Below are 140,594 nucleotides of genomic sequence, written 5' to 3' on the forward strand. Positions count from 1 at the left end.
AAATTCTCCATAGCCATCTGGATTACGTCATTTCCATTTTGGGCATTTTTTAAATCGGAATGAAAAACGGCCCTGAGATGAAGATAGTCGAACAGTTTCTGGTACACAAGAATATCGATGCCATTCCAAATATTTTGCGCATCCGTAAAGGTGTATGGAAACGAAGTAAAAGCCTGATAACGAATCGGCAGGGTGTGATTAATGATCAACCGACGGTAGGTGTACAAGGTTTGGAAGTCCATCGGTCCGTCGAGCAATATTCCTTGTGCCGACAGGTCCAAAATGTACCGCACGCGGGTTCCCCGGCGTTCACCCGTTACGCACCAAAACCCAATTCTATAGTGACGGAAAAACTGACTCAACATGCTCATCGTTGCCCGCTGTTCGAGGTATTCATCTTCTACTAGGACCAGGATTTTCGCTTGCCAGAGTGTGTATTCTGTTGGCATAATTCTCATTTGAATCGACTCCAGCAGAGTGCTCTGAAAGAATACAAACAGGAACGATAAACGTTGCTTCAAAACGTCTGGCCGGTTGCCTATAGCCTCACCCAACTGCGAACGTCCGCGAATAGTATGACCAGATAGGACTCTTCTAGCTTTCTGAACGTTATGTTACCATCCAATATAGTCTTTGGATAAGGCAACGCTACAAGCACCTCAAACACGTCCCGCTGATCCAGTCCGGCAAGGCACAGCTCTCGGATCGAATGCCGAAACGCTTCATCGAAGAAGGGAACCAAGGAATGTAGCAGATTTTGGGGAGCTACTAATGCCAAGCAAAGTGATACCGATAATACCGACACGAGTTTCATCTTGTGTTGTGTTAAACCAAGAACCGGTAAAGAGCTACTAAACAGAAAAGGCAGTTGACTCATAGCCCAATGGCGTGGTTTTAGTCAAGTTTTGTAAAGGCCAATTATTACTATTCAAATTGTGGGTGCTTAGCAGCACCTTTCGTAGTTATAAGTAATAATTTTCATGATTGCACAAACAAGAAATTACAGAAATTAAAAACTAATTAAAATACCTCGAGACTAGACTAAACTAAGACTGAATTGAACATCAGCAGATGTTCTGTGTAGAAAATCGATTAGATTCCTTATCTCATACCATCAATTCTTAATCGAACGGCAATGGAATAAAATGGTAACGTATCGAAATGCTCAGTTTAAGGCCCAACACTGATCAACGGGAGTAGTTGATCGATATTACTTAAAACCAATTAGCTGAAAAAGGTGTTTCCCACGAGCAATATCTATGTTTCTTTCTTGCATTCGGTCATGTCTCTTCCTACGCACTCTAATTGATATTAGTCTTAAAGTGGTAGCTTATGTTCGAGTCTCCAAGAAAGACTCCTCTATTCCACTGTTCAACACAATCCCAACGGGCCAACGAGGTCACCTAGGCCCCATAAACCGTCCAAACTCCGCTGCAATCATCGTATCACCACTGTCAGACAGCATAAAGCCTTTGCCAAGGTCTTTGTCGGATGTAGCAAACCTTTTGCCCCTGAGATGGCTGACTTCGAAAAGGTGGACAACGGAAAAGAGTAAGAAAGCTTCTTCTGCAACATTCAAGGTTACAAGGAGGATGAGATAATCTTTCACAAAGAACGAACCTGGGCGGCCATTAAAGGTCATCTTGAATAGAAGAGAGTTCACGGCAAGGAAGAAAGTCAGAAATATGGTGAATCTTCTATCCTGCGGATAGGAAGAAAACATAAAACCGGAGATAAAGGAACCGGTCGGTTCATGTTGGTGAAGATGCCTCCTAGACGCGAGATTTCTAGGAAAGCACCTCTTCTCTCTTTTGCTGACGATCACGGTGATCAGCTGGTGTTCGAGAGAAGTGGCGATGTTGTGATCGCGGCCTCTCGCTGTATGCAGTTGCTCGTTGATCGTCGATCAGAGCGGTCGATCTTCAATTTGGTAGTCTCTCAGGTAGGAACCGGTCGGTACGGATCAGAGTAGGCAGTGATTTGCTAATGTTATTTGTGTTTGGTTTTGTTGGTCTCCTTTCCAAGCAGTGCTATAATTAGTGAATACACCTTCCGGAACCACACGAAGTAATCAACGACTGGCCACAGGATGCGGACCCTTCAGATTGGAGCTATTGTTTTGCTGTGCCTAGCATTGGCTATAGGTAGTGTATACCAAGCGGAACGTTTGTTGTTTTTCTCCGGTTCCTCGTGAGCAACTTGTACTAGAACGTAAAACAACAACCCAAAGGCCAAATGGGGGAACCACGAGGTGCAGCTGGTCACGGTGGGTCAAACACCTTCACGCGCAACCACATCGATCGGAGACGGAGGGGCTCTGATGTCATCCGGTGTGGAATACCAAACAGGCACCGAGTGACATTCGATGGCGCAGCGAAGGTCGCGACGCGATCTGTCTGCCTCGTGCCGGTTCCATTTTTCCACGATCGCTGAAACGAATTGATTGATTCAATTGAACCCGGTTAAACTTGCAAATGATGCTAGGTATCGAACGCAAGCCAAGCCATCTCGATGCGTGTAGGTGGATTCAAAATGAACAGAGCAAGCATTAAACCTATTCAAACGGAAGACCGTTAGACCAACCATTTGTGAGAGTTCTGATAATTAGTGATCTCTTCAGTTGCATCTTCCCTGTGCCCAATCGTGCTTGACCTTCTTGACACGCGAACATTTTGTTGTTTTCTTCTCAATTAACGTCTCGCCGGGAAGAACCGGACGTCTTGAACTGATCGACCGAAACTGTTGATTCCTTCGGTGGCTGATGATGGGAGTTATAAGTTTTTTTTTTATTATTTACCGATAAGCATTGAGCCTTACGCGTGTGTACCTCCAATCAAACACACCAAGTTTCTCTTGGTTCCGGGAATCGAGCAATATTTACCGAAGGTGCATGATGTCAGTTCTCAATTCCTCAATTATCAGCACAATCTGGAGGAATATTTAAAATAATCTTTCCCATCAACGTTCGCTAACGATTGCTTCCAGCGATAATCAGAGCCCGTTCAGGAAAAACAAGGCGAGAACACGGTAGAATACCTTTTAAATGACGACCACAAAGGTGGCCAAAGGCTTTAGTAAATGTCACCGATTAAATATCGGTCTGGCATACTCCACACTGAACCGGTGTGAACCACTTAAGGTGACTTAATACGCTTGTTTGGCTCAAGGAAAGTATGCCACTTAAAAGTCGATACCTAAGAGGTTGTGTAACGATCACTTTCTACCACCCCGTTGTGTTCATTTATCGCAACACGAGTGAAAGTATTCCGATCGTACGTTCGCTGAAGAGTTGTTTTGCCATTGAATCGAATTCCCATTAAGGTGAAGATCGGGTGATCAACTTCTCATACTCTTACCTACTTTTAAATATTCTACCCTTACAGATGCACAATGGTTTGGGAAAAAGAAACAAGAAGAGGATCCCAATGTGGCCCTTCTTTCATACGCCCCGGTGGATCCCAGTGTAACACCTCCCTCAACAACGGCAGCAGGTCCCACCCCGAGCACCACTCCGATTCCGACCACGACGACAAAGAAGGGTTTCTTCGGTAAACTCTTTGGCGGTGGTTCGAAGAAGGAAGAGAAGGTCACGACTACGACCACTACTACCACAACCACAACTACGCCTGCGACTCCTACGACGAAGAAGACAGGTTTCTTCGGCGGACTCTTTGGAAAGAAGGATAAGACTTCCACCACGACCGTTGCACCATCGACAACGACGAAGGCGGGCACGACGGTGAAGCCAGGAACGGTCACAACGGCAAAAAGTGCCGTTGCTCCGACGGTAACGACCGCAAAATCTGTCTTGCCTGTGGCCGGAGGACCAAGCACGACCCCGAAACCGGTATCAACGGCGTCGACCACGACGACTACGCCGACGACGACGGTGACGACTCCCAAGTCAAAGGATGCCTTCCCTGCTCTTCCCACGTCTCGCAGTGGTAGTCCCACACCGGCACCTGTGCCAACTTCAACCGTTGCCAACGCGTGGACACGTACGCCACCAACTGTTCCGCCTGCCGCCGGTGGAAAGTCTGGTGTAAGCTTTGTACCGACCACCCCTGGAACGGCTGGTGCCAAGGTCAGTAGCACCCCGGCATCCGCCAGTACGGTCAGCGAAGGACCGGCCAGTGATGAGGAACTGATGGCTCTGTCCGAGTTGCTGTTCACCAAGGACACGAACAGCCCGAGCAAACATGTAACTATCAACTACCAGAAGCAGACTTCTTCCTTCGTCAACACGGACGAGGCACCGAATCCGTAAGTTTTCATAAAGTTTTCACCAGCCTCATGTAACGGTTACTTTTTAAATCACCTACCTCTAGATTCCTTACGGTGGACGAGGCCAAGATCTACGCCATTCCTACGATCGAGAAAATGCACGCCCTGTTCAACAACTACGAGCTGGACACGATGACCAACGAGTACGTGACGCCGCTGGAGAAGAAGGAAGAGAACGATTTCGTCGATGCGCTGCTGGCCACCAACGTGATGCGCCAGGCCATGTTGTTCCTGCAGAAGAAGGGCATCGTGACGGCCGACCCGAAGACGCACCATGAACTGCTGAAGACCATCTGGTTTACGCTTTACTCGCGCGGCAATGGCAAGATTGGTAGCTCCGGATTCGAGCACGTGTTCCTGAACGAAGTGAGCAATGGTACGATGATCGGTCTGCACAACTGGCTGTACGTGTACGATATGGAGAAGGCTGGCCGTATCGACTACAAGGGTTGGAATAAGAAGATGGAACTTGGCACGGTACGTACCCTCGGGGGGTCGAGAGTTCGTGATTTCGTTTCTCAAAATTCGCTTCTATTCTTTTCACAGAAAGGAGAAATTGCAAAGGTCCGCCTAACGTTCGACAATCTGCAGAAACCATCGAACTCACTATTCGTTGGCACGTCGCCTGAGTTGGAGATTGCACTGTACACCGTGTGCTTCCAGACCCGCCCAGACAAGGAGTGTCCGCTGGCGGTGAACGGAAAACCGTTCACGATAAAAACCTTCACGTTCCGCTATCGGGGTAAAAATCTAATCGGAGGAGCTTGGCCAAACATCTAAACCGCGCCAAGCATACGCTAGCCTGCCGCAGCACGTGGATAGCTCTGACCGCGTAATGAACGGTTGGTTGCCATTATTTTATCTTGCACACGCACGATGTTAATCAAGCCTGTATACCTCGAATTTTAATAAAAATCTAAATTTTTATAAACAATCATACCAAGTTGAATGAGAATCAACGTGAGATACGCAAAACAAAACTCAAGCATGTGGATAGCATGCTTAACGTCTTAAACGACCAAAACGTTGACTCTTTGAAGCGGTAATGAAAAGTCAGGGAAAGTAGGAAGGACAACTTTCAAAATATACCTATCACCTTCTATCTTGATAGTTATTGTTTTCAAAAACTATATTGTTTTCTTGCTCAAAGTTGTTTTTCACGAAAATACGTTTTGTTTTTGCCAAACTCCGCTAACGGACAACGACTTTTTTCCATGAATTTTAAATATTGGCCAAGGTTACCCAAGGGAATAGATCAAACTAGAGTAGCTTTGTTTGAATAACCTTGTCAGCACTCAACCGCTACTTTGCTACAAATCCAAGAATTGCAGAAAAATCCGTTTATAAAACATTTGTTTTTCTTAAAGAATGAGTTTTTGAGGGGTGTAATGTTCAAATCAGTTAAAAAAAGTTTTAATCAATTGCCTGTTTCAATGATTTTTTTCAAATTCTGACCAAGGTGTTATAAGCAAAGCGAAGTATCGGATTGTAGCTTTGCTTTAAGAAACTTGTTTGCCTTGCTTCTGTTGCGGTTCGTTTTGTTGTCCCTTTAAATTTATCTCGAACATAATTTAAACCGTGCAAAAAACTTAATCTATGCCAAATTCCATCCAGCGTTCGAGTCGAGTAAAATGCAATCAATCACACCCCAATAGAATCATATCTGTAGAATCCCTCAAATGGGATTGGAATGTCTGGAATCCGTCTAGGGATCGAATCTTCGAATCTTCCGAAACCCGATTCCGCCAACACTAGTTTGTTTTGTTGTGCCAATTAGTGATGGGAAAACTGAATCCCTACAGGGATTTGAATCTTTCGATTCAAATCCTTTCAGAGATCCGGATCTTCGAATCCGAATCCCAATCCGTCATATCATACATGCTCATCTAATGCCAATTTTTCGTATAATGTGTTTAATTCAATGAATGATTTACATAAGAATATCAATATAGTTGACATTATTCTTCTAATTTTATTCAAACAACACGAACAATTTAGTCCTTTTTGGGAATATGCAGACTAACTGATTTACCCGAGTTCATTCCAAGAAGAGTAGCATTTATTATGTTTTAAAAACAATTTTGACAGCGTTATCATTCAAATTGAATCCACCGTGGGTCACTGAAACAGTGAAGCAAGTCCTTTTGATGTTTTTCCGCACTTCCTCGGCGGGTATTTTATCGCGTAACGAACATGTTTTTTATCACAAACAAGAAAGTACGGAAACATCTACCTTCAATACAAATGCGCGTCTTGAAAAGACCTTTCATTTAAGGGGTCAATCATAAAAATCGGTTGAAAGAATCAATAGTTATTAACAAATAGGCAGATTTGGCTTTTTAGTAATCGAGGTTTATCAACCTTGTTCCCGGTAGAGTGCTGTCTCTTTTCCACACAATTAGTTTTCTCAAAAACTTGAAAGTATGGATGGATCCATTGTTCTACAAAGTTGTTTGTTTTGAAAAGACTTTTCATTTGAGGGGTCACATGTGCAAATCGGTTAAGCGATCATGAAGTTATTAACAAATTTGTTATTTCAGCAGAAAATACGAACCAAGGTATCTGTACCTTCGTCCCATTCAAAAGTTTATTTCATAAACCTCGTTTCGAGGTGGAATCTGTGTTGTATCAAGCGGAGCTTCAGTCGAGTCTGACGCGCGTGACGCGAAGGTCGTGTTTCTCTACTAGCAACGTTGTTTGCCGTGGCTTCTGATAGTAGAGAGGGAGAGAGCTGTCGGTGGGGTGCTGGAAGGGAAAGAACTAGGTTGGGGGTCGGAAGAAGGTGTTTCGGCGTGACGCACATGGTAAGCTGTGCCAAGCAGTGTACAAAAAAAAAATAAATAACGTGTGAGGCTCGCTTGGATCTCAGGTGTGCGAGTTTTGTGTAAAAACCAGTTCAGCTTTCATCGTAAATCCCTTCTACGCATAAATACGCACTTTTAGGCGTTGCGTTGCTCAATTTCCATCCGCGTGCGGTAAGGCTGATTTTTGCTGCTGGTGTTGGAGTTTCGATCGATCGGGGAAAAAGGGCCTACGTCCCCAACGACGGGACGACCGGGAACGACTTCTTCGAAGCCCTTCGACACGCGACGCGGTTGTCCCGCAGCATCATCTCTCCCTGCAATCCCGGTCTGTGTAAAATAGCCTCGGGGAAGCGAAATCTAATAGTGCGCCAGCGCGCCTATGCCTAGCGAGAAAGGTTGTCACGTACCAGCATGATGTGAGCGAGAGGCGAGAAGGTTTGCTGGAGAAACTAGCGAGAGCGAGCTGGAGACATAGAGCCCAGCAGCGTTTGACGATGCTGAAATACCCAGCGCGGTGTGTCGTTGTCTTGGCGCAAAGAAATGTGCACGCAGTTTTCGAGGGCTTCGGGAAGGGAAAAGTTGCTCCTTCGACTGAAGCCGGCACCTCGCGGAGTGAGAAATTCGTGCTGCAGCAAAGAAGCGGGTCAAAGATTGGCACACGACAATTTGCGGTGTGACGGCCAAGGGTCGGTGATTGACGACTTCAAACGTTAACCCGACAACGGCGGCGTTTTTTTTAAAGAATCCTGCCTGTTGTGCAGCTGTACCTCGTTCGGAGTAGAAGCCGCCGACGCAAACTCTCCGAGCCGCACCTTGCAAAACTCCATTCCGAGGATTTCATTGAGCTAAAACCATCAGGATTACCGACACACCACATCCTTTTTGCCCCCGGTTTCCAACGTGACCGAGGGGAGAGGTAGCGGTTCCATGAAGAGCGGTTCAAGTGTTCGCAAGTCTCCTCAAAACCCTGCGGAGTGGTCGAAATGTCCTCTGCATTGGGGCAAACCCGCGCGTGTGTCGGCACTTTCGTCCCGTGCGGTGTGAAAAGTCACGCTTCCGTTCCTTCAACTATCCCACAGGACCCTTTTATTTTTCGTGCAGCATCCCATCCCCGGAGAAGGGACGTGGCCGAACCACCCTCGGATTATCCTTCCGGCGGATTTACTTTGATTACGTAGCTTCCTTCCTGTTTGCTATCCTTGCAAGGCGTGCCTCGTGCGAGCGATAGAGGGGGAAGCGAACCAATGTTGCTCGTGTGTGTGTATGGATGGATTAATTGCGTGTGTGTTTAGAAGGATGTGTACCACTGTTTGGTCCTTCGAAACGACCCGCACACACAGCAGCTTTCGGCGCTCAGATGATGGCGATTTCTCTCCCACACAACAAACACCAAAGTTCGAAGAAGCGAAACACCAACACCAGCAAAGAGAATCAGTATCCGGATGGAGATCCAGGATCATGCAGCATCCTGCGTTTGACAGAAGCGGCATCCGAGTTTTGACACCGGGAACTAATTCGTCGACACTCTGCTTGATAGTGCTCGTATTCTGTGTGGTTTTCAAGTTAACGGTGCACTTTAATTTTAACTTTTGATTTGTGTCTCCTTCCTACTTCCTGACATGACAAAATCGTACCGTTCTTCCAATGTGGTGTAGTGTATTCAAAAATATTACAATGTTTGTTTTTTCAATCTCAACAGCCTATGGAAACGTGATAGGAAAAGTGTCCATGCTTGCTATAAAACCAGTGTGTGCTATTCATAGTTCGCGATCAACATGAAATATGTGTGTGGCTTCCGGCGGCGGCGGTGTGTGACCGTGTGAGGAGGTGAAAAGAAAAAAAAGGGTCCACTTCCGGAGTGGTGCACTCGGGAAGGATTCGAAAAGAATCGCCAAAAAAGGGTGCCGCAGTGAAGCCATCACACACGAAAGTTGCCAGGATACGAATCGTAGTGTCTTTTGTCGAGCAAAAGTGACAACTGAAGATACCAGTACGCCTCTGGTGTGCATTCATTTCCAGTGTGTGTATGTTCGACAACTTCCGCCGAAACAAGAATGCATAAATGCAGCAACATCCTGTCGGTGAGGGAAAGTGCGCATAGTGAATAGCGGTGTGTGCAGGTGGATGTTAAAGGTGAAGTTCCGAAAGTTTAAAGTTGGAAAAAAGATCGCACCGAATCGAGGCAGCCCAAACCGATACGACGCGCAAGTGAACCCGGAAGTACAGTGTGACAAAGTTGGCCGTTTTCCACGATGCAGTACGGTAACGTGATCATGGAGCAGCATCAACCTGTACCGTCGTTTCTGGTGCAGCTGCTGCACTCGGTGCCGCATATTAATATCACGCTGCACCGGGTCAACGATACGTTCAATCCGAACAGCACCGTTTACATCGAGGTACTTTATATTATTTTATCTATTTACTTTTCTTTTTACGCTAGTAGTTCTCCCGAAGACTTTTACTTAACTTGCGAGGAGGAGAGATTAATCCAACCATCAACCAATATTGCCTCGTTGAAGGACGCATTTTAAGCACACGGAAACCAATGTCCTGTTTGGCAACATTTCCTTGGACCAAAAATCACCACATTTGAAGCCAAACTCGCTCGTCCTCGGCATTGTTTTGCACAAGCACACGGCCGTTTGCCTGTGTTGGTACAGCATCCACAGCCGGCAGAGAAGCAAGATTCCACGCAATTCTCGCTCTTAACACCCACCCCAGAAAAGCAGGAAAATCGCACGAAGCCGTGAGAAATGGAATGGGAGAGAAATAATAAATTAGTGGAAGTTGAATTTGATCTCCATCTTTCCTGCTGCCCTTCCACTCTCAAGGACACATTCTTCTCAAAACTGTCGAAACGCGAGCGAGCTGGTGGGGATTTATTGGTTTTTTGACAACATCCTTATGGCACCATTTTTTCCATCTCGGATGCAAAGGTTGCAACAAACACGCACACACACAAACAAGCGAGAATCCTTCCTACCGCACTGAGAGGATTTATTGCATGTGTGTTCGTGTATCAGGATAGAATTATTATTTGTATTATCTCGACAGTTCGGTTCCGGATTTTACTTCCTGTGCGATCCCGACATCGTCCTTTCGTTAATCATTAGGCAATTGTGGGAACAATTGAAAATCAATGTTTCTCCACAAAAAGAAACATCTTTTTATGTTACCTTTTCAAGTATGTGTATTGTCCATCCATCCGCTTGTGTATGCGTGTCATCAGGCAGAGCAGGACTGTTCCAGGATACACCACACGTGCGGTAATTAACTGCTGAAGGAAACCGACTTTCTCACTCTCTTGTTCGTGGCGAGGATAGGAAAAATTTGTTCGTTCCTCTCTTTCGCCCAGCCCTTCACACACTCACACGTTCTCAGTTCTGTCGTGTCCTTTTTTTCTTGTTTGTTTTTGATGCTTGCCTTTTTCCACATTCTTATCGAAGACCTAAGCAACTTTTGACAGATCTGAAGCGTTCGATTATGGATCAAAGGAGCGAAAAAAAGGGGCTCGAGAGAACGTTTTTCACGCCGAGAGTTTTGGGGTGGTATGTTTACCCCCGAAAAACGAAAGGATGCTGGACCATTCGATGCCTGACGAATTTCCCGCACCGATTGGCAGGGACTTTGAACCACAACACACACCGTCCGACAATTACCGTGGGTCTGTCGCAATGACAACACCCCAACATGCTGTTGTTGTGACGTAAGTAACTTCCTCGAAAAACATCCACTACCATGGGTGGTGAGGGTGGAAGAGGGGAGGGACATCCCACCCCCTCGGGATGACGCTCCGGACGTCAGCATGGAAAATGTGCTCCGTTGGCACCGGGCAAACCCCACCCCAGCCCACGCCCCCGCAACACCTCACACCCAATTTTCCCACTCCCCTCCCCCACGGGAGCTATTTTGGACCACCGCCTTTGATTTTCCACTTTGCGAGAAACGATCGATCGATGACGATGGTGCGAAAATAGGTTGTCATGTGCCGAGCATCCGAGTCGCTCACGACGACGGGTTTTGATAACGACGTGTGCGGGGAGCCCGGCTAGTTGATTGAATTTCCGCGTGATTGTAATTAGCTGATTGAATCGATTTTCGATCGTTTTTTGTTTTTGCGTTTGTTGGAACACGTGGGGACGCCGTTTTCCACGCAAAGGGAAAACACAAGGACGACCACCAACGGGAGGAATGGTCTGCCACAGGTTATCTGTTTAAGTGTAGCCGTGCGATAAAGCACACCTTATCTTTGGACCAATTTATCGTCAATTCCATCGAGCTGATTTACGACACATTTAGCACCGAAAACGTGATACGATTCACGCTTTCGAGGTTGCAACTAGTTGAGTTCTAGTCGGAGAGGAATAAATTAAACCCTTTGGATGGGGAATATTGTAATACTCGGTTTGATTAAACTCGATTTATTGTTACACTCGTTAAATAATTGACTTTTAAAATTAATATTCTATTCATTGTTTAAAGTGGTACTCGTGAAAAATAAACAAGTAAACGATCCGGACCTGACGTGTGGATATCAATCTTCTGTTTATGTGTTGACATAAAAATAAACAATCTCGACAACGTCTAATCTCTCGACCGCGTAATTGAATTGTAGTTTTTTTTTGCCTACATAAATATCTCCTCAGACGCAGACACATTTCCTCTACCCGTGAAATTTCCTCCCATTGCGATCCCCGTCGGGTGATCGAAATGCCAAACGCAATGATCGAACGATGAGCCGTGAAGGAACCGAAGGAACAGAGGTCCGAAAATAGTTCACCTAAAATGTCTTCTGTTCGCCTCAAAACTATCTCCGCGTGTGCGACGCTAGGTTTTAGCACATAAAAATAAGAAATGCGGAGGGATTTATAGCACGTCACGATTCACGGTCCTCAAACACGCGTTGGGCTTGAGGGGCAGATTTAAAGCAACAGGACTATAAGAGCTCGCGACACTGTCCCATCGGGAAGCAGGCACACGGAATTCCGTGTTTTAACGGTCACGCATGGTTGTAATATTCCTAATTCGGTCTCACATTTATGCCCCCGGGTCGGCATCTTCGGGGCCTTCTTCGGAATCGACCGCAGAACCCCGCCGGCCATTCCAACGACGGAGAACGGTGTTACGCAAACCAGCAAGCTAGCAAAGTGAGTCAGACCGACCGGGGAGCGATCGACAAAATCGACGGACAAACTATTGGTTCCGGCGAGTTCCGCTGGGCGACGTTGATGGATGGCTTCGATTGGGTCACGACGGCTCGATAACATTCACGGCGGAAGATAAAACCACTCTTTCCGTTTAGAGGTTCTTGGGCTTGAGAAAAATTTGTCTCAAGTGTGGTTGAGTGTTTGCGGTCGTTTTGTTTTGCATTCCGAAACAAATTTCGGTTGGACGCAAGCTCAACATAAAAGCACCCAGATCTAAAAAAAACCAAAACCGTGCCCGATTAGATTGTGCTGTTTGCTAAATTCCGGCTCAGTTCGTTTGAAGTTTTTGGAAAACTATGATTCAGCAAATGCATGCTATAAGAATAATCCACAGCGCATTGATTCAACGGGGGAACCGAAGGCGCCGAAATCTCGCTGCGGCCCAGTTTTGATTGGGCGTGAGTAGCATAAAATTCCCGTTTCGCAATCTACACCAACCCCCCAAACCCTCCTCTCTCTTTCCTTCCTTCTGCCGTTTTACCAAGCCAAAAGCCACCTGCGGTTGCTCTGGTCCGCGTTGGAAAGCGCCCGCGGTTTTTGATTGCCCATGCAGCGCTCATTTACTTTAGCCCCCCTCTTTCTCTCTCGCTCCTGACCGGCCCTGCTCTGCGGCCAACGATCCTCCCCAATTCTCAAGTGCCCTGCCGGATGAATGTCGAACGAAAAACAAACCCAAATCTTCGCACACTTCATTAGCTCTGCCGCGAGACCGTTGGATCCCGTGGTTCGCTGCAGCAGAGGGGAGCGGTTTTCTTCGCCACTGGCCCACGACTGTGTGCGTACACTCCGAGGGATGTATTTATTGGCGTGCCATCGGGCCTGGCAGATCACGTGCCGGTGGCATCCGGCGTTTGAACCGTCGAGTAGCGGCCATCGTACGTGATATCCAAGTGATCCGCCGCCACCCTGTGCGCTCTTCCGGGCTGCAGCTGCAATCCGTGGCCCGACTCCCGGAAGTCGCTCGATATCGCGCAAGCACACAGACGCCTTTACGTCTTCGTTCATTCTTCTCGACTGCTCCGGGACCCCTTTTTGCGCCGGTTGGCGATGTGTTTGGGCACGTTTTGCAGCGCATGCAACTGCAAACTGCAAGCGGCTGGAATCGGCCACAGAAACGGCGGCCTCGTGAACCGAGAGTGTGCCGCAAGATAACGATAAAAGGGCACGGCCTGGTCCTTTGGTCCGAAGCATCCAGTATATCCCGGAACCGCAGCCACCGGTCTCACTTGAGCCATTTTTCCCCAGATCGAAGGGAGGTCAGTTTCATGTGCAATGTGCAGTGTATCATCATGGCCGGTCGTGGTCTCGGAAATCGGTATCTATCGGGTTTTTTTTTTCTAGCACTTCCTGCCAACGAAACTATAGCGACGGCTAGACACAGCGGTATTCGCACGAAAATTCCCGCCGTCCCGCGGGAATCCCGCTGGACGACGGGAAACTCCATATGAAAAAAACGGATTTCGTTCCCGCTATGTTTAAAAAACGCGAAACTACGACCCGGCGGGAACGGACGCATTTGCTTAATTGAAACGTTTCATGAAAAGTTTCATTCGCTTGCTACAACAACGTCGGTATGGGCAACGTATATAGATGCGGCCGATGTTGTTGGAGAGAAACCAAAATGCGAGTAGTCTTCGACGCAAAATTTTGGAGGAGGAACTCAACAACACCATTCATAAACTTTATATTTGATAATGACTCACAATTCCACTTTTACCTGCCGCCAATTTAGATCACGTAAACAAACTAAAACGTAAACAAAGCTTCACTTTGACAAATCGGACGAATAAGCTCGTTCCCGCTGGATATTTTGTCGAATCTGGGCTACTTTTTCCCGTTCCCGCCACCGGGAATTCCAGGCAAGTTTAAACAGCGGTTATGGTCACTCTTTTGCCACAAAGGCTCTCTGGTGCAAGTCTGATATGGGATTGCTTTGTGTTTCGTTCTTATCGCTTGGTGTGGTTACAACTTATTTGCGAAACGCTGACTCCGTCCGAGGCTCACAGTGATCTTGCATACGCAAACACTTATTAATACGAACCACCCCCAACGGAAAGTCCTGCGGACATTGTTGAGTAATGTGTATACTTCCCCAAGGTTTTTTTGTCCTGCTTAGTTTAGCCAAGACATTTAAACGTGGAACAAATGTTGAATAGTATTATATTGAGCAATTTTTATCACTGGTCTTATTAACCCTTTCAGGACCGTAAGCTATTCAAGACTAAAATTGGCAATACAACACAATATTTTGGCTATTCGGGGTGTAACATAAGAGAATATCACCAGAAAATCCTAGCAGTATGTGTAGGTTTTTTTAATAATTTCATGGGAAATATTTTTCCCTATGAACCATAAAAGTCAATAAATGACCAGTTATGATATCGGAATTTATTTTATTTGCTTTCCACTACAAATTACATAATCGAAATTCTAAAAAAAAAGATCTTAGCCATTTCTATCAAAAAAATAGTGAATTCATCAACTTGCCAAATACTAAGTTTTTGTTGTTGGTTGAACGCACGAATGGTTTGGTTTTGGAGCAATTAATTTTGATAGTTCTTTTTTGTTTAATCGTTCAGAAAGACATTTGCCGCCTTTGACATAATGTTTTCTTTGATGTTTCGTTTCAAAAGTATCGTTTTGATAATAGTTAACAAACAGTAGCGAGTTTTGTAGATGGGAAAAATATTTCCCTTGGTCGTGAAAGGGTTAACACCTGGCAAAATTTCACCATTCAAACCTCAATATTGCGATGATGTTACGTATTAAATTTAGAGAGTTGAGAAAGTAAGGTAAAATTCAGGATGAAAGATCGAATTATTTTTCAGCAAAACATAAACGACCCTTCCTAATCACTGGGTTAAGATTGAAATATCGATAACGAAAGCAAAACACCCAACGCTGATCGCTAATCAAAAAGAGCAAAAACCTTTTTAATGCGATCGTTTACACAAATTTTCCATCCAATTACTCTCGAAGTCGGATTCGTGTAGTCAAAACACACGTTATCAGCTGTTGACGAGAAGTTGGGATTGATTAATGCCTTCCGTCGGCAGTTAAATCGGGCACCTCGTGCGCCCATAACCGTGTAATCATTTAGCACTAATCGTTCGCTCGTTGGTCGTAAAACAGTCCAACCAAATAGTCCATCAAAGTTTTCTAACAATCAATTGTTGGCCAGTTATCGAGCTTCGTGCGTTTCTCCTTAAGAAGCAAGAGGAAGCATATTGTTCAGAGTTCTCCTGTTTTTCCCAATGCTTCCTTCTACGGTCAAAGATGTTCCCTGATGCTTTGTTGAATGAAAGGAAGTTGGTTAAAATTGTGAACACGTAGTTTAAAAAATGCACCATAAAAACGTCGCTTTTGCTTCGTTCGTTCGCGTTTGCTGCTCGGCGGCGTAATTAGAGGCATATGATGCGGTCGTGTATGCACTCTAAAAATACTTCACTCACCCAAATCAAATGCCCACGTGCATGCTTATGTGTGTGTATGTGTGTGTGTGATTGTAGTAATAACTCGTTGGAAAACTTCTGCAGTGAAACGAGTTTCCAGGCAAAAGGTGGAGGCAACCTCCCATTAGCAAAGAGACGTGACGAGCCTACAACCGTTTTTTGACAAATGTAGGTTTTTTCCCCCTTCGCGTTGGAAGAAGTAAACCGTTGCTGGTTCGCCGTGGAACGTTTTTCTTTGTAAGTTGTTGGATGAAGAAAAGAACAAAAAAAATTTTTTGCCTGTTCGTGTTTCATCCTTTTTCTGGTTTAAATCGCCCGCAAACATATCATCGAGCAGTCAAGTTTCGTTTTGGATGCAGCGTTACAAAACAAAAAAAAAAAACGAAAAAATTGTCCAGATTTATGAAAAGGAAATAAAATGTCGACTCTACCGACTCCCATTTGTTGGGGGTTGGTCGGGCTGAAGGGGTTGGAAACATTGGCGCACATGTTTTTGAATGTGTCGGTGAAAACGTAAACTACAACATCTCGCAGCGTCGTCTTCATTATCTTCACTCATTGCCATTAGCATATGGACGGATCTTCATGCGTCGGGTGAAAAAGATTATAAATTAAGATGAAAACACGGAGGCACGGGATATTTGAGCGTGAGTTTGGGTATCGTAGAATGTTCCCTTTCCTCGTTAGGCGCTTCCGGTGAGGTTGTTTCCTTTCGCTCGTCAAAAGGTGGAAAGATGGAAGCCAAGAGCTGATAGTGAACATAAATTTCACTCTTCACACTCAAGAAGAAGTGGCCTGTGTTTGTTGTTGTTCCATCTACATGCTCCTCATATGCCACCAACCTCTCACAATCACACAAACACACACACTTTGTTATGCTGCGCTATGTTTTGATGCTCGCCTGCATCTCGAGCAGCAGATGTTTGTGTCGATCCATTTCGTTTCGATGATGTTTTCTCGGCGTTCCTTTCACTTTTTGTGATGAAAAACTGTCCCGAAAAACTGGCTCGGACCTAATGGTGTTTACCTAAATGTAAGAAAACAGTCTTGAACCGAAAACCAAAACGAGAGAAAACGGACGAGCGCAGCTGCCTTGTTGGAGTCGTTCAAAATTTGATTCATTCCTTCAATTCGCGTTTCACGTGGTCCGGCATTTGCTTTCAATTGATTTTATCGTCAAATCTACATCGGAAGGGACTTCCTTTGATTCACTTAACCTTGTTGACCACCGATGGAGAACTGTGCAGTTTCGTTTGAATCCGCTTGTTTGGTTGAATAATTTAATGGAATGAAGTTTCGACCTTGTTTCCTCCAATACTGTATCCCAAACTCTGCTTTTAGTGTTTTATTTACTTTACTCGTATCTGAATCCGTAAGAAAAATTACCATGAGCTCATAAATATCCTAAGCTATGAACTTAAGCCGGTTATCCGCGTCTTAAAAATGCTTTCATCCGATGCACCCTTCCATCCTACGTAATCGGTTGTTGTGAACGCGTTCGAGTACCCTTTTATTTTCTCCTACGAAAAAAAGTCTTCCTGCCAATCATTAGCCTATCTGCTTCACTCTTTGTTTCGCTCGAACACATCCGCACGATCAAAAGATCTCGGACAGACCCCTCCCCCAGTCAACCCCATTAATCCCCAATCTCAAAGGGTTGATTGCTTCGCGCCCTCGGTTGCATCGCCTAACGGTTCCGTACCTAACGCCATCTTAATCGAGCGCCCACTCGTGGGGGGGAGAGGGAGAGAGGTGTATGTGTTGCATTACAATACTTTCACTTCCATCCGGCGCAAAAGGCTCCGCCAAAGACGCTGTGGCTTTCTTTCATCTCAATTGTGTTTTATTTGTTGAATATGTTTTCGCTAGGTTCCTTAATCGGGATTTCCTTTTTCTGTTTGTAGCCGTACCTTTTATTTTCACATTTTTAGTCTTTCTGAAGTTATTTTTAGGTTCTTTCACAAAATTTACAAATTCATTCGATCGAAAAGATGATGTTTAACTACCATGTATCGTATCCAATTGATTTTGGGAAATGATCCCATCTTTTGCCCCAAATTTAGCACCGAACCCTAACGGGGTGTTCTTGCGTAACGGTTACATTTTCCTGTTGTTTCCGTTTTTGTTTTTCGGTCTGTCTATCGTTCCTCTTCTCTGCTAATAAGGCCTAGCTCTGTTCGAGCATTATTCTATCATGGCTGATTCGGTACGCGGCACAGTGGTTCAGCTAGAGCGACGGTCCGGTCGTCCAAATTGTGTATACAGTTTTTCGTTGCCTGCAGCTACCGTCAACTTACTTATGATTTTGGCAAGAATTTTACGCGCGAAAATCAAAAATCAAAAATGTTGTGTGAGTTTTTCATTTATTAAAAAAAAAAAGGCAGTATATATTGATAAAATTTTATTTTTTTATAATTTTATAAGAAAGCCAACAAAATTTCCTTTTCAACAATGTATAACAAGTGTGAGAAAATATTTTATAAATAATCTGAATTAAATTTGCAACATGATGCAAATATTTGAAAAAAAAACTTAATTTTTTACACTTTGCGCAACTTTCACGGGCGATATCTCTCACAACTGTGCTTTAAAATTAGTAATATTCTGGAAATTTCTTATTAAACTATTCTTTTTTCGTATAGAAGAAAGTGTTTGAAAATTGGTTTCATGAAAAGTCAAACCAAAGGACCGGACTCTGAACCTCTGTGCGCGGTGTAGGAACGTGACGTGAAAACGGGGATACCAAAATTCCGTTCGACAGATTTTCCGGACGAAACTATCCACTCCCAGCAGTAGTACTCTCCCGGGAGACTCTTCAACCAGTTCTGTAGTTTTCTTCGTGTGTGGTTTGGCCCTCACGTGACAAAGCAGGATAGGAAGCGACTGCTAAAGCAACAGAGAATTAAGAGCGAAAATAATTTGGCTCTTATAAATATTAATTTCCGTCGCCGAGTTAAGCCAATGGAGCTCGATGGAGCACTTCTTGGGCACTGACATTTGACGAAATCGCTCTGAAGCAGTCCACGAAACCGGGTAACCTCGCGGTTTGGGTTGGTTACCTTGTCCGACGGCCACCTCGCGACCGGAAGTTGGTCGTCAGCGGGAACGTAATCGAGCCCTGCGCGAGAGCGAGCGTATTCTCGAGGAAATGGCTGGCGGGCAGGGCGTTTCGGGTTCGTTGATTTTCGGCCACTAACTGGAGCGCCCCGTGTGGGAGGGGGGATGGTATCTCTTTTTTTTTGGTGTGCGTTAAGAATACCGAATTCGAGTGTGTTTGTGTGTCTCTGCAACCCACCCGAGAGTGTGGAGGGGTAAACACGGAAAACATGTCGAACCTCAAACGCTCGACTAACGGTAATTAATCACAAAATGTTAATGCTGAATCTCGAATCACTGCAGGGGCTTTCTTTTCCGCACCGGCAGGAGAAGCAACACCCCAAGGGGTTGCCTGCGGATTAAATTTCAGCAAACGGGAGTAAGCTGGCAACAACGAGGTCACGTTGATTAAGCCCGATTGAAGTTTACTCTTTTCAGAGGTTGGGAAAAGGAAGCTAGAGGGACCGGTGAAAACCCCCTTCGTCTTTTAAAGACATACTAATTGGCAATGTCCGGTTGAAAACATTCTGATCTGCAAGACAGACTCTAGGGATCACAGACTTCGCCAGATGTTCCATGAATTTATCCAGTCCACCTTCCAGGCGGTCCATCATACATTGCTTTAGCAGCTAGCTATACCCTAACCTCGTTCAGTTTCTGTTTATTCCAATGTCGTCGACTCCACCGCCCGAAGTCGCCGTCTGTCATTCGTTACCGACGCAAGGGCTAAGCAGTACATCAAATATTTATGTACATTTTGCGCTCCCCTCTGTTTGTTTATGGCTGCTTTCTTCACTTGCACGGGTTGGGTTTGGGAAGCGGCGGGACTTCGACCATGTGAACGTTTCACAGCTGGAGGAAAAAAAACTGACCAATTCTGCCAATGGCGGCTGCCCCTGGCTGGCGTTACTTTGGGCAAAATATACTCTCCCAGACGGAAGTTTAGCCGCGCGAAACGGTTCACTCTCGGTTCATGGTAAGAAAGTCACAAAGGAAGTAGCAATTCGCTAGATATTCATGCATAAACACGTGGTCGTGGAACTTCTATCTGGATCTTTGCATGAAGAATTTAGCTAAATCCCAACAGTTTTTCTTCCATCTGTTTGTCCTCATCCAAATGTTACCCCTGCATAGACATACAGCTCTACCGTTACAGCGACGCAAAACCTCTTCCAGATTTTATCGCAAATCTAGGGCAAACTCTCGGCCAGTGTTTCGTTCACCTCGTTTGACCGACATCCCGGACAAACCTTAATCCATCCGACGGACCCTTGGTCGTCTTGGCTGAAAATCTTGCGGATTTATTCTTGATAATTTGCGCATAAGCATAACCAGGCCAAGCCAGTTACTACCCAATGCCAATTGTTGCAAACCACCGCTTCGTTCCCAATATCTCTGCATTGGTTTAATACTTTAAGAGATGAAGATTGTTACCGAGGGCTAAAACAATCCGTACGTTGTACAATTGGATGATTGGCGCTATTTTGAGTGCTTGAAGAATTGTTGAAGATAGGCCTTCGCGTTACTGATGACTGCGGTTTGCTCTCTCATAACGAAGAGTCAAAAGTTTTCTAAATGCTCTGTAAGTGCATCGATTTCACTGAACTTTGTGAGAAATAACATTCCCGTAATAGTTCGGGCGTGTTAATTTCAACTCTATTGACAGTTATTTACGAACCCCGAGGAATTTGGCGGCACACCGTTAACTGTATCGACGGAAGGGTGCTAAGTCGACAAATTCACGGCGTTAATGAGTTTTGATCAGTGAAACGAAACAAAGCAACGGAAATTAGAGCCCTATGAAACCCGCCGAATATCTCCCCAATCGCTTCGTGTGGGGCAATGGGCCAGGCACATTTTATTACATCCCTGGTTGCAGTCAGAAGATTATTATTTCGGAAGATCCTCCATGCTTCACGTTTTGCGGAGAGCCTCGTACGTACGTGTGCGTGTGCTTGTATGTTGTCTTTTCTGTCCCCAAACGTTCGTGAAGATTACGCTGATTCCTCCGGGGGGAGGAATGCGAGAAGCCCCCACGACGAAGAAAAGCTGCCGGATCCAATCCCTTAACCTTCCATGGGGGATGCTGCTGTTGGAGGTTATTTTTCCGTTTCGTTATAAATCTTTAGAACTCATCACAAGCGCCGACACCGTCGCCGTAAAATCCATTCACACACAGCACACGGCGTGTCTGTGCCGTCCGGTGGCTGGGGTTTTTTTCATGCCGCAATGTTTGCGTAGTGGTCTAGCACCCGCCTGGTTTATCCCACCAGAAGCCCGCCAGATGCAAGCGCCTCGAAGTAACGGATCTCCCCGGTTCTCCTTGGGTGGAGTGCAACGGAGATTCGTTCGTGGTTATAGTCGCCGTCTCCACCGATTGCGGATGCAACCATATGAAATATGTGGCTCTACACCGAATGGGCCCCCCGTTCTCTATGGTCCATTCCTTTTACGCTGTACATAAACACACACATTGAAACCGTTTTTTAATCTTTGATCAAATTTTCCCGGTACAGTCGAGTGAATGAAAGAGAAGCGTGGTGGATGTTCATCGTCTAAGGGAGATACAATTTTCCTAAACCTCTGATATGTTCTCCAACACATTCCGGTTGAAGTTGGTTCAACCATGTTCCATTTATTGAAACTGCAGGGTTCTATCCAGAATATAAAGAACCAAGACATCATTAAGCAATATAAATGAAAGACTAACCTTTCTCGACGTGGCTATAGAAATTGCGATACTGAGTTTGTACCAGAAGTTGTGATTCTAACTAGATTGGGCAGACTACAGAGCCAGAATGTATTAATTAAAAAAGAATCCAGTCGAATAGTTTCTTACTTACTCCAGTGGAATAGTTCAGCAACTTTATTGTTTACCCGCGCAATCTGGAGTCAACTTGTTCATTCCTACATAGTCGCTGACTGCGACGTCAGGAAACACAAATGCCCCGTTTCATGTTTGTTGGAACGCCGCAGACGTCGGGCGCGCACCGTCTGTTCTAAACTTTCGAGACCTTCCGGTATCTCGAGACCATTTGGATATCGGTTCTCTGTTTTTTATGTGTCGGTGTGCCGTTTGCGGTCACTGCTGCTGCCCGCGCCTCTGATATTCGAGCAGATCGAACCGGTCGAAAGGTGGAGTGTCGGGTTTCCAATAAATATGGCCAACGCCGCCTCTTTCCCGTTGGGGCGGGTACACGTAATGGCACTGAAGTGGTTCAGACTGGTCCGACTGCACCGGAATGCAAGAAGCGGCACGGCGAAGAGTGCAATCCTCGCATTGGCCTGGCTGGCCGGCCTGGAATGGTGGAACGTGGGCGAACGGTTGGGCACAGAGAGAAAGTTTATTGAACCGAAATGCAGACACACAAACGTGATCCCAAACCCCCTCCCCGTCACGTGCCACGAAGAGGAGGCCCCGTTCGAAGATCTGGATTAACTTTCCGAAGGGTTTTTCCCTGCGATCCCCGCCTCGGGGTTTTCGGGTGGGTTCCCCCCGAGTGGGATTAAAAACTGGGAGTAGAGTTTCTAGATATTGAATGAAGTTATCATCGAACCGAGTCTCTGGCAAGTTGATGGAGGTACAAGTGGAGTTTTAATTGATCAAAACGCTGGAAATGTTCGCCCGGGAAAGAGCTCCACTCTAGCACATCGGTCGAGTGTTTCGTGAGTACCTTGGCATAATTCCACCATCTTTTGCATCATGTAATGTTACATGGAGAAATGGGCAGCGCCCAACAACCGTTGGGAAATTTATGGACATCACGATAAAAGGTTCCGGGCAGACAAGGCAGGCAAAAACACTGACGCCATGTTTCCGAAAGTTGCTGTATCAGCAGAAAAATGTTTGTTTTTGTTTGGATTCCTATTGCATGTAACAAAATTCTACCAACGAGTTTTTAAGCTAGGAGTGTGTTTGCCCAACAGAAGAAGCATTTCTTTTTCGCATTCCTTCTGGCAAAATACCAAATCGAATGCAGCAATGTTTAAAAGCTGCTGTTCGATGCAGTTTTGATGTTGCTTGCGTATGGTTCGATACTCAATCTTTTTTTTGCTTTCAAAATTGAAGAAAGTACCAGCATTGTATATCCGAAATTCTTCTCCTTCAAAGCGCTGAGGGCTTCACACAGTCGGGGTCTTTGTGTAGATCTACAGCTCGAGGAAAAAGGTTTCCGAGTGAAGGTTATTTTAAACATGCCATTGACGCCATGCCTTTGCTGGAGATCATTGGAAGTCCAAATCGGTAAGAGACCCACGGTAGAGTACCGAAAAGAATATGCAGTTTGAAACAGCTCCTACAAAAAGAAAGACCTTTAAAGATTGGAAAACAATCACAAGGGCTCATTGACAACGACTTCGAGTGTTCATATGGATGGTTCTAAAGCAATGTCACATGCCGTATCGTATGGGATTGATTATTCTGATGACCTCCAGCTGAGAGCTGCCATCGTTTCTGTGCAGGAAAATGTGCTTCTGGCGTGGAACGCTCCAGGAAGATCGAGTTCTCCTGCTGCTTTTCGAGACCCTTGGACCCTAAGAGAGTTTGATCTTTCTTAAAAAGTATTACGTTTCACTGAAATCTCGCAACACCATGCACAAAGGTGCAGTTTTGTAAGCGGGAAACAAATACCTTGGTGAGAACATTTGGACTTTTAACACTGGTTTGTCTCTTGTGCGGAAGTCTACCCGCTGTTGACCTCAAAAAAGGCTGACTTTTAAAATATTTCCCGATTGTAACTCGGGCGTGCCCTTTCGAAATGAATAAATGGCTCCCGTGGTTTAACCTAGTTTTAGTTTTCCCGGACCCAGGTCCCGAGCATCGGCGTCTACGTCACACTATCTCCTCCGATTCGATGACGTCAGCCGCCGGATGGGAGAAAAATCGAACAGCATCTAGCATCTCGGCGATTCGCTGCTCTTCGGCCGGCCGGAGTCTCTTCCGGACCACCAGATGGGCGGGAGGTTTTCAACCCCGGTTGGGTGGTTGGTTTGTTGACCACCGCTTTTGAAACGTAAACACCCGTTTCCCACCGCGCGGGTGTTGCCCGTTCGTTCTTCGATGAAGTGTAATTGTCAATTGCGTTAGCCTTCAACTCTCACCAGCTCCAAATGCATGCCAGCCAGGCTCCACCATCTCTCACCGCGAGGGGTGTGGACGATTGCACTTGGCCTCAAGCCTCCACACACAATGCGTGATTTCACATAAATTAGAAGAAATTGAGTTAGTATGTGCAGTGGTCGTCGTCGTCCTCGTCGTCATCGACGCTGTGGCCAGAGAAATGAGTGACGGTCCTCGCTGTACCATCTCTCCATCGCGCTCTTCTACTCTTCCAGAGGCCCCCGGGGAAAGGGTGTCCGCAAACATCGTCCATCCCACGACAACGCGATGTGTCAGGCGTCAGGGCTAGTTGCGTTAAGTTAAATTTATGATTTTATTCGATTTGCTAGCGCTTTGAGTCAAGCGGCAGTGTTTTATTTACGGAACGGAATCAAGTGGAAATGGAGTCCGTATAACCCCGCAAACGGGGCGCTAGATGAAGGTACGTACCGCCTGTTAATGCAATCAAACAGCTTTTCTCCCGATATGATTGTACTTTATTTTTAAGCTTTATTCCCCGAACCAATGGGAACCTTTTTCTCCGAATGTTTTACTCGTCGCATTGATTTATTTTCACCCGCGGGAATAAAGAAATGTCAATCTTCCTTAGGTGTCCCTTTTTTAACGCGGGTCCATTGGGACGAGAATTCATCCATGTTGGATGCAGTTATGAGTTATTTACACTCCCATATTATCGTCATTCTTCTCCCTCGATACGGGGAAACCAGTATTCTAAGAAGGGATTTCAGTGTTATGCTTTTGCCAATAAATTTGTCACGCCAAACAATTGAAGTCCTCTTTTGGAACTACACACATCTCACTTTGCAGATGGTCTTGGGGGCTGGATTTACAAGAAATAAAGTATCGTATGGCGCGCACCATCTCAAATGGAACCTGGACATTTTTCTCCATTTCTTCTCCAGTCTCTCGACGTGAATCAATATTTTCTTACTATGCATTATTAATGGTTGCCGCCGTGTTTCAGTTACCGGAAACCGTAAATCATCGATCCTCGAGGCTCGGGAGCGAAAGAAACGTCGCGCGTATGTAAAATCGAAACCCCAGGCCCTGGCATATGTGTGTTTCCAACGCCTGATGGTCACGCCGGGGCCCTAATCCGGTCGTGTTTTCCTCGAGCGAGCTCTTCTCCGCTGTCGGTGGTGGCTTTCGGACCGGCTAAACCGACCGGGTCCGCTGAAGAAAGCAGAAAACTTCATCCCGCCGCATTAGCGTCCGTGTGCAGCATGTCCAACGTCTCTCCAGAGCGTCGACGTCACACGTTTCCTCGCATTTCCACCGTCGGGGGGTGTCGTATTTAGTGGCCATTGATCGCGTCGAGGGCGACGGACACAGAGGGCGATGGAAGGGAAGAGAGCTACTCTCATCTGTAAATGCTGTTGTAAATCTCAACACCGAAAGCAAAATACGCCGACTTTCGACGCTCGTGTGTGTGTGTGGTTGGTTGGTGGGTTTGTGTCGTTTTGAGTAGAGATCACCAACAACGCGGCCGAGAACACGACACAGAACCGGTTGTGTGTTCGTCTCGTGTGTTGCTGTTCGGGCAGGGGGCCCGAAGCATCGCCACCAACATGATATGCTGGCAGCATAAATATTCATAAATTTCATTTCCTCCTTCAATAATGTATGTGTTCCCGGTTTCCGTGTGGCCGCTTCCAATGCCGCGTGTCGTTCCACCAGCATAACGGTGGCGGGAAAAATAAATAAACCGACCAAACCCCCGGCCGGAGAGAAAAGAATGGCGACGGAAAAGCGAGAGTAACGTTGCGGCCAGCACTGGTTCCGAACTGGTTGGTTGGCAATGGATTTAGAAGACGAAGAGAGTGTCGCGTCCGTCCGCTTACCCCGATGTAAGGCGACATAAATAGAGAGTTTGTAGTCATGCTGCGCATAAACGATCCATCTCTCTAGTCGTTCTTTTTTTTCAATGCTCCTCTCCTGCCTTGCCCGGTGGTGGTGGTAATGCTTGCCGGTTCAATTTTTCGGTCGCAACATAAACCACCCCCGCTCAATGCGGTCCCTTCCAGGACCGGAGAAGGCGACTCGTGTGTGTGTTTGCGTTGTATTTATGGTTATGTACATATCTTTACACGTTTTGCGCACAATTTGTCAAACTTTCCCCGGGTTCCGGTTTCCGACGCAGCGATGGTGGATTAATATTCTTTTTTCCTGTATTGAGTAGATGAAAATTCGCTAAGGAATTACAAATCATGAAGAGAGGAACTATGAGCGATGTAAAACGGACAAGAATGTTTCGTGTCGAATATCAACAGATAAACATACGTCGTTATCTTCAAAAATGGCTCAAACTAATAAATCGCTTCGTTTAGGCTAAAGATAGTGTTTATAGCTTGGTGGAATATTTCAAATAATTAGGAAGATTAATTTATTATCGGTTGGAAAATTGGCCCATGAGCGCCGGGGCTCATCACCTCGACGGCGTGGGTTTGAAACCCAACCGAGACCAGACCATCCGAGAGGACTGACTATCCACGTACAACAAGGAAAATGTCTCGTAAGCCCTTAACGGGCAGGCATGACCAACACGGTCGCCAAGAAAAAGAAGAATTATTTGAAATATTCCTCCAAGCTAAGATCTTGATCTTCAACACTCTCTCCTATCCGTATGTCACACGACGTGTGAGAAAGTGAAAAGTAACTTTGGTATGAAACGCATATCCACATGAGTGATTGCTTCCGGAAAGGGTGACTGAATCTTCTTTCGGCAAAACGTAATCCCATGTACATGAAAACCTTCTCCAAAAAAGGGCGATGGTGGTGACATACAAGACGAGTAGCAAAGGTAGTACGCGCCTCAGTACGTAAATTGTTGGCGTGAAAAATGAAGAATTTCCCACGCCATAAATTGTCGAAGCTTGGCGTGGCGGTGACCACATTTTGTTTTATGAGCAACGCAGTTTTTATGAGCGATGCCGCCGCTCACCTTTTGCTTATTTGACGCTAAATTTTATTGCATCGGTTTGAACGATCGGTCCCTGCTAGGAGGGTTAGCAAAGCAGAATGTGGGGGTGAGGGTTTACTGAGGTAAAAGCTTTGTTTGCAAAAATAAAATAAAGTAATAACAGTTCGTTGACAGCGTCGTTTCCGTTGTCGTGGAAGGGCGTTTGAAGGCACAGCCCCTCGCCGGGTCTGGTGAAGTTGTAAACTGTTGACGCACATTTACAATCGACCCGAATCCGGGGATCTAACGCCTCTGTGCGATCTTCAACCCCGAGGTGGAAAGGCCAGCAGGAAGGATTTTCGTGCGCCTATGAATTTCCGTTTATTACTGACCCTCGCAATCGCGACACGCGTATAAATATTATTTGCAAGAAACAAAAACTATACCAACGTCAAATTGACAAATTTATTAATTTATACGTCTTCTTCCTCTGCCTTCTCTTTTTAGGTAAGTTCCGGAGCCATATCGAAGTTCGAACGCAGGACACCTATTTATAGTTCATCATAAATCGCTTTTCTAAAACAAGCCCGGGAAGCAATGCTTGGCAAACGACAGCATCGGCCACGACGAACGCGGTGATTTATGACACCGAAAACATAAGCCAAACCCCGAACGTCGATCAACTGACCTCCGGCGTACCCTCCGGCCAAGCGTGTGCCGGGGTCCAGGGGGCATCGTCGTGAGTAATAATGATACGACTCTTACACGACCTGGTTCGTTGCGCTTGTGGGTGTGAAAAAGAACAGAAAAAGCGACCACCGGTTCTGGTGGGGAGTTTTGGCCAATAACCTCACAAGCGGGTGAGACAACGCGGAGGTGGAAAAAATCAATGATTCAACGGCTTTTTCCACGGAATCGGATGTCGGAACAACTTCATCGTCAATCGACACTCAACGAAGTGAAAACAGCTGGGCTTCCTCGAGGAGAAGGAGTCCACGCTTCAGAGCGCCAGCGTCCAACCCAAAATGGGGCGAATTAACGGCGAGGGCAGTCATCTCCCGGGCAAGGAGAGCAGTTCAGAGGCCTTTTGGGGCCCGTATTTGCTGGAGATAAGATAATGCAACCACCAGCTGCGTGCGTTGGCCGTTGTGTCCACAGCCGAATGTGGAAAACATCTTGTGCAGCGTGGAGTATAGGGGGAAAAAAAAGTAGATAAAATGCCTACGCAATGACGCGACAACCCGACGGCAGCAAACGGTACAATGTGTTGGATTTTATTGGGAACCGTTACCAGCCGATAAGACGATCATGAACCAATGGCCGGTGCTCCTTTTTCTAGATCAAATGTTTATCCACAAACATCCTTTTTGTCGACACGTCCATTAACGGATAAGGGTTCCCACTGATAACTGCACAAAACTGGCCTTTTCTCCTGGGTTTTTTTTAGAGAATGGAAACGTTTTGTCATCTGATCTTCTTCAATTTCTTGTTTGAACATACGTGCGAGCCGAAATCAGAAATTATTATCTCTACCAGCAAACGATGCAAGTGTTGGCAAGAATCGATTCGATTTCACTTCCGCCGTCGAGCTCTGGAAACCCCGGTTGCGACAGCTAATAAATCTTCACCCTTATAACCGGCACAAGGAGGAAGTCCTTGTGCAACAAGTTCCTAATTCCGATCGTCAACCTGTTTTTCGCAAATGGTACGGCCATTCCTTCGGTGAAGCTCAAGGCACTCAAGACGGTGGTTAAGGAACAACAAATGACCGATCAAAATCAAGTTTCCAAACGAAAGCGCACATCAACGGAAACGACCTTCTTTTGCAATCGTTTGTGCCATAGTGTGTGTTTCTTTCTTTCCTTCTTCCAACCGCTTAACAGGCTTATTTTATCGATCATACTCTAAACGATACCATTTCGCGATATCGACGCTGCTGTCATCATCATCATCTTCGTCGTCGTCGTCGTCGTTATAATCGCCATTCGCTATTTCGCCATCAACAAGTAAATCAAGTTCACTTTCTGAAGGCAGACATAAAAAAAACAACGGGCAAACATAAGCGTGCCGCAGCTCCTCACCAGTTGTTTGACCTTGAAGCAAGTTTGTCAACTTTTTTATTTGCTACTATCCCGCGCGCGATTCGCGCTTCTTTCTCTTTGTCCAAGTGGCGGTGTGGAGGAATGGTTGTAATGATATCGATGTAGCAAAGTTGTTTTTTTAAGACAGTGCGCTTCATTGAGCGGTGGGCTCCCAATATAGCCAGGTCCGGTTTCGTCTTGATCGGTTTCATCGCGTGTCTTCACTTAACTGCTCGGGTAAGATAAAGAGAGAAAAGGAAGGTTAAGGAATGACCGGTTCGCTGGAATGTGGAATTCAATCTAATGCTTTCTTCGTTCGCTTCTTCTACTCTGTCTCGCTGTCTTTAGCTTCGTGCTTCCGCTTCCTGTTTGTTAACATTGCTTGTCCTCCCTCTCCCCATGTGAGATCAATGAGCAATTCGTGACGCAACGAGGTGTCGTTTATGAATTCCACTCAGGACGCCACCGATCGACGAATTGATTAGCTCGGGAAGAAGTTGAACCCACGATGAGGGACAAACAGTCCATGCAACCCCGACCTCTCGCACCGTATTTCGATTGGAATCAATCTCACGTGCCCCATTGTCATGGGTGCCAGTTATGGAACCAAAGCGTCATCTTGTGCAAGAAGCAACAATAGTTAACCAAGACACCGAGAGAGTGAATATTCTTTCCCGCAAAACGATCGAACGGAGCTAAATGGCGTACCACAACAGCACTCGAATGTCTCCAAGAATGGAACCACAACGGCAGAAGATCTGGCGCTGGTAAAGAGTTGCCCGCTTTCAGGGCCGCAACAGCAGGGACAGGAAGTGAACTTTCTTAATAAGGAAATCGATTCGAATCTAATAATGGGCAACAACCGGGACGCGAAGAGCTCGGGAGGTGGATGGAACCGTGCAAAAGTAAATCCAACCGGAGCCCCCGGTTTGGTCGGAACCGGAACATCGAAGAACGGGGAGACCTCCCGGTCCAATCGAATCGGAAGTCGTTATGGATGTTTAGTGTATGATAAATCTGCCCATTGGAGCGTACGTCCGCCGTACGCCTTGCCTTGTTCGCCTTAATTCCCTTAAGCTCTCCAGGGAGCAACCCAGAACACACGGATCCACCCATTGTCGTCATCCTGTCTCCCGCTCTTTGTGGACCATTTCGTGACACTGTTTTTTTTTTGTTTTTGTTTGCCGTGACTCATGCCTGAGTCATTTCGTTCCACCTCGCGGTTGGCTCGTTCCACTACCGACGGAAGCTGTGGTACAATGAGAGACGGAGCATGGAAGTATACCGGGAAGTAATCACAGCCCAGCGGGTCAACGAGCATAAGGCACCGTAATATTTCATCATTACCGTAATTCGATGGGTTTTTAGCACATTTTACAGCACAATCGGATGTTCTCGGAAGGGATTTAAGGATCGCTGTGCTCCGGAGGGAGATAAAGATAAGGAGAGTTGATGTCTGGTAGAAAGATAAGGTTCAACCATGTTGGCAATACGAATTTCGAAGACACTGGATACTTTTAGCAGGAGAAAGATGAAATGGACTGTTCAATTTGCTTTAACTTGTTATCACATTAGTTTGACTGAACATTGATAAAACGTCGATTATGTTTCATCACAAAAAACGATACAAAGACGATTAGTTTTCTCGAGTGTTCAAGTGGCAAACATTGAGTGGAATCGTTGGAAAACAGCTGGGATTCGATATTTTGCTTAATTTGAAATAGATTGTCATTCAATCTTTCCTCGCAGCTAAAGCTTCGTGAAACCAAACGTAAGCAATTTATTTTCCATCCTAGCACGATCGGTGGGACTTATGTACGGGAACGCTCTGTGTTTCTATGGATAAGAAGAGAACTACAAAATGTCACGTTGTAAATCAACGATCGATGCTGACCGTAACTCCTGTTGGAAAAGTCCCAACCAATTTCTTCTGTTAGTAGTGTTTTCCTTTCTTTTCCACTGCAAAACGGTGAAACCATCTTGCTTCAACCACATTATCTTTGATTTTTACTCAAACACTATTACGAATGGACTCCATCAAACGCCAGGTGGAGGTGGAAAAGTGCAACCATTCGAAGTGATAGCAATTTTCCTTTCCATTGTGTTGGGCAAATGAATTCCTCAGCGAAGCAGCTCGAGCTCGATCAATCGTTCGGGTGAAAACTCATTTCCGCGTAAGCCCTCGATGGTATCTATTTTAATTTAGCCGTTTCGCCCGAAGCCTGAAGAATCCATCCACGCTGCGTCCTTGCTTTTCCTTGTTTCTTCCTTCCATCCCCCACCGCTCCCGAAGGTCGACCGATTTTGTTACAATGGATCGTAATCGATTTAAATTATCGAGATCTAATGATGAGGGAGAACTGTTCCACATTTTTACGTAACAATCGGGAGTCGATTTGTCAGAAGTGGCAAGGTTCTCGAATCCCGGGAGTGGCCTTCCTCCGACGCCATCTTCGAGCCGAACTCCCCGTGTCAAATGTAGCAAACCCCACTTGGCAAAGGTCAATGGTCTCCGAACTTGGGCTACTGGCGGGCGGCGGAATGGGTGCCCACTATTTCCCTAGGATGTACGAAAGCAACCGGGAAGAAAAATTCAATTACGCTGAAAGGGACGAGTGGATGGTAAAAGAAAGGGCAACATCAATGGGATGAACGTAAGCTTTCTTCCTTCTCCGGGCAGGTGATTGATCATTGACCTTTAGATAAAGGCAACTTGCACAAATCATGGGGAAAGGTAGCAAATTTTCCTGGAAATCTTGAGAGGATGATTAATCACAGCACTTTTCATTTGTTCATCTCGGTGAATGAAAGTCTCCAGATACGAAAAAGTTAGAGAAGACAAGTTAAATGCACTTAAGAAAGTGTTATCTATAATTATAAATAGAAAATACAATGATATGTGGCATTCGATTTTCCAAAACATAGCTTAAGGTGTTCACTTTTCCAATCGTATTTGCGTTCCCCTAGTTTGCTAGTTCCCCTGTTTGACCTACATTGGTCCATGGCTGAACACATCTGTTTCGAGCAAAGGCAAAGATGAACATGATAAAATCTAATTTTTCACCTCTCCAATCCTCTTTCCGCTTGCATACAGTGGAGAAGCTGACTGCATAATCAGAAAATACGGAACACGATTTGATTTAATTAGATTTGATTGTTCTGATTTCCTGCTTGGTGCATGAGTGTGGATAGGAAATACTTCAAAGCAGTAGGAAAATACCAGTTCGATTCAACGTATGTGTGAGTTAAAAAATACGATCTTTATCATTATTTTGAAACAGATTTGTTTCTACTTCAGCAACTATTTGAGTTGGGCATTTTGAATGCTAAGGTCAACGTGTTTGTGTAAACAACCGTTGTTTTTGGAAAAAAATGAGCTCATCAATCGATATTGTTGCCTGAAGAAAACGAAAACCCCATAACACTCACCGCTCGCGAAAACATCATTGATTGTGGAAAAATAGAAATCTAATTTTCATTTGCCCCCGTACCAGCCTTTCCTCCGTATCACTTCGATTCCTCCGTAAATAATTCGATAATATTTGGATGGGTAAACAAATGATTGACAGTTTCCATGGTCCGGCCATAACCAATGATGTGGTGGTAGATCACCTGTAGGAAAGCGGGAAATTTTGATTAGAATTAAGCTACAAAACAAAACATCATCTTCATTCCGGCCCCATCAAATCCATCAAACGAACAACGGACCGGTCGGAACGCATTTCGTTTCGTCGATAAACATATTCATGATGTAGTTGTTTGTAGTGTGTTGCCGAACTTTGGACTGCAAACACCTTTTTTTCTGTTTCGAAAAAAAAACGATACAGACTAGAATTATGATGTACTCAGGTTATGGTTGCAGTCAACGTGAAATTTTGTGTTGTGTGCTTGTTAACGTAAATACCTTCTTATTTCCTTCGAAAAATCACCCCCTGCAAGACTGCTTGTTTTCCCATCGCTTCCGCTACTGTCAATTAAACATTTTCCTTAATTACACCCCAGTTCGCGTCATCGTCGAGCACCCAGCGCCACATCGTTACTGTCCTAAATTTGGGGACTAATTATAAATGCAAATATTTTTCCCTCCAAATTCGGCGTCGCAGAAGAACGGCAACGTCAGGCGACAGTTTCGCTGTGGTTTATTCATTCGTTTCCATTTTTTGTTTTGTAACTTTTTTTTATTTTTGTTTTTTACATTGCTTCCCGTTGATATGCGCATTTACTTCATTCCGTTCGTTTTTGTCAACGAAAACCCATACACCTATCACGCTTTATGCCGTTTAGTTATTGATAAAGTTTGGCTGGGAAGACCTCCTATATTTCTACATCCTTAATTGACTATCGAATAAAAATCTGACAATGTTTCAACTTTGATGGTTTGTAAATGTTGGCGATATTTGTAGTTCAATCAATCAAATATAGCGAGACTTCTCTTAGGAAAATAGAAACATACATCAAGGATCTTTACACTCTGTGGGTGATTCAACACGTCATGTGGACGAACGTTGACACAAATGTGACATGACTGTTGCTTCGTTGCCACCTTTTCCCATACACCTATAGAGGAAATGACACTCAAACGCAAACGGATAAATTTGACATTTTTCAAACGTCCTTCCCCACGACTCCGTTGTCGTGTTGTGTCGACATTGACCTACGTTAACCGCACGCGACATGGAACGGACACCCGTGGGGCATGAATTCAAAATCAGCTGGTCGACTTTGAACCCAATATTGTGTGTCGTTCGCTCCCAACTATTGACGTCACAACAAAATCTGGTCTTATGTATATTGAAAGGATTTGAATCTGTTTGAAATAAACGATAGAGAACTGGCGAAACTTATCTGCTTAGAATTGCTTCCTTTATACTTCGAACGCTAAAACATCTATTTTCCACCCCGTTCTCCAGCAACTTCTGCTCGCTAATAATAACTGTATATATTTGCATTTGCATTTGCCTTTCCGTTCGCCCACCCCAACGCCCGCCCGACCGCTTCCAGCCAAAAGGAAAAAGCCAATTAACGGGTAAAATCCGTTTTTCCATTTGTGGCACTTGTAGCAGAAAAGCGCTCAAGGATGCACCACCCGATGGACGATGGCCGGAGTGAGTGCAATCCATTGAAAATGGGCTTCTCCACCTCAAGAGATCCGTCCATCGTCCGTCGGCCAGGGAAGGGTTCAAAGGCGGGCAAATGCTTTTTCCTGGGGGCGAACAACCACCGGATGGGAAAACATATCCATCCGGTTGGGAGCGAACAAAAAATGCACTCTGCTATAAATAAACTCCAATCAGCGGGGGGCGGGACACCAAGAAGAGAGTGAGGGCGGGAAGGAAGGCTGCTGTGTCTGTGTCGTTGCACAATGGGACCGCCGTTTGCTTCCTGATGCCTCACATTCCGATCGAGCCACATGTAACTCTCCCTGCCAAAGCCAAAGCCACCCGGCCAGTTGTGAGTGTCGATGAAGTCTTTATATGTCGACAATTCCAACATCACTTCGCCCGACATATAAAACATCCCGCAAAGAATAGGAATGAGATCACGTTTGAATATTGGTTTGATAACAGACCGCCGGGAAAAAAGGGATTGCCTTTGTGCCAATCTGCCGCACCTCTCCACCAGCGCTGTGCCGTTCTTATCTACTGTGTGTGTGTTCTGTACTATCCATTTTCATCCCCCACCACTCCCCGCTCTTCTATTGAGGTTCTTCGATTTTCCCTTCCGAAACCGATCCGGTCCGCCAGCTCCAGCTACGACTTCCGCTTAATTTCCTGCACGTGCTCGAGCACGATCTTGTTTGATTCTGTGCAATCGGGCGGCTCGTTTACACTTCCTCCTCTGTTGTAGCGCAGCATTTGCCACTCGTACACCGGAATTCCTGGGCCCATTCGGAGCACACGCAGAAAGAGAAGGCAGCACACTGGAGAGAAGAAAAATCCCCGGTGCACAGTTTCCTTCCTCTGCGAGATACTACAACTTCCGATGTATTATTCCATGATGCGGATTGCAGAGCAAACGTTTCAAATAGGAGACAAATGGAATTAATTACAAGTATTTTAGTCCTCCATTAGGGATTCGTTTTGACTCGTGCGCACACCAATGGAATCCAAGCGGGGGGACGAAATAGAAACTCTATCTTTTCTGCGCCACTGTTTTCGCATTTCGGTTTAACGATGGTCGCATTCATCGAATAATTCTTTGCGATAATACTTCCGAACCATGCGGAGGTGCCATGCGGCTCAACCGTTAAACCACACGGTCTAATGAATTATGAACGGAGGAGAGGAAACAAAAATGGGGCCGGCTCGGAATACACGCTGCCCCAGCGCTTAACGAATGGCGCATTATTCTTCTGCCAGATAATTAATTTGCCGCTCCAATCAATTCACCGCCTAATGTGTGGGCAGCTTTTGATGTGTCCGGCGTGATTTCCGGTCCAGGCTCTTGGCAAACCGGGAACCGGGCGTCGAGCCCGGAGAATCGGCACGTTTCCCGTGACCGGAAAATTCTAACGCTTGCACATTCACGGTGGAATATATGTGTGTGTGTGTGAGAGATGTGATTATGTTTTTATTACGATCATTATGATGGGCAGTACGGCGAGTCGTGTGTTGGCCGTGCTGAACTTTGTCCATGCTCTCCATCCGCCATTTTCCGTCCATGGGCTTCTGTCGTTCGCTGACGGTTTTGTGGTCGAGGAATTTGGCGCAGCGCCACGGGCTTTCGAGGAATGGGCTGAAGAATTTCACCGCCCGTCCCGGGGCCCATTATTTCTAACCCAGGCTTTCGTCGGGCTTTCGCCACGGCTAAGCGCGCTCTACCTGATTAGGTCATCGTAACTTAAATGGAAGCCATAAACGCGCCACTCCCGACGAAGCTAATCCCCGGGGCCAACAGGTTCCTTTCGCTCGGGATATGTGTTTTATTTTTGGTTTTGAGGTATTCTCTGTGGAGTCCCTAGGAAATGCGCTTAAGGTTCGAGCATGTGTGATCGAGACGCTTTTCATTGCAAGGAGGAGTCTCCACCGCACTCCACATCGGAGGACACTAATGAGTTGTTGTACTTCCTTCTTTACGCGACATGTTTCCAGCGAGGTTCTTCCAGTACCAGCTGCTGCTGGATGGTTTTCTCCCCAACCGTTCCACGACGAATGAGAGGTGAAGCGTTTGCGTGATGGAGTTGCATCTGAAAAACCGCAAACCAGAAACACGGAACATTTCCTTCTTGCGGGCATACGGTAATGTTGTTTCTTCTGTGTTCGTGATGCGATTACCTTCCTTTCGGGGCCACGCGAACGGTTGTCGCACAGGTCCAGCGGCACTTAGGGGCGTACAAACTAAGCTCCTACCCGGACAAACCCACCGTCGTTCCTTAGGTGTAGAAATGACCGACCGAAAGCGTGTGCACGAATTAAGGCATAAAACCCATCGCGTGCAGCAACATTAGTTTAAAGCGTAATTAAACCCCCATTCCTCATGGCGGTAGAATCTCGGCCCGCTAGCTCTAGAAGGGCAGCAGAGCAACAGAGACTCCGTATTTCTTGAGGAACCACCAGGAAGAGGTGTAGGAAAGTTTTTAACCAACTCCTCCTCACATTCTGCAAAGTTCAATTAAGGAAACTCGGGATTAAGTTTCACCCTTTTCGTCAACGCAATCGGTGGAACTGGTGTGTCGTTCCCAAGTCTTGGACGTTCCGAAAAAAGGGAACCCGGGTGCCAGGGTTTCTCGACAACACGAGGAATAATGCGGATATTAGTAGCGGTATATACACGCTTTTAACGGGCCTCGGGATTCGGGATTCGGGTCACCAAAGCTTGTTGGCCTCGAAACACAAGGAATGGTAGGATTTTTGGGTCTTCAGCGGAACTCCCCAGCCTTGGCATTCGTTGGAGCATACTTACCATGAACTCGACGCAAACACATGGCATTAGGAGTTTTTTTATGGTTTCGGCTCATACTCTTTACCGGTCTTTATCGGTAGAATGAGGAATGCTTCTCGGGTAACCAGCGCTTAGTTAGGGTTGTGCATCAATTCCCAATCTCATCCTGGTTTTCCCTTGTTTTAAGACCCTCTGAGTCGTTTCCTCCAACAGCTGCAGTGGACGCAATAATCGATAAGTCTGGCAGAGAGCGAAATTTTTGTTTACCTTCAATAATTAAACAGGAAGGATTATACGCCTACACCGCTTGGAAGGCTTTTCGGGACCCTCTTCCGGCGTTGTCAGGCTATTAAAGCTTTATGTTTTTGGTCATGCCCTGCATGTTCAGATTTCCTTTTTTTATTCTGGACTCGTTGTAGCTGAAAATAATGTTTGGAACCGCGCACCATCCTTCGCTTGCTTGCCCCTACCTTTTTCACCGCCCAAAAAAAACCGGAATCGTGCTGTTGCCGGTGTTTCCGCCAAAGAAAAACTGACAGTCGCCCAGGGTTATGAATAATTTGTCCTGATTTGTCCTCATCATATTCATATAAAACCTTTACGAAGGAGACATAAGGGACGGAGGGAGATCGGGTAGCGAACGGGATTCGGTGCAGAAAACGGATCGTTGATTGGAGTAAAATGTGTCCAGGATTCATTAGAGCGAGTTCTCACGAGACCCTTTTCTCGGTAGAAATACGTACTACTAGCACGTTGTCTTCTCGAGCGACTTCCACCATGGTGCGCGCCTCCCTATTCCGCCTACAGTAAAAGACTCGGTAACTCTTTTCTCAAACCCCTCCTCCCCACTCTACGACACATCGAAACATTGCAGGCACCGTTTCCGATTGCTTTTTTGCCACCCATTCGATGGCAAGTTATCGCTACCCTAACCTACCCGAGCCTTCCGAAGGAAGTCTGAAGAAAACTGTGTCCCAACCACCCCACGAAGTCGACGACGCGTGCAGTGTGGAGTGTACCGGAGCGGCCGTAAATGTAATTCTGCATAGTTTATTGCTCGTTAGCATGCTCTGCCCGGGCCAACCCGAGGGCCAGGATAGCGACGGGGCCTGATTTCAATCTAACCCTCCGGGCGTTTTATGGCCCCAATGTTCCGCCAGGAACGCGGGAAGCCACGCTCCTTCGCATCAACTCTTTTTAGCACTACCCAGCGTATTACATGGCAAATAATTTTCATACATTTTGACAATCTTCCCAGGCACACACCCGCGATAAGGTGTAAATTTGCAAAATACATACTAATCAAACGTATCCGTTTTTTTGTTTTCGCCCTCCTCTTCTCCTCGCAGAGCCTCGGCATACTGGCGTCGATACCGGCCGCCCTGTTGATCATCTCGCTCGTGTTTCTGCTGCTGTATCTGCTGACACGCTGCTGCGACCGCAAACCACGCAAGCCGAAGTCGCACGGCTGCCAGAAGTGCACCCTGATCTTCTTCGCCATCATCTGCTGTGCGGCGATCGGGCTCGGGTTGTACGGCAACGATGACCTGCACAACGGCGTGCTGCAGATCTTTGGCTCCGGGCGCAAGATCGAGCAGCTGATACTCAACGTACGGAATCAGGTGAGTTGGCATCGGCCACTTTAAACAAGTTTTTTTATTCGCTGCTTAAGATTCCGAAAATACATCGTTCAGTCACAAACGGCTCATATAGGGTGGTTAAACAGATACTATCTTGTTTCCGAAATCAGTTCAAGTTGCGATCATGACGGATGGGAATTTCACATAAACAGAACGCCCATAGTTCGAGCTCACCATTAAGACATCGTGAGTGATGAGTAATCGTGACATCATGGTGGTTTCTGTTGAAGAAAATGATTTCACTCCTATGCAGTAACGATGTCTCTCCAGAAACTCGTCTACGTATATGGTATTTGTATTTTGCTTTGATTCTCCACTGGAACTGCTCGAGAAAAGAAGGCCTCCTAAGGTAAAAATGGACCTCCCTCCAAAGGGGCACACTTCGGGCAGCGGAGGTATCGCAGTTCAAACCGTCTCTTCCAATCAATGCAAATCTGGTCACACCGCATTAGGTACACTGGCTGGTGTCACAAGACTAGGTACATCTATGCAAAGTTCCACCACCAACGGGGCGGTACGGGGAGGAAACCGTAGTATGAGGTAATTTGTGACTACGAGTACAAGTCACCGTTGGGTGCGCCATTTGGGAGGTCTTCGAGTAGTCGCTCGATTGGGCATACTTTTTCACGCCTGATCTCCCCCTTAATGGAACCGGTAACTGGTCGCAGCAGGGAACACGACAATCTGGTTTTAGAGAGGAATGGTTTTAGTTTGAATTTGCGTCTAGTTTGTGGAGTACTAGGATACCTCACGGGATTTTGATACAGCATTTAAGTGCGTCAACGGACGAATGTTTAACAGCGTTGATTTAAGAGATTTTTCGCAGAATCTTGGAATTCCTCAAGAGAAGAAAGTGTGGAGCAAACATTTTGCCTGTTCAAATTCAATTTCCGTTCCATTTTAGCCCTGCTTCAAGGTTCTCGTGGCAGATACAATAATAATGAACGACTCCAATTGATTATTCATTTCCTTCTTGTGAAGTGAGGGACTCATCTTTTAGTATCTCTCCAAGGGGGTCGGCTTATAGCTATGATATAAATTTCACTTGTCGCTACAATCCAACCCTCCGAGAAGACGACGAAGCAAATGCATCACAACAATGACCTGAACTGTGTGGCGTCACCGACGAAGTACGGTGACATTTCGCTACCCAGCATCCTCGACGGCCCTCGCTTAATCTTTATTCTCTAGCGTCGGCAACAAATTACACCACCAAATTAAGTGTTTTCTTCCCCTCGCACAGACGCTTGCGGGAGGAAAACATTGTCTGACCCTTGGCTATACCGACCTTGGGTGCCACGAAGTGGTAGACACCCACCCCAATGGATGCACCAGCATGCCACCCGGTATGTCCGGCGACTTCCAGCTGTAGTAATGGAAGCATCGGAAATTGTTTATCAACCTCTTAATCTTGTTCGCTTAAGCCCGATGATGATTGTGGAACAAAATCCCGGTCCATTGCACCCTAGTCGAGATGGGGCGTAACCATCCTGCGTTGTGCAAGTAAATTGTATTCATCAATTTCCATTATGCTGGACGTACACCATTTAAAAACACCATCCCTCCTTATACCTTATGCGGGGAATAATAATTTGTGGCTTGCTTCGGTAATAATAGCATATTTTTCACTTACCTTTTTCTTCTGCAGACGGAAATGGTGAAGCATAACCTCAAGTCGAAGGTGGTCCTGTCGGAGCTGGAGCAAATCTTCGAGCAACCGCCCCATCGGCCGAATGTCACCGCCCTCTACATGCTGCACGACACGGTCAAGATGGCCAAGGACAACACGACGTTCGCGATCAACGCGCTCGAGACGATCGTGTATCTTACGCGACCGGCCTATACGGATATTACGCTGAAAAGTCTTCTGGATGTAAGTATGCCGTACGATGATGTCTCTTATGTGTGTTAAAAATGATATGTAACAGATTGAATTTTTGCCAATTTTCCCGTCTTTCGAATTCTTTCACTCCGACGAATGCATTAATGAACGCTCCGTTACCATGCCGTTATGCAACCTTTTGTTCGACACTTACGAAATGACACCTCGCCAAAAAGAGTCGATGTGGAAATGGGCCACCGTACACTAAAGTATTCAAGTGCTGCTGGACTATTTTCGACGGATGATCCTTCCGCGCTCTCTCGTCTATGCGAACCCAAAGCCGAAAGGCTGGCGATATTAACACTTGAATTCACCACTCTAGGTGCTATATTGAAACCACGGAGAATGGATGACTCCGGGGGTGAATCATTTCGGTTATGACTGAGCATCTCTTGTTTCAATTTTTTTCCCCTGGCGGTTGACCTACATTGTGGTATTCCGATGAGGATAGTTTGCGGACCACGCTTTGCGAGATGATAGCTTTTGCTCACAAAGGGGTTCAGTTTAAACATTAACGAACTTTTCGATTAGCTTGCGAGCTCGATGTTGAATGAAATAAGTTTGAGAACATTTATGTGAATTCGAAATTTTTCCATTTTTATCACACACGTGTCAGTCTCAAGCACCAAATAGAAATCCATTAAACCAGCTTGAAACGTCACAGTTTCCTCATGAGGTGTCGAACAAGCAACGATCTCGGCCAATGTGTTTGTCCACAGCCACGAAACATGAATGTGCCCTGGAGAACAATTACTTTGCTTCCACCAACGTGGCATGATTGTATGTTTTGTCCCCCGATACCATCCGCGTCCGGACGAAAGACAAAAGCACTGTCAGAAGATGAAAAATTCACGCCTCACTGCCAAAATGGTGTCGCTTGCATTTTTCACCTCCTCTCCCCCAAGGAGGGAGGGATTGATATTGTGGGTCCATCAGCTAGTGTAAACACTTCTGCATCGACTTGAGAACCATTTTCCCTTCATTTGGAAAACAAAATTAAACGAAACGGATTTCTGTACACTTTAAATTAACATATTATTCTTAGAACTTGTTAGAACATGTAAATCTATAACTGCAGCAAAATAGCAGAAAAAATCAACTGAAGCCTCTCTCCTGGCCCACCAAAACGGTAACCATTTTTCCATGTTTCATCGTGTCCTCATACATAATTGAAACTACGGGCCAAACCGGCAAGTCTCTTTGCACGGAAAAGCGAAAAGTTTCCGCTTGTTATCGTAGCCATAGTGCTACTTTTCTTCGTGATACGCCCGTGATAACACCATCAGGTTTCGATTTTCCGCGCATTTACCTGAACGACGGAAAGTTTCCGTCCAGCTGTTCCTTCCCCCCCCCCCCCCCCTCCCTCTAGTCTCTTTGTGAAGTTGTCCCCAACATTGGTGCGATTTTAAAATGTGTTTTTGTAACCTCAAGAAAATTGCTCAACTGGCCAGTCCGCGTCGCTCGCTCCGGTTGTTCAGGTGCAAGAATTTAAATTTGCTTAAAAGGTTTCGCCACAAGAAACATGCCACGATGGCACTGCGGTGGAACTTTGTTCCTTCCCTCCCGCTTGCACGCTCCATTAGTAGTTAAAAAGAATGTCCGGAACATGGTAGTGAGATAGAAACATTCCATTAAACTGATTTCTCGTTTGAATTTTTCGTTTTCTATCCTTCGCGCGCTACACGTGCCGGAAAATCAATTGCTTCGAGTTTGATTAATTCATCGGTAAAATCTTTATCAAATACCTGCCCTCGCTCTGGTTCAGCAATGGCCAAGAAAAGATGTTTGCTCTTCTTAGCTGTAACGGGGATGGAAATTGAAAGAAAAGGAGAAAAAACTGCTGACGCAAATACCCACCAGGTTTTAAGTTTGGTGAAAACTGAAAAGTTCCTAATAGAACTTCTTTACGGCAGTCGAAAAGCAGAACTTTTCCTAATTAATAATTAAAGCCGTTTTCCGCACCGGCATACAAAAAACTATTTTCCACCATTCGCTGGGATTCCTCTAAACATTTAGTTTTCGTTTATGTGCGCGCTCCTGCTAGAACGTTGTCGGTTTGAATTTTTCCGCAGAGACAAGCGAGAGAAAAAAAATGGAAAAATTCAATTTCACCTTTTTTCTGTTTGTTGAACGATTGTTTATGGTGTTGTATTGTATTGAGTTGCCCCTTCGTCAATTGTTGAAGCGCTGCTTGATTTTCCATAAACTCATCGCAACCGTTTTTCCCGCAAGGACCACCGGGGTTGCTCTTCCGTCGGTATGGTAACAAATGCTTATCAATCATTCAGCGAAAAGCGCGGTTTCAGCAACTGTGTTTTCCGTGCTCGTTTCAAACCGAGCCCGGGCTCCATTTACTTTGCGCAACATTTCTATTATGGAAGGCCGTCACCACCTTCCGTCAGAGTGCTTGCCGTGTTCCATCAGAAATCGATAAAAATTTCATCCCCGAGCCTTGCATCGTTTTTTATTTCTTCTTCTTCTTCTTCCACCATTTGCAGACGTACGAGTTCTACGAGGAGCTGCGGTGGCCAATAACGCTCGGCTTCCTGACGTTCCTGCTGCTGCTGTGCATCATCCTGATGATCGGAGCGACGCGGAGTTCGCGCTGCGCCCTGATTTTCTTCAGCGTCTGCGGCCTGCTGGCCGTCACCGTGTGCTGGCTGCTGTCCGGCATCTACCTGGCCAGTGCCGTCGCCCTGGGTGATTTCTGCATGAAACCGAACGACTTCATCTGTAGCCATGTAAGGATTTTTTTTTTCGTCTCTCTCTCTCGGAAACGGATTTCCTTTTCCAATTTCTTCGTGCCGAACTTAATGCCTCCTTTTAACGGTAGATCCTTTGAATAAGTAATACAAGGAAGAAGTAAACAGGCATGTTACACATCGTTCAGGGAAAAGTAGTACACGGATACAAAAAGTGGGGATCAAATTGATAGAAGCGAATGAAGCTGATAGCATCCCATCGAGTTGTTTACAACAATGAAGGCCCTTGTCCATGCTGGCTGACACCCTGTTTTGGGGGAAACATTTTGACACATTTCTTCCGCTGTGTAACACCAGCCCGCCCGGGTTTGAAAAGGAGGTCACAAGTCAGAGTGCATAGTAAATGGGCGAACAATGTTGGACACCCGTGCGGCCCACTTCTGTCCCGGGACATCGTATGCATTACTCTGCGAAACATTAAAACCCCCCTTGCTCATTCCCGAATCCTTCTCGTATCGGATGCGGATTGAAGCATCGTTTGCGTTTCATTCTGCATTTTCGCTCCAGCATGCGGACGCAGCATTTTAATATATCTGCTGCTCGGAAAGTGTTTTAAATCTCGGTTAGGTAATCTTTCGATTTTTATTGCCTTTTTGTAGAGCTGGCCGGGGAACGAACAAAAAAAAAACGAGGCAGAATCGAGACCATCAGCTTCGGAGGTGGAGAAAAAACGACTTCACGAAACGATGGGAAGCAAGCGGAAATACATTACTCTCTTGGGCGTTTTGGGGCCTTTAAACAAACTGGATCCCACAAAAGGATTCATTTCACGTCAGGCAAACTTCAGGCGATGGCCAGATTGCGATACACACAAGCAAGTTGCATCGCCGTGCGGAGAAGGAACCCGGGAAAGTCCTGAAATAGGCGCGCGCGTTACGTGGGGGCCGATCTCTACCGCATTTGTTAAGTGTACGTGCGCGCATAGACACCCTCCACGTGTGACGGAGTGCTTTCACGTTCATTCAACTTCCCACCACCCTTGTGCGTCACTTCAGGCTCCCATTGCACACCCCCGTTTTTTGTACATGCATTCGAGATGTATTTGTCTTTCGCTCCCTGTGCACTGCCGGTGGTAGTTCCTTCGTGTTTTTGTGCACCGTCAAAGGGTTTTGCAGCTTTTCTCCGCCATCTGGGCGAACGATAATTCGTAGTTCGGGAATGAAAAGCCTTGGAAGAGGAAGCCCGTGGAGAGGCGCAATTACTCGGCGCTGCACGTCGCTCGTACTGTGCGGTGCTGCAAAAATTGACTGCATCCATCCACCGGCTCAACTTTACATACTGCCCACGATGAAGGACTGTCAAGTTTTTTCATCTTGTTTCATCCACTTGTCATGGAAATCGTATGCAAGCCGGTTTGGCGTTTCCTTTTTTTTCCCCCTTGTTTCAAGGGTGTCCTGTGCTTTTGTTCAACTAGGACGAGCACGGAGGACGAAGCTTGTAGTGGAGGCTTTTTTGCTGTACAACTAGAGCAAACTGTAGCAGGTGCCTTTAGTTTTACAATATTTTATCTGTAATAGATTTTCTCATATTAACGATTTTTAAGCATTATGCGTAAAACTTTTAATTCTTTTGGGTGCTTCTCGAACCGAAACGAACCGTAACGAAACTCCCTGTAACTCCGAGAAATATCCCCCACGCTGGGGTCATTCTAAAACTCTTTTGTGACTTACTAATTTCATAATGCTTCGGTCGTCCCCCAGCCGATCCTTCGGTTCGGAATCATTTGAATTCCCTTCTACACTCCACAGTGTCTTCGAAGAGGGTGCACGCCAAGGATGACGTTCCCATCGTCCCGTCCCGGCAGCACGGCTGACAAACATTATCCCCGATAGCGGACGGAGTCCAGCTTTCCTTCAAATAAGAGACTGCAATCGACAAAAGAAGAACAAATCTCAATTATCCTTGGCCGACGAAGGAATGCTTTCGCCCAGCGGTCTAAAAAGGGAACCGGCGGGGAAGATAAACAAGATATAAAATTATCTCCATTATGTCATATTCCAACGTTAATTGGATAATAAAGTTGAAAGTTGGACGAGATTGAGATGTATGGGAGCGGGCGCGCGGACCAACCAACTCCCTCCAGAATGCATATCCCGCGAACTGGAACGAGCGCGCGGTCGTTCCCTTGGTGGGGTGAAGATTTACGGAATAACTTGCGAGCCCGACTCGCCAGACCCGCCGGCTGTGGCGGACCGAGAGGTCTCCGGGAGGTGTCTACATTCCGAAAGGCGAGTCCACTTTTCCTCCAAGCCACCAAGGATGGCTCTCTCTACAACACTTCGTTGCGCGTTTCTGTGTTAGATGAAGTGCTCGCTTTCTAGTGGAAAATCAAAAAACGAACAAAATTGTGGACTAGCTGCAGAAGGTCGGACCCTTCGAAGTACAACTGGGATCATTTCCGTTTCTCTGGCCTCCCGTGTTGTAGTGTTGCTTCGGAGGAACTTTGATGTGCTGACGGTTTTTTTGAAGTTGAACACATTTCACACTCGCGCCATTTTTAGCACATTCTTTTTTTCATTCCATGTTTCATTTTTTCACCCGAAAATAATTTTCCTTTGTCGCTCGTAGTGGTTCTGCTATAAGTCGTCTCAGAAGTTAACTTTTGCAGGAAAGAAACTTCATTTACTGCAAGATAGAACACTTTGCCTTCTCACGTAAAGTACTACTTAACTAATGGAGTTGGTTTTTAAGGTGGCTTTTTATTTTTAACATACCGCACTGATGGAAAAAGTAAATACCATTGTAAGGATATTATGTCATAAGACTGTATCGTTTAACTTCGTAAATCTTTTGAACCATAGATCTCATCTGAAAAGTAAATGCTAACTGTAATTTGCAGACATTTTTCTTAATTTCAATATCTACAACTAATAAATATGTCTATCAAAGGGACCATTTTAGGTGAAAACTTTTAATAAGAATAATAAATTTGACCCAATAATAAAAACAAACCCTTTAACACCGTTCACATTATGTTTTCAATAAACCACGTACCATATTACCGATTATGGCCGTGCACATTTTATTTCCCACCCCGGGAAATACTCGCCGGCCAATCGACGACTGATCTTTGTGCTTCCGTTTTTCGCCAAATGATGTGTATTATTTATACACCCGGTGGGGCCCAATGTCGACCCAGAAGGGGGTACGATGGGGCACCACAGCTTAACGACGGGGACGCTCCCATAAAACCGCAAGAAAACTACCGCGGGCCGGAGTCATTAAAGAGTTCTCCAAACGGGTCAAAGTTTTTGTGACTGAACAGCACGCTGCTGGAGCTCCATCCACGCGGTCCCTAACCCCATCGAAGGCACAGGGCGTAATGAAAAAAGTTCCAATGATATCCTGCACGACTAGAAAGCGACCGTGGCCAAGGGTTTACGGGGTCGGTACGGAGGGACGTGAGTCCGAACCGTTATCATCGTCCCCGTAGGAGTAAAAGTTTCGCGTGCCGCCAAAAATGGATTCCATTTAGGGAAGGAATTTAACGACCAACCTTGAAGCTTTTCGTGCGCACTCACACTCACGCCAAATCGCAAGCTGAAACGAGCCCGGAACACATTAACCTTAAACATCCGTCTTTTCTCCGGTTTTATTGTTGCAGCCGAAGCTGAAAGATGTGCAGTATACGTACTGCAGCACCGTCGGCACCAACCGGTACGTGCTGCGGCTGAACGAGTCGAAGGTGCACGTGGATCGCGCCAAGGAGTCGCTCGAGACGGTCAACAGCATCGGCATGGACCTGTACCCGGGCATCCAGATCAGCTCGAAGGTGAACAAAATTAACGGCGAGCTCGACGACAGCAAGCGCCAACTGACGGCCCTCTCGGTGATGCTGGACCGCCGCACCGTCGCCGAACACTACGCCGATGCTACGCGGAGCTTATGCGAGGGTGGCCTGCTCGGACTGACGCTAATGCTGCTGGCCAGCTTGGTGTCCGCGGCCATCCTCAGTCTGCTCGTGTGTGTCGATTCGCACACGTGGATTTATCTAACGAAAAAGTAGGTGTTGGTGTTGATTGCGACAAACCGAGCAACCCGTTATAAACAGCTACCCTTTTTTTTCTTCCAGACGACCCGGCTACGAAGATAAAGCGGAAACGACTCCACTCTTCCCGGCCGGAGCAAACGCCTCACCGTCGGCACCGATAATCGCATCTGGCACGATGACGGTCAATCGGACGCTGCTGCACGCACAAACGGCCACCACCAACGGTTCGACGGTTGGCGGGCCGGCCGTCGGGGCTGCCGGGGCTACCGGTACCCTCATCCCGACCAGCGGCCGCAACGGGACCACACACGGAATGCGCGGGTTTGCATCCTACAGTGGCGATGAGTCACCGCCACCAGATTATAACGTTGTGGTGCATGATAACAGGCATGGCTTCTTTGTTCTTATTTTCGCCCTAAGTTACCCCTCTCGGTTGTCTGGTTTGTGAGGCCATATACTCCGTTTGGAGTTACTTTTGCGGCCACAGACATTTATTTCGATGCTTTACTTTACATTTCAAGCAACCGCCTGAAACCGGAAGAAGTTCGATCTGTTTGATCGTTTGCACACCTTGTGACACCGTTTACGTCGACGTCATGAGTATCAATTCTCAAATTTGTAAAGCATTACAGAGTTTCACGTACGAACATTTTGGATAGTTTCAAACATGTTCTGTACGAATCCTATAAAATAATCTTGTTACATATCAAAAGATAAATTAATTATATAAGATACCTAACGTCCCGTTTTTTTACAGTTTAAAATATCTTTAATATAATTTGCCCCTAGGCTAGTTGAATATAGTTGATGTATAGAATAGAAGAGTCATTAAATGTCCCACATCAAATGTTTCATCAACACAGTCATTACATAATATTTGTAATTTTCATTTTTTTTTCTCTTCTGCTGTATATAATAAAGCCCTCGCTTTATCGAATTGCTCTTCACACGTTACTTTTACATCCTTGTCCAATGTTTTAAGTTGCTTTTCGCACCATCACACTCATTTTGAAAGTCATTTTGAACACGTTTGCATTATATTTTGATCGAACTGAAGCTACTGCACTGTAAAGAAGCGTTAGGATTAATTTGTTACGATACGTTTCTAGCAACTAGCAATAATTTTGTAAATAGTACCACAAGTTGTTTGTGCGATATTAATATCCGTGTTTTTTCTATACGGTTCGTTTCCTCTCACCGCAGAGTGTCCGGACACCACACCTTGGGCCGACTGCCATCACAACATGCCCCAATGATAGGGCCCAACAATGGCAAGTACGCCACCCTGAGTAAACAGTGCAAAACACTCGAATCGAATGATTTCTACTGAGAATCGCCTGCCTGCAATATGTCTGCAGGCAGCAATAAGCTAGGTAAGGGTACCCCATTGTTGTAGGTTATTGAACCGGTTTATGATGATGTTTTTTTGTGTTTTTAGATAAGAAACTGACAGCATCAACTGCAACGCTCTCCGATAAGGATCCGCGCGACATCTCCAACAACGGTTTTAACCGGTTTGACCCAAAGTACGTCAGCATCGGACCAAAAGCAATCCGCAATACAGTGAATAATGTCACGGCGAACGTGAACAAGTGTGCTACTCTGCGGCACGGTGGGCGCTACGGAGGATCCCTGAGCCTTAGCGCGACCGCAGGTGGTGTGGGTGGGGCTGGCGGTGGTCATCACGGAGCACCAGGTACCCGTTCCGGTACGAGTCCAAGTCCGAACCTGAAGAACGTTCAGCAACCGATACTGAGCCAAAGTCAAACGCAGCAATACAAGCAACATCACCAGGACCGTCAATTGGCCGCATCGGGTGGCGGTGGTGGAGGAGGAGGGGAGCGTTCCGAACCAAAGCTCGCCATCTCGACGGTGTCGAAGGAGTACAGCCAACAGTCGTCGACGTCGTACTCTTGTGCCACACTACCGTACAAGAAGCCGGGCAGTGGCTACACGGAAACATCGACCGCACCAACCACGGTGACCACATCGATACTGAAGAAGGAAAGCAACTTGGATAATCAGCACCAGCAGCGCTATGCGCCGACGGTCTACAGCATCGATACATCATCCTACCATCATCAGCGCGAGGGCAGTGGGGCGAGTTATCACCATTCCGCGCAATCAGCTCATCAGCAACAGCAGCAACAGCAATTACAGCAACAGCATCAACAGCAGCAGCAGCAGCAACAACAACAGCTGCAGTTGCAGCAGCAACAAACTCATCACAGGTCGCTGTCGAGCACAAATCAGCTGTATCAAGAGACAGGGGCAGGATCGGCGTTTGCTAGTCCACCACCGTCCATCGCCTCAACGACAACGACCCGCTCGAATGTATCCATCATTAATCAACCACTGCCGGACATTCCCACAAGTGCCGGCGGTGGTGGTGGCGGTGGAAGCTCAATTAAAAATAACCAGCAACCGCTGTGCGCGGCTACCCTGAACCAATACCGTTCACTGCAACGGCCACACAAGCAGCAGCTACAGCAGCAAAACAGTGGCGGCGGACTGTCCGTCGGAACCCCGACAGCGCTCACAGGGAAACCCACGATACCGCCTAAAGTGACCCCACCGATGTTGCCACCGAAGAATCGCCACAAAGACGATGCTCAGTACCAGAGCCGGGCTGCGGCACTAGCGTCCTCCAGTGCTGGCCCACCACTGCCATCCTCGCGGCCTCAGCAACCGTTACCTCAACCACCACCACCACCACCTTCCGCCCAGTCCCACCATCACCATCACAGCAACCAGCAACCGGGAGCCGTAGTCGCCCACAGTGGTAAATCCTCCTCCCATGCTTCTCAGTACGGTGGTGGTGGCATGTCGACGAGCAGCTTCAACGCGATCCAGCAGCAGCTCCAGAACCAGCTGCATTTCAAGCAATACCATCAGCTCACGCAGCAACCCTGGCAGCGGGAGCATTTACCGCAGCAGCAGCAGCAGCTGCAGCACCAGCAGCAAGCAATGGCAAGTGCCAACAACAGCGCCGGTAACAGCAGCAGTAGTACGTTTATGAACTACGAACGCAATCAATCTGCGAGCTCCGGCAGCCGCAATCGGTCGTACTCCGGTGGAAGTAGCAGTATCGATCAACCTCCTCACATACCGCACTCCAAGCCGAGCAATATCGAGAAGGCGAAAAGCCATCATTCATCGTCCAGCGGTGGTGGACCGCCCCCACCCAGTGGCTCAATGGTGGCCAACTATCAGACGCTTCCGAAAAATCATCATCATCATCATTATCCCCAGCAGCAGCAGCAGCAACAGCAGCAACAGCAGCAACAATACCAGCAACAGGGTCAATCGAACTCGTTCGGCTCAACGAGCAGCGGTGGTCAACACCAGCAACAGCCGAAGAGCATCCTCAGTAAAACACGTCCCAACGAAACGCGAGAAAGGGAGCAACGGGAGCGGGAACGGGAGCAACGAGAACGTGATCGGGATCGTGACCGAGATCATCCTGATCACCATCGCGTACGAGACCGAGATCGGGATCGGGATCGGGATCGAGATCGGGATCGGGATCGGGATCGAGATCGAGATCGAGATCGTGACCGAGATCGTGACCGAGATCGGGATCGGGAACGGGATCGAGATCGTGATAGAGAACGTGATCGAGATCATCGCGATCGGGATCGTGATAGGGACCGGGACCGAGACCGCGATCGAGACCGTTCGGAACGTAGCCATCATCATCGCAACAGCAGCCACGAGTATCATCATGACTCTAGCCACGGCAGCGCAACGGCCAACAGCAAAAACCCGAACGTTTACTACCGCTCACTGCAGCGCGGTGGTCTGCAGGCCAACAACGATCTCTACTCGGTGACAGAATTGTGAGAAAGGTTTGACTTTTAAGTTTGTTCTTATGCCGCCTAAGTTCGACTTTACACCACACTCCTGATCGAAGCGAAGCGAAAACCCGGGAAGATTATCAGGTGGAGCGACCGGAGAACGGAGTGAGCAGGCTTCTCCTCCAAGCCGCATCATAACACGCAATTTGATCGCGAGCGCTAAAAGGAAAACGTTTCTTCTTCCAGTCAGACATGTTTTTCTGATCCTTTTATCTTTCACTCGTAGTCTTACATTATACAAACATTTCGAAACTCGATGCAAATCATTAAAAAAAACAAAAATGTTTCTCGTACGTAAACCGGAACGATACGTAACCGCGAAAATTTCGACATTTTTCCCTTCCACTCGATGGAAGGCGTGTCAGCAATAAACCGGAAGTGTGCGAAGTCCGGAAGGGAGGCCAATCCAGTTATGCATTATGCGTATTTTATCACAGTGAAGATCGGAAAGGAGTAGAAATCATAAAGAGAAACAGATAGAGGGAGAGCTAAAAAAAATCCGACGGAAATAAAACAGGAGCCACGAACAAATCGAAAACACGAAAATAGGCAACCACAAGACAGCCGAATGAAAAAAAAAGGTGGCATTGTGGTCCATGCAGTACCAGGCGTGGTGGAGGCGGACAGGGCAAAATAATCTCACGAACCAAAACTCAATTTTTACACAGGCTGATTGTTGATGGAATGAATGTCATAGGTGTACATAAGAAAATGCGACAGAATGGGTGAAAAGGAGGTACGCTATCGGAATAAAAGCGATCAATTTTACTGTTAATGTTATCAAATACTGTCTTTTCAGAGTAAAGTAGAGCAATCATAAAAATGTCAACAACAAACAAAAAATAGCGAAAAAAAGATATTCACACAAAGCAAACGAAAAGTCAGAAAAAAGAATTAAAATATAAAGTTCATATAGAGTTGGCTGGCGCAAAAAAAAAACAGAAGTCCCGCGAAAGGATAAGGTCTAAAATTCCACATTACCACAATGCAACATTCCTTGATGGAAGCAAGAGAATACTAACTCACAATGAATAAGAAACGATACATAGAATGTAAAAGAATTTGGTTTGGATCGAATAGAAGGGTCAAACTTTTACTATGAAACAAAATCAAGACTTATGAGTGAAACATTGAAACAACAACAGCAAACAAATGCAAACAATGAAGCATCTAACACAAGTTATATAAAAAAATCATTTGGGAATCCACGAGAGATAAAGCATGATGGAACAATACTAAAAACATTCAAATTTAGCAATGAACCAGTCGTGTTCGAACATTGAGACAATTGAGAGTTGTAATTGGAAAAGACAAACATGATGAGCCCCAACGTTCGTCCTCGGTAGATTGATTCCAACAGGTGTACCTTGCATTTGTTTTTTTAATTTTGTCTAAGAAAAGATATTTAGTCATAATAGTTTGTGCTTCTGCATAATTTCTACTGACTTTGGAAAAAATGAAAAAAATCGTTTTAATGAGCATTTTAAAATAACCTTTTAAAAGAATGTTTAAAACGTGCAGGTTTTATTGTCAGTTTCTTATCTAGTTTATGGTTGCGTCATCTTTGGTGATTTTTTTACTCTTAATTTTTTCCTAATATGTTCCAAATAGTAATAGCAGTGTGAGTAATAGAATTAAGTGCAAACAAAATGAACGGTAGGAAGAAGGCGAATGAAAACACACATACACACATTTTTATACCAAATCCCATTATGAAAAAGTAATATAGAACTTTAAAGTTTAAAATAATGAGTCGCCACTAATAAGTATGAATAAATTCCAGAGTAGCTGAAAGACTACAGGTGAAATAGTAAATAGAAATTTAAAACTAAAACAAACTTACGCAAACGAACTCGAATCCACTTTCACCCACGGATACAGACCTAATTAACCGACAGCGGGTCAATGCAGCAAACGAAAAGCAAAAACCATTCATTCATTCTCAAAGCAAATCAAATTCTAATCATAGCTGATGGAGCCAACAAGGAAATCTCTCGTTGAAAATATTGCATTCAAAAACGATAGACGTATGTATCGTAAAAACTTATATTAAGCATATATATATATATATATATGAAAAAGATTGAAGCATTATAAAGTTACAACCGGTAATATCGGGACAGGTTAAGGTATGGGGGGGGGGGGGTTTTTTCAACAAACAAAATAGTTTAGCCGTTAGTGACGAAACACTTTTTTCATAACAAAAACTAAAGTAAAATCGCCAGGAATACGAAGTCAAAGCATTGGGAGGAACGCGTAATGGAGAGATGGTCTGTTGTGTGACACAAGGAAGTTACAAGTCGATTTAAGATTTATTCTATGAGAATTAGAATGTTAGATTCAAACCAAAATAATTCGCACGCAACACACAGAACGAAAAAGATTAACGATTAAAAAACAAACTCAGCTCAAATCATTAGCAACTGTTGATGAAAACATAATGGGGAGAAAAAAATACCGATCATACAAAATCGTCGGTTAATGGAGGACAGGTTACAAAACAATTGAACTGAACAGTGGATTGGAATAAACAAATGAAAAATGGAAATACGAAAGAAATAGAATGCAAAATCAATTGGAATGTTATAGTCACAATCGTGTTTTTGTTGACATTAGACCATGCACAGTTTTAAAGTTTTCGTTTTTTTCTGTTCCGTTGAACGTTCATGGATAAAAATCACACAGAAGAACGCAAATAAACGATGGGCTGTAAAGAAAAAGCAAAAACGAGGGAGGAGTCAGGCAAACACGTGCACGATTTTTGGGTCAATTTACTACTGTTTAAGACATGAAAGGAATGCGGATTTAAGATAAGAAGATGCAGTTTGAGCTTCAGAGTTTGACTTTCAGTACAACCAAGACCTTCTCGCACCATTCTCGCAAACGAATCTATGGGGAATTTAAATGCTTTTCCGTTTTTCCCTGCGACGCTCCAACACACATAGATGCCACAGCATAAAAGCGCAACTTTACAGTATTTTACAAGCCGAATCATAAGCTCAGAGTAATTAGAAACACTTACACTTCAGCAAAAGACAATTATTTAAAGATATTTTGAAGGAATGAGAGTTGTATTAATCTATTGAATTAGAAAGAGTACGGTGGACTGAAACGATGAGTTAACGTATAGGTAAATGAAAAGTTCTCGAGCGATGGGAAAGATCTGGCCACATGTGCTATTTGCTGTTTTCATAATGCTCATCGGTGAAAAACATTAGGTTTAGAGTAGAATGACGTTATGATTAGTTGGTGAATTTTGGACAGCGCCGAAATGTTAGTGTTTCAATAGAAATAACGCACAACGTCCAGCATTTCACTTCCAATTTTTTTATTCCTCTTCTGCTTCATTTTTTTCTCACCGATTTCATTCGGGTTCGTAGATCAAAAAGCGATTTTGTTCGTCTACTTACTCTCCCAATAACTTTTCCTTCGGTAGCCTTTTGAGGATTGGATCGAGATATGTGCAAGAAATTATGGAAAGCGGAACTGAACAGTTAAGAAAAAAAAATAATACACATAAGAAAGGTGAACGTAGGAAAAAAAAGGTCCCAAGCTGCAAGCACTTGGTAAATGTTTGACGAACACAGTGTAGAATATGTCAAAACTTTTAGGACTTATATTAGTATTATAGTGTCAATAAGAATCGCATGGGGCGGCGTGCAGAAGAGGAGGGGGTAAACGCAACGAAAGCTCATCGTCGTCAAAAGAGGATGATGCGAGGATGTCCACAATGCGCCAAAATCCGTGGGCCAGACCTTCAACCCTTCGGGAGATATCGGGTTGGTCAGAGTGGATCGGCGTTGAATGTAGGCCCATTGTTTAAGCCGTGTGATGTTGCTAGTTTATGAAGGGTGCCATCTTGCATAGAAAAGATTTAAAAACTACACATAAATAGAACACAAACGAAACCGAAGAAAGGGTAAACCACACCAGTCACCTGAGACTATATGAGCGCGTTACGTTCTGGTGTCGTGTTTGGTTTCTGTTGTGTTGGGACGTTTTTGTTTTTTAATTTTCAATCTGTAGCCGTTACTTTGTAGGGTAAGCTATTTTTAATCAGCAGTAGTCAACCAGCTGAATGAACTTGTCCCAATCACCTTCGCCAGGGAAAGTTTCAGAAAAACAGCTTCAATGAGCCTTTTTGATTGAAGTTTATTCGTGTAAACGTATCCACGCAAGCCAAACTACATGTACATCCACGTGGCTCGAAACGTTATCATTTAAGACGATATTTATTTAATATCTACTTCAGTCGTTCTGTACATCAACTATTTCTTGTAAAACCAATAGATTTTTCGTATTTAGTTAGTTTTTACTTCCATACAAACACGAACATACGAACGCGAAGTCGATAAATAAACAAATCAAAATAATTAAAATTCCGGCGTGCATCCTTCTTTATTAGGAATCCATGCGAGGCTTAGGTTTCGCCTCTTTCAATTTATGTTAGCCTTTTCGCTGCCCAAAGATCGTTCGGTAAGTTTCTTTCTAATAATGCCACTAGCCGCAGCTAATCGTCGCACTTCGTGTAGAAGTTCTTCAGTGCCCAACGACTCTTCTTCGATTTTTTGACTGAGGGTATAGATGGCGTCCTCCATTTCTTCCAGAGTGCTCATTAGACTTTGATTGATTCCCGGGGGCTCTTCCTGTAGATGGTGTTCGTCGAAATGGCTTTCACGTCTGTTACGGCGCGTTCTAGCAAACAGGCCCCGCGAAGGTAGACCTCCTAGCTTGCTATTCCGCGTGGTAACGGTTTTTTAAATAAAAGTAGGGGAAGGATTACTGATATCTGCCGGGGGACAAAATTGTCGAAGTCTCTGACTCTCTATTACCATCAAGCTAGTTGCCTCAAGCTTATGACGGAGGCCTATGCAACAGATGGGGAGAGTTGATCGTTTCGATCTTTCGGATTGGGTGGCAGAATACCAGCGAGTGTAGCGGTCAAAATAATCTACGAAGTGAATCGTCTGATTTTCAACTTAACAACGTCTAAGTGATCATCCCTCGTATCGGCTATCAGCTCATCAAGGGTTTCAATGAATAAGTGACCCGCGGTACCACGTTTGCTGGCGAATAATTCATGCAGTTCCCTATCAGACATACATTAGGACGGTTTTAATATTGAGGAAATGAAAAAGAATAAATTAAAAAAAGACATTTATATCTCCCAAAGTGGTGCATCACAAAGGATTTCTTTGTAGGTGAATTTATGGCAGAGGAGTTCTTAAACACTCGATGCACGACTTAAGACGATTTTCCACTTGTGTTTCATCCAACTGGTAGCCACGTTTGGACATCTGCGAAGCAATGTAGCGCCATATATCACGCTTAGTGACGAATGCATTTTGCCCGTTTTCGTCGCCACATTGGCGAAGGAGTTGGATAAATTTTCGCGTCGCCGAGACAGACCACCTCAGATTACCGAACCGTTGGTATATTGTTTGCTGGTGGCGAGTTTTTAACGATGACTTAAGTGTAGGATCTTGTCCGCCAAGAGGTGCTTTGTCTTCGTGCACAGGAATGTATTCATCAGTAGGGATGCTGTACACTGTACCATCAATCATGACGAGGAACGGTTCATTGCCAACGTTTTCAAGTAAAGCTCTTTCGACGATAAATTCTTTTAATCCATCTACAGTTTTTTCGATTGTATCATTACAAGCAAGACAGCAATAAAAATATATTCTACACATACCTTCGGATTTACATTTGTGTACCTTGCCATTGTGTATTAGTGCGTCACCATGGGGAGTACATAAAATAAACGCCCGTTTTATCATTTCGATTGATATTAAATCAAAAAACGGTCCGCTGGTCGCAAAACACTTTTTGAACTGTTTATAAACAATCAAAGGGAACAGGGTGTTTCATATTTCAACGAAATCGTTTGACAATTCCATTTGACATCAATTTCTTGACGCTTCGTGCAAATCAGTCGCACGAGGTTTTGTTTTGGATCGCTCGCCTATTGTTTGCCCGGTGTTTAAAATACTGTTTCTATCCATTGTAAAATGGGCAAATCGAAAACACATCGTATTAAAAGCATTCCCGGGCCTAGCACTGCCCTCGCAGACCAAATAAATGAAGGTCGGGTATCGAAGAAATCGAAACAACCGAAGGTTCGGCTGCGTGCAGAGGAACGCGATTACGTTGACTCGAAGTCGTCCATGAAGATATTGAAGGAAGCTCGAAAACAACAAGCCGAACTAAATCTCCTCGGTGATTCGTTTGGGCCAACGCTAGCGGAGTCGTCTACGGTCAAAAAGAGGCATCGATTGGATGGTAAGGCAACAATCTATTCGCTGAACAATTGCAACAGCTCGGTGTAATATTTGTCCGTATTTCCCTGTAGACAGAGGATCTTCCGATGAATCCGACCTGGAAGATGGACAGGGTGAGGCCGATGTCGATGGACAGGAATTGTTTGATGATATCAAAATCAACGAGGAAGATGAACGTGCATTTGAGATGTTTCAGAACAAGTGAGATTGAAGCGTGCTCCTAGTGATGAACTTGTTAATAATAATACTGTTTTTATCTGTATCCTTAGGGATGGAGCGAAGACACGTACGCTTGCGGACTTAATTCTAGAAAAAATATCAGAAAAACAAACTGAAATTCAAACTCAGTTTACCGACAACGGATCACTGCAGCTGGAAGAGATAGATCCTCGAGTGCGTGAAATGTATGAAGGCGTGCGGGACGTACTGAAACGCTACCGCAACGGAAAGATGCCGAAAGCATTCAAGCTTATTCCGAAGCTGCGAAACTGGGAGCAGTTTCTCTACATTACGGAGCCACAAAATTGGAGTGCCGCTGCCATGTTCCAAGCGGTGAGAATATTTTCCTCCAGTTTGACGCAGTACATGGCACAACGTTTCTACAATCTTGTACTGTTGCCACGAGTACGTGATGACCTGGCAGAGTATGGTCGGCTGAACTTTTACCTTTACCGGGCGCTGAAGCTAGCGCTGTACAAACCGGCTGGTTTCATGAAGGGTATCATCCTGCCTCTCCTTGAGTCCGGCGACTGTACTTTACGCGAAGCGATTATCTTTGGCAGCATCATTAGCACCACCAAGATTCCGGCTCTTCACATTTCGGCTTGCTTGCTCAAAATCTGCGAAATGGAATATTCCGGTGCCTGTTCGGTGTTTATCCGCATCATTCTAGACAAACGCTATGCACTACCATATCGCGTCGTTGACGCAGCTGTTTTCCATTTTCTCAAGTTCGAGCAGGATAAACGAGAACTACCCACACTATGGCACAAGGCTTTGCTATCCTTTGCCCAGTGGTACAAGAATGATATTTCTTCGGAGCAGAAAGATGCTTTGATGCAGCTGTTGAGGTAAGGGTTTTAAAATTAATTAAAATTAAACAATATAAAGGATATTAACATTACGCTTCGACATTCGCAGGAAAAAGTCCCACAAGAAAATCACCCCAGAAATCCGACGAGAGCTGATAGCTGGACGCTGCCGCGATGTGGAAATTGGCCAGAGTCTGGTGCATGAGGCGGATGTGGAGTTCCAAGAGGACAATGATTACACTCCGATGGATGATGATGCGTCAGGAAACTCGTTTGTGAAGAAATCGAAACCCAGCGAAAATGATGAAGAAATGGAAAGCGACGGTGACGATGATGATGACGAAGATGAAGATGATGTTTAAGATAGATACGTTATCTGTTTTGTCACAGTTTTATTGGCAATATTCTTCATTTAACAAGATATTTATCCATCTATCGAAAACAAATAAAAGTTTGAAAGCAGAACTTTGAAAATTAAGGCTGCTGATAAGCCCCTACACTTTCAGTCATGATTTCCTCTTCTTCTTGGCGTAACGACCTGTCCGTTAAGGGCTTACGAGACTTGTTTCCCTGTTGTATGTGGATAGTCAGTCCTCTCGTACAGGGGAGGGTCCGGTCCACCTTGGCTGTCGCGGACCCCTATGTCCCCCCTAGCCATTACTTACTTGTTTGAAAAAGGAATGAAAGAGATTTAACTGTCGGCTCTTCTAAACAAATAATTAAAAAGGAGACCCAATCCATCCAACCACAGCGACGTCGACAATTGGGCATCGTCCTAAAAATTGCTCAATATTGCCATTATGTTCTAATTTTGATTTGATAAACATCGATGATAGCTCGCAGCTGCTGGAAAAAAAAACGTGGGAAACGTTGATAAAAACCCAAAAATGTTTTTAAACATGTTAAACAGTGTTAAATCAAACTGCAATAATTTTTATCGGAAATTGTTTCGTTACCATTTTCAAATCGAAATTCCACAGAAGACAGAACATGTCAAAAATGACAGCAGTTTGACAAGAACAAAAAGACCGATCTACCTGTGATGTTTCATGCATATTGGTTTCTGAGGAAAAAAGGGAAGAGTTTGTAGAATATCGCTTTCCAGCTGCTCAGACGAAGCAACTTTACTAACAGTTGTGAGACGTACTTCGTGTTCCAGAATATAACTGTAATGTTATTTCCCTGCACAGTGGATGCTGGAAGTTGAAACAAAGGATTTTAGTGTTGACTAAGATAACGCTAGTTGCGTTCAATTACACGAAGCCGGACTGATAACACTCCAGTGACGTAGCCGTTGTGGGTTGAGAAGAGAAAAAGGTACCCCAAGATCGATCGAAACGCCTCTGCGTTCTAGTTCTGTGTTTTCTGTGTATCGCTTGTGAGTAAACGTTTTTTTTCTTCGCTACTCTTCGATTAGCCTACTACCATCTTTAAAATATACGAGGAAGAAAGTGACACCACAATCAAGTGCATTCGGTTAATCATCTTGTGCTGACAAGTGCGAGTGACACAGACACACAGATTGCGTCTTTAGCAGATTGAACATCCGACGGCGAAGACGACAACGACTGGCCAATTCCTCACACAATGGCTGGATTGAATGATAATCCGTTCGGCGAGCCGGAGGTTGACAACCCGTTTGCGGTAAGTATTGATCGATTTGGTATCGATTTCATTGGAAAGCGGTACGATCGGGGTGACGCACCGTTGTAGGGGATGATTGTGCATTTCATTCTACATTTCCGTTTATGTGCCCTCCCTTGCAGGATCCATCAATACAGCAGATAACGAGAAACACCACCAGCCTCCAACAGACACTAGACGACTATCGGCCATTCGATAATGACCGCAATGTGCTCGGTACCAATGGTGCGAATCAGCCGGCCACCCTACACCCGTCCACACAGTCCCCACCGGTTTACAATCCGAGTGGAGCACAGTATCAGGCCAACGGCAATGGCGCAACGTCCGTTGGCGGAAGTAAACCCGCCGGAATGACTCAAATCTCCACCGCTGAGCTCGAGGTACGTAGCACGGATGATGGTTGTGCAGGGAGTTCCTAACGGACACAAACTAATGCACCTCCCTACAGTAACCACACCAATCTCGAACTATGGTCTAATGTCTTTTTTCTGTCAATTACATTTCATCGCACACGCACGAAATTATGAAAATTCGCTTGTTCGTGGACATTTCAATCGGCGTCGTGATCACGTTTTGCCATCGTTGCCTTATCGATAGGATCTTCGGGTATGTTCTACGTGTTTTCATAGCTTATTTTTGCTATTTTTCACTCCCACTATTTAATTTTATCATCCTTTGCTTGCGTACAAATGATTATTAACCGAATTTAGTTTCTCAACAAAAAAAGTGTATTTCCTTTCCTCGTTAATCTTTTACTTAGCAAGGTCATAATAGACAACAAATCGACCAGAAAAGGGTCTTATCTACCACAGTAACAGGACAAATACTCGTTGTCATGGAGTTTATTGGATTGATTGAACAGCTTTTCCTTTCTTTTTGCGCCACGGTTTGACAATCATCTCAAGCTCCATGACTTTCCGAGTGTCGTCGATAGGACTCTTATCAAAACATGAAAACGCACACAGTTTGGTGGTGCAGTTGTTTTTGTGCTATGACTAATCATCTCCCCATCCGGTGTGTGGGGTTTATGGCATTTGGGTTAATTAAGATCGTTTTTTGATTTTCAATTTTGTCGCTACTTCTTCGAAAAGGAAGAAATGTTGTCAAATTGTATTAAATATTTTAGTTTTCCAAATTTCATTTCACGCATACCAAAATATATGGGGTCATTTTATCCATGTTTAAGCAATTGAAGAAAAAAAGATCGCATGCAGAAACACCTATTCACTGATAGATTATGGCTTAGTCAATACTTATAATATATCGAATATTAAATTCGCTATTGTTTCGCTTCTACTCCAGCGGGCGCAAGAAGAGCTGGAGCGAAAAACCCGGGAGCTGGAGCGTCGGGAAGCAAACATGATGCGCAGTTCGAACGAGCGCCCTAACAATTGGCCCCCGCTGCCGTCTATGTGCCCGGTGCAGCCGTGTTTCTACCACGACATCAACGTCGATATTCCGGTCGAGTTCCAGAAGGTAGTCCAACGACTCTACTATCTGTGGATGTTCTACGCGCTGGTGATGGTGGTTAACATTCTCGGCGGACTGGTCATACTGATCCACTCGGGGGAAGTTCGCACCTTCGGGTTGGCCATCTTCTACGCCGTCTTGTTCACCCCTGCCTCTTTTCTCTGCTGGTAAGTAGCCCGTGGCAAACCACCTTTTCTTTAATATTTTGACTTATGCCATTGTCCTCTCTTTCCATTTTGTATAGGTATCGTCCAGCATATAAGGCCTTCAAGACGGACTCCAGCTTCAACTTTATGATGTTCTTCTTCATATTCTCCTTCCAAGCGCTTGTGACCACGATTCAAACTGTCGGCTTTCCCGGTTCGGGCACATGTGGCGTCATCATGGCCATCAGCCAATTTAGTGCCGGTTGGGGCGTCGTCGTCGGGCTGTTCCTCATGTGCATCGCCCTTGCGTACGGAACCTGTGCCGCAGGAAATATTTTCATGCTGACAAAGGTACGTAGTTTCGTCGGTTTTTGGTTTCATTTCCTTCGTCTACCGTGCTAAACAATATTGTTCTCGTTCTCAGGTCCACCAGATCTACCGATCCGGCGAGAAACTTACCATGAACAAGGCCCGTGAAGAGTTCCAGAATCAATTCTTCGGCAATGCGATCGTGCGGGACGCGGCAGCCGGTGCCGCCCGCGCCTCCGTTCAGAGCACTTTGAACAGGTACTAGATCCACTCGTGGTTTCGCCCTTTCTTCTCCTTCTTCCATCTTTTCATTACGTCCACTTTTAACACACACACTCTGCACACACCGTTGTTGTGTTAGTTCGGTTCTAGCGACAACGATTGCGCCCCTTGACCAGACACCGAATCTAGGGCCGTCTTTTCCAATCAAACATCCCCGATTAACACAGAAAAATAAACCCATTTAATTGCACTGCGATTTATTCCCCTTCCTTTTGGTACCTTGGGACCTCTGGTACGACTGTTACGAATTTGACCGCCCCATACGCCCTTAGATGAAGCATTTCCGTCCCAACGTGCTGTTTCCTCCCCCGTTATGCCTAGAGATTGTCAATATTATTTTTCCATTTCTTCTAAAGATATCATTAATTATAGTGCCTTTCCTTTCAACTGCGTTTTGTGATGCGTGTGAATTTTTCATTCGAACCTTAAGATTGTTTAAAATCGTTTTCCTACCGACCTACCTTGGGTCGGCAAGTTGTTTTCCTTTTGTTACTTCGTTTGATTTGCGTTAATTTTTACCCTTAATTATTTTTCTTCTTTCAATTACGGCTATTTTTTACTTAGCCGTGTGAAAAGTCATAAGATTAGTATATTGAAGCGACCTTTTTGTTTTCTCTGAGGAACACGAGATTACTTGCACTCCCCATTTGTCGTGGTATGCGTCATTTATCGCCAGGATTCTTTATACTTTGTGTGACAGTTAGTGAACTATATACTGATTTGAAAAATGAAAACCCAGATGTTTATTAGGCCAACTGATGAGAAGCAAATACAGTTGGCAAGAGTAACAGTTACGTTGTGGCCTTTACGATTAGGTTAAGTGACAGTGTACAAGAAGTAAAAATATCAAAGACCGGCGCAACGCAATGCATCTACTGTTGATTTTCTTTGAGTTAGGAACTATCCAAAAGAATTTAGAAGCACGAAGTAAATGCTGCTTCTCCCAGTCGTTACTTAAGTTTTGAACAAAGGATACACTGGCTCAATGTGCACGTTTGAGTATTTAAGCTTCGATGAGACACACTCCAAATAATTGATAAATTAGTTGTTTAGGTATTCTATGCAATGATAACAACAAAATTTAAAAACAAGAAACATGAGTTTTTTGTACGTTTTATTCCAACGCACTGAATTAATTTACAAAAAGGACAAAGGAACTTTCCTAACTGTGCATTATGAGCAGCAGCAACACTAATCTTAGATGCTTTTGATGATATAATTAGGTTTGGATGAAAAGCATAAAATCAACCATGCCAAGAAACAGTGGAACATGAAAAAATAAGAAAGACGAGACCCGTACGTGGACGAAACGAAAGAAGAAAAAAATAATCAAAACGATAACGAAACTTTACTTATGGTTTATATTTATCTTAGATTTACTACATGAAAAACAACAAAAATAACACTACTATACGAATAAAGAATACTACAGTGCTAGTTTGTTCTTTTTATTTTTAAATTTACTTTTTGTGTCTTCGTCAGTGGGTAGAATAAACTGACACGCACGTTTCATTTGACTTCATTTTCCCATTCTTTCTTTGCATCATTCCGATTTGTAGTTCTCATTGAATAAATTAGTTTTTTTTAAATTTTGCATGCATGATTACGTTCTATATTGTTATGCTTGCATGTTTCTCGTAAACGAAGATCACCATCCCTTTCCACGTGTAAGCTGGAATTATAGCGATCCAAAAAATGTCCTACGATGTAATAGTAAAAAGTAGTCTCCATTCAAGGTACAATTTCTTCGGATTCCCATACAAACCACCCAGGAATCCCCAAAACTACCCTCCTTATATTTGAATGTTGGCTAGAGGATGATTGATAACATCACCTTTGTATACTGTGTACATTCTAGCCCGTATTGAAAACCCCGGTCCCGTTCGATGCAATGTTGTGTCCCTGATCTGTGTCTCCATCTTCAACGTGCAAGAGTTTATCTAATGCTGAACTTCAACCAGAAGAAAAACGCTCCTTGAAGAAAAACAGGAGCCGAAAAGTCATTGCAGTGCAGGTACCATCGAAATAGAAAAACGCTGATTTCGTAACCAGATTACAAACCATTACCACCCGTTGTTAACGACAAATTATGATGCATGTGTCCATCACCCTTCTCTCTAATAGCTCGTATATTTTCTTGCGTGTATTATTCCACGTGTTTGTTGGCGTTCATTCCTGGCAACGTTTTTACATGTTTCTACGGTGTCTACGATTAGATACACTAGAGCAATATACCATTTAATCCTATCGCCACAGTGTCCAGTCCCTGCAGTCCTTCATGTGTCCTTTCGTAAACATTTTCCTTTGGCTGTCCGCATCGCATTCGTACTATCCTTTGGATGTTAAATCTTGCAATTTTGACTTTAGGTTCGTTTAGGTCGTCTCGCAAAAGGCACATGAGTTGTAAGAAACGTAACTGTGGACCGCCAGTAATTAGGTTTTATTCAGTTTACATTATCACATAGCACACATTTCCCAAATCATGCGATGGTTACGGAAAGAAATGCTTTCCATCTTACATGCTGTGTTATCGTTTAGACGAGCAGGCTTTGAACAATACACGAACGGTTGCTTGGATAGTGATCACGCACGAGGGGAGTGTGGTAACAAGTCGTACCAAGTAACATAAACTTATAATACATTTCTTGATAAATAGGAATGACTTATAAAGCGATGATGATAACTGTACTTTAATTGCTTTTTCAATGTACAAAAGGTAAAAAAAAACGACTAGGTTACCGTAGCCGTTCGTAAGCTTAAAAAATCCCTCATAGATAACCCCCATTTTCGGAGAGAATCAAAGCCAGATCAATTGGATACTATTAAACTCTAAACTCGGTGGAATTGTGGTAAAGACAAGGATTCGTTACGGAACAAACAAATCTCATCTTAACATTAATCGCTCGATGTAACATTAAAGATGCTGGAAGAAAATATAATGCAAGCCTCGCCTATTTCCGAATACCGAAATTGATGACAATTGACTGAATGTTGTATCATGTTTCTTTCCCAATCAAAGAAACCCTGCTATTAGGAGTCTTGTTTAGCTTTTATTCTTCAAGAATGTTATAATCCTTACACAAACACGCACCAGAAGAAGATCCAACGCTCGTCCGTGCATCCGATCTTCGCGCGGCCGTCAACAATTTCCCACCGACAATAGCGGAGACGGATGTTTACTTGTGGCCAGCCTTGCGCATATGGGCCAGAATGTTGGACAGCTCCTCACGCTTCCTCTTAGCACGGATGTGCGTGCCGAGGCGTCGCTTCAGGAACTTCAGCGCACGCTTGTCCTTCGACACCTTCAGCAATTCCATACCACGCTTCTCATACGGAGCATGGCCAACGACTTCACGGACCAAATCGCGCACGAATTTGGTATGCTTCGTTTGAATCTGTATATGAGGATAAAGTTTAGATAACGGAAGAATCGCATTAATTCCTATTGCTTTTCCCCAACACTATAGTCACTCTAACTAAAACTGAAGTAGAAATAAGGTATCAGATCCAAAATTTAACCATCGAGTATGATTTTTCAAACCGTGCCAACAGAAGCCGACCAATAGAACATTGGCCAGTCTGCGGACGGTAGGGAAATGCATACGGTCTGTGAATGGATTAATGGAGGTTTCATCATGGTAACGAACATTGTGTTTCACTCTGGAAACAATCGGGACTCACAGTGTGCCATCATTTAATACTTACACCCTTCAGTCGAGACGGGCGGATACCCTTGACTTTGCGGTCGCCACGGTACTGCAGCTGCTTTATTTTGGTGGTCCTGTGGCCTTTTCTAAGGCCGACGCACATTTCGTACCTCGGAGCCATGTTTCCGTCCTAAATGCCGTCGTCCCCACAGTTGATACGCCAGAGGTACACACGATGATGTCGTCGGGGGCAGGGCAGGGGAAGCGGAGCAACCAAATGCAACACGATGGGCGAAAGACAACGAAAACATTACGTTAGTATAGTGTTGGTTAGGCAACATATTCCACGTTTTCCACTATCGGTCAAGCTCAAGAGCGGCACGACTTTACACAACACCATTTCCGCACGAACGTCGGTGCGCCTCGTTTGGAAATTTGTGAAAAATTGAGCAGCTCCCAGGGACCACATCCTACCTCTTCGTCTGTGACAGCCGGAAAAGAACTCCAAGTGCCAGTCGTGATGCGAAGCGCTGTCGGATGGAAAAGTCGGAAGTCGAGCTGACAGCGTCAAACGGGCGACATTTGCGAGTGCAGTCGATGCTGTTCATCGACTAAACATATTAAGTGAAATTATAACTCATCTTGTTTCCCCTCAAGCATGTTTATTATTGTTTATTCACACATTTTTCAGTTAAATATTAAATAATGGATCAATTTAATGTTTCAAACCAAATTGTTTAAATAATATTGTTTAATCGACGAACCGTAAAACAATAATCGATGAAAAGCACACGATTCTGTCAAAGGTCGTTGTTTACGTAAAAATTCGGTCCCGCGTGTTTAGTGGTATTCTACTCGGCGTCTGTTACTGTACCGTGTGTACCGGCAAGCACATTTTCTCTCATTATTTAGAGCATTGTAAGGCATTTACACCATGGGCAAATCAAAAAAACGACCACGGTCAACGTCGTCCACGACCAACGATAGTCCGGGTAAGAAAGATAAACCGACATTGGATCCTTCCGAGGGTGCTACTGTGGAGGAAGGACATTCCTCACTGGCCACAAAGGTAAAGCAGGAGGAAGAGTTTTTGAATAAAAGAATAGACGAATGGATTGAATCACGGGTTAATGCGGAGGTCATCTTGCCCCCCTCTGACGATGAAGATCATGGTGAAAGGGAAGATGAAGACCAGATAAACCAATTATGGGTTGACTCTATAATGGTAAGTATTCTTTTGTTAGTTGTCCAAGCCGTGCCAAACGACGCTAATGAGGATGTTTAACGTTCCAGAGCAACTTCAGGCAGCAGTTGAGTACACTGAGCGAAGACGAAAAAAGGAAAAGTTTCAAGTACGAATGCGAGTGGAAGAAGTGTGTTTTTATGACCGGGAAGGACCACAGATATTTCCAGCATGTTGAAATGCACGCGGAGGAGACCGAGAAAGACAACAATGTATTTGCATGCAGCTGGGATCTGTGCTGCTTTATTAGTAACGATAAGTCGATTTTCAACTCTCATGTGCACGTACACGCCTACCACACGAAGCTGAAGGTTCACGGTGCCAGCTTGAGTATGTTGGCAAATTTTCCCAAATGTAACTACGACAGCGGGACTCGAAACGATATTAGCAAAATTCCGTTAAGCTACACCTGCGAGTGGAAAAGTTGTGGACAGAAATTCGATAAAATTATGGAGTTTAACTATCATGTAGCGCACCACTTGTACGATAAGGCGACGCCCGGCAAAAAATCTCTACCGGAACCAGTTGCCTGTATGTGGGCACTCTGCACGTTTTCTTTAACCAAACTTGCTATTGGCTTGAGGCATTTGAGGAAGCACACAAAACAAAGGGAAGTCGCGTGCTTTAATTGTGGTACAATGTTTTTTGAGCGGGTAATGTATAGAAATCATTGCTTTCGACAAGTTGATCTGCGATGTAAGTATTTCGTGCAAGCTCATGTGATTATCGTTTGTGTAACAACAATACCACCTTTCAATTTACAGATCGCAAGTTCAAATGTGAAGAATGCAATAAATTCTTTACCACTGAGCGCCTGCTCAACAACCATGCCGACATCCATTCATACCACGTGTCGTGCCCGAGGTGTCCAAGAAAGTTCACGGCACCAAGTCAAATGATAATGCATTTAAATCGAATACATTTGAAGTTGCGTCCGATGGCATGTACGCAGTGCGAATATCGGACGTACACTGCGTCGGAGTTGAAAAAGCATATGAATAGACATTCAACGGTGCGTATGTACCGGTGTGACGAGTTCGGCTGTAACGCAACGTTCCGGAGTGAAAGTTCACTCAAGCTCGTAAGTCCAAGGAACTCCAGCGTGAGACGTGAAATACGCTAACTCATTCCATTCTTTTGTTTCGGTATTTTATTCACAGCACATTATCAAACATTACCACCTTCCACCGCCTCATTACGCGTGTCACCTTTGTGAAGCAGGATTTGGTTCCGGCTGGCTTCTTTCCAAGCATCTAAACTTTACTCACGAAATTAAACCGAAACCGGGATGCTCTCGGTATCGCTATAAGATCGATACGGAAGACGGGTTCTACAAAGTGGAACACTACTTTGATAACAAAAAGCAAGAACAGGAAAACCGTGAGAAGGCCGAAAAAAAAGCAGAGAGTTCAAGTGATGATGATGACGATGAAGGTGATAATACTGCACAGCATGTCGCTGAAGGTGATAATACTGCACAGCATGTAAAAACGTCGATCAAAGAGATAAAAATGGTTGGAGAAAATGAAATAGCCATTGATTTGGGTATGGAATTTAAGAAAGGTAACACCGATCAGTCTGATGAGCAAACCACAGTGGCGGAAAGTGTGAGCGTTAAAAAGAAGATAAAATCATTCAAAAACAAAGAAAAACCAGGATCCGCAGAATCGAAAGAGGATAAGAAGACGAACAAGTCCAAAAAAGTGCAGGAGTTCACTGTCATGAAGCGTTACTTGAAGAGCGATTAACCTTATTTCACTAACTTGTGGGTTTTCATAGTAACTATCGCTCAATCATCTTATTGTATGTAGAGCTTATTTCCGTAATAAAGAATTTAGATGTGTTTTAGGTTTCAAAGTTTTCATGTTCTGTATATTGTGTATATTTCCGAAATTTGTCTTTACCCGTTCCAATATTACCTATTTAGGCTGAAACTCTCTACCACATGTACCATTAAATGTTATTTACTAAGTGGTGGAAGATTGATGTACATCTGGAATGTATGAAGATTGAATGATGTTTCGTACCATTATCAAATCGATCTGTAATGAAATAATTACTTTATGTCTTCTTCTTCTTCTTCTTGGTCATGCCTGCCCTTTAAGGGCTTACGAGACTTGTTTCCCTGTTGTACGTGGATAGTCAGTCCTCTCGTACAGGGGAGGGGTCCGGTCTCGGTTGGGATTCGAACCCACGCCGTCGAGGTGGTGAGCCCCGGCGCTCATGGGGCGATCTAAGGGTGCTACCGCCCGGCTGTCGCGGATCCCCCCAATTACTTTATGTATTGAAAGTATATTAAATCGTCGCATAAACTGTTTGTAAAAAATGTGTTTGCCGGTCTTCGTAAAAATAAAAAGTCGACGAAATCGTATGGTCAAGCATCGACCGCACTCACTTTTGTACTGACAGCTGACAGATTCGTAAACGTCAAGTAGACGGAAAACGGAAGTTGACTGTAGCAGTCTAGCTTGGCCGAATCCGTTCATTTTGACAGCCTTTTTACTCTTCTGGAGTGTATGGGAATAGACGTGTAAAATGAAGGTACGACCGAATTGCAGGCATTTTACGCCGAATTAATGTAAAAATCCTACCATAATGTACTGCTCGGAGTGTGAGTTAGTATCAGGAGTGGCAATTTGATGGAAAAGTGATTGAATTTACCATTTTGGAAGCGCAAATAAGGAAATGATTTGGCCAGCGCGTGTTTGATGTGTTTCGTTGTCGTTCTTGGGATATTTGACAGTCGGAACCCGGTCGTGTGTGTATGGAATGTGGACAAGCGAACATGCAATCCGGTGCCTCGACCCGGGAGCGAGCTACGAATGCTATGTTTAGTTGTGATTTCGCGCATAGTGCAACGCAACATAATGCTGAATAATACAACCATTTTTTTCCTTTACAACTTGATTCCCAGCTGAACGTATCGTTTCCCGCAACGGGAGCCCAAAAGACGTTTGACATCCCCTCGGATGATCATAGCCTGCGTTTCTTCTTCGACAAGCGCATGGGCGCTGAGGTCTCTGCTGATCCTCTAGGCGATGAATGGAAGGGTTACGTGCTGAAGATTGCCGGGGGCAACGACAAGCAGGGTTTCCCGATGAAGCAGGGCGTGCTGACCAACAGTAAGTACCCCTTTTGGTGGGTGGTCTCTTTCGTACGTGTTTCAGTGTATTTCATCACCGTTTCTCTGCTTAATTCTAGCCCGTGTTCGTCTGCTGCTGAAGAAGGGACATTCATGCTATCGTCCCCGTCGCACTGGAGAGCGTAAGCGCAAGTCGGTTCGCGGTTGCATCGTCGATCAGAATCTGTCGGCTCTGGCTCTGATCATTGTCCGCAAGGGCGAGAAAGACATTCCCGGACTGACCGATACGCATGTGCTGCGTCGGCTCGGACCGAAGCGCGCTAACAACATCCGCAAGCTGTACAACCTGACCAAGGAGGACGATGTGCGTCAGTTCGTGGTGAAGCGCCCGCTGGCCGCCAAGGATGGCAAGAAGCCGCGCCACAAGGCACCGAAGATCCAGCGCCTGATCACGCCAGTCGTGCTGCAGCGCAAGAGACACCGTCTGCTGGTGAAGAAACGCCGTTCGGAGGCACGCCGCGAGGCCGAGGTTGAGTACGCCCGCATCATAACCCTGCGCCGTCGTCAGGAGCGCGTGCGCCGCCGTTCCCGCCTGTCGTCGATGCGCGACTCGCGCAGCTCCCTAACGTCCGAGAAGGACAAGAAGGAGCTGGCGGCTGCCAAGAAGAAGGAAGCTGCCGCCAAGAAGGAGGCTTCCAAGAAGGACGGTGCTGAGCCGAAGAAGGATGCCTCCAAGAAGGATGCCGCCAAGAAGGATTCCAGCAAGAAGGATGCCGCTGCTAAGAAGGACGTCAAGAAGGATGCTGCCGGCAAGAAGGAGGTGAAGAAGCCGGCAGCAGCAGCAGCCGGTGGCAAGAAGGAGGGCGCTAAGCCGGACGCCAAGAAGGCTGACAAGAAGTCGGCCCCGAAGACCGAGGGTAAGAAGACTGCGGCTGAGAAGAAGCCCGCCAAGGATGCGCCCGCGGCGGCGAAGAAGGAAGCGCCGAAGCGAAAGCCTGAGGCAGCGCCCAAGGGTGAGGCTAGCGCGGCCAAGAAGGAGAAGAAACAGCAACCGCCCAAGAAGAAGTAAAAGCAGGAGCGTTGAGCGAAAAAACGGTTATGGCACGCCGGCACTAAACTCCGATTCTATCTCTGAGCCTGCACCGGTGTCCTTTCCGGGTCTGCCGCCAGTAGGAGTTTTGTAATTTAATCGTAACTGATATGAAGAGAAACAATACACAGAGGTTAAGATAAAGGATCGGATAAGGTGTTCATTTGTGTGTGTTACGTGTTTGTATTTCACCGACCGCTCGATTGCAAAGCATTCATAATTTCATGATCCGAAATTATAAGGATTGTTATTCTACTTTCTTTCGATGAAACTATTTTTGGTGTTACGATAAATTTGTAAATATTTCTTTTAATCTTTGTGAAGTTTATTTTTATTGATGAAACCATTTCTATTCCATTTGTTGCGCAACACGCAACGTACCATCTAAAAGCAACGATTGGTGGTTGAACAACTTATGTATCCTTTCCAGATGACACCGCAAGTGCACTTTCTGGGTAAAATACCTTGTCTGGCAAATGACACACTTAAAACCCTTTTTATCCGAGTGCGATAATTTATGCTTTACTAGATCGGACTTGGATATGAACGATTTGTCGCACGTGCCGCAGAGAAACGATTTAATATCCGCATGGGATTTTATGTGCGTTTTCAGCGTACTGGATTGCGCGAAACTTCGGTTACACAGTTGGCATTGGTACGGTTTTTCTGCTGTATGTATCCGAAGGTGCATACGCAAATTGCCGTTCTGCACGAAGCGTTTGTCGCAATATTCACACCGATAGGGCTTCATTTGGGCGTGCAATCGTTCGTGATCGTCGAGATTTGATTTTCTTGTAAATATTTTTCCACACTTGTTACACCGGTGCTCTTTCTTAGGGCGACTTAACTTTCGGCGCTTTACGGCCATCCGTTTGGCAGGAGCTATTTCCTGCACTACAAGGTCTACTGCGTTCATGGGTTCGGTTAGAAATACGGATCCATCGTTGTCGGACACTTCGTCCCGGATGGGTTGATCCGACGCTTCGTCAAACACTTCATCCGTATTGGGTTGATTGGCCACTTGCTTCGTGATGGTATGTTCTTCGACAGACGTGCTGGCAATGGCCAGGGATCTTGTCCAGATGGTCTCATTGTTTTTACGAATATCGCAAATAAAGCTGTACGCATCGTTCAACCGGGAGAAACACAGCTCACAGAGGTTGTTGGACATGTTTTCATTTGTTTCAATCTAGAAATATATTGTATGCAATTTCCTAGTAATTGTTTGTGTGGGCGCTTTTAGTGATTTTATACCTTACCGTAATATTTGCGATGGCTTTTATTGCCTCGGCGAGCGTAATGATATCCGCGCATTGCAGATAATCGTCCTGAATGTTCCACTTGGTTTGATTAGACAAACATATTCGACAACAGGTTGCCAAATTCGGGACTGTTATCTCAAAAAAATATTCGTCGTTGATCATATTGAAGTAAATGGCATCGTTTTTCAACACTTTCTGGTATGGAAATGAAATGTTGGATCTATACAAAACATGACGGTTCTGTTGTTATTGTTTACATCATGTTGTCATCTAACAAATGTCATCGTTGAATAAAAAAAAAAAAAAACTGGAACATTACTTTGATGCAAAGCATTTTTACAATGTTGCACCATGCGTGGAACTAGGCTAGGTTTTAATAAGGGATAAATCCTTTAGCGGAATATACAACACATGCGACTAGTGTGCAAGAACATGACGCCCTTTCAAGATTTTACGCATAAGCACCCGTCGGCCAGGGAGGGTGGATATTCTTTTCCACCAACCATGCACTCGTACACGTTTAGTTTCCCTTGCTCGAGGAAACTGATTGCGGATCACTGTCCGTGCTGATAGTAGTCCCCAGGCCCCACCGGCCGTGGCTTCCGTCAGGGTGTTTGCTAGATTGCCGGCGAAAAAAGGCATTGCCGGTATCTTTGGAAACAGAATCCTAGGGAGGGTTACGTAAAACGTGTAGTGAGTAAATACGGATTGTAGATTCGCTTTGGCTAGCAGGGATACTCACTGGAACGATCGAACTAAAGCCATGTTCAATTTTCTATGCGACGAGTGTGTTGTTTAATTCTGTTGGGCCGATTTTTGATATTCGTGTGGTGCTTCGTGATATTTTTATTTATGTTTTGATTAAGAACATATTGCTTCGTTCGAGTAACCTTGATTAGACTGCCAACCTTATGGTCAAGGTAACTTGAGCAAAGCTAGAAACACTGCAGCTAGTCTTGTAGTTCAAAAGTTAATCGTTGTAGGTATAAATTCGGTTGTTGTAATTTAGCGCCAGTCAAAGGATCGATACCTTTGACGAGAATGAAAATTGACAGCTCAATTCAATCGGATCAACTCGATCGAAGTTCGTACTGAGGCTGTATATTTTCTTTCACAAATTTGAAATGAAATATTAAACGAAAGAAACAATGTTATTTCAGGAAGAAGAGAAATTTTATTTCCCACATTATTTTACTTCTTTTTTCTTCATTGTTAATTACCTTTTTTAGTTAAGATTTCAATGCATTTTTTTAGATTTATTTTTCACTTGTCGGTTTCATGTACTGACTGCAGAGTACACGAAGCATACGCATCGGCGTAAGGTTAGATAATATTTTACCATTTTCATCAACCCACGGTACCGTCGCATTGATCGCTCGCAGTTTGTTTCGCAGATGTTTATTCAAATCTTATCTCTACGTTGATTTAGCTGATTTTTTATTATGCTTCCCACTGTCAATGTGAAAATTTCCAGTTAAAAAAACAATAAAGCTTCATTTAGGTTGAGTTGTAAAGACAGAATGTTGCAATTTGTCTTTATTTTAAGCCCATCTGCCCTACTGTGATTTTTGAGTCTGTGTTTGTGTGTGTTTCTTTTACATCCAGTTTTTCTATCGAAAACCTATCGAATGTCTAGTTTGTTCCATTAGGTTTTAAATATTTCCTTGCTGCAATTTTTTAAAGTTCTTTGAAGAGACGTTAGTGTACAGTGTACTGTAGCTCCGTTGGACTGCTGCTATCGGGTTCTCTAGTTATTGAGACAATGCTAGGCATTGGCCGTGTTACGTTAATTTTTGTTACGAATGATGAAAAGCAGAGAAAACACTCCAAGGTTCTAAATAACTGCTGAAAAATTAACACTATTTTACATGCGTTTATCTGGTTTTAATTGTCACCTCGTTGCCGCGCCATTAGAAAACTAACTAAGCGATATATTTGGTTGTCCGCAGTTTCACTGCTTGCCAATTGCTATCAGTTGATATTTCTACTCCTTATTCTATATCCAATAGGAAAACAGCTTTCCACTTGAGCCATAAGGATACATTCTTGCGAACAAAACGGCCGTAAGGAGTAAAGTTAGACCACTTGAGAGGGTTGCTGTAGCGTCTGCTTCTTAGAGTTACTGCTGATTTGGGAGTTCGTGGTTGTAGTTAAATATTATTGTTACGTTCTCCATCTACCATCCATCCAGGACTTTCTACACAGCTCCGCTGGAACCACACAGTGTATCCGTTGCATCAGCAAGCAGAGCAAAGTAACTTAGTTTGATTTAAAAATTTCTATCGCGATATGCACTGTTGTTATCCTTCAACATCAAACCGTGTGGGAGCTAATCCATCTAATCTGCTTTAAAAGATAAAGTCATATGAAAATTCACTACACCCAGCTCGTACAACCAGCGTCTTGGAGCGTCAGTGGCTTGACGGAATTTCTTTCTTATTTTACTACTCTTCTCTTTACTAGTATACACACGTACACATAATTAAATACTTTGGCCAAACTTGCAAAAGCAGCTGAACTTACATTACGCCGTATAAGAGCTACTTTCCTATACGCATAAACTAATAACATTTGTCGAACTTATCCAGCTAACACTGACAACGGAAAAGCACGCAATTCGGAAAGCGCTTCCAAGGACGATTCGGCGCGACATGATTGCGTAAAAAGCTTATGGTGCAAACAAGGCACTGTGGATTTTTTTTATATCGTTTTCGGTATGTTTTCTATGCTTGTTCTTGTTCATTCATTGACCTTCAATGTGCAATGCTTTATTTCCTCATGCTCTCCCTACGTAACTGTATCGATCGCTATTACTCCAGTCACTTTATTAAACGACATTCGTTTTTTAATTTTTTTCACGACCCCAGACGTTCGCCGGTTTATCTCCGAAATTGGAATCCCTAATCTATCACGCAGCGTGTTTGTAGACGAGCTCGTTCAAACCTTTCCGTCTCGCCTTATCTGCATAATAATGATCGCCGTTATGATAATTGTTATTATTGCTAAGAAGGGTTTCTCGCTTTTTTTTTTTGGTTTTCAAGAAGGAACAAAATTCTGAAATAATGATCACCGAGATGCGAACGAGTCGTGTGCCTGACGGGGGGGTTTGGGATTTGGACTTGGGTTGAAGTTTGTTTACCCATCGGAAAGTGATTCTTTGCTCTTTTAATTCAGCCAGAAAAGTGCGGGACCTTCGTTCACCGCAGCTTTCCCTTTTTTGTTGTTAGATGATTTGCTTTATTATTTTGGTACGTTTTGTTGCGATGGTTCTTATTTTAGGAATCTCTTTTTTGGTATCGCTTTTTTTAAGCTTCGGACCTTTCCAACTAATCATTTACTTCAATCTACCATCAACTATTCTTTCCCGCTCGTTTCACACGCTTTCGCAGCACAGTTTTGGCCAGTTCACCGCACTTTATTACTTTACATTTCGTTCTATCTTTCTAACAGGACGTTTCTTAATTGTTCATCGTCTTAATAACACTGCCCTTTCGACGATACCTTGCCCATTGCTTTATAGTCCTTCCTAGTCCTGCACAATCTTAAAAGTCTCTCTCAATTAGTTAAAGCCGTGCCATACGATTCACTAGCTATTTATTTTCCAATTCATAATCACTGGTCTGTTCACTTGAACTAAGCTTTAACCTCGTTAGAAAACTCTGGATGGTATTTGTTTGCTTTGAGGGGGTTAGTTATTCGTTTATCATTACTTTCCTAAACCGTTGTGTGTCGCAGTGGCTTGATGGAAGAAGATGTAAAGCTAAATACTATAGTATGTTTTTCTTTCTAATTTAGAGCATCAGAAACAGAAATTTATAACCCAAATATGACTTTACATTTAGGTTTGTGCTTTGTTTTTGTATGTTAATTGTCTTCCGCGGGATTCCAAATTTTTTCACGAGTTTTGGTCGTTTTTCTGTCAGCAAATTCCACGTCCCAAACAAAATAAAAAGGCAAATCATGCTCGAGGGACAACAAGTTTGAGCAAAATTTAGCCGTCCACCGTAGACTGGCAAATTGGAACGACTCGTTTGTTGAAGAATAACGTGGTCAGAAATAATGAATAGAATGTAACCAGGCAAAAATCGTACAAGAAATATTTAACTTTTTTAGTTAAATGGTCAGCTAATGATTACTTCAAGCACCTTATAGCGTTACTTGTACGAGAGCATTTGGAAAAATTTGAGTAATAAATAAGTAATCAACAGCTGGAACAAATTACTAAACGCTTCCTTGGAGAATTTCGAGGACATCATTTTCCTCTCTGCCGCGGATCGACTGATAACCGTTTAATTTCGCTTAGCTTTATGTTTCTTAAAAGACATACCCATGTGAAAGCGGCCCAACAGTTCTAATGGGTTCTTTTTAAATTATCTACCTTTTCATGTTCGATCACTTTGGTTTTTGGTATTTGGTTGATTTGACTTGTGTTTTTCTTTGTTTTATATCAAGTGGGTTTCTATTTACAGTATAGGAAATATGTATGAAATGTGCGTAATTGTGTGTGTGTGTTTTTTTGTAAATACCGATCAATCGGTTATCTGAAGTAGTAACGACATTTTGGTTGAGCGTTAGTGAATAACATCTCGTGAAATTTTAACAGTATCCTCAATCAACGATTTATAACTTTTAATATATGCAAAAAAGGAAAAATTAAGGGGCAAAATAAAACAGTTTAACGATATTATAAATCAGTTTCCTCCTGCCGTTCGGTTTATTTTCCTAAAAATAAAAAATGATTTGCAAAACTTTTGCCGCCTTAGCCATCTTCAACTTTTCTTAAGGAAAGGCCAAGTTTTCTTCATGCTTTAGTACATGGGCGATGGTGCGTGCGATTCCAGGAAAAAAGCCCCCTCCTCACTTATTTCATTCCGTTGTAAAACTCAAAATGTCTCGAATCAACAGTTTACCTTCCCATTTAACCTGAGCTCTTCTTTCAGCCGTTTATTTCGTGTTTATTTATTTGATTTTCGAGTTCGCCCCCATCGTACCATTGGCATCGGGATGCGATACGGGGTCAAAAAGTTTTTTCACCAAAGAATCGCACTAAGCGGAAAAGTGGTGAAGAAAAATGCTAGCGAAATCTGACGGATGCACGAATATTGCAATGGTTAATATTTATTGGCGCTTCTCACCCATACCTGGAGCAGGTGATCTTTAAAAAAGACTCCACAAAACTTGCAGGTGTTAAAAAAGCTTCCCCGGGAATAGAGTGAAACAGTTTTCCTGGTGAAGCGTTGAGCGTTGTTGGCGTAAACTTTGCAAAAAATGTGAAACAGAAATTGTTTTGTTTCTTCATTCAGTTCTTTTCCTCCCTTTCCTTTTACTTAATGATCAGATAATGAAGGCAGGTTCCCCACGAGGTTCTCCGAGGAACAAAACAACTCATCTTTGTATAATAACAAAGTGTGGAGGAGTTCTTCAGGTTTTCTGAGGAAAAGAGCAATTCTTCATCGTATGAAAACAAAGAGCTATTGAAAGGATTGTTACCGTCACCGGTCCGAATTAGCATAGCATAGAAGCGTGCTGGTTTTTTTTTTTAAATCAGGGTAATAAGAAACCTTTAGTTCATACATAAGGTTCGGCTGGCTTGCGGAAAATCGTTGCGTGTTAAAACTTTCCCCACGAAGTCAAGTTAGAAACACCGAACGGAACTGTCATTTGGGAAAGGTAATCCACCTGAACCACCGCAGTTCCCATGAGTCGATTTTTACACCCAAACACACCATTTTTCCAGCCCCCTCTTCATTCTCTCCTCGTCCACATACACACACACACATGTTATTCGTTCCGTCCGCATTTGGAAAAGCCGGTGACAATAGCGGCAAGGTCGTCACCAAGTGAGAAAGGTTTTCATAATATTACTCTACCATTTGCACCTAAACCGCAGCCCAAACCGGGTTTTCCCGGAAAGATCGTTCCATTTCCTTATCCGGTCGCTTCGGTTCACGCTGCATAATGCTTCGTCCCACCGGGAGGGGGCGATGGAAAGCGAGTCGGATCCTTCCAAGCCGCGAGCGACAGTACAAGGTCTTGAATGGTGATTGATGAGACCGAATTTCCACCGCTCGGTGGATTTTGTTGCGGGAAATCCTTGTAGCAAAAAAACGAAATGGAAAGGAAAAAAAGAAAATTGCTAGCGACCATGTGCCACCCCCCATGGAGGAACATTCCGAGAACCAGGACCTGGGGACACCGGGAACCCCTTTTTGACGGAGCGTGGATAAAGTTATCTACGAGATGTGGGGGTTTCGTTTTTTTTTTACGGACGAGAAGAAACATGGGTGTCGTGCTATGAATATTATATTTCACCACACGCTCGTTAGCGCATCCTATGTAAAGAATTTTATGTTTACCTTTACGTACGGCTCAATCGACAGCGGACGGGATTTTAAAAGGATTTTTCCCCGGTAAGACCATCACCGCCGGTAATAAGGAACTTTGGCTTCGGTGTGCTTTCCTGTTGCGAAGAGCAGCCGCTCCGACGTGGCGGTGAAAACTTTTCCTATATTATTTTAATTTTGCACCACAAATATCGATTGCCAGCGGAAAACTCAGACAAGCAAACAAGAAACTCTTTACTCCCCGCGCGGATCCTTTTCCCTTACGCCAGATGTTCGCCATCCGCTGTCTGGTGGGACGAGACTGTATCTGGCTGTTTTCCACAGTTTTGTGTGTGTGTGTGTGTGTTTGTGTTTGGGGATGGAAGTTTGTTTCTGTACAGCATTCCGTACACGCTGGTCCATTAGCGAACTTAAATGCGTAGGCCCGAAGCCGAGGCCAGCTGGCGCCCTGTCGAACCACCGTTAGTGTTTTATTAATAATCCACTCGATGTATTGGCAAAACCAGCTGCTGGAACGTGCGGTCCTAATTTTATGGCATGGCCGTTTTTTTTTTTTGTGCGGCCTCTTCTTCTGATTGGGGTGATAAAAAGTTTTCCCTTCGCTTCCAACAACGGGCCGAAAAAAAAAACCAGAGCACATGGAATGGAAATGGATCGGAAAGAGTGACAAACATGAGTTGGTCGTAAAATTAAATGAGACAGCTCGCCTTCATTCCGCTTGTTACTCCATCGATAACAGCTGTAAGAAGCTCCGAAGAGTATTTTTCGGGAAACTCTGTTAAGCAGCGGGAAAGCCACCATGTGTCCAAAATGATTCAATGTAACAATAATCCAGTAAGGATGTATGGCTTGACACGACGAGTGACATTTATCGGACAGTTTGGGTCAAAAGTGTAGCCAACGCAAGGAAGTGATCCATTTTCGTACACGTCTTAGGGGTGTGGAGGGGTGGGGGGCACGAGAAAACATGGATTCTTTAAACTTGCCGACAAAGTGATCCATCATGCGGCGCTCGAGCGGAAACGTGGAGGTCGCAAAAAAAAAAAACGGGAATAAAATAGTATCGCTTTAAAAGTGAGGTTAACGGAAAATTCGATTACTCTGCGCCATGCTGGCTTTTATTGCGTCGGTCCAGGCCGTTGCCTTTTATTTGTGCCGTTCTAAGCTGCCCCGTGGCCTTTAACGATATGCTGGTAATATACACATATCCCTGGCACCGGTTTACATGTACACCCGCACGCTTCCCACCCCCCGACAAACGCTCCTCAATTGTGGACATATTAAACCGATGACATAAATGGTCGTCTGGTGAACCTACGCCCGGTCGGGGCCCGTTTTTCCGGCCTGGATTACCGTTACTTATCGAGCTTGGCTTGGGTTGGGTGGGATGGGTGCCAAATTTTGATCCCCACATTTTCTACATCGCCACGGTCGATTGGTTGCCGTTGGTCCGTTTGTCCTTTTTGTAGCAACTTTTTCTGCACCACTCGATGTTTTGGTATCTCTTTTACGTTTTTTTTTTCCAAACAATGAAATTGTTTGTGGTATACTTTTATTATTTTTCTTTTCATTCCATGTCACACTGCACTGGTGGACTGCTTTTTTCTTCTCTTTTTCGTGTGACTTTGTTTAACGAAAAAGCGGTCAACAACGACGGAAAACACAAGCGTTTTGGGTCTGGCCAGCTGAAATCCAACACGTTCGGTTTTATTTTTAGGAACCCAACACTCTGCTTTACAGCAAGGACCAACATTATTCCGCAAACCCGTGGGGTTGGGTGTTGATGGGGCGGATCGATTTAAGCCGAGAATAATTCAATATAAAACCCTCCCAGAAACCATCGTGCCCTTCGAATGGGCAACATTTGAGTCCCATCACCGCTTTCCGATTCATAGCACCGTGTACTGACACCTTTTCAGCAGGTAAAAGGTACCCGGAATTAAACGGAATAATAACGCGTAAGTAATCCTTCGAGGTGGTTTTTGTATCATAAAAGGGATTAAACGCAAAAATGAAAATAATCTTTTTTGTGACACGATAAATACCTTCACAATTCTACTAACCGAAAGAAAAGAGATTCCAACGAGACGTTTTTTTTTTGGGAAATGATAAAACACGTCAAGCTAATGGATTAAAACACGAAGGAATGCCATTTGTATCGCTTCTGCTCCGTGGAGTTGAAATCAATAATCATTTTTCCTGTCCCGCTGCAAGCCAAAGAAAAGCCTTTGGTTGTACGCCAGACGTCAAGAAAATCGATGTGGAGGCACAAAACAAACATCCAAAAATAAATAAACTCCCGCAACAAAAAACCTTTCCTCGAGCAGACATCAAAGAACACAAACACTCGGATTTGTTGGCGCTCATTAATTTGGTCAGAGCGGGACGTGAATCATGGTTCGAGCGTAACGGCGCCTCGCGTTGTGTTTGATAAATCGCGGCTGCAAAATGTAACTTTTGATGTCCGCCAAGCGTACGGCTATAAATTGGGACGGATTGTGGGGGCGAAAAGTGCGTGGTTGGATGTACGACAAACGAAGGCTTCGAGCATTGCGAGAAAATTTCGCTTCCGTCACTTACATCCGTTCGGTTCTTTAGGGAGCGCTTCGGAATTCTATCTACCACTTAACAATTTGTCAAGCGCATCAAAATGGCCCCGGGGTGATAACGGTACCGGGGGTACTCGAGCAAGGCATATCCGCACCTTATCATCCCAAAATATTCCTCTATTTCTGGACAGCGATGTTAAACAACTCCTAAATATAACCCCTTTCCATTTTAAACTGTCCCCAAGCTGCTCCGGAATTCGATGAGATAAACGAAAATGTCACCCCGTCCACCCCGGCCCAGTTAAATTTCAATTCCCCATTGACATGTTCAGACCGTTCGATTTCGTGGTTCAATTGAACGAGCGAGTCCACCCTTGCCATGGATACCGTTTGAGGAACTTGGTCCGTTCGATTTACTTCCCATTTTGCCTTTAATTCACCCTGCAGGGTTAAGTCCGCCCAACTTCAGGTCTCTTCTGTATCTTCCTACCCAGAACGGGACGGCTAAAAAGGTAAAAAAAGGGAACATTACGGTTACGGGCTCTTATCGATTGAGGGTCCGGAAAGAAACGTCATTCAAATCGATTTTTCTTTGCCGCGTGCCACGCCGACCAAGTTAGGTCGAGAAGGCGATCCGATGAATTTTTGACCGCTTGTACAATTCGCAGAATTGGATGTTGGCGTTTAGTCACACACGATTGGCCGAGGACTCGGCGATGTTGATTTATTTTTAAGGGGTAGTAGCTTTTCTAACGTTACGGATGAGACTTGTTTGCCCAAGTCCTAGCACGTCGGAAGTTGATGGAACGGAAGGCAGATTGCAGATTTGCGTGTTTATTTTGAATCACACGACGGGGGGGTGTTGTGTCCTTAAAATTGAAGAAAGGTTGGATGCGGCTGTTGTTTGCCTAAGTAATGATATGTGTATCCGTGCGACTGTGTGGAATCGGAGGACAACTTCCAGAAGGCATTCCTGGAAAGAAACCTTGTTGCCAATGTTTGCTGGAACAACAAAATAGAGCAGGTGGAGTAGAAGGAATCGGGCCAAATAAAACCCGCTTCTGCTGAACGCACTCTATCCAATCTTGTAGAGTGGACTGCATTGTCCTAGCCGCCGAATCGTTCTTTTCCGAGGGAATTAATACAAAACGAAATTGTGTGTTTGCTTCCAACCGGAACCGATGGGCGTAAGATGGTCAGTCGTAGGTTAACGTGCCGGACGGAATTGCTTCTCGTAGTAACCACGATAGCATCAAACGATCTCCAACTGGGACGAGGTAATGTCCTAGGGAAATTAAGTAGCCGAAAGATAAAACGGCGGCCAAAATGTTCCGTTCAATGAAAACCAATTTGTACGCAAAGAAACGCAATTGTTGTTTGCCATTACGTCGGTGTATTTAACTTTAATGTGGTTCCTTCTCGGTGTTTCTCTATCGAAGAAACCGTCCGTTGTTAAGTCGTGGGTTTGCTTATTGAAAGTCTCAAAAACTGGTCATGACGGTGCGCCAACAGGGTCGTTAAAAGAACTCTCAGAATATGGAACCGGTGAGACGCCGAGTAGGTTTTCCCGGAGAAAACTCATCAACGTGACTCACTTTCCGCTGTTGCGAGGATCCTGATTGCTCACCGTTGTTTCCAAACGAATGGAAGTGACGTCTGCACGATATCCACTTGGCAGGTACGACGGATATGTAGGAATTTTGCCTCCGTACATTGCGTTCGTTTACTTTGAGAGTTAGATTTACGCTGGTGCTGACGTTAGAGCAGCATCGGTCTGCACTGATGGGAACTTGATGGACATGCACAATCGCGTACTTTGTTTGCTGAAAACGATTCGGAAAAACGAATGAATGCAGCTTCCGCTTAAAGGTGGCTATGTTAGCTTGTAAGCAAGCCAAAGAACTCTATTAATCGATTCATCGCCGTTAGGAGGGCATCAAAGTATGCGAGCTTTTGATTTCCACCAATTTAAACCTCGTTTTGCTTCTAATTTGAAGCTTTCACTTTAGTCAGTTTGAGAATGCGACCGATATTCGATATTGAACTCTAGCGTTTTGGAAGAAAGAGACTTTTTTAATATCACTGAAATTGCTATAAGACTTTACCTATTGGTTTGGGCTCTCCAACAGATCCCGCAGTAATACAATGCAAAGCGGATTCACAACCAATATTGACATGCAAAATATCAATCGATGACCGACCGTACCGCATGCAAATCGTCCACTCGAGGGTAAGGATCGTCCCGAGGGCTAGATTCGTTTCATTTTCCAATTTTTGCAACCATTCGCTAGACGGTGACAGCAGCATCGAAAGGTTGCCATGGTGGTTTCATCGATCGTGGGGAGTTGTATTTGTTTCGTTCCTAGAAAGCTTCAAGGGCTTGCCAACCACCAGTTACCGACAGAGTCGAGAAAATCCACGTTGGTTTCTTTACGGGTTGGACAGACGCGGCGAAATTCTGGGTTTCAGCGGAGGGACTCTGCCCTGAGAGAAACAATCCAATTCCAAAGAAACGTTCATGCGCAACCTAGACCGATGCGAATTACTTCCAGTAAAAGACTGAATGGTGTAACCTCAGCATTCTCTTATCGGATGGACAGGGAATATGAAGCAGCATTTGGAAAGGATACTCCCGGTACGAGCTTGGGCCGACGACTCGCTGGGTGGTTAAAACTCTCTACAATATCGAAACCTCTTTTTGTTATTAGACAGGAGATAATGAACATATCTTAGCTCTTTGGAGTGCGCAAATAAAGATGTTTAACGAATGGATATAATTCGATATTCGGTTGTTTCACTCTAAGAATTTTATACTGGTTACTTAACAGTAAAAATAAAAATCTTAAAACTGCTTCCAACATCTTGTTAACAGAAGATTCGATGAAAATATGCCATTTTGGTAGAATCAGATGATGTTAAATGTTTAATATGCACCGGAGTATCATAGTCCAGTGGATTAACAGTGATAAAGTTTTATCTTCATGCAGAAACCGTTCAAGTTATAAAATGGAATCTAAGCCTTTGATGTGGACTTCAGAAATGGATCACCTATCAAAGAGGGTGCTATATGTTTCTACTTATGGTGAAATGTTAGTCAAGTGTTGTTTTGCATAAAAGGAATGCTCAGTTGATCCTGCATTGCGATCCTCGTCGCAATGGTGATTTTGACTGTTCAAACTTGTAAGAATTTAAAATGTTAATTCAAACGACTACTTCTTCTCTTTCCCGATGCTGCCCAATCCCCTTGCTTTTACAACTCACTAGCACCCCAGTCTATACTTTTTCTCTCATCAAGTGATAGTCTAATCGTATGTGATACTAGGACAATTTGTAGTTTAGCTGGATAACTCTGCTAGTTATTATTGGGGTTTATGTTTTTAAATTTCGGTCTTTGCTCGAGAAAAATAGACTTTAAGATTGAGGAAAGATGCAACTCCAAGCTAGAAAGTAAATCGAGTTAGGTTGTACCCACGTTTTGTTCGTTTGTAGGAAATAGTTATCAACTTGCAGCATAATTTAAATTGTTTTCATTTATTTAAAGACGATTTGTTAAGTCTCTCGCACTCTCAATTCTGGCCTGTTTTTTAAAACTATCTTCTAATGACTATGATTTTACTAATTGTATCCATTGTTTCTTCGGTTTGCTTGAAGATTGGTTTGTTTGCTGTTATAAGTTTTCATATTCGTTTTCTTTTCTGCTTTCTAATGTAGCGACTAGTAATCACGATTTTATGTTTTACAAAAAGTTGTTATGTGGTACTGGCTTCTTCTTCTGCATCTTGCTATGTTGCTATCCGTCGCGAATTCCTCGAGCAGAAATCTGTACATACACGCACCCCCCCTTCCGCACCGAATCTGACGTTTGATCCGGTATGCGGCATTTAGATATCCTATAACATTCGCTCACTTAGTCAAAGGTAGGGCCGGCTCTTGGCCCCCGCTAGTAGTAGTGGTAGCAGTCGCTTCGTCCGCACGCATCACGCGGTGTGTTATGACGCTGCTGCACAACAGAGGAACGATGGTAAAGCGGAGCAGTACCTTCAGTAAAGCTATGAGGGAAGCAGCAGCATCCTTTGCCGAACACTATTCACTAACGCCACCAGCAGCACCCCGCCGGACACGACTCTGCTCACCGGTGACCACAGCCCGTTGCCGGACCATAACGGGGGACTGGCGCCGTTTCCGGCCAGGATCTCCGCCCGCTTCCGGAGCCGGGCCTGAAATAGAGAGAAAGAGAACGGGACGTGAGGAAGAAAAATAAAGCCTGTCTCATAGTAAATTGAGCCAAAGAAAGCGCGCTACTGTAGCGCCTCTAGTGGCGTCAGCAGAAAACTAATATTTTTAGTAGTATTAGTGAATAGTAACAATGAAGTTGTGAAAGTTTCAGACCTGTAATATTTTTTTTCGCGAAATGCCGTAAAATGGAAATTGAACTGTCAGAACTGAGCCCGCACAAAAAACAGGAGCGTCGGTGGACAGATTGACAAGGCCTGGAATCCATAATCAAAGCAAAGAAAAATTTCAAGTATTTTTCTTTTGTACAGTTATACATAAGGGTTGTTATAAAAATAGGTTTTTACTTTTTGCGTGTTCCCTGTTCTTATAAATTCACGTACTTTTTTTAGCCGATTTTTCGACCTGCCATTATTCCAAGGTTGTCTTGGAGTGGTACTGGGCCAATAAGATCATTTGGTACCAAAACCAAATTTCCCAGAGTTTCGCCCCATCGAAAAACTTTGGGCAATCACAATGCTTCATTTTAGACGAAGTGTTGGAACAGTTAGAGATGTTCTTGGCAAGAGGAAGTGAACGGAGGTTGCGAAAACGGTGTCCCATTCCACGACATGGGTGTTAATGCAGGAAACAAAAACAAAATACGTATATTTAAAAAAACAGGGAACACGTAAATAGTAAAAACATATTTTTATAACAAACCTCATGTAAAACTGTACAAAAGAAAAATATTTGTCATTTTTTTGTTTTTTATTTTAATGGGTTCCCGGTATATTCAATTTGCTCAGTTGCCTTGGTGCTATAGTATTTTGTGCGGATTTATTTTTGGTCGTTCAATTTCCATTATACGGCATTTAGCGAAAAACAATAGTACTGGTCTGAAACTTGCACAACTTCATTGTTACTATTCACTAATACTACTAAAAATATTCGTTTCCGGCTGACGCTACTAGAGGCGCCACAGTAGCGCGCTTTCTTTGGCTCAATTTACTATGAGACAGGCTTTATATGCATTATCGGATCGGTAGACCACTCCTTGAAGCGAGTGGAAGCAACGTCTCGCATAAAAAAGGGCAATCGAAGTATGATAATGTGCGATTATCTAACGACGGGAATTTGAGTGGCAACGTCACGTCTTTTTTTCTACTTCTCGTTAACCAGTCAATAAAGGATAATCATCTGAATGTACTTTGTGCAAACCAGTACGATAGCGATCTTTCAGATCTTTTGTTCTACGCTCTTCCATCACCTCATCAATTAAAGCATTTTTTAAACCGTAATAAATCTTGCTAACGGTGGAATGATTTACATGGAAGCTTCCATTTCACGCCCCCAACCGAACGCCCTGTTTGCTCTTTTCTATCAATAAACTACCTCCAGGAAAACCAAAGATAAAATGAAAATTCACACGAATGAATGATGAAGTAACGGATTTCAATGAATCCTTTATCGTGCCTGAGCTACGACGGTACGGGAGTGGGGGTTTTTACTACGTGTGGTTTTTGGTAAATGGAATGCGGTGGTTTTCCGCAGCATGCTCACGTTACAATGTGGCGTGGAAAATGATTCCTTTTGACTATTAAAATGAGAACGAAAAGGGCTAGCAAGAATGTTGAGCCCGTATGTGGATCTTTAAACGGCTGGAAGCTGGAGGAAAGTATTTCTATGCATCACTTCGGTACTGTGCTTTAAGTTCAGTCTTACCTGATACATCTCGTCCTCTCCGGGGGGATCTAGACATTCAAATTCACAGCATCGTTCGCCTACGCGAAACTTTTTACAGAACTGCAAGGAAAAAACAAAGAGTGGATTAATCCAATGGATTATTAAATTACCTAATTTCATACTTATAATGGTGTATTATTTGGATCATTGGTGATAAAATATGAGTCGTTCTTCGAAAAGCTCAGGTTTTTCCGGTTAAATTCCGGCACCCACCTTGGCGCGGAACGAACGTCACCGGAGCAGAAAAAAGCCCGTCAGAGTAATTGTTTCTCAAGCCTCCTTTCCGCTCGCTCGAAGTTATTCAAACCAATCCGAATGAATCAACAACGCATCGCCCAGATGCCTCCCGATCGTGTCTGGCATGGTGAAAGCAAATCATTTCCACGCCGCTTGATACTGTCGATTTTCTGAAAGCCGCCGACGCCCACCGGAAAACAAGTTGCGCCCGCAATCGACGAACGCACCGGGGCAGCTCCGGGAGCGAACATTATGCGTCAGGTGAATGATTTTCTTGCAAAACCGAACGAACGAACGGACGGCCCACCCGCGGCGTGCAAGACGGCGGCAAATTAGTGGAGAAGAATTTGATTAGCAGTAATTGCCCGCGCAATCCGACAGGTTTCACGAGCATGGGCCCGAGCAACGGAACGATGTTTCGACCATTTATTTTTCCCGAGCGACCTTCGGTGTGCTTCCGTACTTCCGGTTGAAATGACAACCGTCGGGTTGGTGGATAATTGAGTAGCGCCATGGTGGTGGTGGAGAGGAAGATTTGTTTATTGCGCACGCTGGTTTCGTTCGCTGCGGGAACTGGTGGAAAATTGCATTTGCATGTTGTTTGATTGGCCTGTGATAAGATTATGCGGGCACGTTGGTGTGCATGACGGTGGCATAAGCGAAAACGGGGTTAAAAGAATCGCTAGAAAATGTTTTCTCGTGCTCCCAACCGTGGCTCGTGAGAAATCATTCTTTTCTTCCAACAAAACAATCCTTCCCGGGAGTGAAAGTCGCAGATGGGAAATGGCAGAAGCTTTATCGTGGTTGTTGAGAAAGTATTCTCAATGCATTATGAACTAATCAAGCTTTACTGGGTAAAACGGAGTAAAAAATAAAGAATTGTGCAAAGAGTGCTCTATCAAATTAGCACGAGTTTATACCGGTAACTCTGATAACAGTATGATTGTCGGAGATGCAATGATCGAAGTTTATTATTGAATTGTTTAATGTTTTTCGTATATAAAGCTATAACACAATATATTTATAGTGCACACAGAAACGCTATTTAAAAAGTGGGAAATCATACGGGCTTGTTAGCTGTGTAAACTTCTAGAATACTTCTACTGTCATGAACTTTACCCCAAAACCCCACATGGCCATTGTTCGCTTTATTCTATTCACATATGACTGGAGTTACTCACTTTCTTTCTAGAAAGCTTGTACGCCATCCGTCTTCTGCTGTACTTCTTTGTGATTCTTACCATTAACTTCTATCTCCCGAGCACGTTGACGGAATCCGAAAAATTTGGTATTCATCGAATAGCATAAAGATTGCATTGAAATCAGCCGTTTGCCCTAAGGCAACCTCTTTCATTCACCAGCCATGATTTCCCATCAAATGTGTGTTCAATCTATTGAATCTCGTTGTGGCAGCATCGTTGAATCGCTAGAAGCAATATTACTCTGGGACGATGAGGGGAAGGGGAAGCAACCCGAACAACCCACTTCCAATCGGGAAAATGGAGAAAACGCGCCCGGGTTCTATTTTTAGCCCACAACACTATCTTAATAAAGGTAATTGGCAATTCATTCCGTGCGGGAATCTTTTCGAGAGGCTCCTCCTGGTTGGTATGTGATCTTTATTCCGTTTGGTTATCAACAGAGCGCGTGAGTATGTTGCCGAGCGATTGTGAGAAATACCACGAATATAGGAACATGCGTGCTGCAAGTTGATTACAACTAATGGCGTTGCTATTTCCTATTTCCCGCCTTGCAGACTCTTGATCACGTCATATTGATGGACTCCGAGAGTCCTGACGATGCTGTGGCGAGTAATTAATTGAAATGGAATGAAAGAAAAGCAGTATTTTTCTACGAAATTGAATTGATTACACACTGTGGTACTTCGGTGGAGAATCATATTTGATATACTTTCTCAAAGAAGAGTTTTGGTTTGTAAAGACTGTTTGTTTTATTTTTTATTAGACTACACATGTTTCCAACTACACTATAGTGTAATTTTATCACTGTAATACCGTGCTGTATCCGATTGCACGCAATTTATCGTGGTCTTCATTTTATGGCATTCGTTTCAGTTTAATTTATCTTTAGGATAATTATCGTCATCGACGAAACGGTCCATTAGCGAACTGGAGTTTCTGTGGTACCCGATAGCTTCCATTGAAAAGTGATGCTTGAAACGGGATCCGTTAATAATAGCCCTGCGAACTCACGTGGATAACATACGAAGCACCAGTCATTTACGGCAGAATGGGGCTATTTAATTTGATCTGTCCATTACAACGGACAAATAAGGAAGCACAAAAAATACTGCAAACGCTGAGCGACCCAGCATATCATATAAAATGGACACAAATTGGTACAAACTCACGAAGGAAAGGGCACGAAAAAAACTAGTTGTAGGATGGAAATAGTGGAAAGTTTGGCTGGAAAGTATTTGATTGTTCTTCACAAAAAAACTTCCCGTAAGCTTTGCGGTGCGCGGATGCCTTCAAAATTGCATCGGGTCAAGTTAGATCGAAGTGAAACGCCAGTTCCCTCGCTGGAATATTTTTCAAACGTGTGCAATCTAGCAGCGCGCAAATAACAAACGACTGTTTTTTCTTCTCGAAAACAAACTTTCCTTTCCAGCCATTCTGTCTCCGGTTGGAAAAGTTACCACGACGAGAAAGTCCACCGGGAAAGAGCTGTTCCGATAACGAGAACGGAATGTACAAAGCCAATGCATCACTGCAGTTTTCCATCGATTCGCCGGTTATAAATATTGTTCGTATCGTGAGAGTTGGAAAATATGGCTGGGATTCCCGGCGGGGCTAGGGGTGTGGAAGGTTTGCATTTGTATGCTGCCACAATGCATGCAGCGGGGACTTTTTTTTGTGTGAAACGAGCAACAAGTTGGAAAAAATCAACAAACAGCCAGAGTTAGCGTGCCGTGTTTTCCGCTGTCAGAAGTGAATGCGGCAAGTGAAATCTATATCCAGAAGCTGCACTTTTTCCTTCCGAGAAGTATGCTTGGCTGTAAAACGGATCTGACAATTCAGATAGTTTCGATTGAAATGGTTGTTGGATTGTGAGAATTGTTGAGAAAAGTATGAATAATCTATGATTACTAATTTCTGAGAACGTGTGAAAATAAATTCCACCAACGAAAGCACCAAAACAAATTCTTTGTATGATAACAACAACAGCTAGTTTTAATTAAATTAGGTTTTAAATATAAAATTCTGATTAAATCATTTCCTGAATTTTCAGAAACCTCTTGTCCATGCCCTCGAGCGAAAAGGTCTCATTGGTCAGGTGGTAAATCAATTTCATGTGGCCACAACGAGCACCGAAGTTTGCAGTGCAGGTGTTTGCCGACCCAAGGCAAACTTTGATGAAGTCCTAGACTGCACAAGAAGCGCGTCAAAGAAGTTGTGCATTCCGTCGCTGTTTTACATGCTCTTCCGGATGCTGACGGTGTTGACGGTGGATCTAAAACGGTGATTCCATCGTTTCCGATACGCACCGTTGGCTGTGTGTGGGTGCACGTATCTCCGTTCCAGAGTGGAATCGGGGACAAGATGATGGCGAGATTATGTAGCTCTTCTCGTGCCAATCCGATCCCTTCAGGTGCAACTAGATGAATGGAGCGGTTTGCAGAATGCTTTGATCGCCCATTCTCTTTCATGAATCGTTGCATTCAGAGGCTAACGCTACAGGGGATAACGAGCATGGCATGCAATTTATCCTTTTATGCATTTGAAGTTACACCGGTGGTCGCTGAGGGAATGAGGATATTACAGGATATATGATGAAGGTGACCAGCAATATCTACATAACATTTATAGATAGAGGGATCAACTAATGCTACAATGAATGATAAAGTGCTGAGGTTTCTAGGCTCGTGTTTGTCAGGGGCATGATATAATAATCATACCGAGAGTACGAAAATATATAAAATCAATTGATTATTTTAGTATTTAAAGCTGTATTCTTGGTTCCAAACCATACACCTTTCGTTTCTAATACTTGTCGTAGAAAGTATTTAATAAACGTTTATATATTAGAGCAAAATTTACAGAAAAACAAGCAAAATTATACCATCTCGTTGCGTTCACTACAACTGCTTAGTTTTGATGGAGGCGCCTAGTGTTTGAACGTTTTCAGAAGAACGAAAAGAAATAAAAAATGCATCCATCAGAAAAGGGAAAACGCATGCCACTACCGGCACATATTGGGACGTTTTTCATTACGTCACTATGGTTGTCCGGTCTACCCAGCAAGAGCTACGATGGCCGTTGTCGCGCGAGCTATTGTAGGCAATGCTTTCAGCTAAAACAAAACACGGAAAAAGGAAACAAAACAAGACAGAGTAAATCCCGTAAAATCTTTGAATGTTTGCAGAAAATGTGAAACACTCATGGGTCCACCGAGTCAGCGTGGTTGGTTTTTATAAATGTCCCGAAGGTGAGCTATGGTAAAAAAAAGTTACGTTTACCGTGCGTTGGACCGTACGGTTTTTCCGCACGGTGCAGCTGTGCATTCAGATTGTTCAGAGTGTTTCGAGCGTCTTTTTTCTTTATGCTCCAAACAGAGTGAAGTGCTTGAGAACGAACAAAGCTGTTTGTTTTACAACAAATTGACAATTGGGACCAGTTTGAAGGTACTCTCGTTCGTTCGGCAGAAGTTGAGACGGATGGTGAACAATTTCCTCTCAATTTTACACTTTTCTTCATTGCATTAAAAATGCGTTTTGTTTCAACTCTCTTTGTCAAGTATTTATTGTGCTCAACTTTTCCGTACTTTATTTTTAACTTGTGCGACGGCATTGCTAATCTCTACAAAAAAGGAACTAAGGTAATGGGTCCGGGAATCATTTTCTACGTTTCACGTGTTCGGCTTTCGTTCGAATTCTGAAGCGAGTCCAAATTAGCTTTATCAATAGTTTGCAATCAGACAACCCGCAGTGACTCTCTTCCTTAAGCCTTCATTACGAACAACTCTAAATAAACATTGACAGGCGCTGAGTGAGTTGTATTACGGGTAATTTACATTTTTAATTAGAACGTCACAAACGAAACGAAAAGTGAACTCAAAAATGTAAAACCTTAACTGCTACCACTAAAAAACTTTTTTACACAAAACTCACCGCATCGTGACCTTGAAGTGTGGTTTCAATAGTTTTTAAGCTCTGTCCTACGCACCCTGAGGGCTAAAAAGGCGGTCCAAAGAGCCTGAAGAATGGGGTGAATAATGGGAACATAGCTTACGATATGCTAATTGGGGAATCATATTAGAAAGTTTGTTTGTTTTATTCCAGTCCTTCGGTAGTGAACGTAAAAGAAAGCGTTCGGAAGATGAGTGCAAAAGGAACCATCAGTTTCCAACCGTAAGCAGTACTGTTTATTCTCCAGCGTGTATCTGATTGGGCTTTCGTTGAATTTTGAAAGATTCCCAAAGGTTGCACGAACTGGCATTTGGGATGGTTCTGTTTGGATAAAATGCTGATTTTTAACGTTCATGAAACAAAAACAAGAACACACATTCATTTTTGATTTCCGTCAGGTTTTCAAGCCAGGGAGATTAATTTTCGCTCCACTGCGTACCTTACCGATGGGATTTCCCGAACATCTGGTACGACATGGTTTCCACTTGCTTAAATTAGTGTGTTGTGGAGTGGCTTCCAATTGGTGCGCGAAGTAACGGCACGCTAAGTGAACGTAATATAATTTCAATTTCCTCTCCACTCGGTGCGCCATGCGGCTGAGAGTGCCATTAAAAATGTATGCATAATTTTACGAGCCACCATATTTCCGCGGAATCATAAATTCAGCAACATCGGTTTACAATTGACGTATGCTGGGCTGTGCGCCGGGTTTCGTCCACCGACACAGTCTTCCACCGCCTATGTGATTTTTTTACGGACCATTTGAGCGCCATCGTAAATCACGGTGTTGTTTTCCTCCCGTTCCCTTGTGCTAGTCGGTTTGGCGCTACGGAAAAATATAACCAGCCGGGCTAACGTTTTATCGATCTCCGGCTTCGGTAGCGAAAAGAAATGGTATGCAAATCGATATCCGGGTTTCGGAACACGCCTCCACCGCCCCCGGACGGGGATGAATTGGGGAAGGAATTTCATTACATTTACTGTACCGCATACCAGTTGGGTGTAGAGGATTGGTTGATCCTCCAGCAGGCACCAGACCAGCAGGACCGACAATGCTTTTATTATCTAAAATGCAATCGATGCGAACTGTTGCACTCGAATGGAAATGTTTGCCTTTAATTAGCAGCCAAATGGAAACCATTCCGAAATGGTTATACGGAATGTGGTGCACGTCGGTGATAAAACGTCAAAATGGAGGGCGATCGCTTTCGTTTGCGGCCACATTACGAAAACCGATTCCATATGCATGATTCGACCAGTTACTTCATTACGCAAACATATCGGCTGTTGAAATGCATGAGTTTCACTCGATAATTCAAATAGATTGGAATGTGTTTCGTTTAACCAAACGCAATCATTTTTGAAACAATGGTTAAGCGGTTTTTTTAACACGACAAGCATTTTAAAGTATTTTTAAAAACTAACTTGTGGCAAATACCGTGTATTTTCTACCGATTTTCCGACACTATTTTTGTTTGCGTATTTAGAAATTTGCACAGAGGCTGTGAGTTTGAGGGTATTAATATATTTCTAGAACTGTTAAAGGTCGCTTGTTTTGTTTGTTAAAAATTGTTGCTGTATATTTTTCAAGTATTGGCAAATATACTCAATGTTTTGAAATTGTTTCATAGTTTTCTTTTTGTAGATCACTATAATACTATTTTTCGTATAAACAATAAGGTTTATCTTATTATTCATGTAAAATTAGCAAGTTTCAGATAGGGATACAATTTAAATCAGGAGATTAAACCAGATGATCACGAGACAAACTCAGATGAGTTAGAGGGAAACCCAAAATTCAAAATCTGGTGCAAATCAGGCAAAAATAAGTGCCAACGGCTGATAAAATCAAATTGAATGAATTTATTTATAACGAAAAAATAAAAGCACTACGGTGCTGCATGTAACAACCTATTTCCTAGTGTTTATTGAAGCTGATCGAAACTTTTGCTCAGGATATGTTTGCTGGAATGATTGCAGTCGTTGGGACAATCCTGTGAACGAGTGTTGGCCTATTCCAATACTTACATAAGGAGGATCACAGTAGATTGCTTTGCACCAGAGCGGCTCCGAGTGGTAGCAGACGCACAGGCTGCACACGCCCGGTCCAGGTACGTAGAGTAGACCGTGTGCGACCGAGTTTCCCTGGAAGTCGACACAATCCTCTTCTAAGCTAGCTGGAAAGGGGAGTTGGAAAAGAAGAAAACAACAGAAAGATGAACCGGGGGCCTTAGAAAGAGTCTTCCATAAGTGTGTTTGCATTAGCACGGGAGAAGCAATACGTGATAGGAAGGTTTATTTAATGTTCGGGTAAGGAAGGAATGAGAAACGGTTGGAAAAATCGGATTCTTTTCATCCACCTGGGCTGCACATTTTCCGCTGCCGCTTGCAAAGGTCGTTATTTTAAAGACACGATTAAATTCTCTGTACCGTGACGACTCGACCGCGCCGCTAAGCCGATCAGTTACGATAACTTGTTGTAGAAGTGAGCAGAACGTGCACCTGTACTAGCTCCCATGCGGAGTAAACTTCGGAGAAAATCGTGGCAAAATATTTCCACCCCACGCTGGCAATGTGCTTTGCGAAAAGCAACAAATCTTTTCTCCATCGCAAGGTGGTATGCAGTGACATTTTTGTCGGTTGAGTAGCCGCAACCTTTAGCTAGCGATTCAGATCGAGGAATCACTGCAACTGCAATTGAACTTGTGCGAAAGTTGTATCGGGAGGAAGTTGGTCGTGCTAAAAACGGTGAATATTATTCTGCACCGTAAATACCGTTCCAGCGCGAACCAGGAAGCCATTCCAGCGCGCGCACCCAACGTTTCGACTCATTAATGGGACAAGTCTTCCTTGGTAGATCGTTGATAATTAATAGCACCGAAGCTCTCGGCACCCTTAATGGCGTTCGTGTCATCACGGAGTTCGAGGAAAAAAGAAATAGATTGCGCTGTTCTCACTTCCAACCATTCGGTTGGAAAAGCTGTGGTTTTCCGGGGAAAATTATACGGACTCGAGCCGGTGGAAATGATGATGATTAATTTTGAGCATCATTACTGTATAATTATGTCTTCCGAGCAAGGGCCACATTGAGCAGTTTCGGTCAATGAAAGAGATGGCGAAACGCGACGGGAACTTCAAAATAATAATTGAAAACTTTTTAAGGTTTCCATGTAGATTGTTGGAAAGTTTTTGTGGGGATTCTTTCAAGAAAAGTCGTACCATGAACTATGCATCAACCGTTTACGGAACGACATCTGCCTCTTGACATCTGTCAACATTTGTTGTGCAGAAGGTCAAGTTTGGAGCCCGGCTACGCTATATTCCTCACCGGTGCTTTCGTACTATAACTATCCAGTAACGTTCTGACTAAAATGCACTGCTCTGAGTTGACATGGATTTTGAAAGACATGAACTTTTGCTGACATATTTAAGAGGTTCGGTAGATGAACAATCTATGTTTCCCCGAGATGGAGTTGGGGTAGTTGGCGGAAAAGTCCAGGGGATTCGAAGAGGATCAGCTTGCATGGAAAATTTCACCATCCGGAAGTACCAATTTTGTCATGTTAGACATGGGGTTAGACATAGGGTTAGAATATGAACTACACGATATGTTGGGTAGGTAAAATGTGAAGAAACAGGAGTGTACGGGGAAAAACATACGTTGAGTGTACGTGCGTGGCACAAAGTTGATGAACGATTGCTTCCTTGCTTGGAATGGAGATTCAAGTTTGTAGGATAAATCGGTAGAGCTAGGATTTAGATCTCGTTCCGACGTGGGGTTTTCGGAATAGGAATCTTTCAGAATTAATCGCATGTTCATGTCAGAAAGAAGCGCAGTTAGTTCTGAGTTTGTGCACTCACAAAGTAGGAACCACATCCTTGGCAAGGAGGTCAAGGTAAGCAAGTACTCGGAGCTTACAACCCGGAAGCAACGTGACGGTCGCGTAGGTGGCAAAGTAAGCGATTTGAGATATTAGCTATGCAAGCAGCGCCATGAGCCGAAACAAATGTGGCGGATGTGATGGAGAGTGTAGGACGCGAGCTATAATAAACCGGAAGCGGGACAGATGGATAGGACGGTTCACGGCGAGGCGCCGTCTAGTTGGACAGCTAATGGAGCAGTGATAAATACGGCAACATTTGTTATAGAGCTCAAGCGCTCAGAGGAAGCGTGATCTAAGAGGCAGCAAAGCGGCTCATTTGTATTATGTTGGAAGGATGACAGCTGGAGGCTTAGATTTCTACCCTACACCAAGAAAGCTATGCATTGTTAACGCTTACTACTGAACTGGTAACTTGTGACTTGAGAAACTATTTAACATTTGTTTTAGGGAAAAATTAATACATCTTTGGTTTTTATAAATGTATGAAATTTAACCAGTTCTCTGCATTCAAAGTTTTTGCGGAAAGAAAACCCAATGTTTTAAATTTCCTTTCTCCAAAAGTTAATAGTCTTCTCTAGCATGATGACGGGAGCATGGAAGGTCAAAACAGTAAAAAATGAAGGTCATTGAATGACATCACACTAGGAAAAACCAATACAGCTCGATTATTTTTAGAGCTCTTCTCACGAAAATAGATTCGTGGTAGAATGGGATGTTGTACATCCTGAAAAACCTTTCCAGTATCGATCTTGTATCTTATAATAAAACTGTCTTAAGTTGGTCCTAGCATAGCGAGCCACATCGTTAACAATGTTCTGTAAAGCGTTGTAAATGTTTTACCGTTTTTTTCTGCAGACTTTTTTTCCTAATGAATTTTCCAAAGTTTCTGTTTGCAATTGTCGATAGAAAAAAAATCTCCTATTTTATCTTTTGGCTTTTGAACTTAGAGCAACTTTAAGATGTTATGCTAAATAAAACGGGTTAGAAATTAGGTTTATTATAGTTACAACCGTCTTTCCAAAACTACCACTAACATTACAACCAAATCTATCAATCTTAATTACTTCTTTTGTCTTTGAAATCATATTGCAAACCAATTGTTTTGATTTACCAAAGCAATTGAAATCAATAAAACCACTCAAACAGGATAGGTAAATGATTGATGCTTCGGTGCCATTTTCTGAACAAATGGATTGCGGTTAAACCCTTAAGCGTCTATAAGAACACCACACAATAGGTTTTCCAAGTTACTCGGTTACATTGTCGTTGTCTCAATCTATACGCTAATTACTGATAGACAAGTCTAATCAACCTATTCTTTATGTATATTAGAAACAAGGGATGATCGTTTGTGGTCTAGGAACGGCCAAGTTTGATGCAGAGCGAAGAAAGGGGTAATTGCTTGATTGACCGTAACAAGCGCTGACTGTACTTATATCGATTAAATGTCCATCGCAGGCAGAAGAATCAAGAAAAATGCTTTCTCAGCATGATTTACAAACGTTGTAAGGAGTTTCTGGTGATGTATGACAAACAAGTTTTAATTCAGTCAAATGAAGGTAGAATGTACTGAAATAGTAAAGATTGGCAAATAACCGGCAAACTGAAACTTTTCATCTGTCCTGTACTTTTTGTTACTACTGTGCTCATGCTTGCTCTCAGATTTCTAGAGTATTCGCTCTCCGATCTTGTTGGTGTGAAAATGGGTTCCATCTGCTCTTGAAAGAAGTCACTCATTTCATGAGTGCACATTGAAATGCGGGGAGATACAGAAAGTTTACCATCGGAGAGTCAAAAAAGCTTTCAAAGAGGGAAAACATATTAGGAGTCAACAGAAAGCAAACGACATGTTGATGCAGGATGAAACGGTGATTGAAAGGGTTGATGGGAGTACGGCATTATGACGTCAACATTGACACACATCTTTCGTCGACCCGCCGCGACATCGTGTCTTCGCCAGGCCAGTGGATAGAAAATATGGTTCACAAGGTGAAGACTTTTTGCGGTAGAGAGAAAACGCGGAAGCAACCGTGGGAGAATACTCCACTGCAATGGTGCCAATTCATATCTTATGTCGGAAAGTTCTATTTTTCCCGTGAGTGGGCATTACACGCTCGGCAGGAATGCAGATGTTTGCTGTTCGGTTTTTTTTATTTTTTTAAATAAAAGGGAAATGTGAATATCCTAGATCAAGGAAAAGTGTGCCTCAAGCAGCACGGAAGTGGAAGTGATTTAAAAACTGCGACAAACCGTTTGATGTCGCCGCTACCGGCGAGGCAAAAGATCCGGTATAAAAGATGACCGAATCGCGAATAGGGAAGAGAGCTGAGAAAATAAATTTGTTTTTCACAATCTTCTTTCTGCCTGGTACGTGGCCGTTGGGAACTCGGTGGAATCTTGTGGGCTTTAAACTTATACTGGTGTTGGGAAGATGGTTACAAGTTTCCGGATAAGTAGGCTGAACCCAGGCGTGTCGATGGTAGTTTAAGGGTGTTTTTTCAGAAAGAGAGTGATTTCTGCATATTTATGATCTTGCAACTTATTTAATTGATACAGAACAACATATGTGAAAGATGATCGCCTGAAGCAAACAACAAATGGAGGCGCCTGGTACGTCATGGATCAATGGAGACGCCTGGTACATCATCGTACAATGGAGGCGCCTGGTGTGTCGTTTTAGGTGTGGATTTTACTAAACACGTTTAACATTGACACTTTTCTTTACCGCATGAGAAATATTCTAACGGCCAGCCGTTAAGTTAAACCGAACACAACATCGGGGATGGAAAGAACCAGTGTGCTAAAAGGGCAATAAAAAGCGTGCCATGGCGCCATTTAGCAATCCCGCTGCGTCCTTGGCAATGATGAGCACCCTGGAATGAATGTAGCGAGCAAAGAATGCGAAGCAAAGCGTACAGGCCAATTCACTGCGAGGTTCGGATGGAGAAACACGATGGACCTCGTTTTTATGCCTTGAAGATGTTATTGTTGCGTCGGCAGGTCATATGAATGGTGACAAGAAAGTAGTGACAGCAGAGAAGTACCTTCGCCTAGCTGGGGATTGCGAAAATGAGAAAATTGGATCGTTGTTCATGCGCTTCATGGAACGATTTATGATCATTTTGTTGGGATGCGAGAAGATAACAATCGTTCTGCCGCTTGAATGAGGGGTGATACGGGAAAGAGATTGCCATAGACAAAGGTTTCCGAGGGATAAGCATTGATTTACTATACCGCGATGAAAATTCTACGATTTCATGGAATTAAATTAACATTTTGATTCAAAAATCCATCCCAAAAACAAAATATGGTTTGTTAGCAATTATGGAACGAATAATGCAAATGAGTTTTAAATTAGATGATAAACCAAATTTCATTTTTAACCAGAATTTGGCAAATAGACATACGATATTTGAATATTTTATTGCAATTATAGAAAACTTGTTGTGGCACGTGAAATGTTTCTGAATTGCAAGCCTTCGTGAGATGTGCTGTATTATAAATATTATGTAACTCACACCCCGGACTCAATCAGTAAATTCTACCCTTGCTTGCGATATAGGTATACCGGTTGAATGATTCTTATAAATTATACATTCTCAGCCGACCCATCTTCATGCAAGGTTTATTTTTACGACCTGGAGCTATTTTTAGCTACATACCACAGCACCAAAGGGAAAGCTTCTTCTAAAATCTTTCGCACGAATCCCTCCTTGAGAAAAAGGTAAAATAAATAATTCAGCTGAGAAAACCGGAATACAGAATTTACCCTCTGTGCGTAAATAGTATTAGAGAACGTAATCCATACCGTTACACCACACGCTTTGCCCCGACAAACCGTGGACTGTGTTGTCCTCCGGTATATTATAAGCGTTAGTTAAGGGTAATCGTATCGCTAGCCACTTTACAGTTCAAAGAAAAGAAGATTACATAGTGTCTCCTTATATGAGCAGATCAAGCGTGTAGCTTCATGCTCTATGCATTGCTTTATCACGGGTCAAATGTAAGCAGGGCCATTCCAGTGGACACACGTGTTAGGTTCCTGCTAAATGTGCCGTGCATATTTCATCGCTTCCAGGAAGGTCTTTCGGGTAGGTTTCGCATATACAAGGGGAATATTTTACCGTATCTTCACTGCGGAACGAAGCAACGTTTCCGCAATCTTATGTAGAAACATGGACAGGATTAGTCCGGTAGAATAGCTTATCAGTAATTTCCTTTAAAATAGGAACTGGTTAGACAAGGACATTTTTCATGAAAAGCATCTTCCGATCCCATTATAAAAACTGTCTGATAATTAAAGTATTGAGACGGTTTTATTTTTGAGACGGTTTTCATTTACTGATGGGTTGCGTTACGGGTAACCACAAATTTATTGGACAAGCTTTTCGTTTACCATGTTTTTTCTTCTCGATTGCCTCATGCGAACCTTGTGGTTACGGGCCACTGACTAGACAAACATTTTCCCAGATAATTCGGGGGCGCTTGGGTTGACTGTTACGTTTTCTGTAGAGATTTTCTTTGTAGAAAATTAAGCTTTGTATTTTGGGAAGGTGAAATGGAAGGAATGGAGGAATGAACGAGAGAAAAAAACAGAGAAAACCAAAAGGGACACCAAGCAGGGATTGCGCGGGACCAAACAAATTCAATTTCACCGATCGAGTTCGGTTCTGTTCAACTGACCTAGTTTGCAGTGCATTTCTATGAATTCGATTTTGTAAAGAAATCAATTCACGGAGCTTGTTAACTCCATTTTGTTGCTATTATAATGGAAATAATTTGACCCATGCTAAGTGTTTGGGTGTGTTAGGTTAACTAAAAAGCCAAATAAACCTTCCACGAAGACTCACTGAGAACTCGATAGGTGAATCACCCCAAAAAAGGGTGTGTATTTAGTTCCTGGTTGTGTGCTCTTCAATGTCACGGAATTGGTAAAATGATGTCTGTTGCCAAAAGCTTTTATTTTAAAGAATCATTTAACTTGTGAATTTGTAGTCAGCCCTACATGCTTTTAGTTTTCTTCCCTTTTTCCATTACTAAACAATCACCCATAAATATTTGTAATCCAGAAATGGCATTAAGCTGTATACAAGTGTAACGTATCTTATGCTCGGCTAATGGAAGCGATATGAATAGCACCCGAGAACGTCGGCAGGCGTACTATCTTGAATACTTTATCATCAGCAAACACCGAACCGGCCGACAAACAGGCTGCACAATGTCGGGATGTTCCACGGGCCTGCGGAATCAAGCACTTCCAAGGAATATTAATTTAATTACAATCCATGCGTTAACGGAACGAAATCCAACTCCACACGTCGAGACGTCGCGTTGCTGGGCCATTTTCCGTCGACTCTTGCTGCTTGAGCGATGCTTGAGAATTGCGCCAAGAGCAGTGACTTCCTCGGTGTGTGTGTGTGTGTATGTGTGTGTGGAACAATTTATTCCTGTCATCCTGCCGTGCCTCTGGAACAAATTCTTGAGAATCACGCTCGGTGAAAGGGGTTTTGCTACTATCACCGTTGGCCGCTGGTATGCTATGCTCCAGTGTCGAGTTTTATCTCGAATTTATCTCTTTCGTTTCCGTCTTTGACGTCGGAAGATGTTTTCTAGTCGTGGAGCAAGCCTGGGATGGTGCAAAATTCCGGTTCCGACTTCGCCCCCCCACGAAGCCACTGCTGATGCGATGATGCTTATAAGTGGCGCAGTCTTTAGCTCGTGCTTGATGCTCCGGTCTCATTACGGGGAGCAGTTTTCTGCCGAAAAGTATGCAAATTTTCTGCGAAACCGCCTGCGAGCGACGCAGGAATGTGTAATGGAAAATAGCGTTTGATGTCGGAAACACGCTGCAGCATTGAAGGTGGTATTTGCGCGGCACATGGTTTCTACGAACCTCAGCATTTTTCTGTGCTTTTGCTTTTCCCGAACGAGGGAAAAAGAACGCATCGAGCGGCAAGGTATTAACTATACGCACAATTGGAACAGAAATAGGTAGAACAAGTCGCTAGATAACCAATTTCTTCATTTCAATATAGTGACGAAGAATACAAAAAGAAACAAAACCTCTTCCTCCTTGAGTCCTTGAAAAAAAAAACATTCAATTTCAGAACAAATTCAAGAATTTAAATGACAAACATTCAAATGGAGAATTAAAACAATTCTAACTAAATGTTTGAACCGATTCTCTAAAGGTGAACATAATTCAAACTTAAATTGAATTATTCATCTAAATCCATTATCCTTTACTACCCTAAATTTTGGCACACGAATTGGAGCAAGGTTGTTTTTACGTATTATGAGCCTTGTAACTTTAAACAGACAGCAATACTGTAAAAGAGAGGAAACAGCTTGAACTAGTGAATCAAAACGGAAAAAACAAGGAAGTCGCAAAAATAGAGGATTCAAAGTAGCGCAAAACAGGACTAACAAGACACATCTGTTACATCCTTGTTGACAACCGATGCGGGGAGGGAAGCCTATGCAGCACATCTATGTTTTCGTCCACATACCAACCGGTTCATCCGGTTGATTGCCGGTTTGGGCGGCGGGTAACGATGTCGGAAGTATGTACCAATATTGTCGTTACCTTCGATGAGGTGAACGTTGATGACCGTGATTTGTTCGAGTGCTGTAAGACATGACCCCGCCGAGGCTACCCGTTACCTGGATTGCTTGCGTTGCTATAGTAAAAGAGGTCAGTTAAAATCGATTTCCAGGTTCGCTCGTTCGTTCGTTCGTTCGTTTGTCGGCATTTCAGTTGGTTCTTGAAAAGCCAGTGAAACAAGGGTCGCTTCCAGAGGTGCATTTTGCGCTTAACTCGCTGTCTCAACCAGGGGCCGGATGAAAATTCATCCCACTCGAGAAAGGATTCGCTCCCGGCGAGTGGCTTCGTTCGAGTGAGCTGAAGCTGTTGTTGACGGGTCGGGCACTCGATTGATTTTTGGGCGCGTTGTACTCGCAATCGCCGCGAGCAAAATGGTGATCAAAAGAAACCGGTCTCACATCGACGCCTCGCAAAAGGGAAACCTCCCCTCGGGGTAGGGTTTCGAAGGGGGGACGAAAATCGATTCCATCGTGACGCTAAGTCGCTGCTGATGGACGGTGAGTTAATGTCGGTCGTTAACATCTTTTCAACGCGTTTCCAGCTGACAGCCGCTCAGTGCCGTACTTAAAAGCTTTTTGCACCCTTTTTTCCGATCCCGTATGGTGCGTTTCTGGTTTTGATTGACGGGATTTTCGCATCGGCAAGAGTAGCTTTTTACATGGCACACGCTATGTTCCCCGGAAGGACGACTTTCCTGCGTTCGGAAACACTTCAACATCAGTTCGAATCACTTACCGAAGGTACGGAAAGAATGATACAGTGACATCGACGGGGGCGAAATGATATCGTCGAGAGGAGATTTTCCACGAACCGATCGCACGGATAGACTGACTAAACGATGTTGATGTCGACGCGAACCTTCAAAGCAAATGAGAAGCGGATAGAGTTGTGAATTGTTTGCATAATTTATGCCGCGTGTTGATTGCCCGGGGCGAGTTTCCGTATTCGCGTGTGGTGGGCCGACCATCGTTTTGCGTCGGCTGTCGATCTTCCCGACGACGCCGCATTGATGGAACATCGTAATTGAACGACGGATAGACATCTCAATGTCTCTTCGAAGAAGCAGAAGATAGTAGACGGCTCAGCCTTTAATAAATGAACCTTTATCGTTCGTTTCGACGCTCGGTTAAGATTGATTTCTCCACGCCTTGGGTGTCTGTTGGCTTAGAAGATAATCAATATGCTTAAGACATTGGTTAGAGAGATGTCTGTGGATCATTCTTGTGCTTGAAAATGTAAATTAAAATGTAGTTAAGTTATAAATAACTTAATTGCAATGTTTCTTACAACGTTTTCCATTAAAAACTGCAAGCATTCCTTCTCTTAACCTAAAGTATAAAGCCGTGTGCTAAATTTTTGATAATGATTTCTAATATTTAGAAATTGAATTACGTTGCAAAATTGATGAAATACCTTTGAACTTCTGCCAACGTAACTGTAATTCTAAACGTGGAAGCATAAATGAGTTTGCGAAACTCGACACTTTGCCAGATCCCACGGGCTCAATGTCGAGTGCTCAACACTGTGCCGACCAGCTGTGTTGCTCGAGGCCTTTTTTGGATATTAGCCAAATCGTTCGCTTGTCTGGCCCGCCTGGGCACCGGGTTTTGGTCCAGTGGAACGAGTCTGCACTGGAGATAATTTAGATCACAAATCAAATTTTCTCGTTTCATCGTTCGAGCTTGAAGCTTGGGAAAGTTTTCCATCAATGCAAGTTTATTGCTGTTCTCGAAAAATATTATAGGCTGCTCTCAAAAGAGTTCAAATGGGAAGGAACTACAGAAGACGGAGATGAGGAGAGGTGCTATTTTGGTGAAGATTTATATGGTATTGTATGTAGCTTCCACTGAGTTGGGCTCCATGAAAAACTCTTCCAAATGAACGCGTCTTCAGAGATGTCTGGTGTAAAAAGCTCTAGTGAGCTTCATGCAAGAGGAAGTTGAAAAAATTTGTAGGATTGGCTCGATCTGGCACGGAAAAGACTGGACGATGGTGTACATCCGGCGCAGAAGAACAAAAACGACTTTACGTGCCCAATTGCTCCTCTGCAGCTTATTCGTTGCGTCATCCCTTCCACCCCCTGCATCTCCATCACCGGAAGGAAACAATGTTTCGAGTTAAGCGCCGCGCAAAAGCACAATGGCACTTGGAGGTGGCTGTCAACAATGTTTATTGCTGGCTTGAAAAGTGTCCCGTTCCAGCTAGAGGACACTCAGGGCGTTGCAAAAAAAAAAAAAAAAAAAACGGTCAGGCAAGCAAACTTTTTTATTACTCCGCAAGAAGCAGGCTCTAGTGGCTCAACGGTTTCGCTGAGGTAGAGCCTTAAGAACCGGGCAGTTATCTTGTGTTTTCCTTCAGAACTCCTTCTTGCCCACTCGAAAGGGGCTCACTTGGCTTACGGGGAAAGTTTCGTCCTTTTCTTTTACCGAAGCTTGATGCCCCTGCGTATGTGAGTGGGGTATGCGCCGTAAAATATAAGAGTGTACATAGGAGGGTTGCCTAGCACTTTTTACCATCACGCTTCGTCCGGCGCTGGTCTACTCACTTGAGATTTGCTTACTGGTGTTTAACTGAAACACCCGCCTGGAGGCATTTTTGGACTCGAGGGGTCTGCGCAGAGTGGAGGTAAAAGACCAAAGAAAACGAGATCTCAGAAGGAGGTTTTTCAAGATTTGCCTGCTGCAAGAAGCAGTAAGAGCCCTCTTGAAACCGATGCTAAAGCCGCACAAAAAGCAAACGACACCAGTGCACCTTACGGGATGCATATATGCACTCCCGGCACATAAGCACCGCTCCACCACAAGAGCACGTGCAGGAAGATTACGAAAACATTGATATAGTCGAGTGGGGAACGCACGCGGTCACGGCCAGTGTGGTTGGGTGGAATTCTACCAGAAGACGGCAATAGGTTAAGAGGTTTCTCTCCGGAGGCAATACGCAGAAAAGAGACGTCGACGAGTACGTCCCGGCTAGTTAGGGTAAATTAAACGTATGTGGGCTGAAGTGCGCAATTAGTCCTTCGACGAGGGTCCATTAAGCCCTTCGGAAGAAGTGTGTAGCCCATTGCCGAGATTCGTGCAGACAGTGTGTACCGACGTGTGAAGTAAAGTGCGAACAGCATGCATGCATGAATGTAGGATGATGAATAGGAGAAGACCAACCGATTCCGTTCGTCGCTATGGATAAGAGAGCAAGTAACTTTCCTCGACACTGAAGGAAACGATACTGACTACATTTTGATGGACCACGTTTTACCATACGTGGATTGCAGATTGACAAGACAATAATGAAACCCATAATTCTTTGCTTAGTGAAGTTAATGGACTAGCCAAAACATCCAAGAGAAATTTAAATAGCCGTTTGTCCGTAAGCTTCTGACAGGTTTTTTGATATAAAAGGTTGGCGGAACGAGTATTCAAAGTAATACTGACAAGGGAATGAGCACAGTCCTTATTATTTTTTAAGCCTGAAAAACACCATCTGTTTCATCAAATTTTCAATCAAGTTATCAGACAAAGATGTGTTTCAGTATCATCTCTATTCGATGCTTTTTTTCAAATGTTTGTAAAGTACTTAAAAGGTTATTGCAATTAACATTCAAACTCTTGCTCAAGCGAACAGTTTAAACATATTTATCTTCTTCGCTAAACATACAAAAATGCTTCATTTCCATACCGTCCATTAGTAGAGTCGATAAAGGAGTTCACTTTTCTATCCACTCACTATCACTTCGATGTGTGTATGTATGTGTGAGTGTGTGTGGATAAAGTTTCGAAGCCACTCGAAAGTTAGGTGTGCCTTTGTGAAGCTCGTTTGTGTACTCTCTACGGAGAACTCTGCAGTTCGTTCCGATCGGCTTGCTGCGAAAGGATTGCCGAAGGGCAATGCTAATGAAAGGTATGTCCTGCGTCACACGTACGACTTTTTGGAGAATTAGCCACAGGATTACGGATGGGATTCACTAAAACCAACGAAGTCACTGCTAGGCCACAGTCACAGCCACGACCAAGGGCTTGAGCGGGCGAAGTTAAACGAGTTCCGGGAGATACAAACCATTCGGTGACCTAACGATCGAAATTAAACGTCGCACGACACGGAACGACATTTGGGTTGCGTTGAGAGTGAAGGTACAAAAGTTGTAAAAGTTATTCGGTGCGTTTGGTCGGATTTACCGAGCTTGGGAGCTCTGACTTCTAAAGCTAACCAGGACCACTTAATACTTTCGGTTCGCGGAAGTCTTCAGTAAAAGTTTCACAAATCGGCCAACTTTTGATCACCAAACTCTCATCATAACGATAGCTTTTGACCTTGGCTTAGGCCCCATTAGGGAGTGGACACTAAAGCCACTGTGCGTAGAAAATGACATCCACCTTGGAAAGCTTGTGTGGGGAAATGTCGAAATAGTACCACTATCTCCGGATTAGTTCAGAATATTTTGCTGCTTCCTGTACGTGAGTGCCCAGAAGTAAATTGAATTCACAGTCTCTGTTCTATCCTTTTCGCGGAACATTGAACCTTTCAGTTTCATTGGACTCAGAAGAAAAATTAAAAAAAACGAGAGGCAATTTATGATACTCTGAAAACTCCACTTCAACGCGGTTGGAAAATGGATCTAAAAAGAGGTAAATGAAAAGCAATCACGGAAACAGAAGCCCGACCATCGCCAAAACGCGATACTCACCTACATAGCCCATCATCAGGCTGAGCAGTGGCACAGCCAGCAGATGCAGCTTCCGGTTCATTGTGGCCGACGCTATTCCGGGCACCCTGGTGCTGATTCCGCGGAAAAGGGTGTCGATCTGGGCTTCGAATCTCAATTGCCCACGGTGCGCCTCCCGGTATGAAAGGTAGTAGTTCACGGTTGTCTAGGTGTTGCTACCAGCAGCGGAGGACCAAGAAATGCTGCCACCGGTGAAGGGAAACAGAACGTAGGGAAGTGTGGCCTGGATACGATTCACTTGTTTTGAACACATCTAACTGCCCAGAAACGATATCGTCGACAATCGGGTGCCAGCTGCACCACTACACTTCCGGGAGATGATCTGGTTTTTCACTTCTTTTCTTTCTCAATTTTCAAATTATTTCCACTCAGCATGAAACTTGAACAATACACACCGCTTTCCGCGAGGTTTGCTGATGAAATTTTCTTTTTCCATGGAACGGTGCATTAGTTTTTTCCTTTACATAGCACTTTAACACTTCTTTTCACTACCAGGTGCACTTATTTTCCCTCTAGTGTTCCTGGCAAACACTTACCAGCAAAAGCAATTACAGCTCATTCATCATTTTCTAGGACAACATTTTTCACTTGCCAACGGTTTGAGTGGCTATGGTTTTATGCTTCTTGTATGATATTTCACACCCTTCAACGCAGAACACGCTCACACACAAACACTGTTGGTTTCTTTAGAATATTTTACTAACGCAATAATTTAAATTGATACACCTTCACTGGGGATCGAATAAAGCAGATCAATTTTCGCTCGTATCACTTTTCATCTAATCCACTAGGTTGAAGCATGGCCTGCTTTTCTTCATCCACCAGCAAGTTGCTTCTCCGCTTCATTTTTAACTGCCGTTGGTTGATGTGGGCCAAGTCTCGCCCGCCCCTCGTTTGACAGCGGGATCGTGAGAAAATGTCGTTTCCGAGAACTTTCTTCGGAGCAAGAGCCTCCCTTTCCCACGCACGCAAATCTGTAATTAAAGACACCGGTCGACAAAGGAACCGTAAGGAAAGTAAAATTTAGTAAAAATCAATCATGTCAGGTGTGCTGCTCGGGCTCGGATATTTTTGTGTTGTTTGTTTCTGATTCGTGTCGAATGGTAGATTACGTTTGCACATGAATAGATAAACAAATGGACGCTAATCTATGTTCCGAGCATGGAACTAAAAATGCCAAGACGATGAAACGAAGAGAAATGACCGAGAAAATGTCAAAATGTTGTGTAATACCGGATGAGCGTTGGAAGGGAAAGATACCGGTGGGGATAATGTTGTGGATTGATTTATCATTAAAAATGATTTATGGCAAAGGCGCAAAACGATTCGCTTTGTTGGGCTATGTTGGGTATTGGATAGATAAATAAAATCCACTCAGGGTGTTCTCAAGAACGTGTTGATAAGAAAAACATGCAGCTCAAGAAATAAAGAGAATCCGAGCTAGGGAAAATATGATAAAGTGTAAAGTGGAAACATCGAGCATAAAACATTCAACCATGTTCGCACAACGTCACGGAGATGGCAAGCTAAATATAATAAAATAAATCAACCGAAGCAATCAAATTTCGTCCCAAACGGTATCGAATTCGATACGGGTGGGGGAAGCATGATTGTATGGCTTGTGGGTAAATATGGCGCAAACAAATTAATACGAAATTTAATCCCACTACAAAGACCATATTTCAGACCCACGTGCCACAATAAAAAAAAATGCTGCTTCTACCAACACAAACCAAGCGACGGTTTCTACCGTTCCCATCCGGTTTGGTTCGGAGTTTTATTCAGATTTTCGAACGGCAGCTGAATTGAAATTGTAAGCTATCCACGAGAAGTTCCCAGTAGATTTGATTATCTTGGTCTGTTTCATTTAATCTTTTGATCAATTTACTGTATTAACTTGTCAAAAGAATCCAAAGAAAAGCGAGACATTTGCCCCTAGAAGGCAAATAAAAACTCGAATTTGGGGAGAAACTCTGAAGTACATTAAATGAAACATAATCCTATTTCCCATCGGCACGTGGCAAGAGAGGATAGCGTAACATAATGTGTTGCAGATGGATCGGTTTTGGGACTGCAAAACAATTGCAAAAAAAGAAACAAAATGAAATAATCTCACAACCGATAAGCTCCAGTAGTTTGGGGAGATGTTCTTTTCCCAGGAATAAAGACGCTAAGATTAACGTGATTTCAATTTATCTTAGAATGTTATGGAAAGCAAGTGGTTGGGAATTTTCGTGATTGTTTATCTTCTTTTTAAGATTATATATTCTTTTCCCGGTGCGAACAGCAAAGGCAACAGCACACAAATATTTATGCTAAGAGTATTAACCGCTGGAAAGATTGGCCGGCCGTGGCCGGAAACGGAATTGCGAAAGTGCAAAAGAAAAACAGGTATTACGTTGTTCCGGTGGCGTTGGCGTCGATGGTGTGACTACGGAATAATATTCAAAACTCCCAACCATTATCACCAGCTGCTAACTTACAGGCTTCACTGATTGTTCTTCGTCATTGTTTTGCTTGTCGTTCGCGACGTCGGTATTTTTAAAATTGATGTCACTCGAGGCAAACAGTGACAGCGTGTGGTAGAGTGGCGGTTACCTTTTTCTCTCATCTTACAGTCAGCCTTCTGTCGCTATCACGGTTCATTCTTCCTCTTCTCCCGTCTTCACTAACAACAATAGGGCCCGAACTTGGCAGCAACAGTGACAGCATGGCAAAGCGGCAGCTACTTTTGGCAGCAGTTGGTAGGTGTGTGCTTACGTTATTTAATGTGGTTGTACCGCCTACAGCATCTGCAACCACAATGCTGTCCATTTTCGCTGCTGGTTGTTTGGGTGGAACGTGAATAATTACGCAGACAGGGAGACTTGTCATAACAAAAGGTTATAGCTGGGGGCGCTGGTAGATTTAAGTTCATATCAGCTTACTCAAAACATTCTGTTCCGATAGCTCAAGTCGATGGTTCAGCTTAGACTAAAATACATTTATTGATGTAATCTTACAAGTTATCTTAACGCTAGATCTTATCTCACAAACACTTATTACTTAGCTATCACTAACATATCTACTACTGGTAACATAATTATCTTATGCAAAGGACTGTGCTACTGGGGCATCCTTTGCCTACTTTACGGCGCTAACATCCCGACCACCATAAAAATTCAAATTTTTATAAACTAATTAAACTATTTACACTGTTGAACCTTTCCTCCTTCCTTTCTGTTGCCCTCAAATGGAAGTACGCATAACTTGGCAACTGGCCTTTTCACTTTATCCGACTGAGCTGTGCGCAAAGTAACTACCCTGACTATACCGTCCTTCCCTGGGTGCACTTCTATCACTCGTGCCAATGGCCATTTGTTTGGTGGCATATTGTCATCACGAATGATAACCATTATTCCAGGTTCTATAGCCGTCGCAGGCATACTCCACTTATTCCTAACGTGCAGCTGATGCAGATACTCGGATCGCCATCGAGCCCAAAAGTGCTGAAATCGCTGTTGAATCACCCGCCAATGATTCAACCTGCCTTCCGGAATATCCCGCAGATCAATATCCGGGACCTGCTGCATATTTGAACCCGTGATAAAGTGGCCCGGTGTAAGTGCTTCCAAATCTGCAGGGTCATCCGACATCGGAGTGATAGGTCGCGAATTCAGGCAACATTCTACCTGCGCCAACAGCGTGACCATATCTTCATACGTGGTAGCTGCGTCTCCCAATACACGATGTAGATGACGCTTCATCGACTTAACCGCTGCCTCCCAAAGTCCTCCGAAGTGGGGAGCTCCGGGCGGAATGAAACTCCATTTCAAACCTCGTTCGCTGCTCCAAGTTGTTACCTCTGCCTGAAATTGAGAGGAACTAAGCAGATCATAGAGTTTACGCAGTTCGTTGGCGGCTCCCTTGAAGTTGGTGCCATTGTCGGAGTGCAGTTCAGCCACTAATCCTCGCTTCGACACGAATCTTCGGAGTGCCGCTATGAAGGCTGCCGTGGACAGAGAGGAAACCAACTCCAGATGCACTGCCCGCGTAACGAAGCACACAAACACTGCGATGTATGCCTTTGTGGGTGCTGCCTTCCTATGACCGCCCTTGATGTACACTGGGCCGCAGTAATCCACACCCGATATGGCAAACGGTCTCGCTTCCGCTACTCTTGCTGCAGGTAACTCTCCCATTGGTTGCACCACCAGCTTCGGCTTATTCTTGAAGCAGCTGACACACTGCCGCTGCACTTGCCGAACCACTGACCTCACTCCCATGATCCAAAATCGTTGTCGTAATGAGGTCAACATCAACTGTGGCCCAGCATGAAGCAAGTTGACATGGTAATGTAACGCCAACAACCTCGCCAACGGATGCCCTTTGGGAATTATTATGGGATGCTTTGCTGCCTCACTCATATGCGCGTTCTGAAGCCGTCCCTTGACACGAATCAATCCGTCTTCGCCCAGAAATGGATCGCAGAACCTCAAGTCCGAAGCACTCGGCAAACTCCTTCCTTTCTTCAACGTGTCCAGCTCTGCCGCCAATTGCTCCCTCTGTGCCAAGCGGCAAAGCGTTGACTCCGCCTTCCTTAAATCCTCCGTGGTCAACGGTGCCATTTCCTCTGACGTTGGTTTTGCATGCGACCTTAGAGCGTGGAGATATCGCTGACAATATCCCACAACTCTGCGCAGCTTCGTGTATGTGGAGCACAGGGAGTAGAGTCGGTCACTAAAGTTCTCTTCGTCAAGCGAAGAGGCTAGTACCGCTGTTGCTCGTTCTTCTCCTGTAGGTTCCAATGCCTTTGCATTGTTTGGCAATGCTGGCCACGATTCTTCCTCCAAGGAGAGCCATGTTGGCCCCGACCACCATTGCTTGGTGTCGATAAGTGCCTCCGGATCCACACCTCTAGACACCAGATCCGCCGGGTTCTCGACTCCCGGCACGTGTCTCCATTGAGCTCCTTCCGCGTTCCGCTGGATCTTTGATGTGCGATTCGCTACGAATGTCTTCCAATTTCCATGAGGAGAATTCACCCAATGCCACACAGTCATGGAATCCGTCCATAAAAAGGCAGGCGCTCCTTCCGGCAGGACCTTCTTCACTAACCGATATATGTTGCTGCCCAAGAGCGCTGCACATAACTCCAATCTAGCGATCGTTATCTTTTGCTTCAACGATACCAACTTCGATTTCGATATAAAGAAGTTCACTGTCGCCTTTTCGCCAACTTTCTGACAACGGATGTAACAACAAGCTCCATACCCCCTTTCCGATGCGTCGCAGAATATATGCACTTGTTTTTCCATACTGCTATCCGTTACCACTGGTCTTGGAACTTCTATCTTTGATAGTGCCGTAAGTTGGGGAAAGAACGCCATCCATTCTGCAAACAAGCCTTCTGGTAACACATCGTCCCAGTCCCAGCGTTTTCCCTTGGCATCCTTCAAAGTTACTATACGTTGCAAAAGCAGCTTTGCCTTCATCTTAACAGGATCGAGGAATCCTAATGGATCATATACTTTCGCGAGGCATCCCGATACCTGCCGTTTCGTGCGTAGGGTTTCGATCTGTGGCGGTAGCCTAACTTGAACACTCAAGACGGCCGACGATGTGTTCCACGACAAGCCCAATGTGGACACCGTACCTGTAGGCTCCGTCCCAAACTCATAATTTCCTGCCTTCGCGATGTGCTCTGGTGTGATTGCTGCAAGCGCTTCTGGCTCATTGGAAGCCCACTTGCGGAGGCCAAACCCTCCCATGCTGAGCAACTCACTGAGCTCCTTTACCATGTTTCCCGCTTCCTCTATGGTCGCTGCGCCGGACAAGATGTCGTCAACATAGAAATCATTTGCGCAGCGTGACGCCATGGGAAACTGATGCCCTTCATCTTCGAAAATCTTAAATAATGTCCTGATTGCTAGGAAGGGTGCACACGCGGTCCCATACGTTACCGTATTCAGAACGTAGACCCCAACTGGATCATTGGCGGTTTCTCTCCATAATATTCGTTGTAGATTTTTATCTTCTTCCGCCACCAAGACCTGCCGATACATTTTTTCTACATCAGCCACAAAGGCCACAGGCCTCATCCTGAATCTGAGAAGAATGACTTCTATGTCGTCTTGTAATCGCGGTCCAGTCAACAAAATGTCGTTTAAGCTTAGCCCGGTACCACAACGGCATGATGCATCGAACACCACTCGACACTTTTTCGTCAATCCATCAGTCTTCCAAACTGCCTGGTGCGGTAGGTAAAACCGTGGCGTGCCCTCTGCCATCTTATCTTCTACATAAGTTGACACCTTTGTCATATGCCCTAGTCTGATGTATTCGGACATAAATTCCTTGTACGCGGCACCCAGGTTCGGCTCCTTGATCATACGCCTTTCAATGGCCGCTAACCTTTTCAATGCTGGTTGAAGTGAGTCTCCCAACCTTTCTTCGAAGTTGGCTACCTTGGGCAACTTAACGACATACCTTCCCGACTCGGTGCGCCTCGTTGTGTTTAGATAAAGGTTTTCACATTCCTCATCTTGCTCGGACCGTACACGTTCTTCCGGTATCGCTTCCAGGCTAACCAGCTTCTCAAATATTGCCCCAAGATCGTTGTCAGCCAAACAGGAACAGACGACCTCAGCTGCATCTTCAGAGACTCGTTCTTCCCTGCCGCATACAATCCAACCAAGGCTGGACTCCAGGAGCTTTGGCAAGTGAGGTGCTAACTTTAATTGACCTTGTTGGAGCAACTCGCCAAATAACTCTGCACCAATCAGAAGGTCTATCCGCTCACTCCGGAAGAATGCTGGATCTGCCAATATCAGTGCTTGGGGAATGTTCCAAGACTCCGTGTTCCGAGTTTGCGCTGGAAAGTTGGCTGTTATGTTTCGCAGCACCAACCAATTCACTCGAGACACAAAGGTTGACGCTCGTGATTTCATGGTAGCTCCCACCATCGTCTCTGCCTTTAGCGAAACTGCTCCGATGCCGGACAAAGGTTTATTTAGTCGCCTTTTCTTCAGCTTCAACTGCTGTACCAACCGTTCGCTCATGAAGTTGGATTGCGACCCCTGGTCCAGCAACGCTCTAGCTGGAAATTCTCTACCTTCATCATTGCAAATCAACACCTGAGCCGTTGACAACCAAATCATTTTCTCTTGTGGAGGCTGCGAATCAACTGGAGCTTGTATGTACGTGGTGGCGCTTATGCTGCTCTCTGTTCTCGGGGTAATCGGATTGGTTTTGTTGCATACTAAGGTGTGATGTCGTTTCTGACAGTTTCCGCATCTTGACTGGGCCTTACAGAATCTTGCTTGATGCTCCTTTCCCAAGCAGTTGAAGCACAAAGACTCAACCTTCGCAATCTGTTGGCGCTCTGACAACGACATCTTTGCAAATCTCTCACATCTTGCGATATGATGATCGGCCTTACACAACACACACCCTCTGAGCATGTTGCCTGTCTGAGCTGCACAGGACATTGAAGCTGGATACGGTCTTTGTGTAGGCTTTCGAGTACTTTGATGATCATGATTTGTTCCCCTGGTTGCCGGCCTCGTATCGATCCTGTTTTGCGTGTGGACGACCGAGTTTGTCAAAATCTTGATGCGCCGCTCACAAAACTCCATCAATGCCTTAAAGGTATCCGTCTTCTGCTCGGCTGCAATAAGTTCGAAAGCCATTAGTGTTTGCTCGTCGAACTTGTATCTTACCAGACTTGACAATGGGGTATCCCAGGAAGATACAGGCTCCTGCAATCTGTCCATCCCAAGCACTAAGCGCTTCGATTCGTTGACGATACGAGTCAATTCCTCCGCCGTTGCGGCAGCCATCGGTTGCAGATCCACCAACGCCTTGAAGTAGTTCCGTTTCAGCATCTTCGCATCATCAAACCGATCCAACAACGCTTGCCACGTACTGTTGTAGTTTCCTTCTACAAGCTTTACGTGGTCGAATAACCTGGCAGCATCTCCTTTTAGCGAAGCCAACAAATATTGCAGCTTCATTATGTCCGACAACTCTGCATCGTGAACCATTGCAGTGAAGCGATCCTTGAAGCTCATCCATTTTGTTTTGTCACCATCGAACGCCGGTAAATCGATTTTGGGAAGCCTCACTTGCGAATTTGTAAAACTTGCATTCGCCATTGTACTATTTGCAGCCGGCCTATGGCCGTCCGCCCCATCTTGCTTCTCCAACAGAAAGCCCTTCACCCGATGGAACTTCCCGTAGAAGGCTTGTTTTTCGGTCAAAAGTTCCACCGTATCACATTCTTCGTGTTCCGTTAGTAACTTTTCTCTCGCACTTTCGAAGTTACTCTTAGCCTCTTCCAACGAAATGAGGAGGCTGCTTATCTGGCACTGCTGGTTTTCGGTATAATTTTCGACGAACTCATAAAAAAAATCAACTCCCGCTAACTTGTCGTTGTATACGCGTTTCAACTGACGCACCATTTTGTCCGAAACGGGCATTTTCCTTATTATTTTTGTCCCGAGAAACGCTAATCCTTATACGCCAACCGCCAACTTTTTGTGCCACACTGTAGCGTCGACTCAAATTCGCGCGCGCTTTGCTGGATTTGGTTGCCGCTTGACACGGTCGTTCACGTACAGGTCCAATGGTCACAATTTCACCACGGCAACCACCACGAACTAGTGAATCTAACTACCATCCACTGAACTCAAACTCTTTCCGCGAATCAACTCTCTAACGCGGTTTACTCCGGATGAATGTTACAAGAATCCAAATTCTATCCGGTTCGAAGGACCAATGTTCCGATAGCTCAAGTCGATGGTTCAGCTTAGACTAAAATACATTTATTGATGTAATCTTACAAGTTATCTTAACGCTAGATCTTATCTCACAAACACTTATTACTTAGCTATCACTAACATATCTACTACTGGTAACATAATTATCTTATGCAAAGGACTGTGCTACTGGGGCATCCTTTGCCTACTTTACGGCGCTAACACATTCCTATGTTATCCTCGTTCGCTTTCGCCCAGTTTTAGACTTAGCTATAAAAGCGCAAATTCGATTTAACTACTCCTGACCATTGTCTATAGCCATAAAGGAACAGAACAATGTAATTCACTGTACAATTATTCTATCATTTTCAAAATGCTTACCACAAAACCAGCACAGACTCATGACGGTAGTGAGAGAAGAACAAAGTGACACCCAGCGTAAACGATATTTTGCCACAAAAAGCCATCGGGTGTAGAGAGGGGAGATATTTTGTGCCAAAATTCGACTCCATGCTGAGTTTCCGCCCGTGATGGTGACGAAACTGAAAGGTCAAAGCCAAATGCTCCTATTGTCGCTCCTTTGACCTCGAGCGAATAGAATATAGGGATAATTGGGGGTATGGAAACTAAGAGACAGAGTTATGGCGTGGGTTGAGTTATGGCGATTTCTGAAGACAATGGGCGGAAAATGTTCAACAACAACTGCTTGACTACGTACTTGTTAGTAGCTTGGATACTGATGGCCAATTATTTTCCTTCCTCGTTAATATAATGACATTGGATCAGTGAAGAAATTTCTTTTCGTATCACGACGTACGCAAATTGGCGGGGAGTTTTGCAGTTATGACTTGGAATAAGACTTTGGATATTTTTTGCAGTTTAGGGGATCTAATATCCACCTCTTTGTTGATCGAAATTTTGCTTCAAATAGATTAGATTAACTTTTTTAATTATAGAATTTTCCTTTGAAAGCTTCTGTCTGTTTTCCTGGATTCCGCACAACCGGTTAAAAGGTAGCCTAACGTATTTTATTTACAAAGAGTTACTTGATTGCTTGACTTGAATCGTCGTGGAAGACATTTTCATCGCCTTCAGGTTACACAGAACAGTAGACACTCGTCGTCAACGTCCCTCCCGGGAGACCGGGGTACATATTTATCTTACTCTTTGGAGCGAACAAAAGAAAGCACTTCTATTGCTTTCACTTGATTAGAATTGGTTCTCAAGAGGCAGACACTCGGGTGCGGATGTTACGCCAAAAATGCCCATTAGGTGAAAGATGCGTGACCGAGTGCTTTTGATGAATCGGTCGGAGCAAAACAGAGCAATGGAAGCCAAAAAGGCCTTCAGTTTCTGGTGGCCGGGGTAGGATGGAACGGTGGCAGGTGCAAGGAAGTCGTTTGTTTATTCTCGGGTTTACTTCGGGTCGTCCCATCCGTCATTACTTTGGAGGCGGAAATATGTTTGGCAGCTCCAACGAAGAGAATAGCGCCACACAAACTGGCTTGGTGTTGCGGTTTTCAGCTCCGGCGACGAAGCACTATAAACCATTAAACTAGCTCAGGTCACAAAAAACCGTACCGGTTCAGTGGTTTAAAGACGTACGCGAAAAGGGGAATGGCAAGGCAAAGTTCTAAAATAAGACAAAACGCTCCGCCCGAGAGCAGCCACTCGATGGGAAAGTCTTATTTGAAAAGGTTAGCAGACACTATAAATAAATCCCAGACCGTTGATGATGGGTGTGTTTGTGTCTTGGCAAGCGGTTTTAAAGTCTCTGTTTTACGTTGTTTATGCATCGGTTTGCTTGCCTGCAACTACGATGACAAATTGACGTCATTGTCGGTACTGGGGATCGCTCCGTTATGAGATAGACGTAAACAAACTCATACAGATTTCCCCGAACTAGCTTCAATCAGCATCTTTCAATCATGTTCATAATGGAAATCTTCCGAAAAAATGTTTCAGCTTACCAAGCCAATGGCTTTGCGTTAGGTGATGAAAAGCAAACAGAAATTGTTTGTCGGAAAACCCATCCCGAGCGGATCGGCTTTTCCATCCGCCAGCAAGCGACGTAACCACCACTCATCGATTCGTTAGATCGATCGATACAAAGTCGACGTTGGAATGGCAGCTTTCCGCTTTTCGGTGCTGAACTAGTTGTGCACAAACATCCACATCGCCTCGGTTGACCCTTGTGTTTGGACTAATAAATTGAATATGTATGAGAGCCTTCGGTGGAAAACTGGAAAAACCAAAAGCCACTCGCCACAGTGCGAAAATCTCGAAACGTCCTACAAAAACCCCCAACCACGCGAGCGTTCGTTGCTACGCGGTTTTCCAAGAGGACGCCTTAATCATATCATCGTGCGAAAAAAGCTGAATAAATCGAATTTAAAAACTTTCCCTCAATCCGAATGAAAATTAATGCGTAATTCCAGCGAACCATGCCGGAAATTACGATTCATGAGTTAGCACTTCTGCCCACCGCGTCCCCAAGTTCCCAAACGCGTTCGGGTTTCGTCCTTGCTCTCTGGCTCCTAAATGGTCCCGCTTAATGCCGGTGTGGGAGTGTGATGTTTGCATTTCAAGGTTACTGGTCCACCATGAAACCTCTGCTAGAGTTGGAAGGAGAGGGAGCGTGAAGGAGAGATACGAGGGGGGCATCGGGGTAAACAGGAAGCAAAGAGAATTGTTGATCATTCCATGCTACAGTGTTATGTGGCAACCCGCGCGAGGGAGAAATGTGTGCAGAAGTGAGGGGAAATGCAAATATGACACCGCCTCGCAAGGAACCGCTTTTTGTGGCTCCACCGTGCCTCTCTCGAGACACCGGGGCAAATGAGGGGAGGTGCGGTGAAACGCACGAACTGGCAGCGAACTTAGGAAAGTAGTCTTTACATTCATTAGCAAATGACTGATTGGTGTTTGGGGGCGTTAAGGTTGCGGCATTTGATTGTCGGTGGGTTGCATTTGGGCTCGATGGGACCGTGTCACGAAATCGCTTCCCGAACAGCATACGTGGTAAGCAGGGAGATGGCAGGGGAATGGTAATGACACCTTTTCTGTTGTTAGGATAATTATATCTTTTTCCGGCGCAGCTGAATGATTGAAGTGTGCTCCCATAGCAAAGCAGAAGTTATCCACATAGTGGTGTACGATATCGTGTTTTTCACCCTTCGCATCAAGTACATGAGATTCAAACAGGTGTTTCCGTCCTTCATCAGCATACAACGCATTATGGAATCGTTCGATGCTGGTACCGTACGTTTGAACAGGAAATGGAGCCTTTACTCAACATGGTCTGTAATTAATATTCTAGACAAAGTATTACTTGATGACTAACTACGGAAGAAATTTTGCTGGTGAAAATATTTTACCGCATAAAAGTATGGCAAGGATTGCTATCTAGGGCATGTGGAGGGAGCAATAGATGAATATTTTACTTCCAGCAACCCGACTCTCCCCCTTTTCACATGCATTTGCATTATCTATAGTCATGAATGGATCCGCCGAATCCTTAAGGCGCCGGGTATCATGATGGCGTCGAAGCATTATTCCGTGATGTTGTTACTGGTGGGTCCGGAATTTCCCCTGGGCAACACCATCGAGTACTAGTCGTCAAAACTGCGCTGGTCTCGTCTACATCATTTTGCCTAATTCCCGCCGGGTAAATTTCCCAAAGTTTCCAACCAGAGCAGCCAAAGCGGGCGTTCGTGAATGAGGTGCCATGTTGGGGGTCGGGTGTCCGTTACACGCTGAAATATTGCACCCGGCCGTGGTGACGTGAACGTTCGATCATGTGGGACGTGGGGCCCGACTAAATGTCCTCCGGGGACACCACCGTGCAGCCGTCCACGGTACGAAAACAAGCTACGGGGCGCGATGAAGTTTGCCAAACATGTGCGGGGTGTGATACTCTAAAACTAAAGGGAGCTTTAAATGCGATGGGTAAGGCTGACACAAATTTGTAACTTTTTTTGTATAAATAATGTTGTAAATTTCAAAAGGTGAATTCATTTTGGAAAGTGTCCAAAGAAAACATTGTTTAATACGCGAATGAAATTTCAACCATTTCATAAAAATAAAAGAAGTGTAGAAAAACATTTGAAGTGGATTAACAAACTGTACCAATCGTCACAAGTAGTACAACAGCATCCAAATAATCTATCTATCTATGTTGAAAGGTGATGGAGACGTAAGAGAAAGCAACCGTATGAAATCATCCGACACCCCGAAACCTCGAAATCACACGCAAATCCCTCGTCTGAGGGCGACCGGGGACATGATTCGCACGGTTGCAGTGGGCATTCCCGTGTGACATGGGATTCTTTATCGAGCGCACAGAGAAGCACCGAGGATCGGTCGATGCGATGACACGGTGTGTATTTTTAGCTAACACGGTTTCCCTACCGTTCGCGAGTTTGTTTCACAAAGAGGAAAGGGACCTGCAGGGTGGGATGGTTGTTTTTCTTTTCGGTACAAGAGGGTTTGTATGTATGTATGAGTGTGTGTGTGTTAAAAAAGAAACAAACTGAAAACATCTACGAGGGTCTAATTTTCGTTGGAGTCTTTGCAAGTCCCTGATCAAATTTTTCATTATTTACTTGCCCGAGCCCGCGTTGTGCGACAGAAACGGCCGCAGATTTCATTTAAATTTGAATGCAAACCTCCCTCCCTCTCCCCCCCCCCCCCCCCTCCCCAAACCGTTCATGTTGCGCAGCACACGCGAACTGCCGGGCGGGAGAAAGGGAGTGGGGAAAATTGTATTCGTTTTCGTGGAAAACCGAAAACCGGGAATGGTTAAAATTTAGAATCGCTACCTTGCGGAACTGGTTCATTTATTATACACACACTCGGTTGGTTTTCGTTGGTAAGTTGGACTGAAACTTACCGTCTTGTTATTATTTATCCTACTGTACTGTGTGTTATTTGTAATCCTACTTTTCCGGGAACCGGGTAGGTTCGAGTTTTCCAGGGCGAGTAGGGACGGCTGTTGCGTTACAATTGTTTGAGCTTCACTGTTCGCAGCAAAAACGATTTTTAAAATAGTAAAGTAAACCAAAGCAAACTAAAACAAACACCGACGAGGCGTACATTTTTCTTTTGCTATGCACACATATTCACGGTTTTTTCATAATTTTCATTTTCACTCACTGGAAAACGAGATTAAAAGAGGAAATTTGAGATGTTTTCATCTTTTGCCATGGTTGACAAAATACACAAAGGCTTTTGCACACGTGCCGCACTCACACACACACACACACGCAATGCTCACGGGCACTCTGTTGTTTTCATAAATCACGCACGATACCCGCCACTGGTTCCGTTAAATGCGGAGCGAAAGAAACAACGTCGAATAATCATTATGCTTTTCGTTGGATGTTTTTGTCAGTTTTGCTATCAAACTCGGGAAAGCGGATGTCGGTGGCGCTCTCGGGAAAGCTGATCACCAGTTCGGCATCTCGCTTCTCGCGTCGATGGGTGGCCAGGAGGTGCGTTGGCAGGGGGCGTCGGGGCCGGGTTCGACAAACATTGGCTGACCTCCACACGCAAAATCTACAGAATCTTTGCAGCACAAAAACAAACACACACACACACACACACACCCGTTAGCGTTGCCTACTCACGTGCGCATAAACAGAGCATACACATGCGTACACACACACACACGCACACAAACTCGCCCGTATGGTCTGTCGTGACCCCCGCTTGAACCTTCGTGGCACGTTTCAATGCAGTAACACCGTCGGGACACCGCAGTTTTCCCTTAACCGAATGCCCGCAGTGTGAAATACACCTCACCGTTTCGGTTCGCTGGTGGCTCCGTAATGGGAGGGAGTGGAGGGGAAAGGTGGGTAAATTATGCTACGGGAGGATGGGGCTGTTTTTTTTCCTGGTTTATGTCCAACTCGCTTCAGTTCGGAAGGCGTCCAACCGTCTGGTGGTTTATCCGCAGTCCGGAGCCTTTTCGGAGCGCTGTGAGAGCGAGAGCAAGAGAGTGAGCGAGCGGAAAAGGTAGAGCGTGCGCGCGTGTGTGTATGCTTGTGGTGCCGGATTGGGGGGTTTTCCCGACCAAACCGACACGTCTTCTTGGACACTTGGAAGTTAAACTGTCGCTTCTAGGTCACGGGTTTTCCACCTACGATGGAACTCGGTGCGGATATCAAATCCGCCAGACGAATGCTCTCGCTGGCGATAAACTAACTGCACACCACCAGAACTAACCACCACATCCACCGCGTGTTCGATCGTGTAGCGGGCTGGGAAATTCGATCGATTGTCCGATCGTACGATTGCGCGGCCCGTAAACGGTAAACTACTGCGTCAGTGAGCGCCACTCCGAAGCCGCTGCTGGCACGCGTCCGACTCGCTCGGCGGAAGTTCTGCAACTGAAAGCCATTTCAAAATACTGCAACGTCTCGTGCTTCGTGCTTCGCTGTCTCTTCCTGTTCGCTCACGGTGTATGCCCTCCGATCGGACGTTTGCGGCAAATGTTTCCACTCAGTTCTGGCTCTCTCGGCTCAGCCGGATTGTCAATGTGTTTTGTTTTTCTCGAAAAGTCGGCGTCTCGCCTGTGCTGGCAGGAGTATGAGCTACTGAGAGCGACCAAAACATCCCTAGTACCCGCAAATTCATTCTCCCCGCTGGATATCCTGCGGTCTGCACCTCGAGTTAACTTTGGGCACTCATTTTGAGCCGATGGAGGCGCCTGGTCGTTTACTGCACGAGAAGGGATCGCCGTGAGGAATAACCGGTATTTGGGTCGTCAAATTCGCCGAACGCCGTTTGTGACGCGTTAGCCGGCAATTTGTTTTGTCGGTACTATCAAAGTGAACCTTACTCATTTTGTTGAAGCTGTTCTTCTATATCTCGTCCGAACTATTGGTGGGAGGCTTCTACAAAATACAGACTTGATTTTCTCTACAGGTCTGTTTCAAACGGTTTTTAGTCTTGTGGAATAAAGAAGCGTCTAGTAGGCCGTTTGTTTCGCTTCTTGGTAAAACCTACGTGACAGACGACTTCGACGAATTAAATCTACTTCTACAGATTAAAAAAAACCCCTAGAGCATGTTTTTGGATCATGTTTTGGAATTAAATTAATTGTTCCTTGAAATTGTTGGTCGTTTGCTGATTTTAGAAGCAAGGTAAATACGCTTAACCGGTTAATGGTTCCCTTTCCATTTTATTACCGATCAGTGCAAAGTGAACATAATTATTTTGATGCTCCCATCTTACCCCTCCCGTGATCGGACGATTGTGTGTATTGTAATCTCACGAGGCACCGCCGTGTTGTCATCAGCTTTAGCAGATGGTCATGCAAGCAGAAACCAGCCGTTGGAACCATGTGAATGGATCAAGATATTCCGCAGGTCGCGCAGATGGTTTGAGTTGGGGATTAGATTTTATCAGCTCCGTTGTCCAAAGAAAAGTGGAACGTTGAGCAAATTGCGGCAAACACCATTTAAGCTCAGCATCATCGGAGAATTGGTGGTTGCCGGATGACGGGGCGTGTGTCGACGAAGGCGCGTTCTGGGCCTCTGTTTGATTAACGGTGGCTCGAACAAATTGAATTTCGTCCTCGTTGAAAGCCGAAGCGAGGCTCGCGGGCCGTCGTCATCAACAGTTTGTTGGAAGCTCGAGGGGGGGCAGTGCATGGGTCGTGTTACTGAGACGGGGTTAATGTTTAGGGGCGTGGTTATCGATTACTATGAACATTTGCTTGCTTGCTGCGCCTACCTCGTCGTCGAAGGTAAACAACATTTAATTATTCCCAACAACTGGTTGGTTGGAATAAGTGGCAACGTGGGAAGGTGATAGAGATTTCATGGAAATGGAGTTTTGGGGCTTATTGGTAGGTATTTAACCCTTATTACTTATTAAATTAACTTATTTGTAAATTCATGGTTTAATAGATCTCTTAAACACTTAAAAATTATCTGGTCTTAAAGACTTGCAAAGGACTTAAAGTGACAATTAAACATATGTTTAAATCAAAGCTTAGGAAAAAGGTAAATTGGTGACAGTAGAACTGATTTTCTCATTGCTTGACTTGCTGCATGGTCCACTTGAATCCTATGAAATTCCGACAAGAATCCCTACAGATGGAAAACACGTGGGAACACAGTGGCGTGAGGTTACCATTCCAGAATGTTGAAAGGCTCAAATACAAACATCCGTTGCCTGTGAAAGTGTTTCAAACTAAAAAAAAGCACCCAAACGAAACTTTAGTCCCGTACGAAACGCTATGAATAGCACAAAGTGGGCTTCTAAAATAAGATGAGACGAAGATAAATAACAAAAAACACGGGCACAAGAGTTGGGACACGCTACGATTTCGCTGAACCGGCGAAGCAGCGATGATACGAGTAAGCCCCTTTAAAAAGATGCTTACCGTCACGGGTTGTTTTGACAGACGGAATTTGCCTTTCCGTTCGCAGACACTCGTTGGTGTTGGGTGGCATTTTTTCGAGATTCAAATACCTATTGGAACCGGAATGGGTGACGTTGGTTGGCTTCCGGCTCTTTTGTTCACCGGTGTGCGGAGCTTTACGACAGGTCCGGAGCTCCATGCTTGGTTAGGATGTGGCATGGTGATGTGTCATAACTCTGACGTCACGATGCTGCAGGAGAGACGTTGTCTGTTTCGTGCTGGAGCTTTCGGCGTAGCGAGTGAAAACGCACTGACTATCAAAACATGAGGTTGGGAACTCACTGTGGCCACTCTTACGTTTTACTCAGCCCGCTGCTCAGCTGCTCCACTACATTCGCTCAGTTTTCTGTTGCTCTCGGGAGTTAGGAAAAGCTTTGCACCTTGTGTATACCGTCATACTGCAGTTCAAAGTTTAGCTGTATTGTCGGGTACTTTTATGTATTAGCGTGTTTGTTGTATGTACTTCATCCGCATCTTAACAACTATTTAGACGGTTTCTTGCAAAGAGACAGCTTGTACTTCCTCTGGATATCCGGTTTGCCAGTGATCCGATTGTATGTTTTCACATTTTGCCTACGTCTGTCTTCCAGCTTTTATTTGTATTCTGCTTCACTGCCTCCTTCAAACGATTTTTCATTGCCCGACGCCACCGGCTGCGGTTAGGGTTGAAAAGTTGATCCGTAGCATAAAAGAATCCAGCTGGTCGGAATGTCGGTCAACGGCAGCTAACCCAACAAATGGCGAGAAAATTGCTTACACCTGCAACCTTTTTGCAAGTGAAATTTCGTTCCCGGTCGGCACTGAGTTTAGACAGATTGCCCTCATGGTTGTATTCGAAGTTCTGCCGGGCCCATGAGACAGTTCCAGGAAACGGCGCCAAGAAGAGATTGAGTGTAATGGAGAGTGTTCGTCTCGCTGAACTTTCATCCTTTCTGTCAATCATATGGCAGTGTTACGCTGGGTGGAATAATTTCCTATGCCACGCAAATCGTTACTTTTGTTTATTTTCTTGCTTTTGTGTCTGTTCATTTATCTTTCTTTTATTTATTTTCTTGCTTTCGTGTCTGTTCATCTTTCTTTCTTAAAGAATCTTTAGTTTTGATTCCAAAATAATTGTGCTTTCAAAAGAGTGCACATATAATAATTAAATAACACAAAATTCACCGTACATTACATTTCAAATTCACCAATCGATTTCACAAGACACTACGACGCTAAAATTATATAAGATTAAAGTTCGAAATTATGGGTTTCAAGGTCAGACTGCCCATCGTTCCGTTGGCTCCGCATGGGCTGACCTTTGCTTGGTTATCGGTTCGAATTGCCGGGAAAGTTTTCCACCGAGCCCCGTGTCCTCTGCTCACCTCATTCCTTCATTCAATCGAGTGTTTCCTTATTTTCCGCAAATTGAGCCGCTCCTTCCGTCTGCTAGAAGGATACTTTCCAAGCTGCGAGGGTATCTTAGAAAGTCCTTCAACAAATTTATTAGCTTCACTTAGCCCAGCAGTTGAAGAATTTTCATTATCACTTCGAGCAACTCGTCCCGTTCTTCGTTTTCGGTTGGCTGTGGTTGTTTTTGTTTTTTTTTTTTTTATATTAGTTAAAGTGTACCTTCGTGAGACTGCCCTTCCAGTAGCCAGGAAACCTCAGTTCAAGATGTATTTTTTCGCTGCGTTGAACTTTTACTTTTCACACAGACTATACAAGCGGCTTACGAGTTACGGAGTCTCGGGAACGGCACGTAAACACTCTCAATCCTTTCGTTGATCTCCTTATGCTTTGGCAGTGTGATTGCAATGTTCATTTAGACCCTCGAGGTGTATTGGAAATATAACCTAGACGAAGGCTGAGTTTGGTGATTTGAAAATCTGATAAGCTATGAAAGAGTTCCGTTAAATGAAAAATCACATCAGACGCGAGGGCTTATCTGATTCAGTATGAGAAGCATAGAGATTTAGATTCAGATTTAGAGATTACAAACAATAAACACTTACGTGTCTGCACTGAATTAAATACATTATAAAATTACTTATGCACGATTTTTCATCGTTTTTTATTCTCGAACTGTTTTACTTCTGCAGTGTTTTAAAATCCATTTTTAACGACACCAACAACATTCGTCATTGAATCGAACCGATTTTGCAAAAAAAATAAACCAAACCATTGAGTGTAGGTCACAAGCCTTTACAGGGGAAGTTTAGGGACAGAAAGACCTTCGTTTAGAAAAACAAACAAGAGACGATAATTGCATTACAACGCCCGCTTTCTCTGTGACATTGAAAAGGGTTGTCGTACTCGGTTGAAGGGCACGTGTGCGTTCTTATGTCTGCCGACATAGGCTGACTGCGGAAATTGGAATGTGTCAAACCGATCGCACGTGTGCCAATATGCAAAACTAGTGTCACAGGATTTTAGATGTTTGTATTTGCTTTGTGTTTATGTGTTTAGATAGTTTCACTATATAAATAAAAACGTTTGGTTACTATTGAAGAAGAGGTATTTAAAAAGATGCCATAGTCTAATTAGCCGACATTTTTCGAAATCAAATAGATATAAATCAGGAAACGAAATATTATAGAAAAAACTCAAAAAGAACAAGGTGTTTTAAGAATATAATAAATTAGAATTTCGTATGACTCAGACACATCGCAGTGTGCTTTAAAAAAGCTTCCCAGACAAAAGCTTCTACTTTGCTGAATATGTAGTGTACTAGGGTTTATTATGGAAACAAAACAAAAAGCTTTAAGGACACAAGCCTTAACTATACAAGCTTTTGGAAGATTAAACTTAAAGCTTATTATCCTAGCAGCGAACCTGTCGTGAACCATTTTCACTGCAGTGGTTATACAATTTTCCAGATGGAGTTCAAATACATCAGGTTGGCGATAAATTAACTACCAAAAACATAGAGTAAATATACAAATTTTACAAATATGATTTACCGATTACAGATTCGACTAAACCAATTTTTGTATGGTTGACAGCTCCAGCTTGTGGTGCGGAAATTCGTACATATTTTCCCCGAGGACAAAATCTAAACTAGCGTAAAGTTCGTTACCCTGAATTAATACTGTTGGTTGTGTAATCTAATTTACGCCGAACGCCGAACACGCCTGATGTAACACACGAAAACGAGGACTGGATTTGCGAAGGTGCACCGGGTTTGATGAGTTGACAAATTACGCGTATTTCTGGAAACACTAGCTGAACCGAACATAAGGCTTGCTTGTGCTTATGAGTTTGTGTCGAGCCTGGACAGCAGTTGTCCAGTTTTGCAGCACTGGACAGAAACATTAATTTTACAGCAACCATCAACCACGCGAGCATGTAGGGAGCGTGGTTAGTAAACGTGAAACCCAACCGAGCGGAAATAATGCTAACGTAATGTTTTATTTTGGAAATTAATTATGTAGTGCAAGCGATGATGGACGAGCGCCGGAGATTGGGAGGGAGGGGGGGGGGGGGGGTGGATTTTTGAGAATCGCGTCGTCCAGAATTGCGCAGGCTTTACTCGGTATTATGGACGTCAAATACAAAGGGCTTGCTTCAAAATTACCACGCAAACTCTTGTCGTTTCGATGACGGAAAATGTGCGCAGCGATTGATTCAAATAGCCTTGCATTATTGAGCAATTTTCAACACGCCTATCTGAAGTGAACCTACCCATTGTGGAAGCTGTACCGGTCTCGATACGTCTTTAATCTGCTTAAATCGTCTTACTTACGGTGCTAAGAAAATCAATGGTTGCTCCGGACGGACGGACATTATTCATGCCGGAGCCCCTGTCGACACGAGGATGGTTAGGCTGCTGGTAAGTGAAAAGTTGGTGCCAATCAAAGTCCATCGTGGTGTCAAAGTGCCCGAAGGGTCCATGGCCAAACAATCTTCGCCGGAGGATTAGGCGCAACTGGTTGTTGATATTCCGACCGGCCGCGGCCTGCCAATTGTTTCGCCCAAAAACCAGCGCGGAAGGTAAAGTTTCCCTTCTCGTGTCCCTGCGAATACGTAAGCCAATAAGCAGCCTGGTGAAACTTTCGGCACTCGATTAAATATTGATACTGCAGCGCAAAAGGAAAGGATAAAGCAAAAAAAAAAACAAAAGTTCTTCCCGTGAACGGCAAATGGCCCGAAGGTGAAAATTCGTAGGACGGAAATAATCAGAATTTCTAATCAATCAGTCAAGCAGTCCATGAAAGAGTTTGGAGAGAGAGAGGGTAAGCAAGGGCGATGAGTCGTTTTTCGGAAGAATTATATGATTGAAGAAGTTTTCGGCTGGCTTTCAATTCCATCAAATCTGGGTCCATTGGAGATGGTGAAGAGTTCTATCTGATTTTGCTACTCGTTGATTGGGTAGACTGATGGAACGAAGATGATGGGAGGGTTATTGTTTTCTTTGGTATAATATATTATTTTGAAAGGCATATTACAAATAGAGGATCAAGTGAAATTTAATTGTTGAAACATTTGATCACGTCACGAAATTTTCTTTTCAAACGCATGCCATTTCATATATAAGGTCAGTCATATCTTTCGTGTACAATATTCTAACCTTGTTCGGTTGAAATGTTTGCCCTGGCAATGCGAAAATGGTAAATTATTTACCATGTAGTGCAGGATTTCATTCTTAATTCGCACGATCATAACACCGAGCGTGGCTGAAGTGTGTTTAATTGTTTGTTTTATTACTTTGTTCACACCGTTCAGGGTACGCCTGATTTAGAGTTATTCACTTTGCCAACAGCTTTACCTCTGCGCTGCTCAATCGACCTTTTGCTCATTCCGTGCGAAGCATTTGTTTAGAAAAGCTTTATACTGCTGGCGTTAAACTCTCTGCTCAACGCTTGGCAAACGTATGTTAACAACGTATGCTGCAACTCGCACTCGGCCACACTTCCTCGTCATCTATGGGTCCGAGAATTAGGCTGCTAGCATTGCACCGATGAAGCATGCTGGTTGCATTCTGTAGCTATAAATTAGTTGCATGCCTTTGCGCATTTACATTTGGGTTCTCTGGTTTGGTGTATTCCCATCGGGGAGCCATCGAAAAAGAGGAACGAACGTTGGCTATAAATTTTCTACACCGCGATACAGAGTCATTAGCTTGAAAACAGCTTTGCTCCGTTGGGTGAAAATCGTTTTGGGACAAAATAATTAGCCATGACCAGAACGACGAGACGAACCATGAAAGTATTTTTTTACCACAGGAACAGAACAGAACGTGTACCAACATGTATTATAAGCGATATTGAGGTTAAAAAATTGGGTAAGATTTTTTCTATATGGCAAACTTGGAATGCTGAGAAGAAACTGTGTATAAATTTGCAGATACCACAAGCGGTTTCAAATTAAATGTCACTTACGTCTTATCGCAGTCTGGCTATAAACAATCAGTGTTTTGCTAACTTATTTTGAAATTCTGGTATCGTTGGGCAATGTTCCAAAACGGCAATGGCCATAGGATAGATTCGGAAGTTTTTTGCAGTGTTCATGTTTGTCTCACTTGTACACAAAAGTTCACCTTAAGTTTAATTTGGTTTGGCAGAAAAAGTTCACTAGTTGATTGCTACTCAAAAAGTACGTAATGTTCAATTTCTCCAAAGCTAGGTTGAATCATACTGCGCTGAAACTATGTGCGATTTCGGCTTGTAGAGCTCCTTCTAAATTTTTACTTACAAAGATTAGATAGTTTTACTCTACAATGTATTCTTTCATCTAAAAAGTAAACTAAACCCTAAGAATAAGTGTCTTGTTACAGTAGCATTATAATCTATGGCCCCTAGTTTCCCAGAAAAGGGCCAGAGACCTTAAACGAGTAAACTTAAAAGCTTATAATCACATTGTCAACCCACCAACGTTGTTGTGCATTTTCCAGCGAATTTCAACCGTTTCGGAACGGATTCCCCCTGTGTCCGGAGTGAGCTCGGGATTCGCTGTTGACGAAAGCGAAGCCACACATAGGAGGAGCATATGTTTGCGTAAAAGCGTGACAGCTGCCGACCAACTTCAAGCCCACGGAGTGATCCTGTTTGCAGTTCATGCAGAAAAGTCGCTCCACACCATCCCGTCCGCACTTTCGGCCTCATGGAAACCTTTTCCCGGGACCGGGATTGAACCGAAGGGGGGGCCTGTCGATTTCCATTGCGTCGTGCTCGCCACAGCGTCGGTGCGGTGTTATTTATGGCCCCGGCCAAAGGGGTGACAAAATGTGAATTATGTACTCGTAATCCAATTTGTAAATATTTCGCCCGGGACGTTTGTTGCTCTTTGTTTTTCGTGTGCCTGTCGATGTGTGGAAAGGCGTCGGGTTGCGTTTAGTAGACCTTGGGAAAACGCGGGGATCACCGGGTAGCGCCATTTGTCATGGAATCTTTCGAAGTTTTGGCGGGTTGAAAGAAAACCTCGATGAAGGACCCATTTCAACGCAATAGAAGACCCTTTGAGCCATTCACTATGGTATAAGTTTCGTGTAAAATTCTTTTTAATTCAAGTTTGAGTAGTTTGACCCACGACTTTAAATTTTGTTTCCCTACCTTAAGACATTTGATAGCCTTTGTGAGAATACAATAACTTTTAGCCTTTAAGACAGCGTTTTATTTTTCATCCGATTCCGTTTTCGACGTATAGAGTAACCATATAACACCGGTCTGGATTGATGCCAACTTACAGATAAATCTTTGGAGTTCGGTAAAGCCGCACGGGTACGGCCATCGGCTGCAAGCAACCGGTGCCGACAACGATGTGAAGATCCAAGAGTTCTTAGCCTCCCGCCTCGAGCCACGCCTAGCACAACCTCGGCGCGACATTCGGCGTTGTCTCGAAAGCAAAGTCGTCGAGTAATGCCCGGCTTACGGCAGTTTGAAACGTGGCCGAGGCGAGAAAGACAGTCACGAAAGACGGATGCATGGACATGTGGTGAGGCTGGCGTAGGTTAGGGGCGCATAGAATGATGGTGCAGTTTACGGCTTTTCTCCTTTCTTTTACGACTTCAATTTACATAATTGGATGATCGGCTTGAAATTATATTGATCGTAAAATTCGTTCGTTATTCTTTCGGCCGCAAAAGGCAGAGGACCGTGGCTCGTGGAGGAAGGACGCACCGGATGTGGCCTGTGGCCGACTCGGCCGGTGGAAGAGGGCACGGACAAAAGGTGGACAAATAATACAGATTTGTGACAATTGCGATCGTATCGACCATTGCTGGGGGTTCTCTCTCTCTCTCTTGCTCTTCCGGCGCTTTCAAATCTTTCAAGTTTGCAGAATGTCTCTACCGATTGTCTGCCCGAGCTGGAAGGAACTGCCCGCCAATGCGCCAAGGAAGCCGAACCGAGAGAATAAACCGATGCCGAGGAAGGAGCATCAAAATTTACTGTTCTCGGACTCGGAAGGAAATCGATTTCGGAGATTTATAGCAAAACGGAAACACCGTAGGTTGTGGTCCACCTTCGCTTTACGACAACAGGATTCGAGATCCAGATTTTGACGAAATATTTATTGTAAAGGAGGAGAAATGGAATCTACGAATGGAACGCAACGTAATGTTTTACGATTGTTTTGTAATAATCATGCCACTGCTGGGTCGGTTTTATAGCGTTCGTTTTGAAGGCTGAGTTATAGGCCACATATTTTGGCCTTACGTGCGTGATCTACTCGGCGTTTGTATGCGAAACTTATGTGGCTTTGGGAGTGAGAGTACGGTCATCGATACTGATATCGTGTGTTAAATATTTGGTTGCCCTTTTTCTTGTGGGGCCATTTTTCGTTGGATTTGAACTGAGATTAACAAACAAATTATGCATTGGTTTGATTTATAGTGGTTGGTGAAGCTTGTTTTGCATAAGAATTTCTTATTTCATCTTCCTAACGAGAGGTTTCTCGTCTGCCTTTTATATTATTTATCCTAGAGACAATTTGCCAAAAGGTTTATGAGCCATTTTAATTCATTATAAGGTAACACCTTCAATTAATTCGAGATTTATTTTCTGGTGAAAATCTTATGGTTTATCTACTCACAGTTTTTCATTTCACATTTGCAGACTGAATTTGTTGTCGAGTTCCACCGTCAGTAAGCAAGTCAACTGGTATTACCGGGGGGCATAAATCACCCCGCAACTTCGTACCGCCTTTCGTTCCACTTGTCGACGCTATTAGTCGTGATCTATTTATCGATATTTCTTAATTGTAACATAATATTTACATTCCCGCTCGCACTCGTGGATGACACAACAGAACCGGTAAGCAGTGGGATCGCCTTTTTCCACGCTGACTCTACCGTGAATCGTAGCGGAGCGAAAGAGAAGTATTGATCGAATTGAGATTTGTGCCTTCGGTAACGAGCCACAGATTTGGGGCACGGGGAAAGTCGTAAAAGGAGTCGCTTGTCCTGCTGACGGTCCGGGACGATAAATTCTAATTCTCGTGCGCTCCTTTCGGTGGTCTGGTTTTGGGTTTGGTCCCCGTTTTTTTTTCCTCGACAAAGCGGATAAAACCAGCCTTTGCTTTTGGGTTTCGGTGGGAAATGTTTCCCCAAGATCCGATTCAATTTTTCTCCGAATTCGAATTGTTTGATTATCCCAAAAGCAGAATATTCCTAATCCCTCCTTTCACGCAAATATCCGTTCACTTATGGGAGGTCCGTTCGAACGAAACTCAATTATTGTGTAATAATAATCTCATTCACCGGAAACGTTTGTGTGCATAAAATGGCGATAATTTACAAACTTTACCCGCCGGTCATTGTCCCCCCCGCATGTCGGTGCTTCTTCTCCTCGTCCTCGTGGGCAAACAAGAATAAACTTCGACCCAGTCTTCCTCCGCCAGCGGTTCCTATCCACCCGTCCTAGGTCATTTTTCTTTTTCGGCCATTCGCATTTGGCTTATCCGCAACATTTCCGGTCGACAGGGAGTGTAGCTCCGGTAGGAGAAAATGGCGGTGGATGAGACCAAGGTTGGTGATGGAGAAAAGTCCAGAGAAAAAGTAGCATCCTGGATTTATCCCCTCAGTACCCCTTGGCCCTCCCTGGATGAACACTTCCTGCTTCATGGGAAACCCTTGGTCCGAACGATGTGATTACCAGCGACCAAATCATCATCACCCCGCCAGTACCTCCATCGCCAGAGCGTGTCGTAAGCCCTTTTGCGTTTTCGCCATTCGTTTGATTTCTTCTCTCGATGGTCCTTAGGGGAACGCGTCCACGTTCCGAGGGATACACGGCGACAATGACGACGACGACGACGACGAAGATGACGACACCGACACGACGCCTGGTGCGGCTTTGAATACCTCCGATGCTGCTTTGGCAGCGTACCAAATCTCCCCGATCGTCGGGGCTCCGAGAAATTATCGCCGGACACAGTGCATTATCATAACCATTTATTCATGTGGACAGAATTAATGAATTTTTTAATACATTGTCCGAACGCGCACCGTTTATCCGTCGTACCGTCGAGGTTGTTGGTGAAAATTTGCATCTGGCGCTTTAGGGGGAAGGAGAACGCGTTGCCTCGGTATATTTCCCATAGCCCATGGCTAGACATGGGCATCCCGAAAGGCGTTGCCACGGAACCTGCTGATTGTTGACTAATGGTGGTTCCCGAGCGATAAAGGCAAGGAACTCGGAAGGCATGCAAGGATTATGATAGTGGTGAGAGCGCATAAAAAGGGTAACATCAGCCATCTTTTGGCTTCCATCCACCGAGCGCACGTGGTGGCTTCCGATTTTCCCGGGAAAGCGCTACCCAAAAATGTATGTCGTTCAACCGAAATTTGTGGTCACAATTTTGGGAATTTAAACAGCTCGGATTGAATTACGTACGCGCATCTTGCACGAGGATATGTGTGCATTGTTTCCGATGCCGGCAAATGGATATTTATTATTCAAAATGTGCCCGAATGAGAAATCGTTTTTCTATGACGCGGTTGATAAGGAAGTTTTACGAACTTCTATCTTATGCATACCCCGTTTTAGAGGGCACTTAGAAATGGCCCAAATCATATTTATTCATTCACTTTGGTGCACAAGACACGGCAGAATGAAAATAATACTACAAAGCACCGAAGTGCATATATACACATCAAAAAGAAATGACAAATGTGAAAAGTTTGTAACATCATTTCCTTCCATCGCCTTTTCGCCCACCCACAACCGGGGGAGGGGGCGGCGAAGGGAAAGCGCACGGAATAAATGTGGCACGAAAAAGTCCACGCTCGGACGTGCCACGGGGAAAGTTGCACCCTTTCTCTTCTGCCGAGCCCCTCTTTCGGGTTGGGGGTGGAAACTCATGAAAAATGGAAACCACGGTATGAAGAAGTTGAGTGCATCTGCATTTGTTCGCCTTTTGCGCGGGTGTTGCTGGGAAAATGGTGTGCGGGAATGCAACAACAAAGGCAGGATCACAAGCACACTCGAATGTGTTGCGAAACGATGGGCGATCCTTTTTTCTGGTCCATTTACCAGCCACTAAGCTGAGCTGCGGAGATGCCGACGAGGTTCGTTGGCTTTTTCGCCGCCACGAAACGGCGGGAAGAGCAGCAGAAAGTTTTTATTATCTTAGTAATAGCATGCTGCAACAAGCTGCAGCGAGCCGGTGGTGAAGGTAAAAGGGCGAAAGGAGACACGAGAAACGTGTCCTGCCGTGGGCGATGGGATTTCTCTCCCCGAGCGCGTTCGTGCGATAATGGAGATGGTTTTCCCCATTTGCTACATGCGATGGGAAGGGGTCAAGGGCTCAGGGGAGGTCACATTATAATGATATGTTCTTTTCTTCACATCACAGTTAAACGGCAACAGGGATTTACTTTTGCTTTGTTCCCCTTCGGTTATTCAATTGTTTGTTGTGACGAGAGTGAGTGATCCTCTTCCGAACTTGTGTCTGGCACATGATTCACTTCCTTTTAAACATAATTTTGTTGTGCAAGACTCACTATTTTGGCGGAACGAAAAACCTTTGCATGTATGTTTGCCAAAATGTGTCCGTCAATTAGAGAGCGCTTTTCGGTCTAATTACATTTCCATCAGCTCACATGATAACTTTCACTACTGCAGCTTCACCCGATCGGAAAACAGCGCACATCAAGCTTTAGCTTTTCACCATTTCGAACGATGAGCCGCCTTTTTCCGGCAATCAGCAGCCCATTCAGTCGGAAGCTATTCTTTTTCCACCTGATTTGATATTTATTGCTCGGTGGGGGAAATCCGTTTTCGAGGGAGAGTGACAGGGGTGGGGGAGGGAGAGATAAAAACCGCAAATGAAAATCACTCTCGAACCTCGGACCCGCCGGTTCATATATGCATATCGGCATGCGGCAGATCAACGAACGTGCTTCATAAATTTTCTTTCGAGTATCAAAAAACGTGATACTCGGGAAACGCACCAGACGCAAGGGGGGTTTTTAGGGAAAATCAGAATGGCATGGGGTGGAACAGAGAGAGAGAGAGAGAGAGAGTGCTGGTAGAAACCCTCAATTGAATTTTCGCTTGAAAATTCTGAATTTAATTAAACGACCTCAGTTTGCATATGTGTGTCGGTGTAGAAAGTTTCGTACTGTTTTCCATTCGCCTTTTTTTTTGCCTGACACTTTTCTTTGCCGCAGTGTTTTGCTGCGCATATATTTGATGCACAATAAAAAAAAAAAGGAAAAGCAAAAGAAAAGCAACAAAACACAGTAAAGTGGAAAAATATCTACTCCAGGAAAACCGTACCCGTGTCATTCGACTGGCGGTAGTAGAATTCAATCTGACAGCTTCCTTTCAATTGAATTGAATGTGGTCCCGACCGGAGAACGACATACTGATCAGGGAAAGTGGGGGAGGGTAGGAAAACTAGAACGGGTCGTCAAGGCGAACGAAGAAAACTTAAGAAAGCACCGGAAACCCCAATCCAAGATCGCACTGCACGAAAGAGGGCGGATGGAGAATATTTTGATTATTTTACGAGCCCACCTCCCGGATGTGGTGTGTTTCGGAAAAGCACCGTACCGGAGAGGGTTTCTCCTATGCAGGCACAACAGGGGCAGGCCGTATGGAACGTCGTGTGTCTTGAGGCGGTGGTGCAGTTTTTCATGTTTGTAGCAAAAATTTGCATATGAAAGATTGTTAGTTTCCATATTTCCAGCTTTTCGTCGAGAGTCACCCGAGTAGGTGGTCCACGGACTGCTGGACTGCTTATGGTGAGTGCGTTTGCACATTCCAGTGCAGAAAAGTTGTCCCCAACGGGGGTTTCCCCATGTATGTGTGTGTGTGTGTGCATGAATGCATCGGCTTCGAAACATGGTCACACTGCTCGCCATAATTCACCTCAGGGCGCTCGAAGAAAGTGCTCGAGGGGGTGGCGAGATAAAATCAAAACGCAAGATAGCGCCGGGGAAAAACTGGTCAAATGCACGGAGAGAAAGAGGGAGGGATAGCGAGAACAGCTGAACAACGGGTTGCAAATAAAAACGAAATGAAAATCCAAGACGTGCGGAATATTTTTGTGTTCCAGCTACCCTTTGCTTGGATAACGTTATTTTCCTACTCGAGAATACACTTTTCGCAAAGCATCTCTCAAGCAGCACTCAGGCGCTGAGTTTTCCACACCCTTTGCCAGCGATAACGGTCCACTCGTGTGGGCCCCGGAGCAAACTAAATTGTGTGAAATTTATTCGCTTTTCATCTTTTGTCCAGCACTGACCGGCCACAAAAGGGCACAGTCGCCACAACATAAAGTGGATGCGTGTTTTTTTTTTGCTATTGTTTTCCCTTCTGTACTTTCTGTCGACCACCACCGGACAGTTAGGAGAGTGGACTACTTGTGTTGGAGAAAGTGAAGTAGAAGTTTACAACCACCAGAAGATGCAAAAACTGTGATTTATTTTGTCACAGGTTGGCCCTCGGGGGCCTACGTCCGACTTTCATCGACCTATTCGACGTGCATTGACGTTGTCGAAAGAGTGTCGAAGTGCTGGAAAAGATGGAAATCTTATGGCAAACAACAACAAGCCCTCATTTTATTTAGAGTTGAACGATAATGCAGTGATGGTAAAAGAAGAAAACATTTCTGTAAGCTCCAACTTCGTCGCATGTGAGTTTTGTTTTGTTAATGCTTCCCAAGACATCAAATAACCTGCACTTTGTCTAAACTCTATCTGCTCTGATGATTATTTCGTCGGTTACTTTGTTGGTGTGTCCGTACTGGACTCTACTCTTGGGCACGTTTTTCCAACATCAGACGAATTTTCCGAAAATTTGTTTAAACAACTCTGCTATCCAAAATGGCATACCTTATTTGGCCGCCAGGGACTGGGAGTGCTGGCATCCAATCCATCTTCATTATGTTTATTCCCCAGATTGTCTGAAGAAAACCCGCAGAATTGAATCATGACTGAGACTGCGGTGACCCTTTTGTAATGGCCATCATTATTGTGTCTGGGAGATAGGTCAGCTGCTGCAGCAATAGATGAGACGCAACGATGACCGAAGAAAAAAGCGAGGTATTCAGGTTGTTCATAGGAACCATTCTCCCGCATTGTGAAATTCATGCTAAAGGAGTGAAATTATTTTGCATTATCGAATGGAATGTTAGGAATTTAAAGCAAAGGGTAGTTTCACATTCATCATGGTTACCGTTACATGGCTCAACATAGTGCGATATGTTTGCTTCAATGTCGTTGTCATCGACTTGTTGGCAAATGATGTTCTCCAACGAATAGAAACGAAGACGCTTCAAGCCGAACAATTCAACGGTTGCCTCTGGCAAGTACGACCGGTGGGTTGTTGTTATGATAGAGCAATTCGTTAGCATAAGGCCACGAAGCGTAATTCCCATTGTGTAATCCAAGACTCCGCCGATAAGAAAAACCCCGGAAAAATTGTAATCCTTTTCGATTCATTCGCTTCCTGCAATGCCGCGGTGAACGGTAGCTTAGCTGGAGTTGTTGACGTCCCGTGAAAATATGGAAAATAATCAAAAATATCTAAGGTCTCTGTCAGTTGTGGAGGGAAGCAATCCTTTTGAAGGGGATGGGATACGGGGTATTCGAATGAAGCCAAACGCGCGCGATGGGATACGACTCGCCTCGCATGGGTTTGCTTTTTGAAGCAATTTCCTTTTCATAGCGAGATCGCATGCATGTAAAGGAAATATAATTTTTCCTTGCGGCATTACCACTGTGGAAAATAGGGTGGAGAACGTTGGCGTGCCGGGAGCAAGGGAAGTAAACAGTATCTCAATCACCTTTTGTCAGGAACGCATTTGTGTGAACATGGTTTTGATAGAAAATCAATGCTTTGTTCACCTGTACCGGGAAAGCGAGTCAACGCGCCGGTACTTTTCTTCCCCAGGACCTCTTGGCTTCACCGCCTTTCAACACGTGCCGAAAGGCAAAGTAGGCAAAGCAAAAAAGGACACACAATGAAGAAAACCACAGCCGTCTTAAGTGGAGCAGCTTACTGAAATTGATTTTACTCTTTTCAGAAGATATTTTTCTCATATCGAATGTTGTATGTTGGGGTTTCTTTCATTGTACTGGCTAAACGCACAAAGATATTCATACATGTACGTCGGAGGGGAAGAAAATAAATTGGTTGCTCATTGTTCAATTTCGTTTGCTTTTCTCTGACCTCAAGATCAATTTGTTGTAGTTCAATCATATTTTTATGCGGATTTTCACCCTTTTCCGTTCGTTTCCGTCTGTCCGATGACGTTCGAAGGAGGCAAACCATCTTTCTTAGTAGGTTTCTTTTTTTCTAAAGTAGCTATAGATGCTCAGTTTAGGCATCCCCTGTGATTGAATCTTTGATTTTACGGTGTCACAATTTGGATATATTTCTCGAATGAAAATTGGATGTCCCGAAAATGCTGCGGAGATAAATTCCTCCCGAGACGGATCGACGACCGTTGCACTGTTTTTTGTCGGGTTTTGGATGCACTAGACCGCGACTCCATTGGCAATGCCAGTGTCTTGGTGAAAAACTGTTTTACGCTCGTGACAATGTGACTCGCCATTGATTAGCGCCTTGAATCCGGACTGGAAGGAACGCGGACTTGGTTAGGGAAAACGGGTGGAATAGGGGGGGGGGGGGGGGGGGGGTAAATCCCTGATGCAAATAACGTCGGGCAGACTTGCCACTAGTCCGGGACGTTGGTGTAGGAAAATGATTATAGTTTCCGTGCCGACCCAACCGTGTAACGTCTGCTAAATAATGCATCCACTTAATTATTGCACGCCATTTGACGCTGATTTCGATGCCAAGCAAGGGTTTTTATGGTTGCGTTGCCGAAGCGTGGCACGGGCTGAGTAGGATTCTTTGAAATAGATGAAGACAATGTTTGTTTCAATAATATCTGTTTTGTATAAGGTTTTATCTGGTATTTAAATATTCTTATGTTGCTTTATTTCACTTGATTATTTTATTCGGATTTAAGAACGTCGTGTTAATATATTTTTTCAGATATTGTAGTCGTAAGCAAAAAATAATAACATTTAATTCAAGTTACCAGTACCAGGTAACATTCTAGTTTGTTGAAGATTAACTAAACGGAACTAGATATTCCTTTCTGG

The 140,594-nt window shown here is 44.3% G+C and overlaps 12 protein-coding genes across 18 annotated transcripts; 6 read left to right on the forward strand and 6 right to left on the reverse strand.

Annotated features, from left to right (window-relative positions):
• Positions 1 to 1,905: 1,905 nt before the first annotated feature.
• LOC131268949 (endoribonuclease CG2145-like) lies at positions 1,906 to 5,207 on the forward strand. Its single transcript, XM_058271290.1, has 5 exons — positions 1,906 to 1,942; positions 2,029 to 2,144; positions 3,384 to 4,263; positions 4,329 to 4,761; positions 4,831 to 5,207. Exons 2-5 carry the CDS (start codon positions 2,090 to 2,092, stop codon positions 5,062 to 5,064), a joined length of 1,602 nt encoding a protein of 533 aa, XP_058127273.1. The 5' UTR covers positions 1,906 to 1,942; positions 2,029 to 2,089; the 3' UTR covers positions 5,065 to 5,207.
• Positions 5,208 to 6,947: 1,740 nt separating this feature from the next.
• On the forward strand, positions 6,948 to 51,952 carry LOC131268288 (protein tweety-2-like). 5 transcript variants are annotated; one of them, XM_058270816.1, is made up of 9 exons: positions 6,948 to 7,088; positions 8,788 to 9,484; positions 38,173 to 38,445; positions 40,112 to 40,336; positions 42,844 to 43,086; positions 46,712 to 47,109; positions 47,180 to 47,485; positions 48,302 to 48,471; positions 48,537 to 48,610. In XM_058270816.1, exons 2-8 carry the CDS (start codon positions 9,341 to 9,343, stop codon positions 48,426 to 48,428), a joined length of 1,716 nt encoding a protein of 571 aa, XP_058126799.1. In that variant the 5' UTR covers positions 6,948 to 7,088; positions 8,788 to 9,340; the 3' UTR covers positions 48,429 to 48,471; positions 48,537 to 48,610. The 5 variants fall into 5 exon arrangements, with proteins under 5 accessions (XP_058126799.1, XP_058126933.1, XP_058126806.1 ...); XM_058270950.1 differs by having other exon boundaries at positions 47,180 to 47,419; XM_058270823.1 differs by lacking the exon at positions 6,948 to 7,088 and adding an exon at positions 7,119 to 7,153.
• Positions 51,953 to 56,137: 4,185 nt separating this feature from the next.
• On the reverse strand, positions 56,138 to 56,752 carry LOC131269916 (uncharacterized). The gene is made up of 3 exons (XM_058272386.1): positions 56,651 to 56,752; positions 56,363 to 56,587; positions 56,138 to 56,306 (listed from the first exon to the last, which is right to left on the reverse strand). Exons 1-3 carry the CDS (start codon positions 56,733 to 56,735, stop codon positions 56,284 to 56,286), a joined length of 333 nt encoding a protein of 110 aa, XP_058128369.1. The 5' UTR covers positions 56,736 to 56,752; the 3' UTR covers positions 56,138 to 56,283.
• A 149-nt stretch (positions 56,753 to 56,901) lies between these two features.
• Positions 56,902 to 58,765, forward strand: LOC131269150 (bystin). The gene is made up of 4 exons (XM_058271517.1): positions 56,902 to 57,237; positions 57,308 to 57,437; positions 57,506 to 58,306; positions 58,377 to 58,765. Exons 1-4 carry the CDS (start codon positions 56,967 to 56,969, stop codon positions 58,627 to 58,629), a joined length of 1,455 nt encoding a protein of 484 aa, XP_058127500.1. The 5' UTR covers positions 56,902 to 56,966; the 3' UTR covers positions 58,630 to 58,765.
• A 593-nt stretch (positions 58,766 to 59,358) lies between these two features.
• LOC131269442 (secretory carrier-associated membrane protein 5A) lies at positions 59,359 to 62,498 on the forward strand. Of its 3 annotated transcripts, none has more exons than XM_058272006.1 (6): positions 59,359 to 59,584; positions 59,685 to 59,911; positions 60,049 to 60,310; positions 61,224 to 61,548; positions 61,626 to 61,878; positions 61,952 to 62,498. In XM_058272006.1, the coding sequence occupies exons 2-6, from the start codon at positions 59,855 to 59,857 to the stop codon at positions 62,099 to 62,101; spliced, it is 1,047 nt and encodes a 348-aa protein (XP_058127989.1). In that variant the 5' UTR covers positions 59,359 to 59,584; positions 59,685 to 59,854; the 3' UTR covers positions 62,102 to 62,498. The 3 variants fall into 3 exon arrangements, with proteins under 3 accessions (XP_058127989.1, XP_058127820.1, XP_058127904.1); XM_058271837.1 differs by having other exon boundaries at positions 59,360 to 59,584; positions 60,034 to 60,310; XM_058271921.1 differs by having other exon boundaries at positions 59,360 to 59,584; positions 60,034 to 60,291; positions 61,214 to 61,548.
• Positions 62,499 to 65,148: 2,650 nt separating this feature from the next.
• Positions 65,149 to 66,327, reverse strand: LOC131269801 (large ribosomal subunit protein eL36). Its single transcript, XM_058272358.1, has 3 exons — positions 66,240 to 66,327; positions 65,824 to 65,955; positions 65,149 to 65,513 (listed from the first exon to the last, which is right to left on the reverse strand). Exons 2-3 carry the CDS (start codon positions 65,944 to 65,946, stop codon positions 65,295 to 65,297), a joined length of 342 nt encoding a protein of 113 aa, XP_058128341.1. The 5' UTR covers positions 65,947 to 65,955; positions 66,240 to 66,327; the 3' UTR covers positions 65,149 to 65,294.
• A 253-nt stretch (positions 66,328 to 66,580) lies between these two features.
• Positions 66,581 to 68,865, forward strand: LOC131268853 (histone H4 transcription factor). The gene is made up of 4 exons (XM_058271176.1): positions 66,581 to 66,990; positions 67,059 to 67,704; positions 67,773 to 68,089; positions 68,169 to 68,865. Exons 1-4 carry the CDS (start codon positions 66,700 to 66,702, stop codon positions 68,754 to 68,756), a joined length of 1,842 nt encoding a protein of 613 aa, XP_058127159.1. The 5' UTR covers positions 66,581 to 66,699; the 3' UTR covers positions 68,757 to 68,865.
• A 586-nt stretch (positions 68,866 to 69,451) lies between these two features.
• LOC131269350 (small ribosomal subunit protein eS6) lies at positions 69,452 to 71,343 on the forward strand. The gene is made up of 3 exons (XM_058271732.1): positions 69,452 to 69,549; positions 69,923 to 70,130; positions 70,210 to 71,343. The coding sequence occupies exons 1-3, from the start codon at positions 69,544 to 69,546 to the stop codon at positions 71,157 to 71,159; spliced, it is 1,164 nt and encodes a 387-aa protein (XP_058127715.1). The 5' UTR covers positions 69,452 to 69,543; the 3' UTR covers positions 71,160 to 71,343.
• A 157-nt stretch (positions 71,344 to 71,500) lies between these two features.
• Positions 71,501 to 72,670, reverse strand: LOC131269627 (zinc finger protein 160-like). The gene is made up of 2 exons (XM_058272128.1): positions 72,440 to 72,670; positions 71,501 to 72,369 (listed from the first exon to the last, which is right to left on the reverse strand). The coding sequence occupies exons 1-2, from the start codon at positions 72,602 to 72,604 to the stop codon at positions 71,530 to 71,532; spliced, it is 1,005 nt and encodes a 334-aa protein (XP_058128111.1). The 5' UTR covers positions 72,605 to 72,670; the 3' UTR covers positions 71,501 to 71,529.
• Positions 72,671 to 72,763: 93 nt separating this feature from the next.
• On the reverse strand, positions 72,764 to 73,319 carry LOC131270073 (large ribosomal subunit protein bL34m). Its single transcript, XM_058272396.1, has 2 exons — positions 73,185 to 73,319; positions 72,764 to 73,109 (listed from the first exon to the last, which is right to left on the reverse strand). Exons 1-2 carry the CDS (start codon positions 73,205 to 73,207, stop codon positions 72,860 to 72,862), a joined length of 273 nt encoding a protein of 90 aa, XP_058128379.1. The 5' UTR covers positions 73,208 to 73,319; the 3' UTR covers positions 72,764 to 72,859.
• An 11,623-nt stretch (positions 73,320 to 84,942) lies between these two features.
• On the reverse strand, positions 84,943 to 107,909 carry LOC131269714 (integral membrane protein DGCR2/IDD-like). The gene is made up of 4 exons (XM_058272249.1): positions 107,849 to 107,909; positions 94,708 to 94,856; positions 87,273 to 87,353; positions 84,943 to 85,552 (listed from the first exon to the last, which is right to left on the reverse strand). The coding sequence occupies exons 1-4, from the start codon at positions 107,907 to 107,909 to the stop codon at positions 85,385 to 85,387; spliced, it is 459 nt and encodes a 152-aa protein (XP_058128232.1). The 3' UTR covers positions 84,943 to 85,384.
• A 1,978-nt stretch (positions 107,910 to 109,887) lies between these two features.
• LOC131271840 (uncharacterized) lies at positions 109,888 to 116,328 on the reverse strand. Its single transcript, XM_058273401.1, has 2 exons — positions 111,417 to 116,328; positions 109,888 to 109,958 (listed from the first exon to the last, which is right to left on the reverse strand). The coding sequence occupies exons 1-2, from the start codon at positions 116,326 to 116,328 to the stop codon at positions 109,888 to 109,890; spliced, it is 4,983 nt and encodes a 1,660-aa protein (XP_058129384.1).
• Between the last annotated feature and the right edge of the window lie 24,266 nt (positions 116,329 to 140,594).

This window comes from Anopheles coustani, chromosome 3, assembly GCF_943734705.1.
Source record: "Anopheles coustani chromosome 3, idAnoCousDA_361_x.2, whole genome shotgun sequence".
Taxonomy (NCBI): Eukaryota; Metazoa; Arthropoda; class Insecta; order Diptera; family Culicidae; genus Anopheles; species Anopheles coustani.

Coding starts and splice junctions, on each gene's coding strand:
- LOC131268949 (XM_058271290.1), top strand. CDS start 2,090: ATGCGGACCCTTCAGATTGGAGCTATTGTTTTGCTGTGCCTAGCATTG. Junction 4,264..4,328: donor ACGGACGAGGCACCGAATCC/GTAAGTTTTCAT, acceptor ACCTACCTCTAG/ATTCCTTACGGTGGACGAGG. Junction 4,762..4,830: donor AGAAGATGGAACTTGGCACG/GTACGTACCCTC, acceptor TTCTTTTCACAG/AAAGGAGAAATTGCAAAGGT.
- LOC131268288 (XM_058270809.1), top strand. CDS start 48,447: ATGTCTGCAGGCAGCAATAAGCTAG. Junction 48,472..48,536: donor TGCAGGCAGCAATAAGCTAG/GTAAGGGTACCC, acceptor TTGTGTTTTTAG/ATAAGAAACTGACAGCATCA.
- LOC131269916 (XM_058272386.1), bottom strand. CDS start 56,735: ATGATAAAACGGGCGTTTATTTTATGTACTCCCCATGGTGACGCACTA. Junction 56,588..56,650: donor ACACAAATGTAAATCCGAAG/GTATGTGTAGAA, acceptor AAAAAACTGTAG/ATGGATTAAAAGAATTTATC. Junction 56,307..56,362: donor GTTCGGTAATCTGAGGTGGT/CTGTCTCGGCGA, acceptor GGCGACGAAAAC/GGGCAAAATGCATTCGTCAC.
- LOC131269150 (XM_058271517.1), top strand. CDS start 56,967: ATGGGCAAATCGAAAACACATCGTATTAAAAGCATTCCCGGGCCTAGC. Junction 57,238..57,307: donor AAAGAGGCATCGATTGGATG/GTAAGGCAACAA, acceptor ATTTCCCTGTAG/ACAGAGGATCTTCCGATGAA. Junction 57,438..57,505: donor TTTGAGATGTTTCAGAACAA/GTGAGATTGAAG, acceptor CTGTATCCTTAG/GGATGGAGCGAAGACACGTA.
- LOC131269442 (XM_058271837.1), top strand. CDS start 59,855: ATGGCTGGATTGAATGATAATCCGTTCGGCGAGCCGGAGGTTGACAAC. Junction 59,912..60,033: donor AGGTTGACAACCCGTTTGCG/GTAAGTATTGAT, acceptor CCTCCCTTGCAG/GATCCATCAATACAGCAGAT. Junction 61,879..61,951: donor ATATTTTCATGCTGACAAAG/GTACGTAGTTTC, acceptor TCTCGTTCTCAG/GTCCACCAGATCTACCGATC.
- LOC131269801 (XM_058272358.1), bottom strand. CDS start 65,946: ATGGCTCCGAGGTACGAAATGTGCGTCGGCCTTAGAAAAGGCCACAGG. Junction 65,514..65,823: donor GCCCGTCTCGACTGAAGGGT/GTAAGTATTAAA, acceptor CCTCATATACAG/ATTCAAACGAAGCATACCAA.
- LOC131268853 (XM_058271176.1), top strand. CDS start 66,700: ATGGGCAAATCAAAAAAACGACCACGGTCAACGTCGTCCACGACCAAC. Junction 66,991..67,058: donor TATGGGTTGACTCTATAATG/GTAAGTATTCTT, acceptor TTAACGTTCCAG/AGCAACTTCAGGCAGCAGTT. Junction 67,705..67,772: donor TCGACAAGTTGATCTGCGAT/GTAAGTATTTCG, acceptor TTCAATTTACAG/ATCGCAAGTTCAAATGTGAA.
- LOC131269350 (XM_058271732.1), top strand. Junction 70,131..70,209: donor GCAGGGCGTGCTGACCAACA/GTAAGTACCCCT, acceptor GCTTAATTCTAG/CCCGTGTTCGTCTGCTGCTG.
- LOC131269627 (XM_058272128.1), bottom strand. CDS start 72,604: ATGATCAACGACGAATATTTTTTTGAGATAACAGTCCCGAATTTGGCA. Junction 72,370..72,439: donor AAGCCATCGCAAATATTACG/GTAAGGTATAAA, acceptor ATATATTTCTAG/ATTGAAACAAATGAAAACAT.
- LOC131270073 (XM_058272396.1), bottom strand. CDS start 73,207: ATGGCTTTAGTTCGATCGTTCCA. Junction 73,110..73,184: donor GCTTTAGTTCGATCGTTCCA/GTGAGTATCCCT, acceptor AACCCTCCCTAG/GATTCTGTTTCCAAAGATAC.
- LOC131269714 (XM_058272249.1), bottom strand. CDS start 107,909: ATGAACCGGAAGCTGCATCTGCTGGCTGTGCCACTGCTCAGCCTGATG. Junction 87,354..94,707: donor TCTACTGTGATCCTCCTTAT/GTAAGTATTGGA, acceptor TTTTCCTTGCAG/TTCTGTAAAAAGTTTCGCGT. Junction 85,553..87,272: donor GAGAGGACGAGATGTATCAG/GTAAGACTGAAC, acceptor TCTCTATTTCAG/GCCCGGCTCCGGAAGCGGGC.
- LOC131271840 (XM_058273401.1), bottom strand. CDS start 116,328: ATGGTGCGTCAGTTGAAACGCGTATACAACGACAAGTTAGCGGGAGTT. Junction 109,959..111,416: donor TCTGCGGGATATTCCGGAAG/GCAGGTTGAATC, acceptor ATTGTTTTGCAG/TCCCAAAACCGATCCATCTG.